The sequence below is a fragment of the Ranitomeya variabilis genome, chromosome 3, assembly GCF_051348905.1.
Source record: "Ranitomeya variabilis isolate aRanVar5 chromosome 3, aRanVar5.hap1, whole genome shotgun sequence".
NCBI lineage: Eukaryota > Metazoa > Chordata > Amphibia > Anura > Dendrobatidae > Ranitomeya > Ranitomeya variabilis.
In genome coordinates this window covers 456,125,451-456,269,629 of record NC_135234.1, presented here as the reverse complement: position 1 = coordinate 456,269,629, position 144,179 = coordinate 456,125,451, and positions in this window count along the sequence as shown.

Here is a 144,179-nt window from a genome sequence, read left to right as displayed (position 1 = left end):
TTTACAACATAGTTTTAACCCTGTAGATGTAGAAGTAGGAGAATTAAGTGATTTTTCGCAAAACCTGAAAACGTCAAAAAATCTAATACCCGGCCAAGCCAAAAATTGCTGATTTTCAGCCAAAAATTTTTTTTTACACAAATCAAACACGCACTATACCCCCTCTTTGGGAACTCTTTTGGGATGCTTTACAACATAGTTTTAACCCTGTAGATGTAGAAGTAGGAGAATTAAGTGATTTTTCGCAAAAACTGAAAACGTCAAAAAATCTAATACCCGGCCAAGCCAAAAATGGCCGATTTTCAGCCAAAAATGTTTTTTCACAAATCAAACACGCACTATACCCCCTCTTTGGGAACTCTTTTGGGATGCTTTCCAACATAATTTTAACCCTCTAGATGTAGAAGTAGGAGAATTAAGTGATTTTTCGCAAAACCTGAAAACGTCAAAAAATCTAATACCCGGCCAAGCCAAAAATGGCTGATTTTCAGCCAAAATTATTTTTCCACAAATCAAACATGCACTATACCCCCTCTTTGGGAACTCTTTTGGGATGCTTTACAACATAGTTTTAACCCTGTAGATGTAGAAGTAGGAGAATTAAGTGATTTTTCGCAAAACCTGAAAACGTCAAAAAATCTAATACCCGGCCAAGCCAAAAATGGCTGATTTTCAGCCAAAAAATTTTTTTTACACAAATCAAACACGCACTATACCCCCTCTTTGGGAACTCTTTTGGGATGCTTTACAACATAGTTTTAACCCTGTAGATGTAGAAGTAGGAGAATTAAGTGATTTTTCGCAAAAACTGAAAACGTCAAAAAATCTAATACCCGGCCAAGCCAAAAATGGCCGATTTTCAGCCAAAAATTTTTTTTCACAAATCAAACACGCACTATACCCCCTCTTTGGGAACTCTTTTGGGATGCTTTCCAACAGTTTTAACCCTCTAGATGTAGAAGTAGGAGAATTAAGTGATTTTTCGCAAAACCTGAAAACGTCAAAAAATCTAATACCCGGCCAAGCCAAAAATGGCTGATTTTCAGCCAAAATTTTTTTTCCACAAATCAAACATGCACTATACCCCCTCTTTGGGAACTCTTTTGGGATGCTTTACAACATAGTTTTAACCCTGTAGATGTAGAAGTAGGAGAATTAAGTGATTTTTCGCAAAACCTGAAAACGTCAAAAAATCTAATACCCGGCCAAGCCAAAAATGGCTGATTTTCAGCCAAAAATTTTTTTTTACACAAATCAAACACGCACTATACCCCCTCTTTGGAAACTTTTTTGGGATGCTTTCCAACATAGTTTTAACCCTCTAGATGTAGAAGTAGGAGAATTAGGTGATTTTTCGCAAAACCTAAAAACGTAAAAAATCTAATACCTGGCCAAGCCAAAAATGGCTGATTTTCAGCCAAAAATTTTTTTGCTACAAATCAAATACACACTATACCCCCTCTTTGGGAACTCTTTTGGGATGCTTTCCAACATTGTTTTAACCCTCTAGATGTAGAAGTAGGAGAATTAAGTGATTTTTCGCAAAACCTGAAAACGTCAAAAAATCTAATACCCAGCCAAGCCAAAAAAGGCTTATTTTCAGCCAAAATTATTTTTTCCACAAATCAAACACGCACTATACCCCATCTTTGGGAACTCTTTTGGGATGCTTTGCAACATAGTTTTAACCCTGTAGATGTAGAAGTAGGAGAATTAAGTGATTTTTCGCAAAACCTGAAAACGTCAAAAAATCTAATACCCGGCCAAGCCAAAAATGGCTGATTTTCAGCCAAAATTTTTTTTCCACAAATCAAACACGCACTATACCCCCTCTTTGGGAACTCTTTTGGGATGCTTTCCAACATAGTTTTAACCCTCTAGATGTAGAAGTAGGAGAATTAAGTGATTTTTTGCAAAACCTGAAAACGTCAAAAAATCTAATACCCGGACAAGCCAAAAATGGCTGATTTTCAGCCAAAATTTTTTTTTCCAGAAATCAAACACGCACTATACCCCCTCTTTTGGAACTCTTTTGGGATGCTTTCCAACATAGTTTTAACCCTCTAGATGTAGAAGTAGGAGAAATAAGTGATTTTTCGCAAAACCTGAAAACGTCAAAAAATCTAATACCCAGCCAAGCCAAAAAAAGGCTGATTTTCAGCCAAAAATTTTTTTTCCACAAATCAAACACGCACTATACCCCCTCTTTGGGAACTCTTTTGGAATGCTTTACAACATAGTTTTAACCCTGTAGATGTAGAAGTAGGAGAATTAAGTGATTTTTCGCAAAACCTGAAAACGTCAAAAAATCTAATACCCGGCCAAGCCAAAAATTGCTGATTTTCAGCCAAAAATTTTTTTTTACACAAATCAAACACGCACTATACCCCCTCTTTGGGAACTCTTTTGGGATGCTTTACAACATAGTTTTAACCCTGTAGATGTAGAAGTAGGAGAATTAAGTGATTTTTCGCAAAAACTGAAAACGTCAAAAAATCTAATACCCGGCCAAGCCAAAAATGGCCGATTTTCAGCCAAAAATTTTTTTTCACAAATCAAACACGCACTATACCCCCTCTTTGGGAACTCTTTTGGGATGCTTTCCAACATAATTTTAACCCTCTAGATGTAGAAGTAGGAGAATTAAGTGATTTTTCGCAAAACCTGAAAACGTCAAAAAATCTAATACCCGGCCAAGCCAAAAATGGCTGATTTTCAGCCAAAATTATTTTTCCACAAATCAAACATGCACTATACCCCCTCTTTGGGAACTCTTTTGGGATGCTTTACAACATAGTTTTAACCCTGTAGATGTAGAAGTAGGAGAATTAAGTGATTTTTCGCAAAACCTGAAAACGTCAAAAAATCTAATACCCGGCCAAGCCAAAAATGGCTGATTTTCAGCCAAAAATTTTTTTTTACACAAATCAAACACGCACTATACCCCCTCTTTGGAAACTCTTTTGGGATGCTTTCCAACATAGTTTTAACCCTCTAGATGTAGAAGTAGGAGAATTAGGTGATTTTTCGCAAAACCTAAAAACGTAAAAAATCTAATACCCGGCCAAGCCAAAAATGGCTGATTTTCAGCCAAAAAATTTTTTGCTACAAATCAAACACACACTATACCCCCTCTTTGGGAACTCTTTTGGGATGCTTTCCAACATAGTTTTAACCCTCTAGATGTAGAAGTAGGAGAATTAAGTGATTTTTCGCAAAACCTGAAAACGTCAAAAAATCTAATACCCAGCCAAGCCAAAAAAGGCTTATTTTCAGCCAAAATTATTTTTTCCACAAATCAAACACGCACTATACCCCATCTTTGGGAACTCTTTTGGGATGCTTTGCAACATAGTTTTAACCCTGTAGATGTAGAAGTAGGAGAATTAAGTGATTTTTCGCAAAACCTGAAAACATCAAAAAATCTAATACCCGGCCAAGCCAAAAATGGCTGATTTTCAGCCAAAATTTTTTTTCCACAAATCAAACACGCACTATACCCCCTCTTTGGGAACTCTTTTGGGATGCTTTCCAACATAGTTTTAACCCTCTAGATGTAGAAGTAGGAGAAATAAGTGATTTTTCGCAAAACCTGAAAACGTCAAAAAATCTAATACCCAGCCAAGCCAAAAAAAGGCTGATTTTCAGCCAATAATTTTTTTCCACAAATCAAACATGCACTATACCCCCTCTTTGGGAACTCTTTTGGGATGCTTTCCAACATAGTTTTAACCCTCTAGATGTAGAAGTAGGAGAATTAAGTGATTTTTTGCAAAACCTGAAAACGTCAAAAAATCTAATACCCGGCCCAGCCAAAAATGGCTGATTTTCAGCCAAAATTTTTTTTTCCACAAATCAAACACGCACTATACCCCCTCTTTGGAACTCTTTTGGGATGCTTTCCAACATAGTTTTAACCCTCTAGATGTAGAAGTAGGAGAATTAAGTGATTTTTTGCCAATCCTGAAAACGTCAAAAAATCTAATACCCGGACAAGCCAAAAATGGCTGATTTTCAGCCAAATTTTTTTTTTCCACAAATCAAACACGCACTATACCCCCTCTTTGGGAACTCTTTTGGGATGCTTTACAACATAGTTTTAACCCTCTAGATGTAGAAGTAGGAGAATTAAGTGATTTTTCGCAAAACCTGAAAACGTCAAAAAATCTAATACCCGGCCAAGCCAAAAATGGCTGATTTTCAGCCCAAATTTTTTTTTCCACAAATCAATCATGCACTATACCCCCTCTTTGGGAACTCTTTTGGGATGCTTTCCAACATAGTTTTAACCCTCTAGATGTAGAAGTAGAAGAATTAAGTGATTTTTCACAAAACCTGAAAACGTCAATAAATCTAATACCCGGCCAAGCCAAAAATGGCTGATTTTCAGCCAAAAATTTTTTTCCAAAAATCAAACACGCACTATACCCCCTCTTTGGGAACTCTTTTGGGATGCTTTCCAACATAGTTTTAACCCTCTAGATGTAGAAGTAGGAGAATTAAGTGATTTTTTGCAAAACCTGAAAACGTCAAAAAATCTAATACCCGGACAAGCCAAAAATGGCTGACTTTCAGCCAAAATTTTTTTTTCCACAAATCAAACACGCACTATACCCCCTCTTTGGGAACTCTTTTGGGATTCTTTACAACATAGTTTTAACCCTCTAGATGTAGAAGTAGGAGAATTAAGTGATTTTTCGCAAAACCTGAAAACGTCAAAAAATCTAATACCCGGCCCAGCCAAAAATGGCTGATTTTCAGCCAAAATTTTTTTTCCACAAATCAAACACGCACTATACCCCCTCTTTGGGAACTCTTTTGGGATGCTTTACAACATAGTTTTAACCCTCTAGATGTAGAAGTAGGAGAATTAAGTGATTTTTTGCCAATCCTGAAAACGTCAAAAAATCTAATACCCGGACAAGCCAAAACTGGCTGATTTTCAGCCAAAATTTTTTTTTCCACAAATCAAACACGCACTATACCCCCTCTTTGGGAACTCTTTTGGGATGCTTTCCAACATAGTTTTAACCCTCTAGATGTAGAAGTAGGAGAATTAAGTGATTTTTCGCAAAACCTGAAAACGTCAAAAAATCTAATATCCAGCCAAGCCAAAAAAGGCTGATTTTCAGCCAAAATTATTTTTTCCACAAATCAAACACGCACTATACCCCATCTTTGGGAACTCTTTTGGGATGCTTTGCAACATAGTTTTAACCCTGTAGATGTAGAAGTAGGAGAATTAAGTGATTTTTCGCAAAACCTGAAAACGTCAAAAAATCTAATACCCGGCCAAGCCAAAAATGGCCGATTTTCAGCCAAAATTTTTTTTTTCACAAATCAAACAGGCACTATACCCCCTCTTTGGGAACTCTTTTGGGATGCTTTCCAACATAGTTTTAACCCTCTAGATGTAGAAGTAGGAGAATTAAGTGATTTTTCGCAAAACCTGAAAACGTCAAAAAATCTAATACCTGGCCAAGCCAAAAATGGCTGATTTTCAGCCAAAATTTTTTTTGCTACAAATCAAACACACACTATACCCCCTCTTTGGGAACTCTTTTGGGATGCTTTCCAACATTGTTTTAACCCTCTAGATGTAGAAGTAGGAGAATTAAGTGATTTTTCGCAAAACCTGAAAACGTCAAAAAATCTAATACCCAGCCAAGCCAAAAAAGGCTGATTTTCAGCCAAAATTATTTTTTCCACAAATCAAACACGCACTATACCCCATCTTTGGGAACTCTTTTGGGATGCTTTGCAACATAGTTTTAACCCTGTAGATGTAGAAGTAGGAGAATTAAGTGATTTTTCGCAAAACCTGAAAACGTCAAAAAATCTAATACCCGGCCAAGCCAAAAATGGCCGATTTTCAGCCAAAATTTTTTTTTTCACAAATCAAACAGGCACTATACCCCCTCTTTGGGAACTCTTTTGGGATGCTTTCCAACATAGTTTTAACCCTCTAGATGTAGAAGTAGGAGAATTAAGTGATTTTTCGCAAAACCTGAAAACGTCAAAAAATCTAATACCTGGCCAAGCCAAAAATGGCTGATTTTCAGCCAAAAATTTTTTTGCTACAAATCAAACACACACTATACCCCCTCTTTGGGAACTCTTTTGGGATGCTTTCCAACATTGTTTTAACCCTCTAGATGTAGAAGTAGGAGAATTAAGTGATTTTTCGCAAAACCTGAAAACGTCAAAAAATCTAATACCCAGCCAAGCCAAAAAAGGCTTATTTTCAGCCAAAATTATTTTTTCCACAAATCAAACACGCACTATACCCCATCTTTGGGAACTCTTTTGGGATGCTTTGCAACATAGTTTTAACCCTGTAGATGTAGAAGTAGGAGAATTAAGTGATTTTTCGCAAAACCTGAAAACGTCAAAAAATCTAATACCCGGCCAAGCCAAAAATGGCTGATTTTCAGCCAAAATTTTTTTTCCACAAATCAAACACGCACTATACCCCCTCTTTGGGAACTCTTTTGGGATGCTTTCCAACATAGTTTTAACCCTCTAGATGTAGAAGTAGGAGAATTAAGTGATTTTTTGCAAAACCTGAAAACGTCAAAAAATCTAATACCCGGACAAGCCAAAAATGGCTGATTTTCAGCCAAAATTTTTTTTTCCAGAAATCAAACACGCACTATACCCCCTCTTTGGGAACTCTTTTGGGATGCTTTCCAACATAGTTTTAACCCTCTAGATGTAGAAGTAGGAGAAATAAGTGATTTTTCGCAAAACCTGAAAACGTCAAAAAATCTAATACCCAGCCAAGCCAAAAAAAGGCTGATTTTCAGCCAAAAATTTTTTTTCCACAAATCAAACACGCACTATACCCCCTCTTTGGGAACTCTTTTGGAATGCTTTACAACATAGTTTTAACCCTGTAGATGTAGAAGTAGAAGAATTAAGTGATTTTTCGCAAAACCTGAAAACGTCAAAAAATCTAATACCCGGCCAAGCCAAAAATTGCTGATTTTCAGCCAAAAATTTTTTTTTACACAAATCAAACACGCACTATACCCCCTCTTTGGGAACTCTTTTGGGATGCTTTACAACATAGTTTTAACCCTGTAGATGTAGAAGTAGGAGAATTAAGTGATTTTTCGCAAAAACTGAAAACGTCAAAAAATCTAATACCCGGCCAAGCCAAAAATGGCCGATTTTCAGCCAAAAATTTTTTTTCACAAATCAAACACGCACTATACCCCCTCTTTGGGAACTCTTTTGGGATGCTTTCCAACATAATTTTAACCCTCTAGATGTAGAAGTAGGAGAATTAAGTGATTTTTCGCAAAACCTGAAAACGTCAAAAAATCTAATACCCGGCCAAGCCAAAAATGGCTGATTTTCAGCCAAAATTATTTTTCCACAAATCAAACATGCACTATACCCCCTCTTTGGGAACTCTTTTGGGATGCTTTACAACATAGTTTTATCCCTGTAGATGTAGAAGTAGGAGAATTAAGTGATTTTTCGCAAAACCTGAAAACGTCAAAAAATCTAATACCCGGCCAAGCCAAAAATGGCTGATTTTCAGCCAAAAATTTTTTTTTACACAAATCAAACACGCACTATACCCCCTCTTTGGAAACTCTTTTGGGATGCTTTCCAACATAGTTTTAACCCTCTAGATGTAGAAGTAGGAGAATTAGGTGATTTTTCGCAAAACCTAAAAACGTAAAAAATCTAATACCCGGCCAAGCCAAAAATGGCTGATTTTCAGCCAAAAAATTTTTTGCTACAAATCAAACACACACTATACCCCCTCTTTGGGAACTCTTTTGGGATGCTTTCCAACATTGTTTTAACCCTCTAGATGTAGAAGTAGGAGAATTAAGTGATTTTTCGCAAAACCTGAAAACATCAAAAAATCTAATACCCGGCCAAGCCAAAAATGGCTGATTTTCAGCCAAAATTTTTTTTCCACAAATCAAACACGCACTATACCCCCTCTTTGGGAACTCTTTTGGGATGCTTTCCAACATAGTTTTAACCCTCTAGATGTAGAAGTAGGAGAAATAAGTGATTTTTCGCAAAACCTGAAAACGTCAAAAAATCTAATACCCAGCCAAGCCAAAAAAAGGCTGATTTTCAGCCAATAATTTTTTTCCACAAATCAAACATGCACTATACCCCCTCTTTGGGAACTCTTTTGGGATGCTTTCCAACATAGTTTTAACCCTCTAGATGTAGAAGTAGGAGAATTAAGTGATTTTTTGCAAAACCTGAAAACGTCAAAAAATCTAATACCCGGCCCAGCCAAAAATGGCTGATTTTCAGCCAAAATTTTTTTTTCCACAAATCAAACACGCACTATACCCCCTCTTTGGAACTCTTTTGGGATGCTTTCCAACATAGTTTTAACCCTCTAGATGTAGAAGTAGGAGAATTAAGTGATTTTTTGCCAATCCTGAAAACGTCAAAAAATCTAATACCCGGACAAGCCAAAAATGGCTGATTTTCAGCCAAAAATTTTTTTTCCACAAATCAAACACGCACTATACCCCCTCTTTGGGAACTCTTTTGGGATGCTTTACAACATAGTTTTAACCCTCTAGATGTAGAAGTAGGAGAATTAAGTGATTTTTCGCAAAACCTGAAAACGTCAAAAAATCTAATACCCGGCCCAGCCAAAAATGGCTGATTTTCAGCCAAAAATTTTTTTTCCACAAATCAAACACGCACTATACCCCCTCTTTGGGAACTCTTTTGGAATGCTTTACAACATAGTTTTAACCCTCTAGATGTAGAAGTAGGAGAATTAAGAGATTTTTCGCAAAACCTGAAAACGTCAAAAAATCTAATACCCGGCCAAGCCAAAAATTGCTGATTTTCAGCCAATAATTTTTTTTCCACAAATCAAACACGCACTATACCCCCTCTTTGGGAACTCTTTTGGGATGCTTTCCAACATAGTTTTAACCCTCTAGATGTAGAAGTAGGAGAATTAAGTGATTTTTCACAAAAACTGAAAACGTCAAAAAATCTAATACCCGGCCAAGCCAAAAATGGCTGATTTTCAGCCCAAATTTTTTTTTCCACAAATCAATCATGCACTATACCCCCTCTTTGGGAACTCTTTTGGGATGCTTTCCAACATAGTTTTAACCCTCTAGATGTAGAAGTAGAAGAATTAAGTGATTTTTCACAAAACCTGAAAACGTCAATAAATCTAATACCCGGCCAAGCCAAAAATGGCTGATTTTCAGCCAAAATTTTTTTTCCAAAAATCAAACACGCACTATACCCCCTCTTTGGGAACTCTTTTGGGATGCTTTCCAACATAGTTTTAACCCTCTAGATGTAGAAGTAGGAGAATTAAGTGATTTTTTGCAAAACCTGAAAACGTCAAAAAATCTAATACCCGGACAAGCCAAAAATGGCTGACTTTCAGCCAAAATTTTTTTTTCCACAAATCAAACACGCACTATACCCCCTCTTTGGGAACTCTTTTGGGATTCTTTACAACATAGTTTTAACCCTCTAGATGTAGAAGTAGGAGAATTAAGTGATTTTTCGCAAAACCTGAAAACGTCAAGAAATCTAATACCCGGCCCAGCCAAAAATGGCTGATTTTCAGCCAAAATTTTTTTTCCACAAATCAAACACGCACTATACCCCCTCTTTGGGAACTCTTTTGGGATTCTTTACAACATAGTTTTAACCCTCTAGATGTAGAAGTAGGAGAATTAAGTGATTTTTCGCAAAACCTGAAAACGTCAAAAAATCTAATACCCGGCCCAGCCAAAAATGGCTGATTTTCAGCCAAAATTTTTTTTCCACAAATCAAACACGCACTATACCCCCTCTTTGGGAACTCTTTTGGGATGCTTTCCAACATAGTTTTAACCCTCTAGATGTAGAAGTAGGAGAATTAAGTGATTTTTTGCAAAACCTGAAAACGTCAAAAAATCTAATACCCGGACAAGCCAAAAATGGCTGATTTTCAGCCAAAATTTTTTTTTCCACAAATCAAACACGCACTATACCCCCTCTTTGGGAACTCTTTTGGGATGCTTTACAACATAGTTTTAACCCTCTAGATGTAGAAGTAGGAGAATTAAGTGATTTTTTGCCAATCCTGAAAACGTCAAAAAATCTAATACCCGGACAAGCCAAAACTGGCTGATTTTCAGCCAAAAATTTTTTTTCCACAAATCAAACACGCACTATACCCCCTCTTTGGGAACTCTTTTGGGATGCTTTCCAACATAGTTTTAACCCTCTAGATGTAGAAGTAGGAGAATTAAGTGATTTTTCGCAATACCTGAAAACGTCAAAAAATCTAATACCCAGCCAAGCCAAAAAAGGCTGATTTTCAGCCAAAATTATTTTTTCCACAAATCAAACACGCACTATACCCCATCTTTGGGAACTCTTTTGGGATGCTTTGCAACATAGTTTTAACCCTGTAGATGTAGAAGTAGGAGAATTAAGTGATTTTTCGCAAAACCTGAAAACGTCAAAAAATCTAATACCCGGCCAAGCCAAAAATGGCCGATTTTCAGCCAAAATTTTTTTTTTCACAAATCAAACAGGCACTATACCCCCTCTTTGGGAACTCTTTTGGGATGCTTTCCAACATAGTTTTAACCCTCTAGATGTAGAAGTAGGAGAATTAAGTGATTTTTCGCAAAACCTGAAAACGTCAAAAAATCTAATACCCGGCCAAGCCAAAAATGGCTGATTTTCAGCCAAAATTTTTTTTCCACAAATCAAACACGCACTATACCCCCTCTTTGGGAACTCTTTTGGGATGCTTTCCAACATAGTTTTAACCCTCTAGATGTAGAAGTAGGAGAATTAAGTGATTTTTTGCAAAACCTGAAAACGTCAAAAAATCTAATACCCGGACAAGCCAAAAATGGCTGATTTTCAGCCAAAATTTTTTTTTCCACAAATCAAACACGCACTATACCCCCTCTTTGGGAACTCTTTTGGGATGCTTTCCAACATAGTTTTAACCCTCTAGATGTAGAAGTAGGAGAAATAAGTGATTTTTCGCAAAACCTGAAAACGTCAAAAAATCTAATACCCAGCCAAGCCAAAAAAAGGCTGATTTTCAGCCAATAATTTTTTTCCACAAATCAAACATGCACTATACCCCCTCTTTGGGAACTCTTTTGGGATGCTTTCCAACATAGTTTTAACCCTCTAGATGTAGAAGTAGGAGAATTAAGTGATTTTTTGCAAAACCTGAAAACGTCAAAAAATCTAATACCCGGACAAGCCAAAAATGGCTGATTTTCAGCCAAAATTTTTTTTTCCACAAATCAAACACGCACTATACCCCCTCTTTGGGAACTCTTTTGGGATGCTTTACAACATAGTTTTAACCCTCTAGATGTAGAAGTAGGAGAATTAAGTGATTTTTCGCAAAACCTGAAAACGTCAAAAAATCTAATACCCGGCCCAGCCAAAAATGGCTGATTTTCAGCCAAAAATTTTTTTACCACAAATCAAACACGCACTATACCCCCTCTTTGGAAACTCTTTTGGGATGCTTTCCAACATAGTTTTAACCCTCTAGATGTAGAAGTAGGAGAATTAAGTGATTTTTTGCCAATCCTGAAAACGTCAAAAAATCTAATACCCGGACAAGCCAAAAATGGCTGATTTTCAGCCAAAATTTTTTTTTCCACAAATCAAACACGCACTATACCCCCTCTTTGGGAACTCTTTTGGGATGCTTTACAACATAGTTTTAACCCTCTAGATGTAGAAGTAGGAGAATTAAGTGATTTTTCGCAAAACCTGAAAACGTCAAAAAATCTAATACCCGGCCCAGCCAAAAATGGCTGATTTTCAGCCAAAAATTTTTTTTCCACAAATCAAACACGCACTATACCCCCTCTTTGGGAACTTTTTTGGAATGCTTTACAACATAGTTTTAACCCTCTAGATGTAGAAGTAGGAGAATTAAGTGATTTTTCGCAAAACCTGAAAACGTCAAAAAATCTAATACCCGGCCAAGCCAAAAATTGCTGATTTTCAGCCAATAATTTTTTTTCCACAAATCAAACATGCACTATACCCCCTCTTTGGGAACTCTTTTGGGATGCTTTCCAACATAGTTTTAACCCTCTAGATGTAGAAGTAGGAGAATTAAGTGATTTTTCGCAAAACTTGAAAACGTCAAAAATCTAATACCCGGCCAAGCCAGAAATGGCTGATTTTCAGCCAAAATTTTTTTTCCCACAAATCAAACAGGCACTATACCCCCTCTTTGGGAACTCTTTTGGGATGCTTTACAACATAGTTTTAACCCTCTAGATGTAGAAGTAGGAGAATTAAGTGATTTTTCGCAAAACCTGAAAACGTCAAAAAATCTAATACCCGGCCCAGCCAAAAATGGCTGATTTTCAGCCAAAAATTTTTTTTCCACAAATCAAACACGCACTATACCCCCTCTTTGGGAACTCTTTTGGAATGCTTTACAACATAGTTTTAACCCTCTAGATGTAGAAGTAGGAGAATTAAGAGATTTTTCGCAAAACCTGAAAACGTCAAAAAATCTAATACCCGGCCAAGCCAAAAATTGCTGATTTTCAGCCAATAATTTTTTTTCCACAAATCAAACACGCACTATACCCCCTCTTTGGGAACTCTTTTGGGATGCTTTCCAACATAGTTTTAACCCTCTAGATGTAGAAGTAGGAGAATTAAGTGATTTTTCACAAAAACTGAAAACGTCAAAAAATCTAATACCCGGCCAAGCCAAAAATGGCTGATTTTCAGCCCAAATTTTTTTTTCCACAAATCAATCATGCACTATACCCCCTCTTTGGGAACTCTTTTGGGATGCTTTCCAACATAGTTTTAACCCTCTAGATGTAGAAGTAGAAGAATTAAGTGATTTTTCACAAAACCTGAAAACGTCAATAAATCTAATACCCGGCCAAGCCAAAAATGGCTGATTTTCAGCCAAAATTTTTTTTCCAAAAATCAAACACGCACTATACCCCCTCTTTGGGAACTCTTTTGGGATGCTTTCCAACATAGTTTTAACCCTCTAGATGTAGAAGTAGGAGAATTAAGTGATTTTTTGCAAAACCTGAAAACGTCAAAAAATCTAATACCCGGACAAGCCAAAAATGGCTGACTTTCAGCCAAAATTTTTTTTTCCACAAATCAAACACGCACTATACCCCCTCTTTGGGAACTCTTTTGGGATTCTTTACAACATAGTTTTAACCCTCTAGATGTAGAAGTAGGAGAATTAAGTGATTTTTCGCAAAACCTGAAAACGTCAAGAAATCTAATACCCGGCCCAGCCAAAAATGGCTGATTTTCAGCCAAAATTTTTTTTCCACAAATCAAACACGCACTATACCCCCTCTTTGGGAACTCTTTTGGGATTCTTTACAACATAGTTTTAACCCTCTAGATGTAGAAGTAGGAGAATTAAGTGATTTTTCGCAAAACCTGAAAACGTCAAAAAATCTTGGCTGATTTTCAGCCAAAATTTTTTTTCCACAAATCAAACACGCACTATACCCCCTCTTTGGGAACTCTTTTGGGATGCTTTCCAACATAGTTTTAACCCTCTAGATGTAGAAGTAGGAGAATTAAGTGATTTTTTGCAAAACCTGAAAACGTCAAAAAATCTAATACCCGGCCAAGCCAAAAATGGCTGATTTTCAGCCAAAATTTTTTTTCCACAAATCAAACACGCACTATACCCCCTCTTTGGGAACTCTTTTGGGATGCTTTCCAACATAGTTTTAACCCTCTAGATGTAGAAGTAGGAGAATTAAGTGATTTTTTGCAAAACCTGAAAACGTCAAAAAATCTAATACCCGGACAAGCCAAAAATGGCTGATTTTCAGCCAAAATTTTTTTTTCCACAAATCAAACACGCACTATACCCCCTCTTTGGGAACTCTTTTGGGATGCTTTCCAACATAGTTTTAACCCTCTAGATGTAGAAGTAGGAGAAATAAGTGATTTTTCGCAAAACCTGAAAACGTCAAAAAATCTAATACCCAGCCAAGCCAAAAAAAGGCTGATTTTCAGCCAATAATTTTTTTCCACAAATCAAACATGCACTATACCCCCTCTTTGGGAACTCTTTTGGGATGCTTTCCAACATAGTTTTAACCCTCTAGATGTAGAAGTAGGAGAATTAAGTGATTTTTTGCAAAACCTGAAAACGTCAAAAAATCTAATACCCGGACAAGCCAAAAATGGCTGATTTTCAGCCAAAATTTTTTTTTCCACAAATCAAACACGCACTATACCCCCTCTTTGGGAACTCTTTTGGGATGCTTTACAACATAGTTTTAACCCTCTAGATGTAGAAGTAGGAGAATTAAGTGATTTTTCGCAAAACCTGAAAACGTCAAAAAATCTAATACCCGGCCCAGCCAAAAATGGCTGATTTTCAGCCAAAAAATTTTTTTCCACAAATCAAACACGCACTATACCCCCTCTTTGGAAACTCTTTTGGGATGCTTTCCAACATAGTTTTAACCCTCTAGATGTAGAAGTAGGAGAATTAAGTGATTTTTTGCCAATCCTGAAAACGTCAAAAAATCTAATACCCGGACAAGCCAAAAATGGCTGATTTTCAGCCAAAATTTTTTTTTCCACAAATCAAACACGCACTATACCCCCTCTTTGGGAACTCTTTTGGGATGCTTTACAACATAGTTTTAACCCTCTAGATGTAGAAGTAGGAGAATTAAGTGATTTTTCGCAAAACCTGAAAACGTCAAAAAATCTAATACCCGGCCCAGCCAAAAATGGCTGATTTTCAGCCAAAAATTTTTTTTCCACAAATCAAACACGCACTATACCCCCTCTTTGGGAACTCTTTTGGAATGCTTTACAACATAGTTTTAACCCTCTAGATGTAGAAGTAGGAGAATTAAGTGATTTTTCGCAAAACCTGAAAACGTCAAAAAATCTAATACCCGTCCAAGCCAAAAATTGCTGATTTTCAGCCAATAATTTTTTTTCCACAAATCAAACATGCACTATACCCCCTCTTTGGGAACTCTTTTGGGATGCTTTCCAACATAGTTTTAACCCTCTAGATGTAGAAGTAGGAGAATTAAGTGATTTTTCGCAAAACTTGAAAACGTCAAAAATCTAATACCCGGCCAAGCCAGAAATGGCTGATTTTCAGCCAAAATTTTTTTTCCCACAAATCAAACAGGCACTATACCCCCTCTTTGGGAACTCTTTTGGGATGCTTTACAACATAGTTTTAACCCTCTAGATGTAGAAGTAGGAGAATTAAGTGATTTTTCGCAAAACCTGAAAACGTCAAAAAATCTAATACCCGGCGGCCAAGCCAAAAATGGCCGATTTTCAGCCAAAAATTTTTTTTTCACAAATCAAACACGCACTATACCCCCTCTTTGGGAACTCTTTTGGGATGCTTTCCAACATAGTTTTAACCCTCTAGATGTAGAAGTAGGAGAATTAAGTGATTTTTCGCAAAACCTGAAAACGTCAAAAAATCTAATACCCAGCCAAGCCAAAAAAGGCAGATTTTCAGCCAAAATTTTTTTTTCCACAAATCAAACATGCACTATACCCCATCTTTGGGAACTCTTTTGGGATGCTTTGCAACATAGTTTTAACCCTGTAAGATGTAGAAGTAGGAGAATTAAGTGATTTTTCGCAAAACCTGAAAACGTCAAAAAATCTAATACCCGGCCAAGCCAAAAATGGCTGATTTTCAGCCAAAATTTTTTTTTACACAAATCAAACACGCACTATACCAACTCTTTGGAAACTCTTTTGGGATGCTTTTCAACATAGTTTTAACCCTCTAGATGTAGAAGTAGGAGAATTAAGTGATTTTTTGCAAAACCTGAAAACGTAAAAAAACTAATACCCGGCCAAGCCAAAAATGGCTGATTTTCAGCCAATAATTTTTTTCCACAAATCAAACACGCACTATACCCCCTCTTTGGGAACTCTTTTGGGATGCTTTCCAACATAGTTTTAACCCTCTAGATGTAGAAGTAGGAGAATTAAGTGATTTTTCGCAAAACCTGAAAACGTCAAAAAATCTAATACCCGGCCAAGCCAAAAATGGCTGATTTTCAGCCAAAAATTTTTTTCCACAAATCAAACACGCACTATACCCCCTCTTTGGGAACTCTTTTGGGATGCTTTCCAACATAGTTTTAACCCTCTAGATGTAGAAGTAGGAGAATTAAGTGATTTTTCGCAAAACCTGAAAACGTCAAAATATCTAATACCCAGCCAAGCCAAAAAAGGCTGATTTTCAGCCAAAATTATTTTTTCCACAAATCAAACATGCACTATACCCCATCTTTGGGAACTCTTTTGGGATGCTTTGCAACATAGTTTTAACCCTGTAGATGTAGAAGTAGGAGAATTAAGTGATTTTTCGCAAAACCTGAAAACGTCAAAAAATCTAATACCCGGCCAAGCCAAAAATTGCTGATTTTCAGCCAATAATTTTTTTTCCACAAATCAAACACGCACTATACCCCCTCTTTGGGAACTCTTTTGGGATGCTTTCCAACATAGTTTTAACCCTCTAGATGTAGAAGTAGGAGAATTAAGTGATTTTTCACAAAAACTGAAAACGTCAAAAAATCTAATACCCGGCCAAGCCAAAAATGGCTGATTTTCAGCCCAAATTTTTTTTTCCACAAATCAATCATGCACTATACCCCCTCTTTGGGAACTCTTTTGGGATGCTTTCCAACATAGTTTTAACCCTCTAGATGTAGAAGTAGGAGAATTAAGTGATTTTTCACAAAACCTGAAAACGTCAATAAATCTACTACCCGGCCAAGCCAAAAATGGCTGATTTTCAGCCAAATTTTTTTTTCCAAAAATCAAACACGCACTATACCCCCTCTTTGGGAACTCTTTTGGGATGCTTTCCAACATAGTTTTAACCCTCTAGATGTAGAAGTAGGAGAATTAAGTGATTTTTCGCAAAACTTGAAAACGTCAAAAATCTAATACCCGGCCAAGCCAGAAATGACTGATTTTCAGCCAAAAATTTTTTTCCCACAAATCAAACAGGCACTATACCCCCTCTTTGGGAACTCTTTTGGGATGCTTTACAACATAGTTTTAACCATCTAGATGTAGAAGTAGGAGAATTAAGTGATTTTTCGCAAAACCTGAAAACGTCAAAAAATCTAATACCCGGCGGCCAAGCCAAAAATGGCCGATTTTCAGCCAAAATTTTTTTTTTCACAAATCAAACACCCACTATACCCCCTCTTTGGGAACTCTTTTGGGATGCTTTCCAACATAGTTTTAACCCTCTAGATGTAGAAGTAGGAGAATTAAGTGATTTTTCGCAAAACCTGAAAACGTCAAAAAATCTAATACCCAGCCAAGCCAAAAAAGGCTGATTTTCAGCCAAAATTATTTTTTCCACAAATCAAACATGCACTATACCCCATCTTTGGGAACTCTTTTGGGATGCTTTGCAACATAGTTTTAACCCTGTAGATGTAGAAGTAGGAGAATTAAGTGATTTTTCGCAAAACCTGAAAACGTCAAAAAATCTAATACCCGGCCAAGCCAAAAATGGCTGATTTTCAGCCAAAATTTTTTTTTACACAAATCAAACACGCACTATACCAACTCTTTGGAAACTCTTTTGGGATGCTTTTCAACATAGTTTTAACCCTCTAGATGTAGAAGTAGGAGAATTAAGTGATTTTTTGCAAAACCTGAAAACGTAAAAAATCTAATACCCGGCCAAGCCAAAAATGGCTGATTTTCAGCCAATAATTTTTTTTCCACAAATCAAACACGCACTATACCCCCTCTTTGGGAACTCTTTTGGGATGCTTTCCAACATAGTTTTAACCCTCTAGATGTAGAAGTAGGAGAATTAAGTGATTTTTCACAAAAACTGAAAACGTCAAAAAATCTAATACCCGGCCAAGCCAAAAATGGCCGATTTTCAGCCAAAATTTTTTTTTTCACAAATCAAACACGCACTATACCCCCTCTTTGGGAACTCTTTTGGGATGCTTTCCAACATAGTTTTAACCCTCTAGATGTAGAAGTAGGAGAATTAAGTGATTTTTCGCAAAACCTGAAAACGTCAAAAAATCTAATACCCGGCCAAGCCAAAAATGGCTGATTTTCAGCCAAAATTTTTTTTTCCACAAATCAAACACGCACTATACCCCCTCTTTGGGAACTCTTTTGGGATGCTTTCCAACATAGTTTTAACCCTCTAGATGTAGAAGTAGGAGAATTAAGTGATTTTTCACAAAAACTGAAAACGTCAAAAAATCTAATACCCGGCCAAGCCAAAAATGGCCGATTTTCAGCCAAAATTTTTTTTTCACAAATCAAACACGCACTATACCCCCTCTTTGGGAACTCTTTTGGGATGCTTTCCAACATAGTTTTAACCCTCTAGATGTAGAAGTAGGAGAATTAAGTGATTTTTCGCAAAACCTGAAAACGTCAAAAAATCTAATACCCGGCCAAGCCAAAAATGGCTGATTTTCAGCCCAATTTTTTTTCCCACAAATCAAACATGCACTATACCCCCTCTTTGGGAACTCTTTTGGGATGCTTTCCAACATAGTTTTAACCCTCTAGATGTAGAAGTAGGAGAATTAAGTGATTTGTCGCAAAACCTGAAAACGTCAAAAAATCTAATACCCAGCCAAGCCAAAAAAGGCTGATTTTCAGCCAAAATTTTTTTTCAACAAATCAAACATGCACTATACCCCCTCTTTGGGAACTCTTTTGGGATGCTTTACAACATAGTTTTAACCCCGTAGATGTAGAAGTAGGAGAATTAAGTGATTTTTCGCAAAACCTGAAAACGTCAAAAAATCTAATACCCGGCCAAGCCAAAAATGGCTGATTTTCAGCCAAAAATTTTTTTTTACACAAATCAAACACGCACTATACCCCCTCTTTGGAAACTCTATTGGGATGCTTTCCAACATAGTTTTAACCCTCTAGATGTAGAAGTAGGAGAATTAAGTGATTTTTCGCAAAACCTAAAAACGTAAAAAATCTAATACCCGGCCAAGCCAAAAATGGCTGATTTTCAGCCAAAAATTTTTTTGCTACAAATCAAACACCCACTATACCCCCTCTTTGGGAACTCTTTTGGGATGCTTTCCAACATTGTTTTAACCCTCTAGATGTAGAAGTAGGAGAATTAAGTGATTTTTCGCAAAACCTGAAAACGTCAAAAAATCTAATACCCAGCCAAGCCAAAAAAGGCTGATTTTCAGCCAAAATTATTTTTTCCACAAATCAAACACGCACTATACCCCATCTTTGGGAACTCTTTTGGGATGCTTTGCAACATAGTTTTAACCCTGTAGATGTAGAAGTAGGAGAATTAAGTGATTTTTCGCAAAACCTGAAAACGTCAAAAAATCTAATACCCGGCCAAGCCAAAAATGGCTGATTTTCAGCCAAAATTTTTTTTTCCACAAATCAAACACGCACTATACCCCCTCTTTGGGAACTCTTTTGGGATGCTTTCCAACATAGTTTTAACCCTCTAGATGTAGAAGTAGGAGAATTAAGTGATTTTTCGCAAAACCTGAAAACGTAAAAAAATCTAATACCCGGCCAAGCCAAAAATGGCTGATTTTCAGCCAAAATTTTTTTTTCCACAAATCAAACACGCACTATACCCCCTCTTTGGGAACTCTTTTGGGATGCTTTCCAACATAGTTTTAACCCTCTAGATGTAGAAGTAGGAGAATTAAGTGATTTTTCGCAAAACCTGAAAACGTGAAAAAATCTAATACCCGGCCAAGCCAAAAATGGCTGATTTTCAGCCCAAATTTTTTTTTCCACAAATCAAACACGCACTATACCCCCTCTTTGGGAACTCTTTTGGGATGCTTTCCAACATAGTTTTAACCCTCTAGATGTAGAAGTAGGAGAATTAAGTGATTTTTCGCAAAACCTGAAAACGTCAAAAAATCTAATACCCGGCCAAGCCAAAAATGGCCGATTTTCAGCCAAAATTTTTTTTTTCACAAATCAAACACGCACTATACCCCCTCTTTGGGAACTCTTTTGGGATGCTTTCCAACATAGTTTTAACCCTCTAGATGTAGAAGTAGGAGAATTAAGTGATTTTTCGCAAAACCTGAAAACGTCAAAAAATCTAATACCCGGCCAAGCCAAAAATGGCTGATTTTCAGCCAAAATTTTTTTTCCACAAATCAAACACGCACTATACCCCCTCTTTGGGAACTCTTTTGGGATGCTTTCCAACATAGTTTTAACCCTCTAGATGTAGAAGTAGGAGAATTAAGTGATTTTTTGCAAAACCTGAAAACGTCAAAAAATCTAATACCCGGACAAGCCAAAAATGGCTGATTTTCAGCCAAATTTTTTTTTTCCAAAAATCAAACACGCACTATACCCCCTCTTTGGGATCTCTTTTGGGATGCTTTCCAACATAGTTTTAACCCTCTAGATGTAGAAGTAGGAGAATTAAGTGATTTTTCGCAAAACCTGAAAACGTCAAAAAATCTAATACCCGGCCAAGCCAAAAATGGCTGATTTTCAGCCAAAATTTTTTTTTCCACAAATCAAACACGCACTATACCCCCTCTTTAGGAACTCTTTTGGGATGCTTTCCAACATAGTTTTAACCCTCTAGATGTAGAAGTAGGAGAATTAAGTGATTTTTTGCAAAACCTGAAAACGTCAAAAAATCTAATACCCGGACAAGCCAAAAATGGCTGATTTTCAGCCAAAATTTTTTTTCCACAAATCAAACACGCACTATACCCCCTCTTTGGGAACTCTTTTGGGATGCTTTACAACATAGTTTTAACCCTCTAGATGTAGAAGTAGGAGAATTAAGTGATTTTTCGCAAAACCTGAAAACGTAAAAAAATCTAATACCCGGCCCAGCCAAAAATGGCTGATTTTCAGCCAAAAATTTTTTTTCCACAAATCAAACACGCACTATACCCCCTCTTTGGGAACTCTTTTGGGATGCTTTACAACATAGTTTTAACCCTCTAGATGTAGAAGTAGGAGAATTAAGTGATTTTTCGCAAAACCTGAAAACGTCAAAAAATCTAATACCCGGCCAAGTCAAAAATTGCTGATTTTCAGCCCAAATTTTTTTTTCCACAAATCAATCATGCACTATACCCCCTCTTTGGGAACTCTTTTGGGATGCTTTGCAACATAGTTTTAACCCTCTAGATGTAGAAGTAGGAGAATTAAGTGATTTTTCACAAAACCTGAAAACGTCAATAAATCAACTACCCGGCCAAGCCAAAAATGGCTGATTTTCAGCCAAATTTTTTTTTTCCAAAAATCAAACACGCACTATACCCCCTCTTTGGGAACTCTTTTGGGATGCTTTCCAACATAGTTTTAACCCTCTAGATGTAGAAGTAGGAGAATTAAGTGATTTTTCGCAAAACTTGAAAACGTCAAAAATCTAGTACCCGGCCAAGCCAGAAATGGCTGATTTTCAGCCAAAATTTTTTTTCCCACAAGTCAAACAGGCACTATACCCCCTCTCTGGGAACTCTTTTGGGATGCTTTACAACATAGTTTTAACCCTCTAGATGTAGAAGTAGGAGAATTAAGTGATTTTTCACAAAAACTGAAAACGTCAAAAAATCTAATACCCGGCCAAGCCAAAAATGGCCGATTTTCAGCCAAAGTTTGTTTTTTCACAAATCAAACACGCACTATACCCCCTCTTTGGGAACTCTTTTGGGATGCTTTCCAACATAGTTTTAACCCTCTAGATGTAGAAGTAGGAGAATTAAGTGATTTTTCACAAAACCTGAAAACGTCAAAAAATCTAATACCCGGCCAAGCCAAAAATGGCTGATTTTCAGCCAAAAATTTTTTTTTACACAAATCAAACACGCACTATACCTCCTCTTTGGAAACTCTTTTGGGATGCTTTCCAACATAGATTTAACCCTCTAGATGTAGAAGTGGGAGAATTAAGTGATTTTTCGCAAAACCTGAAAACGTAAAAAATCTAATACCCGGCCAAGCCAAAAATGGCTGATTTTCAGCCAAAATTTTTTTTTCTACAAATCAAACATGCACTATACCCCCTCTTTGGGAACTCTTTTGGGATGCTTTCCAACATAGTTTTAACCCTCTACATGTAGAAGTAGGAGAATTAAGTGATTTTTCGCAAAACCTGAAAACGTCAAAAAATCTAATACCCAGCCAAGCCAAAAAAAGGCTGATTTTCAGCCAAAATTTTTTTTTCCACAAATCAAACATGCACTATACCCCCTCTTTGGGAACTCTTTTGGGATGCTTTCCAACATAGTTTTAACCCCCTAGATGTAGAAGTAGGAGAATTAATTGATTTTTCACAAAACCTGAAAACGTCAATAAATCTAATACCCGGCCAAGCCAAAAATGGCTGATTTTCAGCCAAATTTTTTTTTTCCAAAAATCAAACACGCACTATGCCCCCTCTTTGGGAACTCTTTTGGGATGCTTTCCAACATAGTTTTAACCCTCTAGATGTAGAAGTAGGAGAAATAAGTGATTTTTCGCAAAACCTGAAAACGTGAAAAAATCTAATACCCAGCCAAGCCAAAAATGGCTGATTTTCAGCCAAAAATTTTTTTTCTACAAATCAAACATGCACTATACCCCCTCTTTGGGAACTCTTTTGGGATGCTTTACAACATAGTTTTAACCCTCTAGATGTAGAAGTAGGAGAATTAAGTGATTTTTCGCAAAACCTGAAAACGTCAAAAAATCTAATACCCGGCCTACCCAAAAATGGCTGATTTTAAGCCAAAAAATTTTTTTACACAAATCAAACACGCACTATACCCCCTCTTTGGAAACTCTTTTGGGATGCTTTCCAACATAGTTTTAACCCTCTAGATGTAGAAGTAGGAGAATTAAGTGATTTTTCGCAAAACCTGAAAACGTCAAAAAATCTAATACCCAGCCAAGCCAAAAAAGGCTGATTTTCAGCCAAAATATTTTTTTTCCACAAATCAAACATGCACTATATCCCCTCTTTGGGAACTCTTTTGGAATGCTTTACAACATAGTTTTAACCCTCTAGATGTAGAAGTAGGAGAATTAAGTGATTTTTCGCAAAACCTGAAAACATCAAAAAATCTAATACCCGGCCAAGCCAAAAATGGCTGATTTTCAGCCAAAATTTTTTTTTCCACAAATCAAACACGCACTATACCCCCTCTTTGGGAACTCTTTTGGGATGCTTTCCAACATAGTTTTAACCCTCTAGATGTAGAAGTAGGAGAATTAAGTGATTTTTCGCAAAACCTGAAAACGTGAAAAAATCTAATACCCGGCCAAGCCAAAAATGGCTGATTTTCAGCCCAAATTTTTTTTTCCACAAATCAAACACGCACTATACCCCCTCTTTGGGAACTCTTTTGGGATGCTTTCCAACATAGTTTTAACCCTCTAGATGTAGAAGTAGGAGAATTAAGTGATTTTTCGCAAAACCTGAAAACGTAAAAAAATCTAATACCCGGCCATGCCAAAAATGGCTGATTTTCAGCTAAAAAATTTTTTTCCACAAATCAAACATGCACTATACCCCCTCTTTGGGAACTCTTTTGGGATGCTTTACAACATAGTTTTAACCCTGTAGATGTAGAAGTAGGAGAATTAAGTGATTTTTCGCAAAACCTGAAAACGTCAAAAAATCTAATACCCGGCCAAGGCAAAAATGGCCGATTTTCAGCCAAAATTTTTTTTTTCACAAATCAAACATGCACTATACCCCCTCTTTGGGAACTCTTTTGGGATGCTTTCCAAAATAGTTTTAACCCTCTAGATGTAGAAGTAGGAGAATTAAGTGATTTTTCGCAAAACCTGAAAACGCCAAAAAATCTAATACCCGGCCAAGCCAAAAATGGCTGATTTTCAGCCAAAAATTTTTTTTCCACAAATCAAACACGCACTATACCCCCTCTTTGGGAACTCTTTTGGGATGCTTTCCAACATAGTTTTAACCCTCTAGATGTAGAAGTAGGAGAATTAAGTGATTTTTCGCAAAACCTGAAAACGTCAAAAAATCTAATACCCGGCCAAGCCAAAAATGGCTGATTTTCAGCCAAAATTTTTTTTTCCACAAATCAAACACGCATTATACCCCCTCTTTGGGAACTCTTTTGGGATGCTTTCCAACATAGTTTTAACCCTCTAGATGTAGAAGTAGGAGAATTAAGTGATTTTTCGCAAAACCTGAAAACGTGAAAAAATCTAATACCCGGCCAAGCCAAAAATGGCTGATTTTCAGCCCAAATTTTTTTTTCCACAAATCAAACACGCACTATACCCCCTCTTTGGGAACTCTTTTGGGATGCTTTCCAACATAGTTTTAACTCTCTAGATGTAGAAGTAGGAGAATTAAGTGATTTTTCGCAAAACCTGAAAACGTAAAAAAATCTAATACCCGGCCAAGCCAAAAATGGCTGATTTTCAGCCCAAATTTTTTTTTCCACAAATCAAACACGCACTATACCCCCTCTTTGGGAACTCTTTTGGGATGCTTTCCAACATAGTTTTAACCCTCTAGATGTAGAAGTAGGAGAATTAAGTGATTTTTCGCAAAACCTGAAAACGTAAAAAAATCTTATACCCGGCCATGCCAAAAATGGCTGATTTTCAGCTAAAAAATTTTTTTCCACAAATCAAACATGCACTATACCCCCTCTTTGGGAACTCTTTTGGGATGCTTTACAACATAGTTTTAACCCTCTAGATGTAGAAGTAGGAGAATTAAGTGATTTTTCGCAAAACCTGAAAACGTCAAAAAATCTAATACCCGGCCAAGCCAAAAATGGCCGATTTTCAGCCAAAATTTTTTTTTTCACAAATCAAACATGCACTATACCCCCTCTTTGGGAACTCTTTTGGGATGCTTTCCAAAATAGTTTTAACCCTCTAGATGTAGAAGTAGGAGAATTAAGTGATTTTTCGCAAAACCTGAAAACGTCAAAAAATCTAATACCCGGCCAAGCCAAAAATGGCTGATTTTCAGCCAAAAAATTTTTTTCCACAAATCAAACACGCACTATACCCCCTCTTTGGGAACTCTTTTGGGATGCTTTCCAACATAGTTTTAACCCTCTAGATGTAGAAGTAGGAGAATTAAGTGATTTTTCGCAAAACCTGAAAACGTAAAAAAATCTAATACCCGGCCAAGCCAAAAATGGCTGATTTTCAGCCAAAATTTTTTTTTCCACAAATCAAACACGCACTATACCCCCTCTTTGGGAACTCTTTTGGGATGCTTTCCAACATAGTTTTAACCCTCTAGATGTAGAAGTAGGAGAATTAAGTGATTTTTCGCAAAACCTGAAAACGTGAAAAAATCTAATACCCGGCCAAGCCAAAAATGGCTGATTTTCAGCCCCAATTTTTTTTTCCACAAATCAAACACGCACTATACCCCCTCTTTGGGAACTCTTTTGGGATGCTTTCCAACATAGTTTTAACTCTCTAGATGTAGAAGTAGGAGAATTAAGTGATTTTTCGCAAAACCTGAAAACGTAAAAAAATCTAATACCCGGCCATGCCAAAAATGGCTGATTTTCAGCTAAAATTTTTTTTTCCACAAATCAAACATGCACTATACCCCCTCTTTGGGAACTCTTTTGGGATGCTTTACAACATAGTTTTAACCCTGTAGATGTAGAAGTAGGAGAATTAAGTGATTTTTCGCAAAACCTGAAAACGTCAAAAAATCTAATACCCGGCCAAGCCAAAAATGGCTGATTTTCAGCCAAAATTTTTTTTTCCAAAAATCAATCACGCACTATACCCCCTCTTTGGGAACTCTTTTGGATGCTTTCCAACATAGTTTTAACCCTCTAGATGTAGAAGTAGGAGAAATAAGTGATTTTTCGCAAAACCTGAAAACGTCAAAAAATCTAATACCCAGCCAAGCCAAAAATGGATGATTTTCAGCCAAAATGTTTTTTTTCCACAAATCAAACACGCACTATACCCCCTCTTTGGAAACTCTTTTGGGATGCTTTCCAACATAGTTTTAACCCTCTAGATGTAGAAGTAGGAGAATTAAGTGATTTTTCGCAAAACCTGAAAACGTCAAAAATCTAATACCCGGCCAAGCCAAAAATGGCTGATTTTCAGCCAAAAATTTTTTTTCTACATATCAAACACGCACTATACCCCCTCTTTGGTAACTCTTTTGGGATGCTTTCCAACATAGTTTTAACCCTCTAGATGTAGAAGTAATTAAGTGATTTTTCGCAAAACCTGAAAACGTCAAAAAATCTAATACCCGGCCAAGCCAAAAATGGCTGATTTTCAGCCAAAATTTTTTTTTCCACAAATCAAACACACACTATACCCCCTCTTTGGGAACTCTTTTGGGATGCTTTCCAACATAGTTTTAACCCGCTAGATGTAGAAGTAGGAGAATTAAGTGATTTTTCGCAAAACCTGAAAACGTCAAAAAATCTAATATCCGGCCAAGCCAAAAATGGCTGATTTTCAGCCAAAATGTTTTTTTTCCACATATCAAACACGCACTATACCCCCTCTACCCCCTCTTTGGAAACTCTTTTGGGATGCTTTCCAGCATAGTTTTAACCCTCTAGATGTAGAAGTAGGAGAATTAAGTGATTTTTCGCAAAACCTGAAAACGTCAAAAAATCTAATATCCGGCCAAGCCAAAAATGGCTGATTTTCAGCCAAAAATTTTTTTTCTACAAATCAAACACGCACTATACCCCCTCTTTGGGAACTCTTTTGGGATGCTTTCCAACATAGTTTTAACCCTCTAGATGTAGAAGTAGGAGAATTAAGTGATTTTTCGCAAAACCTGAAAACGTCAAAAAATCTAATATCCGGCCAAGCCAAAAATGGCTGATTTTCAGCCAAAAATTTTTTTTCCACAAATCAAGCATGCACTATACCCCCTCTTTGGTAACTCTTTTGGGATGCTTTCCAACATAGTTTTTAACCCTCTAGATGTAGAAGTAGGAGAATTAAGTGATTTTTCGCAAAACCTGAAAACGTCAAAAAATCTAATACCCGGCCAAGCCAAAAATGGCTGATTTTAGGCCAAATTTTTTTTTTCCACAAATCAAACACGCACTATACCCCCTCTTTGGGAACTCTTTTGGGATGCTTTCCAACATAGTTTTAACCCTCTAGATGTAGAAGTAGGAGAATTAAGTGATTTTTCGCAAAACCTGAAAACGTCAAAAAATCTAATACCCGGCCAAGCCATAAATGGCTGATTTTCAGCCAAAAAATTTTTTTCCACAAATCAAACACGCACTATACCCCCTCTTTGGAAACTCTTTTGGGATGCTTTCCAGCATAGTTTTAACCCTCTAGATGTAGAAGTAGGAGAATTAAGTGATTTTTCGCAAAACCTGAAAACGTCAAAAAATCTAATATCCGGCCAAGCCAAAAATGGCTGATTTTCAGCCAAAATTTTTTTTTCTACAAATCAAACACGCACTATACCCCCTCTTTGGGAACTCTTTTGGGATGCTTTCCAACATAGTTTTAACCCTCTAGATGTAGAAGTAGGAGAATTAAGTGATTTTTCGCAAAACCTGAAAACGTCAAAAAATCTAATATCCGGCCAAGCCAAAAATGGCTGATTTTCAGCCAAAATTTTTTTTCCACAAATCAAGCACGCACTATACCCCCTCTTTGGTAACTCTTTTGGGATGCTTTCCAACATCGTTTTTAACCCTCTAGATGTAGAAGTAGGAGAATTAAGTGATTTTTCGCGAAACCTGAAAACGTCAAAAAATCTAATACCCGGCCAAGCCAAAAATGGCTGATTTTAGGCCAAAAAATTTTTTTCCACAAATCAAACACGCACTATACCCCCTCTTTGGGAACTCTTTTGGGATGCTTTCCAACATAGTTTTAACCCTCTAGATGTAGAAGTAGGAGAATTAAGTGATTTTTCGCAAAACCTGAAAACGTGAAAAAATCTAATACCCGGCCAAGCCAAAAATGGCTGATTTTCAGCCAAAAAATTTTCTTCCACAAATCAAACACGCACTATACCCCCTCTTTGGGAGCTGTTTTGGGATGCTTTCCAACATAGTTTTAACCCTCTAGATGTAGAAGTAGGAGAATTAAGTGATTTTTCACAAAACCTGAAAACTGTTGTGAACTCTATTTTTAGGCTCCCTCTAGTGGTCACAAGCGGTACTGTGTAGTGTTGTCTTTCTGCAGGTTGGCTGCATCAGCTGGTTCGTTATCCTTGGCTGGTTTCCTATTTAGCTCACCTGGATACTCAGTTCCTTGCCTGCTATCAATGTATTCAGTGCTCTTCAGATTCCTTGTGATTACCTTGCTCCCAGCCTCTCCAAGACAAGCTAAGTTTTTGTCCGTTCATTTTTTGATTATCAGCATTCATCATGTTTCTTGTCCAGCTTGCTAAGATGTGATCTCCTCGCTTGCTGGTTGCTCTAGGGGACTGAGTTTCTCCCCCCACACCGTTAGTTGGTGCGGGGGTTCTTGAAATCTTAGTGTGGATATTTTGTAAGGGTTTTTTACTGACCGCACAGACCCCTTTACTATTTTCTGCTATCTAGTATTAGTGGGCCTCATTTGCTGAATCTGTTTTCACCCCTGTGTATGTGCCTTCCTCTTACCTCACCGTTATTATTTGTTGGAGGCTTCTATATCTTTGGGGATTATTTCTCTGGAGGCAAGAGAGGTCTTTCTTTCTCTCTAGGGGTAGTTAGTTCCTCAGGCTGGCTCGAGACGTCTAGGATTTTTAGGCACGTTCACCGGCTACTTCTAGTGTGTTTGGATAGGTTCAGATTTGCGCTCAGTCCAGTTTGCCACCTCCCTAGAGCTTGTCCTATGTTTGTTACTTAGCTGGAGTAATTCGTGATCCTCAACCATTAAGGATCATAACAGTATAGCAGGCCAAAAAAGTGTTTAATGCATCGCAGAAGTGGGATAAAAAGAAGACCTGAGTACATTTATTTTTTTCCTCCCGCTTTTCCTTTGCTGCAGTCTGTTTAGCTTCTTTCATCCCCTTGAACTCTGGGTGGTTTTGAGCTCAGCTGCAGACATGAATGTTCAGACTCTGACTTCTAGTGTGGATCATCTTACTGCACGGGTGCAAAGTATTCAGGATTTTGTTATTCATAGCCCTATGTCAGAACCAAAGATACTCATTCCTGAGTTGTTTTCTGGAGATAGATCTAGGTTTCAGAATTTTAAGAATAATTGTAAGTTATTTCTGTCTCTGAGACCTCGTTCCTCTGGTGATTCCGCTCAGCAAGTTAAAATTGTTATCTCCTTGTTGCGTGGCGACCCTCAAGATTGGGCTTTCTCTCTGGCATCAGGAGATCCTGCATTGCTTAATGTAGATGCATTTTTTCTGGCTCTTGGACTGCTTTATGAGGAGCCTAATCTTGAGAATCAGGCAGAAAAAGCGTTGTTGGCTATCTCTCAAGGTCAAGATGAAGCAGAGGTGTATTGTCAAAAATTTCGGAAATGGTCGGTGATTACTCAATGGAATGAGTGTGCCCTGGCTGCAAATTTCAGAGAAGGTCTTTCTGAGGCCGTTAAGAATGTTATGGTGGGGTTTCCCACCCCTACAAGTCTGAGTGATTCTATGGCTTTAGCCATTCAGGTTGATCGGCATTTGCGGGAGCGCAAATCTGCTCATCCTTTGGCGGTATTTTCTGAACAGAGACATGAGTCTATGCAATGTGACCAAACTCTGACCAGAATTGAGCGACAAAGTCATAGACGTCAAAATGGGTTGTGCTTTTACTGTGGTGATTCTACTCATGTTATCTCAGCATGCTCTAAACGTTTAAAAAAAATCGCTAAACCTGTCACCATTGGTACGATACAGCCTAAATTTATTTTGTCTGTTACTTTGATTTGTTCTTTGTCGTCCTACTCGGTTATGGCTTTTGTGGATTCGGGTGCTGCCCTGAATCTGATGGATTTGTCGTTTGCCAGGCGCTGTGGTTTTGTCCTGGAGCCTTTGCAATTTCCTATTCCTCTAAGGGGAATTGATGCTACGCCATTGGCTGAGAATAAGCCTCAGTATTGGACGCAAATGACCATGTGCATGACTCCCGTACATCAGGAGGTGATTCGCTTTCTCGTTCTGCATAATTTGCATGATGTTGTCGCTTTGGGTCTGCCATGGCTGCAGGCTCATAATCCAGTTTTAGATTGGAAAGCTATGTCTGTGTCAAGTTGGGGTTGTCAGGGAATTCATGGCGATACTCCGTTGGTGTCTATTGCTTCTTCCACTCCTTCTGAGATCCCTGAGTTTTTGTCTGACTACCAGGATGTATTTGATGAGCCCAGGTCCAGTGCCCTGCCCCCTCATAGGGATTGTGACTGTGCTATAAATTTAATTCCTGGTAGTAAATTCCCTAAGGGACGACTTTTTAATTTGTCTATACCAGAGCATGCCGCGATGCGGAGTTATATAAAGGAGACTTTGGAGAAGGGACATATTCGCCCATCCTCTTCCCCTCTTGGTGCAGGATTTTTTTTTGTGGCCAAGAAGGACGGTTCTTTGAGACCTTGTATCGTCTTCTGAATAAAATCACAGTCAAATTTCAGTATCCTTTGCCACTATTGTCTGATTTGTTTGCTCGGATTAAGGGGGCCAGTTGGTTCACTAAGATAGATCTCCGTGGTGCGTATAACCTTGTGCGCATTAAGCAGGGAGATGAATGGAAAACAGCATTTAATACGCCCGAAGGCCATTTTGAGTACTTAGTGATGCCTTTTGGACTCTCTAATGCTCCTTCTATGTTTCAATCCTTCATGCATGACATCTTCTGAGAATATCTGGATAAATTTATGATTGTTTATCTGGATGACATTTTGGTCTTTTCTAATGATTGGGAGTCCCATGTGAAGCAGGTCAGGATGGTGTTTCAGGTCCTGCGTGCTAATGCTTTATTTGTGAAGGGCTCAAAATGCCTCTTCGGAGTACAGAAGGTCTCCTTTTTGGGTTTTATTTTTTCTCCTTCTACTGTGGAGATGGACCCAGTCAAGGTCCAGGCTATTCATGACTGGACTCAGCCTACGTCTGTTAAGAGTCTTCAGAAGTTCTTGGGTTTCGCTAATTTTTACCATCGTTTCATCGCTAATTTTTCTAGCGTGGTTAAACCTCTGACGGATTTGACCAAGAAGGGTTCTGATGTGACTAATTGGTCTCCTGCGGCCGTGGAGGCCTTTCGGGATCTAAAGCACCGGTTTTCTTCAGCTCCAGTCTTATGTCAACCAGATGTCTCTCTCCCCTTCCAGGTCGAGGTTGATGCTTCTGAGATTGGAGCAGGGGCTGTTTTGTCGCAGAGAAGCTCTGATGGCTCTGTGATGAAGCCATGTGCTTTCTTTTCAAGAAAGTTTTCGCCTGCCGAGCAGAATTATGATGTTGGTAATCGGGAGTTGTTGGCTATGAAGTGGGCATTTGAGGAGTGGCGACATTGGCTCGAAGGAGCTAAACATCGTGTGGTGGTCTTGACTGATCACAAAAATCTGATTTACCTTGAATCTGCCAAGCGCCTGAATCCTAGACAGGCTCGTTGGTCGTTGTTTTTCTCCCGTTTCAACTTCGTGGTCTCATACCTGCCTGGTTCGAAAAACGTGAAAGCTGATGCACTTTCTAGGAGTTTTGTGCCTGACTCTTCGGGAGTTTCTGAGCTGGCTGGTATTCTCAGAGAAGGAGTGATTTTGTCTGCCATTTCCCCAGATTTGCGACGAGTGTTGCAGAAATTTCAGGCGGATAGACCTGACCGTTGTCCACCAGAGAGACTGTTTGTCCCGGATAGATGGAGCAGCAGAGTTATTTCCGAGGTTCATTCTTCGGTGTTGGTGGGTCATTTTGGGATTTTTGGTACCAGAGATTTGGTGGCTAGGTGCTTCTGGTGGCCTTCCTTGTCGCGGGATGTGCGTTCCTTTGTGCAGTCTTGTGGGATTTGTGCTCGGGCTAAGCCTTGCTGTTCTCGTGCCAGCGGTTTGCTTTTGCCTTTGCCTGTCCCGAAAAGGCCTTGGACGCACATTTCCATGGATTTTATTTCGGATCTTCCAGTATCTCAGAAAATGTCTGTCATCTGGGTGGTGTGTGATCGTTTTTCCAAGATGATCCATTTGGTGCCCTTGCCTAAGTTGCCTTCCTCCTCCGATTTGGTTCCTCTATTTTTTCAGAATGTGGTTCGCTTGCACAGCATTCCTGAAAATATTGTGTCTGATAGAGGATCCCAGTTTGTGTCCAGGTTTTGGCAGACTTTTTGTGCTAAGATGGGCATTGATTTATCTTTTTCGTCGGCCTTCCATCCTCAGACTAATGGCCAAACCGAGCGAACTAATCAGACGTTGGAAACTTATTTGAGGTGTTTTGTTTCTGCTGATCAGGATGATTGGGTGACTTTTTTGCCATTGGCCGAGTTTGCCCTTAATAATCGGGCTAGTTCTGCTACTTTGGTTTCGCCTTTTTTCTGCAATTCTGGTTTCCATCCTCATTTTTCCTCGGGTCAGGTTGAGTCTTCTGACTGTCCTGGGGTGGATTCTGTGGTGGATAGGTTGCAGCAGATTTGGAACCATGTGGTGGACAATTTGAGGTTGTCACAGGAGAAGACTCAGCGTTTTGCCAACCGCCACCGCGGTGTGGGTCCCCGACTTCGTGTTGGGGATTTGGTATGGCTGTCTTCTCGATTTGTTCCTATGAAGGTCTCCTCTCCTAAATTTAAGCCTCGCTTCATCGGTCCTTACAAGATATTGGAAATCCTTAATCCCGTGTCCTTTCGCTTGGATCTTCCTGTGTCGTTTGCCATTCACAACGTGTTCCATAGGTCTTTGTTGCGGCGGTACGTTGTACCTGTGGTTCCTTCTGTTGAGCCTCCTGCTCCGGTGTTGGTTGAGGGCGAGTTGGAGTACGTGGTGGAGAAGATCTTGGATTCTCGTCTCTCCAGGCGGAGGCTTCAGTATCTGGTCAAGTGGAAGGGCTATGGTCAGGAGGATAATTCCTGGGTGGTTGCCTCTGATGTGCATGCGGCCGATTTAGTTCGTGCCTTTCACGCTGCTCATCCTGATCGCCCTGGTGGTCTTGGTGAGGGTTCGGTGACCCCTCCTTAAAGGGGGGGTACTGTTGTGAATTAGACTTTTTTGGCTCCCTCTTGTGGTCACTAGTAATATGACTCTGGGATTGTCTTTCCCTAGTTTGGCACCCACCTGGGTCATTAGTCCAGGGGTGTTGTTATATAAACTTCCTGAATTCTCAGTCTGGTGCCTGGCATCGATGTAATCAGTTCCTTTCTGTTTGCTCCTGTCTGCTGGTCGTGGTTCTTGCAAAATTAAGCTAAGTTCTGCTTCCTTGTTTTTTGGTTATTTGCATTGCTCTTATTTATTTGTCCAGCTTGTACTAAATGTGATTCCTGATTTTGCTGGAAGCTCTAGGGGGCTGGTATCCTCCCCCCGGGCCGTTAGATGGTTCGGGGGTTCTTGTATATCCAGCGTGGAAATTTTGATAGGGTTTTTGCTGACCGTATAAGTCATCTTACTATATTCTGCTATTAGTCAGTGGGCCTCTCTTTGCTAAATATCTAGTTCATTCTTACGTTTGTCTTTTCTTCTTACCTCACAGTTATTATTTGTTGGGGGCTTGTATCCAACTTTTGGGGTCTTTTCTCTGGAGGCAAGAAAGGTCTATCTTTTCCCTTCTAGGGTTAGTTAGTTCTCCGGCTGGCGCGAGACGTCTAGAACCAACGTAGGCACGTTCCCCGGCTGCTGCTATTTGTGGTGCTAGGATTAGTTATACGGTCAGCCCAGTTACCACTGTCCTATGAGCTGGTTTTTTGTGTTTGCAGACTTGGTAATTACTTCTGAGACCCTCTGCCATTGGGGTCATAACAGGGTCCCCGACTTCGTGTTGGGGATTTGGTGTGGCTGTCTTCTCGGTATGTTCCTATGAAGGTGTCCTCTCCTAAATTCAAGCCTCGCTTCATCGGTCCTTATAAGATCTTGGAAATCCTTAACCCGGTGTCTTTTCGTTTGGATCTCCCAGCATCATTTGCCATTCATAATGTGTTCCATAGGTCTTTGTTGCGGAGGTATGTGGTACCTGTGGTTCCTTTTGTTGAGCCTCCTGCTCCGGTGCTGGTCGAGGGTGAATTGGAGTACGTGGTGGAGAAGATTTTGGATTCTCGTATCTCTAGACAGAGGCTTCAGTATTTGGTGAAGTGGAAGGGCTATGGTCAGGAGGATAATTCCTGGGTTGTCGCCTCTGATGTTCATGCGGCCGATTTGGTTTGTGCCTTCCACGCGGCTCATCCTGATCACCCTGGGGCTCTTGATGAGGGTTCTGTGACCCCTCCTCAAGGGGGGGGTACTGTTGTGAACTCTATTTTTAGGCTCCCTTTAGTGGTCACAAGCGGTACTGTGTAGTGTTGTCTTTCTGCAGGTTGGCTGCATCAGCTGGTTCGTTATCCTTGGTTGGTTTCCTATTTAACTCACCTGGATACTCAGTTCCTTGCCTGCTATCAATGTATTCAGTGCTCTTCAGATTCCTTGTGATTACCTTGCTCCCAGCCTCTCCAAGACAAGCTAAGTTTTTGTCCGTTCATTTTTTGATTATCAGCATTCATCATGTTTCTTGTCCAGCTTGCTAAGATGTGATCTCCTCGCTTGCTGGTTGCTCTAGGGGACTGTTTCTCCCCCCACACCGTTAGTTGGTGCGGGGGTTCTTGAAATCTCAGTGTGGATATTTTGTTAGGGTTTTTTACTGACCGCACAGACCCCTTACTATTTTCTGCTATCTAGTATTAGTGGGCCTCATTTGCTGAATCTGTTTTCACCCCTGTGTATGTGCCTTCCTCTTACCTCACCGTTATTATTTGTTGGGGGCTTCTATATCTTTGGGGATTATTTCTCTGGAGGCAAGAGAGGTCTTTCTTTCTCTCTAGGGGTAGTTAGTTCCTCAGGCTGGCTCGAGACGTCTAGGATTTTTTAGGCACGTTCACCGGCTACTTCTAGTGTGTTTGGATAGGTTCAGATTTGCGGTCAGTCCAGTTTGCCACCTCCCTAGAGCTTGTCCTATGTTTGTTACTTAGCTGGAGTAATTCGTGATCCTCAACCACTAAGGATCACAACATTTGTGCCAGCGAATCTCCAGCCAGGCATGGTAGTGTGTGACAATGGCCGAAATCTGGTGGCAGCTCTGGGCCTCGGCAACCTCACTCACATCCCATGTCTGGCACATGTGCTCAACTTGGTCGTGCAGAGTTTTTTGAGGGACTATCCGGATCTTGATGCACTGCTGCACATGGTCCGCCTAGAGTGTGCTCACTTGCGGCGTTCCAGCAAGGCAAGATCGCGCATTGCAGCTCTGCAGCACCGATTCCGCCTTCCAGAACATCGCATCATATGTGACCCACCTACCAGGTGGAATTCCACGTTACATATGTTGGAGCGGTTGTGTGAGCAGCAGCAAGCAGTAATGGAGTACCAGCTGCATCAGGCGCAAAGAAGTCGCACTCCGCGCCGTTCAGACTTCACAACCACAGAGTGGGCCACTATGAAGGACGTTTGCCAGGTTTTGCGTCCCTTCGATTATTCCACACGGATGGCGAGTGCAGATGATGCACTAGTCAGCATGACTGTCCCCCTTATCTGCCTGCTTCAACAAACACTGCAAGTGCTAAGGGATGATGTTGTGGAAGAGGTGGAGGATGAGGAGTCACCATTTCCATCAGCTTCTGGACAGTCAGCGCCACGTGGTTCCTCACAAAGGCATAGGCAGGGGACACTTTGTGAGGAGGATGAGGAGGAGTCAATGGAGGAGGAAGACATCTGTCCAGAGGAGGGAGTTACACAATTGTCCAGTAGTCAGTGTGTACAGCGAGGGTGGGGTGATGAAGAGCGGGCAGAGATCACGCCTCCAGCAGGGGACAGCGTTTCTTGGCCAGTTGGCAGTCTGCAGCACATGGTTGATTACATGCTGCAGTGCCTGAGAAACGACCGCCGCATCGCCCACATTCTCAACATGGCTGATTATTGGGTGTACACCCTCCTCGATCCTCGCTACCGGGACAACGTACAAAGCCTCATCACACCGTTGAACCGGGAGCGTAAAATGCGGGAGTACCAAGACACACTGGTGAATTCCATCATCTTCTCCAGTCCAACTGAGAGCAGTGCTGCTAGTGCTTTACAAAGCAGCTCAGTGCGTCGAGGCAGTGGAGGAGGCTCTGCACAAAGAGGGAGCAGAAGCAGTGCCTCTGCCCAAGGCAAGACCAGTATGGCCCAACTGTGGCACAGTTTTGTGTGCCCACCACAAATGTCTACACTATCACAGGCGGCTCAAGTCAGCAGGAGGCAACGGTTCCATCAGATGGTGACAGAATACATGTCTTGCCCTCTTACTGTACTCCCAGACGGCTCTTCCCCTTTCAAGTTTTGGGTCTCTAACCTGGATACATGGCCAGAGCTAAGCCAGTATGCATTGGAGGTGCTGGCTTGCCCTGCGGCTAGTGTATTATCGGAACGCCTCTTTAGTGCTGCAGGTGGTGTACTAACAGACCGTCGCATGCGACTATCCTCCGATAACGTTGACCGGCTTACTTTTCTGAAAATGAACCAGGCCTGGATCTCTCAGGAATTTGCCACTCCTCTTCCTGATTAAATAATTGGGTGTCTACAGTATCCAGGTCTCCTGTTGTGTTCATCTTTCTACCACCTGAACTGTAATTCCTGGGCTCCGACACCGCCAGTTGAGGCTCAGAAGTGCCGTCTGCACAGTCAAAACATACGACCCAGTGTTATTGGGTTTCAGTAACATCAGCTGATCCCAGCTGTGTAGCCGGCAATGTGTCCTGCGACCGCCACGCTGACATAACAACTGAAATTTAAGGGAACCTGTCCACCCCCAGGCGTTTGTTACTGAAAGAGCCACCTTGTGCAGCAGTAATGCTGCACAAGGAAAAGGTAGCTCTCTTAGTTTAGCTCCTTGATCACGCAGAACTAAACACTTATAAAATGTGTCCACTGATACCGTAAAACCGTCCCGGAGGTGGGACTTTCCTTCGTAATGGGACACAGCACAGCCATCATTCCTAACCCCTTGGTGCCGTGCACCGCCTCCTCAGCGTTGTTTGAATCTGTCCCGGAGCCTGCACTGTTATGTTATCCCTTGGCCATGCACGCTTAGCGCTGCCCGTCTTCTGACATCATTTGGTGTCAGGCTGGCTGCGCCTGTGCGGCCGCGCTGCCCGAGATCCCGCCTCGCAGTGTCTTCTGATTTAATCACACTGCGTGCCTGGGATACATGGGCATGCGCAGTGCATATCTTCACCTCAGGCTCTCACTCTTCTCCCTCCGCCTTCTTCAGACTGTGCGCCGTCAGCTGATCCCTAATAGCATGCCACGGCCGTGACGCCGCACAGTCTGAAGAAGCCGGAAGGAGGGGAGTGCGAGGCGAGGATATGCACTGCGCATGCCCATGGATCCCAGGCCCGCAGTGGGATTACATTAGACGACACAGCGAGGTGGGATCATGGGCAGCGCGACTGCACAGGCACAGCCCGCCTGACACCAAGTGATGTGTGTGCTAAGTGCGCACGACCGAGGTTGAACATAACAGCGCCAGCTCGGTGACATATTCCAACAACGCTGAGGATGCGGCGCACGCCGCCAAGGGGGTAGGAATAACGTCTGTGTTGCGCCCCACCACGAAGGAAAGTCCCACCTCCGGGACGATTTCACGGTATCAGGGGACACATTTTATAAGTGATTAGTTCTGCGTTTGCAAGGAGCATAATTAAAAGAGCCACCTTTTCCTTTTGCAGCATTTGTGATGCACAAGTTGGTTCTTTCAGCAACAAACGCCTGGGTGGGGGGGGTTAAAGGTTCCCTTTCAACTTGCTCAAAGTAGGCCTCAGCTTACACTTTGCTCCTCCTTACACCTAAAACTGCCTCCAGTGCAGGCTTCGGCCTACACTCTGCTCCCTCTGCTCCTCCTGCTGACCCTGGGCTCTAACACCACCAGTTGGTGCCCGGAAGTGCTAGCTGCACAGAGAAAAACACTAGCCAATGTGTCAGTGGGGTTAAGCAACGCCAGCTGTTCCCCTGCTGTGTAGCCGGCATCGTGTCCTGCAAACGCCACGCAGACACAACAACTGAAATTAAAGGGAACCTGTCCCCCCTCAGGCGTTTGTATGTATAACAGCCTCCTTGTACAGCAGTAATGCTGCAGTTGTACATGGTGGCTCATTAAGTTATTTTCCTTGCACACGTCGAACTCAACACGTATAAAATGTGTCCCCTGATACCATTAAACCGTCCCCGAGGTGTGACTTTCCTTTGTAATGACACACAGCAACCTCCTTGGTAGTGCTGCCCATCTTCTGACATCATTGGTTGGCAGGCTGGCTGCGTCTGTGCGGCCGCCCTGCCCGACACAACGCCCCTCGGTGTCTTATTTATTTAGACTGCGAGGGTGTGATTGATGGGCATGAGCAGTGCATATCTTCAACTGTCACTCAGCTCCTTCCGCCTTCTTCAGACTGTGTGGCTTCATGACCGTGGCATGCGATAAGGGATCAGCTGATGCCGCACAGTCTGAAGCACGTGTAAGGACATGAGTGAGAGGCGAACATATTTACTGCGCAAGGCCATGAATCCCAGTCCCGCAGTGTGAATAAATGAAAAGACACTGCAGGGCTGGGATTCATGGGCATCGCGAACCACACCGGCCGACATCAAATGATGTCAGAAGACGGGCAGCGCTAACAGCACATGGCCAAGGGATAACACAACAGCGCAGACTCCTGTACAGCAAAAAGCGACGCTCAGGAGGCTGCGCCCAGCACCAAGGTGGTATTTTTGACAGCTGTGCTGCGTCTCATTAAGAAGGAAAGTCCCGCCACCAAGACAGTTTGACTGTATAAGGGGCTAAATTTTATACGTGTTTCATTCAGCGTCTGCAAGGAACAAAATTAAAAGAGCAACCTTTGACTTGTGCAGCATTAGTGCGGCACAAGGTGGCTCTTCTAGTTTGTAACACCTGAGGGGGGTTAAAGGTTACCTTTAAAATTGGTTCAATTAGGCTTCGGCCTACACTAGGCTCCTCCTGCTGTCCCTGGGCTCTAACACTGCCAGTTGGTGCCCGGAAGTGCTAGCTGCACAGAGAAAAACACCCACCAATGTGTCAGTGGGGTTCAGCAACGCCAGCTGTTCCCCTGCTGTGTAGCTGGCAACGTGTTCTGCAAACGCCACGCAGACACAAAGCTGCCGCCAGTGCAGGCTTCGGCCTACACTCTGCTCCTCTGCTCCTCCTGCTGACCCTGGGCTCTAACACCGCCAGTTGGTACCCGGAAGTGCTAGCTGCACAGAGAAAAACACCCGCCAATGTGTCAGTGGGGTTCAGCAACGCCAGCTGTTCCCCTGCTGTGTAGCCGGCATCGTGTCCTGCAAACGCCACGCAGACACAACAACTGAAATTAAAGGGAACCTGTCCCCCCCAGGCATTTGTATGTATAACAGCCACCTTGTACAGCAGTAATGCTGCATTTGTACAAGGTGGCTCATTAAGTTATTCTCCTTGCACACGTCGAACTCAACACGTATAAAATGTGTCCCCTGATACCATTAAACCGTCCCCGAGGTGTGACTTTCCTTTGTAATGACACGCAGCAACCTCCTTGGTAGCGCTGCCCGTCTTCTGACATCATTGGTTGGCAGGCTGGCTGCGCCTGTGCGGCCGCCCTGCCCGACACAACGCCCCTCGGTGTCTTATTTATTTAGACTGCGAGGGTGTGATTGAAGGGCATGAGCAGTGCATATCTTTGACTGTCACTCAGCTCCTTCCGCCTTCTTCAGACTGTGCGGCTTCATGGCCGTGGCATGCGATATGGGATCAGCTGATGCCGCACAGTCTGAAGCAGGTGTAAGGACATGAGTGAGAGGCGAACATATTTACTGCGCAAGGCCATGAATTTCAGCCCCGCAGTGTGAATAAATGAAAAGACACTGCGGGGCTGGGATTCATGGGCATCACGAACAGCAACGGCCGACATCAAATGATGTCAGAAGACGGGCAGCGCTAACAGCGCATGGCCAAGGGATAACACAACAGCGCAGACTCCTGTACAGTAAAAAGCGACCCTCAGGAGGCTGCGCCCAGCACCAAGGTGGTATTTTTGACAGTTGTGCTGCGTCTCATTAAGAAGGAAAGTCCCGCCTCCAAGACAGTATGACTGTATAAGGGGCTAAATTTTATACGTGTTTCATTCAGCGTCTGCTAGGATCAAAATTAAAAGAGCAACCTTTGACTTGTGCAGCATTACTGCTGCACAAGGTGGCTCTTCTAGTTTGTAACACCTGAGGGGGGGTTAAAGGTTACCTTTAAAATTGGTTCAATTAGGTTTCGGCCTACACTAGGCTCGCCCTGCTGTCCCTGAGCTCTATCACCGCCAGTTGGTGCCCGGAAGTGCTAGCTGCACAGAGAAAAGCACCCGCCAATGTGTCAGTGGGGTTCAGCAACGCCAGCTGTTCCCCTGCTGTGTAGCCGGCATCGTGTCCTGCAAACGCCACGCAGACACAACAGACCTCCAAATGCCTCCAGTGCAGGCTTCGGCCTACACTCTGCTCCTCTGCTCCTTCAGCTGTTCCCCTGCTGTGTAGCCGGCATCATGTCCTGCAAACGCCACGCAGACACAACAGACCTCCAAATGCCTCCAGTGCAGGCTTCGGCCTACACTCTGCTCCCCCTGCTGACCCTTTGCTCCAACACCACCAGTTGGGGCTCTAGGAAGACAAGCTTGAATAGGTCCCCATCCTGGTTCCAGTACCGTCAGCTGGTTCCGGGTAGATCCTTTGGCTTAGGTGCCTCCTTCTGGGTATCCGAGTTCCACCAACGTCAGGTGGTCCTTGGTAGTGCTTTCAGGCATGGGTACCTCCTGCTTATTAACCGGGTTCCAGTAACGTCAGCTGGTCCTCGGTAGTTCCATTGGCTCTTGGACCTTCAGCTACCCATCCGGGTTCCAGTACCATCAGCTGGTTCTCGGCAGTGTCTTTTGCTCTTGTACCTTCTGCTCCCCATCCTGGTTCCAGTACTGTCAGCTGGTTCTGGGCAGAGCCTTTGGCTTAGGTGCCTCCTTCTGGGTATCTGAGTTCCACCAACATCAGGTGGTCCTTGGTAGTGCTTTCAGGCACGGGTACCTCCTGCTTAGTAACCGGGTTCCAGTAACGTCAGCTGGTCCTCGGTAGTTCCATTGGCTCTTGGACCTTCGGCTACCCATCCGGGTTCCAGTACCCTCAGCTGGTTCTCGGCAGTGTCTTTGGCTCTTGTACCTTCTGCTCCCCATCCTGGTTCCAGTACCGTCAGCTGGTTCCGGGCAGAGCCTTTGGCTTAGGTGCCTCCTTCTGGGTATCCGAGTTCCACCAACATCAGGTGGTCCTTGGTAGTGCTTTCTGGCACGGGTACCTCCTGCTTAGTAACCGGGTTCCAGTAACGTCAGCTGGTCCTCGGTAGTTCCATTGGCTCTTGAACCTTCGGGTAGCCATCCGAGTTCCAGTTCCATCAGCTGCTTCTCAGCATTTTCTCAGCCTTCTTGTACCTTCTGCTACATTTCCAAGTTCAAGGCCCTAAAGACGATGACCTGGAAGACCACCCCTAAGGTGACGACGACACCAGAGACGACAACCACTGAGATGACGACGACCCTGGAGACGATGACCCTGAAGACCACCCCGATGACGACGACGATGACGACCCCGGAGATGACGACCCTGGAGATGACGACATGGAAGAACGAGAAGCAGAAGAACAAGAGGCTGCAGAACAAAGAGCAGAAGGACATTAAGCATAACACTAAACATCAGAGCAAAAGATATTATCTAAATTATAAGCAGAAGAAGACTAAGCAGTGTATGGGGGTGAGTCCGTTCCTCCTCGTGGTGCCCCTGGATAAAGCCTGCTGCTGCAGTCCAAACTGAACACGGACAAATCCTGTAACTCTTTTGTGACAGGCAGAACGGAAGGTGTAATCTTCAAACTTTCATAGATAACAACTACAGGAATGCCTGTCACAAATAAAAATATGATGAAGAAGTAGAATATGAAGAAGAATAATAATTGAAAAAAAGAATATAAAGAATGTAACAAAAAAAAAAAATAGGTAGAAGATGAAGAAGATGAATAAGGTGAAGAAGAAGTTGATGTCAAAGATGCTGCTGCTGAGGATGATGAAGAAGAAAGTGTGGGAGAAGTAAAAAAGAAGGTGAAGGGCGTGGAAGTAGTGAAACATCAATATCTGACAAAATAAAAAAAATGTTAACATAGTCAATATTTTTGTAACTCCGAACGTCTTAAAAAAAAATAAAATTCCTGCTATTCTATTTGATTGGGCTAAACCTCTATGCCTTTAATGTCTCCGCCACCTCCCCCAATACATCCTACATTATTCTTAGTTGTTTTCCTTCATGTAGAATGAACCTACAAGGAAAGAAAGGGTTTATTTTAATTCCGATATTTTTGTTCCATTGACTTGCATTGGTATCGGGTATCGGTATCGGCGAGATCCGATATTTTGCCAATATCGGCCGATCCAATCCGATACCGATACTTTCCGATATCGGAAGGTATCGCTCAACACTAGTGGTGATACAATTAAGAGGTCTTCAGGCATACAGTCATTGCTGAAAGTTTGGCACCCTTGAAATTGTTCCAGAAATTAAGCATTTCAAGCATTTCTCCCTGAAAATTATTGCAATTTCACATGTTTTCTTATACACATGTTTATTACCCTTGTGTGTATTGGAAGAACACAAGAAAAGAAAAAAGCAAATTGGGCATAATTTAAAACAAAACCCCCAAAGTGGACTGGACAAAATTGTTGGCACCCTCAACTTAATATTTGTTGACACACCCTTTGGAATAAATAACTGCAATCAATCGCTTTCTATAACCATCAACAAGCTTCTTACATCTCTCAGCTGGAATTTTGGACCATTCTTCTTTTGCAAACTGCTCCATGTGTCTCATATTTGAAGGGTGCCTTCTCCCAACAGCAATTTTAAGATCTCTCCACAGGTGTTCAATGAGATTTAGATCCAGACTCATTGCTGGCTACTTCTGAATGTTCCAGCACTTTGTTTCTATTTATTTCTGGATGCTTCTTTGAAGTATGTTTTTAGTGATTGTCCTGTTGGAAAAACCATGTCCTAGGATGCAAACCCAGCTTTCTGACTCTGGACACTACATTGCGATCCAAAATCCTTTGGTAATCTTCAGATTTCATAATGCCTTGTACACAGTCAAGACACCTAGTGCCAGAGGCAGCAAAACAACCCCAAAACATCTCTGAACCTCCACCATATTTGACTGTAGGTACTGTGTCCTTTTAGTTATAGGCATCATTCTGTTTTCAGTATACAATAGAATGATATTCTTTACCAAAAAGCTCTATCTCATCTATCAACAAGACACTTTCCCAGAAGGATTTTGGCTTACTCAAGTTTTAGAAAACTACAATCTAGGTTTTTTATGTCTCCGTGTCAGCAATGGTATCCTTCTGGGTCTCCTGCCATAGTGTTTAACCCCTTAATCCCATTGGATGTACTATCCCATCAAGGTGACCTGGGATTTAATTCCCAGTGACGGAATAGTACATCCAGTGCGATCAGCCATTCTCACGGGGGGGGGGGGGGGGGCGCGGCCGATCGCAGCCGGATGTCAGCTGACTAACGCAGCTGACATCCGGCACTATGTGCCGGGAGCGGTCACGGACCACCCCCGGCACATTAACCCCCAGCACACTGCGATCAAAAATGATCGCAGTGTTCTGGCAGTAGAGGGAAGCATCGCGCAGGGAGGGGGCTCCCTGCGTGCTTCTCTGAGACCCTCGGAGCAACGTGATGTGATCGCGTTGCTCCGACGGTCTCTTACCTCCTCCTGCCTGCAGGCCCAGATCCAAAATGGCCGTGGGGCTGCATCCGGGTCCTGCAGGGAGGTGGCTTACCAGCACCTGCTCAGACCAGGTTCCGGGAAGCCTCCCTGCCGTGCCTGTGTGATCGCTGATCTGACACAGTGCACAGCAAACTGTCAGATCAGCGATCTGTCAATATAATGTAATGTCCCCCCCCTGGGGCAAAGTAAAAAAGTTAAAAAAAATTTTTTTTACATGTGTAAAAAAAAAAAAATATATTCCTAAATAAAAAAAATATATATATTTTTGCAATAAATACATTCCATTATCTAAATAAAAAAACAATAAAAATACACATATTTAGTATCCCGATGTCTGTAATGACCCGACCTATAAAACTGTCCTACTAGTTAACCCCTTCAGTGAACACCATGAAAAAAATAAAAAAAGAGGCAAAAAACAACCCTTTATTATCATACCGCCGAACAAAAAGTGGAATAGCACGTGATCAAAAAGACAGATATAAATAACCACGGTACAACTGAAAACGACATCTTGTCCCGCAAAAAATGAGCTGCCTTACAGCATCATCGGCGAAAAAATTAAAAAGTTATAGTCCTCAGAATAAAGCGATGCAAAAATATTTTTTTTTCTGTAAAATAGTTTTTATTGTATAAAAGCGCCAAAACATAAAAAAATAATCTAAATGAGGTATTGCTGTAATCGTACTGACCCGAAGAATAAAACTGCTTTATCCATTTTACCAAACCCGGAATGGTATAAACGCCACCCCCCAAAAGAAATTCATGAATAGCTGGTTTTGGTCATACTGTCTCACAAAAATCGGAATAAAAAGCGATCAAAAAATGTCACATGCCCGAAAATGTTACCAATAAAAATGTCAACTCGTCCTGCAAAAAACAAGACCTCACATGACTCTGTGGACCATAATATGGAAAAATTATAGCTCTCAAAATGTGGTAACGCAATAAAATATTTTTTGCAATAAAAAGCATCTTTAAGTGTGTGACAGTTGCCAATCATCATAAAAATCCGCTAAAAAACCTGCTATAAAAGTAAATCAAACCCCCCTTCATCACCCCCTTAGTTAGGGAAAAATAACAAAAATTTAAAAAATGTATTTATTTACATTTTCCCATTAGGGTTAGGGTTAGGGCTAGAGTTAGGGTTAGGGCTAGGGTTAGTGATAGGGTTAGGGTTAGGGCTACGGTTAGGGTCAGGGCTAGGGTTAGGGTTGGGGTTGCGGTTAGGGCTAGGGTTAGGGTTGGGGCTAGGTTTAGGGTTTGGATTACATTTACGGTTGGGATTAGGGTTAGTGGTGTGTCAGGGTTAGGGGTGTGGTTAGGGATATGGTTGGGATTAGGGTTAGGGATGTGTTGGAGTTAGGGGTGTGGTTAGGATTGGGGGTTTCTATTGTTTAGGCACATCAGGGGCTCTCCAAATGTGACATAGCATCCGATATCAATTCCAGCCAATTCTGCGTTGAAAAAGTAAAACAGTGCTCCTTCCCTTCCGAGCTCTCCCGTGCGCCCAAACAGGGGTTTACCCCAAAAACAACTTCTGGGGTCTAATTTCTATTGTTACCCTTGGCAGTATAAAAATTTTGGGGGCTAAAAAAACATTTTTGTGGCACAAAAATTAATTTTTATTTTCATGGCTCTGCGTTATAAACTGTAGTGAAATACTTGGGGGTTCAAAGTTCTCACAACACATCTAGATAAGTTCCTTGGGGGTCTAGTTTCCAATATGGGGTCAATTGTGGGGGGTTTCTACTGTTTAGGTACATTAGGGGCTCTGCAAATGCAATGTGGCGCCTGCAGACCAATCCATCTTTCTGCATTCTAAATGGCGCTCCTTCCCTTCCGAGCTCTGCCATGCGCTCAAATGGAGGTTTCCCCGCACATATGGTGTATCAGCGTACTTAGGACAAATTGGACAACAATGTTTGGAGTCCAATTTCAACTGTTACCTTTGGAAAAATACAAAACTGGGGGCTAAAAATTAATTTTTGTGGAAAAAAAAATAATTTTTATTTTCACAGCTCTGCGTCATAAACTGTAGTGAAACACTTGGGGGTTCAAAGCTCTCACAACACATCTAGATAAGATCCTTATGGGGTCATATTTCCAAAATGGTGTCACTTGTGGGGGGTTTCAATGTTTATCATCAGGGGCTCTCCAAATGCAGCATGGCGTCCCATCTTAATTCCAGCCAATTTTGCATTGAAAAGTCAAACGGCACTCCTTCCCTTCCGAGCTCTGCCATGCACCCAAACAGTGGTTTACCCCCACATATGGGATATCAGCATACTCGGGAAAAATTGCACAACCACTTTTTTATGGTACAATTTCTTCTGGTACCCTTGGGAAAATATAAAATTTGGGGCGAAAAGTTCATTTTTCTGAAAAAAATTACATTTTATTTTTACGGCTCTACATTATAAACTTCTATGAAGCACTTGGTGGGTCAAAGTGCTCACCACACATCTAGATAAGTACCTTAGGGGGTCTACTTTCCAAAATGGTGTCACTTGTGGGGGGTTTCAATGTTTAGGCACATCAGGGGCTTCCCAACGCAACATGGAGTACCATCTCAATTCCAGCCAATTTTGCATTGAAAAGTCAAACGGCGCTCCTTCCCTTCCGAGCTCTGCCATGCACCCAAACAGTGGTTTACCCCCACATATAGGGTATCAGCATACTCAGAATAAATTGCACAACAACATTTGCGGTACAATTTCTTCTGGTAACCTTGGGAAAATAAAAAATTGGGGGCAAATTTCATTTTTGTGAAAAAATATTATTTTTTATTTTTACGGCTCTACATTATAAACTTCTTCAAAGCACTTGGTGGGTCAAAGTGCTCACCACACATCTAGATAAGTACCTTAGGGGGTCTACTTTCCAAAATGGTGTAACTTGTGGGGGGTTTAAAATGTTTATGCACATCAGGGGCTTCCCAACGCAACATGGCGTCCCATCTCAATTCCAGCCAATTTTGCATTGAAAAGTCAAACGGCGCTCCTTCCCTTCCGAGCTCTGCCATGTGCCCAAACAGTGGTTTACCCCCACATATGGGGTATTGTGGTACTCAGGAAAAATTGTTAAACAACTTTTGCGGTCCATTTTCTCCTGTTACCCTTTGTAAAATAAAACAAATTGGAGCTGAAATCATTTTTTGTGAAGAAAAATTAAATGTTCATTTTTTTAAACATTCCAAAAATTCCTGTGAAGCACCAGAAGGGTTAATAAACTTCTTGAATGTGGTTTTGAGCACCTTGAGGGATGCAGTTTTTAGTATGGTGTCACACTTGGTTATTTTCTATCATATAGACCCCTCAAAATGACTTCAAATGTGATGTGGTTCCTAAAAAAAAATGGTGTTGTAAAAATGAGAAATTGCTCGTCAAATTTTTACCCTTATAACTCCCTAACAAAAAAAAAATTTTGTTTCCAAAATTGTGCTGATGTAAAGTAGACATGTGGGAAATGTTACTTATTAAGTATTTTGTGTGACATATCTCTGTGATTTAAGGGCATACAAATTCAAAGTTGGAAAATTGCAAAATTTTCTAAATCTTCGCCAAATTTCCATTTTTTTCACAAATAAACGCAGGTAATATCAAAGAAATTTTACCACTATCATGAAGTACAGTATGTCTCAAGAAAACATTGTCAGAATCACCAGGATCCATTGAAGCGTTCCAGAGTTATAACCTCATAAAGGGACAGTGGTCAGAATTGTAAAAATTGGCCCGGTCATTAACGTGCAAACCACCCTTGGGGCTTAAGGGGTTAATTTCATTCAATTGTCGATGGATAGTTTGAGCTGACTCTGATGCACCCTGAGCCTGCAGGACAGCTTGAATTTCTTTGGAATTTGAAAGGAGCTGCTTATCTACCATCCGGCCTATCCTGTGTTTTAATTTTTTATTAATTATTCTCTGCCATCCACTCCAGGGAGATTAGCTACAATGCCATGGGTTTTAAAAGTTTTTGATTATGTTATGCACCATGGAATTAGAGGCATAAAGATCTCTGGAGATGGATTTAATCTTGAGATTCTTGATATTGTTCAACAATTTTGGTTCTCAAGTCCTCATACAGTTCTCCTCTCTTTCTGTCAACTTCTTTCCTTTTTTTCTGGCTTCAGGTGTGAATTTCATATTGCCCATGCCTGCTACTTACCACAGGTGAGTTTGAATGAGCATCACATGTTTAAAAAAGTTCTTCACCCACAATTTTGGAAAGGTGGCAACAATTTTGTCCTTCCTATTTTGGGGGTTTGGTGTGAAATTATTTCCAATTTCCCCTTTTTTTTCTCTGTTTTCTTTTGTTGTTCTAATACACACAAAGGAAATAAGCGTGCATAATAAAACTAGGGTCTAAGGGGTATCGTTTCTCCTTATGGAGAGTGACATACCATCTCTGGCTTGTCAAGGTAAGGAGGCTTATTTGCCGTGCAATGCTCCTCTGGGAAATATAATATGCAAATTGCCTCTTCTGAGAAAAAGAGGACTTAAACTCTATAGCGCCACCTGTTGGAAGTAGCGATCCTACAAGTCACAATCAACCCTTTAACGAGTCGTGCAATATGACTTAGGATAAAAGCCAAATCAGTATCTCAATTCGCAGACACGGTGTTTCGGGCTGCTGACCCTCGTCAGTGCGAAGCATGAGAATTGATTTGGCTAGGTGAGAGGCTCTGGACTGGGGTCTAAGGGGTATCGTTTCTCCTTATGGAGAGTGACATACCATCTCTGGCTTGTCAAGGTAAGGAGGCTTATTCGCCGTGCAATGCTCCTCTGGGAAATATAATATGCAAATTGCCTCTTCTGAGAAAAAGAGGACTTAAACTCTATAGTGCCACCTATACTTCCAACAGGTGGCGCTATAGAGTTTAAGTCCTCTTTTTCTCAGAAGAGGCAATTTGCATATCATAATAAAACTAGTAATTGCAATAATTTCCTGGGAGAAATACTTAATTTTCTCGAACACTTTCAAGGGTGCCAACACTTTTAGCCATGACTGTATATGGATGGTATTTTGTTGTAAATTTTAGTAACCAATGACAATAATGTTTTATATTGTACCCTGGGTTTGTTTTTTGCATCCTACACATTCCCCTATTTTCTCTTTTTAACATTTTTAATATTTTTATCCCTTTGAATTGATGTACCAATAGAGGATGTTACATTAATAATCAGAGAAGAGAGTTTTTTTTCTGTTGGATCTATAGAAATTTGTGATTAAATAAATGGAAAAAACAAAGTGGGTTCCCTCCTATTTTTGGTAACCAGCATAGGTAAAGCAGGCAGCTGAGAGCTGATTTTTTAAGCTGTGAAAGTCCCTGGTTATTGGGCCTTTCCCAGCCTAAAAATACCAGTCCTCAGCAGCCCCACAAGTGGCGCATCACATTAGGTGTGCCAATTCTGGCACTTCGCCTTTGCTTTTACCGATTGCCCTGGTGCATTGGTAATCGGGATAATGGTACTTGGGGTTGATGTCAGTTGTGAATTGTGCAAAAGCATTGCTGACCTCAAGCCCTGGTGTTAGTAATGGAGAGGTGTTTATCAGAAACCTGTTGTGAATTCCGTTCTTGGGCTCCCTCCGGTGGTTGTAAGTAGCACTTTTGTGAATTCTGCTCTTGGGCTCCCTCCTGTGGTTTTGAGTGGTATAGCTGCTTCTTGGATTTAGCATCAGCAGCTGCTTCCACTGATCGTCTTTCATGCTCGGCTATTTTAGTCTGGCCTTATCCCTCAATCAATGCCAGTTGTCAATTGTTCCTGCTTGGAGTAACTGCTCTTTTGGATCTCCCTGACACTCTGACCAGTTCTGCAAAGATAAGTCCTTGCTTGTCCTTTTGCAGTCCACTTGTGGTGGACTTTATTGTTCAGCACATTCTATGTTTTGCTCATTTGTCCAGCTTATCAGTATGGATCTATTCAGCTAAGCTGGAAGCTCTGGGCAGCAGATTTTGCCCTCCACACCTTTAGTCAGGTGTGGAGATTTTTGCATATCTCTGCGGTGGACTTTTTCTAGTTTTTATTACTGACCGCACAGTGTTCTTTCCTGTACTATCTATCTAGCTAGTAGTAGCCTCCTTTGCTAAATCTTGTTTCATACTACGTATGTCATTTCCTTCTCCTCTCAGTCATTATTTGTGGGGGGCTGTCCTATCCTTTGGGGATTTTCTCTGAGGCAAGATAGCTTTCCTGTTTCTACCTTTAGGGGTAGCTAGTTCTCCGGCTGTGACGAGGTGTCCAGGGAGTGACAGAAACATCCCACGGCTACTGCTAGTGTTGTGTTAAGATCAGGAACTGCGGTCTGTATAGTTACCACCTGCTCAGAGCTAGTCACATGTCGCTCCTAAATCACCAGTCCATAACAGTACAACTGGCCAAAAATGAGTTGAATGCATCTCAAAAGAAGGAAAAGAAAAAGAGTTCTGAGCCAATTTTTTTTTCTTTAGTCTGTTTTGTCTTTTTACTTCCTCTTCATCTCTGGGTGGTTCAGGATTTGGGTGCGGACATGGATGTTCAGGGTTTGTTTTCTCGTGTGGATCAGCTTGCTGCAAGAGTTCGGATTATCCAAGATTATGTTGTTCAGACTCCAGCCTTAGAGCCTAGAATTCCTACTCCAGATTTGTTTTACGGGGATAGATCTAAGTTTTTGAACTTTAAAAATAACTGCAAATTGTTTTTTGCTCTGAAACCCCATTCCTCTGGTGACCCCACTCAGCAAGTTAAAATAGTTATTTATCTGCTGCGTGGTGACTCTCAGGACTGGGCATTCTCCCTTGAGTCAGGGGATCCGGCATTGCTTAATGTAGATGCATTTTTTCAATCGCTCGGATTATTGTATGACGAACCTAACTGTTGTGAATTAGACTTTTTTGGCTCCCTCTTGTGGTCACTAGTGATATGACTCTGGGATTGTCTTTCCTCAGTTTGGCACCCACCTGGGTCGTTAGTCCAGGGGTGTTGCTATACGAACTCCCTGAATTCTCAGTCTGGTGCCTGGCATCGTTGTAATCAGTCCTTTCTGTTTGCTCCTGTCTGCTGGTCCTGGTTCGTGCAAAATTAAGCTAAGTCCTGCTTCCTTGTTTTTTGGTTATTTGTATTGCTCTTACTTTTTTGTCCAGCTTGTACTAAATGTGATTCCTGATTTTGCTGGAAGCTCTAGGGGGCTGGTATTCTCCCCCCGGGCCGTTAGACGGTTCGGGGGTTCTTGAATATCCAGCGTGGAAATTTTGATAGGGTTTTTGCTGACCGTATAAGTCATCTTACTATATTCTGCTATTAGTCAGTGTGCCTCTCTTTGCTAAATACCTAGTTCATTCTTACGTTTGTCTTTTCTTCTTACCTCACCGTTATTATTTGTTGGGGGCTTGTGTCCAACTTTTGGGGTCTTTTCTCTGGAGGCAAGAAAGGTCTATATTTTCCCTTCTAGGGTTAGTTAGTTCTCCGGCTGGCGCGAGACGTCTAGAACCAACGTAGGCACGTTCCCCGGCTGCTGCTATTTGTGGTGCTAGGATTAGATATACGGTCAGCCCAGTTACCACTGCCCTATGAGCTGGTTTTTTGTGTTTGCAGACTTAGTATTTATTTCTGAGACCCTCTGCCATTGGGGTCATAACAGTATGCCAGGCCAAAGTTGAATGTTTAATGCATTGCAGAAGTGGGATTATAAGAAAGGAAATTCTGAGTTTTTTTTTTTTTTTCTTTCTTCCTCCCCTTTACTTTGAGTGGCTTGAGCTTGCTGCAGACATGAATGTCCAGACCTTGATTACAAGTGTGGACCAGCTTGCTGCTCGTGTGCAGGGCATACAAGATTTTGTTACCAGTAGTCCTATGTCTGAACCTAAAATACCTATTCCTGAACTGTTCTCTGGAGACCGATTTAAGTTTAGGAATTTCAGGAATAATTGTAAATTGTTTCTATCTCTGAGACCCCGTTCATCTGGAAACTCAGCTCAGCAAGTAAAAATTGTTATCTCTTTCTTACGGGGCGACCCTCAGGATTGGGCCTTCTCGCTAGCGCCAGGAGATCCGGCATTGGCAAATATTGATGCGTTTTTTCTGGCGCTCGGATTGCTTTACGAGAAACCCAATCTTGAAATTCAGGCAGAAAAAGCCTTGCTGGCTATTTCTCAGGGCCAGGATGAAGCTGAAGTGTATTGCCAAAAATTTCGGAAATGGTCCGTGCTTACTCAGTGGAATGAGTGTGCTCTGGCCGCAAATTTCAGAAATGGCCTTTCTGAAGCCATTAAGAATGTGATGGTGGGTTTCTCCATTCCTACAAGTCTGAATGATTCCATGGCGCTGGCTATTCAAATTGACCGGCGTTTGCGGGAGCGCAAAGCCGCTAATCCTCTTGTGGTGTTGTCTGAACAAACACCTGATTTAATGCAATGTGGTAGAATTCAGACTAGAAATGAACGGAAAAATCATAGACGTCAGAATGGGTTGTGTTTTTACTGTGGTGATTCTACACATGTTATATCAGCATGCTCTAAACGCCTAACAAGGGTTGTTAGTCCTGTCGCCATTGGTAATTTGCAACCTAAATTTATTTTGTCTGTGACTTTAATTTGCTCATTGTCTTCCTACCCTGTTATGGCGTTTGTGGATTCAGGTGCTGCCCTGAGTCTTATGGATCTGTCATTTGCCAAGCGCTGTGGTTTTGTTCTTGAGCCGTTGGTAAATCCTATCCCTCTTAGAGGTATTGATGCTACGCCATTGGCGGAAAATAAACCGCAGTTTTGGACACAGGTAACCATGTGCATGACTCCTGAACATTGGGAGGTGATTCGTTTTCTTGTTCTGCATAAAATGCATGATTTGGTCGTTTTGGGGCTGCCATGGTTACAGACCCATAATCCAGTCTTGGATTGGAAGGCAATGTCTGTGTCAAGTTGGGGCTGTCAGGGAATTCATGGTTGTAAATATAATTTGGCCTGCACTCTAAATTTAGATCGGGGTGCTGGTGAGACAGACCGTAAGGTCTAGTATCAGTATTATTGAAATCCACCGCACTCCCTGTGTGGAATATCTTAGAAACAAAAGAATTTTTTGAAATTTGCTAATTTATTCAAGTGAAAAACAGAAAATCAAATGTGACAGATCAAATAGTAGGCAGTATAAGCGACTGAGTGATTTGACGTTTCGACCCTCCCGGGTCTTACTCTAAAGTCGCACTTAATCCAGGATTTATGAGTGGCTCTTGTGGTAGTGAGGATGTTATCCCTGTAGTGTCAAGGGGCAGGTACAGTCTTTTTGATACCAAGTATGGCCTGATAGTTGATTTCTCTCTGAGTAGAAATCAACTATCAGGCCATACTTGGTATCAAAAAGACTGTACCTGCCCCTTGACACTACAGGGATAACATCCTCACTACCACAAGAGCCACTCATAAATCCTGGATTAAGTGCGACTTTAGAGTAAGACCCGGGAGGGTCGAAACGTCAAATCACTCAGTCGCTTATACTGCCTACTATTTGATCTGTCACATTTGATTTTCTGTTTTTCACTTGAATAAATTAGCAAATTTCAAAAAATTCTTTTGTTTCTAAGATATTCCACACAGGGAGTGCGGTGGATTTCAATAATAGGGAATTCATGGTGATTCCCCGCCGGTGTCTATTGCTTCCTCTACTCCTTCGGAAGTTCCTGAGTATTTGTCTGATTTTCAGGATGTATTCAGCGAGTCCAGGTCCAGTGCTCTGCCTCCTCATAGGGATTGTGACTGCGTTATAGATTTGATTCCAGGCAGTAAATTTCCTAAGGGAAGACTATTTAATCTGTCTGTACCTGAGCATACCGCAATGCGTTCGTATATCAAGGAATCTCTGGAGAAGGGGCATATCCGTCCATCCTCTTCCCCTCTTGGTGCTGGATTCTTTTTTGTGGCCAAGAAAGACGGATCTTTGAGACCTTGTATTGACTATCGGCTTCTGAATAAAATCACTGTTAAATTTCAGTATCCTTTGCCTCTGTTGTCGGACTTGTTTGCCCGGATTAAAGGTGCCAAGTGGTTCACCAAAATAGATCTTCGTGGTGCGTACAACCTTGTGCGCATTAAGCAAGGAGATGAATGGAAAACTGCATTTAATACGCCCGAAGGTCATTTTGAGTACTTGGTGATGCCTTTTGGGCTCTCTAATGCTCCTTCAGTGTTTCAGTCCTTTATGCATGATATTTTCCGGAAGTATCTGGATAAATTTATGATTGTTTATCTGGATGATATTCTGTTTTTTTCTGATGATTGGGACTCGCATGTAGAGCAGGTCAGGATGGTGTTTCAGGTTTTGCGTGAGAATGCTTTGTTTGTTAAGGGCTCAAAGTGTCTCTTTGGAGTACAGAAGGTTCCCTTTTTGGGTTTTATTTTTTCCCCTTCTGCGGTGGAGATGGACCCAGTCAAGGTCCGAGCTATTCATGATTGGACTCAACCCACGTCAGTTAAGAGTCTTCAGAAGTTCTTGGGTTTTGCTAACTTCTACCGTCGTTTTATCGCTAATTTTTCTAGCGTTGTTAAACCTTTGACGGATATGACCAAGAAAGGTTCTGATGTTGCTAACTGGGCTCCTGCAGCCGTGGAAGCTTTCCAAGAGTTGAAGCGCCGGTTTACTTCAGCGCCTGTTTTGTGCCAGCCTGATGTCTCACTTCCCTTTCAGGTTGAAGTGGATGCTTCTGAGATTGGGGCAGGGGCCGTTTTGTCGCAGAGAGGCCCTGGTTGCTCTGTAATGAGACCATGTGCTTTTTTCTCTAGGAAGTTTTCGCCTGCTGAGCGGAATTATGATGTTGGTAATCGGGAGTTGCTGGCCATGAAGTGGGCATTTGAGGAGTGGCGTTATTGGCTCGAGGGTGCTAAGCATCGTGTGGTGGTCTTGACTGATCACAAAAATCTAATGTATCTCGAGTCTGCTAAACGCCTGAATCCTAGACAGGCCCGTTGGTCATTGTTTTTCTCCTGTTTTGACTTTGTGGTCTCGTATTTACCAGGTTCAAAGAATGTGAAGGCTGATGCTCTTTCAAGGAGCTTTGTGCCTGACTCTCCTGGAGTCGCTGAACCAGTTGGTATTCTTAAAGAGGGAGTAATCTTGTCAGCCATTTCTCCGGATTTGCGACGTGTGTTGCAGAGATTTCAGGCTGGTAGACCTGACTCTTGTCCACCTGACAGACTGTTTGTTCCTGATAAGTGGACCAGCAGAGTCATTTCCGAGGTTCATTCCTCGGTGTTGGCAGGGCATCCGGGAATTTTTGGCACCAGAGATTTGGTGGCTAGGTCCTTTTGGTGGCCTTCCTTGTCACGGGATGTGCGGTCATTTGTGCAGTCCTGTGGGACTTGTGCTCGAGCTAAGCCTTGCTGTTCTCGTGCCAGCGGGTTGCTCTTGCCCTTGCCTGTCCCAAAGAGGCCTTGGACGCACATTTCCATGGATTTCATTTCGGATCTTCCGGTGTCTCAGGGCATGTCTGTCATCTGGGTGGTATGTGATCGCTTTTCCAAGATGGTCCATTTGGTATCTTTGCCTAAGCTTCCTTCCTCTTCCGATCTGGTTCCTCTGTTCTTTCAGAATGTGGTTCGTTTACACGGCATTCCTGAGAATATCGTGTCTGACAGAGGATCCCAGTTTGTTTCCAGGTTCTGGCGATCCTTTTGTGCTAAGATGGGCATTGACTTGTCGTTTTCGTCTGCCTTTCATCCTCAGACTAATGGACAAACGGAGCGAACTAATCAGACTCTGGAGGCTTATTTGAGGTGTTTTGTTTCTGCAGATCAGGATGATTGGGTGACCTTCTTGCCGTTGGCTGAGTTTGCCCTTAATAATCGGGCTAGTTCCGCTACTTTGGTTTCGCCATTTTTCTGCAACTCTGGTTTCCATCCTCGTTTTTCCTCAGGACATGTGGAGCCTTCTGACTGTCCTGGGGTAGATTCTGTGGTGGATAGGTTGCAGCATATTTGGAATCATGTGGTGGACAACTTAAAGTTGTCACAGGAGAAGGCTCAGCGTTTTGCCAACCGCCGCCGCGGTGTGGGTCCCCGACTTCGTGTTGGGGATTTGGTATGGCTGTCTTCTCGATTTGTTCCTATGAAGGTCTCCTCTCCTAAATTTAAGCCTCGCTTCATCGGTCCTTACAAGATATTGGAAATCCTTAATCCTGTGTCCTTTCGCTTGGATCTTCCGGTGTTGTTTGCCATTCACAACGTGTTCCATAGGTCTTTGTTGCGGCGGTACGTTGTACCTGTGGTCCCTTCTGTTGAGCCTCCTGCTCCGGTGTTGGTTGAGGGCGAGTTGGAGTACGTGGTGGAGAAGATCTTGGATTCTCATCTCTCCAGGCGGAGGCTTCAGTTTCTGGTCAAGTGGAAGGGCTATGGTCAGGAGGATAATTCCTGGGTGGTTGCCTCTGATGTGCAGGGGGCCGATTTAGTTCGTGCCTTTCACGCTGCTCATCCTGATCGCCCTGGTGGTCTTGGTGAGGGTTTGGTGACCCCTCCTTAAAGGGGGGGTACTGTTGTGAATTAGACTTTTTTGGCTCCCTCTTGTGGTCACTAGTGATATGACTCTGGGATTGTCTTTCCTCAGTTTGGCACCCACCTGGGTCGTTAGTCCAGGGGTGTTGCTATATGAACTCCCTGAATTCTCAGTCTGGTGCCTGGCATCGTTGTAATCAGTCCTTTCTGTTTGCTCCTGTCTGCTGGTCCTGGTTCGTGCAAAATTAAGCTAAGTCCTGCTTCCTTGTTTTTTGGTTATTTGTATTGCTCTTACTTTTTTGTCCAGCTTGTACTAAATGTGATTCCTGATTTTGCTGGAAGCTTTAGGGGGCTGGTATTCTCCCCCCGGGCCGTTAGACGGTTCGGGGGTTCTTGAATATCCAGCGTGGAAATTTTGATAGGGCTTTTGCTGACCGTATAAGTCATCTTACTATATTCTGCTATTAGTCAGTGGGCCTCTCTTTGCTAAATACCTAGTTCATTCTTACGTTTGTCTTTTCTTCTTACTTCACCGTTATTATTTGTTGGGGGCTTGTGTCCAACTTTTGGGGTCTTTTCTCTGGAGGCAAGAAAGGTCTATCTTTTCCCTTCTAGGGTTAGTTAGTTCTCCGGCTGGTGCGAGACGTCTAGAACCAACGTAGGCACGTTCCCCGGCTGCTGCTATTTGTGGTGCTAGGATTAGATATACGGTCAGCCCAGTTACCACTGCCCTATGAGCTGGTTTTTTGTGTTTGCAGACTTAGTATTTATTTCTGAGACCCTCTGCCATTGGGGTCATAACACCTAACTCTGTGGATCATGCGGAAAAAACCTTGTTGGCCCTGTGTCAGGGTCAGGAAGCGGCAGAATTGTACTGCCAGAAATTTAGAAAATGATCTGTGCTCACTAAATGGAATGAGGACGCTCTGGCAGCAATTTTCAGAAAGGGTCTTTCTGAAGCCCTTAAGGATGTTATGGTGGGGTTCCCCACGCCTGTTGGTTTGAGCGAATCTATGTCCCTAGCCATTCAGATTGATCGGCGCCTGCGCGAGCGCAAAGTTGTGCACCATATGGCAGCGTCCTCTGAACAGAGTCCTGAGCCTATACAATGTGATAGGATTCTGACTAGAGCGGAACAGAGGGAATACAGACGTCAGAATGGGCTGTGTTTTTACTGTGGTGATTCTGCTCATACTATTTCTGATTGCCCTAAGCGTATTAAGAGGGTCGCTAGATCTGTTACCATTAGTACTGTACAGCCTAAGTTTCTCCTGTCTGTGACCCTGATTTGCTCATTGTCATCTTTCTCTGTCATGGCATTTGTGGATTCAGGCTCTGCCCTGAACTTAATGGACTTAGACTTCGCCAGGCGCTGTGGTTTTTCTTTGCAGCCTTTGCAGAGCCCTATTCCTTTGAGGGGTATTGATGCTACACCGTTGGCCAAGAATAAACCTCAGTATTGGATTCAGCTGACTATGTGCATGGCTCCAGCACATCAGGAAGATTGTCGTTTTCTGGTGTTGCATAATTTACATGATGTTGTTGTACTGGGTTTTCCATGGTTACGAGTGCACAATCCAGTGTTGGATTGGAAATCGATGTCTGTGACTAGTTGGGGTTGTCATGAGGTACATAGTGACGTTCCTTTAATGTCAATTTCCTCTTCCCCCTCTTCTGATGTTCCTGAATTTTTGTCAGATTTCCAGGATGTATTTGATGAGCCCAAGTCCAGTTCCCTTCCTCCTCATAGGGACTGTGATTGTGCTATTGACTTGGTTCCTGGCTGTAAGTTCCCTAAGGGCCAACTCTTCAATCTGTCTGTGCCAGAGCATGCCTCCATGCGGAGCTATGTTAAGGAGTCTTTAGAGAAGGGGCACATTCGGCCGTCTTCGTCACCATTGGGAGCAGGATTCTTTTTTGTTGCCAAGAAGGATGGCTCCTTGAGACCCTGTATTGATTATCGCCTTCTTAATAAGATCATGGTCAAATTCCAATACCCTTTACCTTTGCTCTCTGATTTGTTTGCTCGGATTAAGGGGGCTAGTTGGTTTACCAAGATTGACCTTCGAGGGGCATATAATCTTGTTCGTATTAAACAGAATGACGAATGGAAAACTGCATTTAATACGCCCGAAGGCCATTTTGAATACCTGGTGATGCCTTTAGGGATTTCTAATGTTCCTTCTGTATTTCAGTCCTTCATGCATGATATTTTCCGCAATTATCTTGATAAATTCTTGATTGTGTATTTGGATGATATTTTGATTTTTTCCAATGATTGGGAGTCTCACGTGAAGCAGGTCAGGATGGTATTCCAGATCCTTCGTGATAATGGTCTATTTGTGAAGGGGTCTAAGTGCCTATTTGGAGTTCAGAAGGTCTCTTTTTTGGGGTTTATTTTTTCTCCTTCGTCTATAGAAATGGATCCTGTTAAGGTCCAAGCCATTCATGACTGGATTCAACACACATCTGTGAAGAGCCTTCAGAAATTTTTGGGCTTTGCTAATTTTTATCGCCGTTTCATTGCCAACTTCTCCAGTGTGGTTAAGCCCCTGACCGATTTGACAAAGAAGGGCCCTGATGTGACAAATTGGTCCTCTGAGGCTGTTGAGGCCTTTCAGGAGCTTAAGCGCCGATTTACTTCTGCCCCTGTCTTGCGTCAGCCTGATGTGTCTCTTCCTTTTCAGGTTGAGGTTGACGCTTCTGAGATTGGGGCAGGGGCCGTTTTGTCACAGAGGAATTCTGATGGTTCCTTGATGAAATCATGTGCCTTCTTTTCCCGAAAGTTTTCGCCTGCGGAACGCAATTATGATGTCGGCAATCGGGAGTTGTTGGCTATGAAGTGGGCATTTGAGGAGTGGCGACATTGGCTTGAGAGAGCCAAGCACCGCATTGTGGTCTTGACCGATCATAAGAATCTGATTTATCTCGAGTCGGCCAAGCGGCTGAACCTTAGACAGGCTCGATGGTCCCTGTTTTTCTCCAGTTTCGATTTTGTGGTCTCATATCTTCCGGGATCTAAGAATGTTAAGGCGGATGCCCTCTCTAGGAGTTTTTTGCCTGATTCTCCTGGAGTTCTTGAGCCGGTTGGCATTCTTAGGGAAGGGGTGATTCTTTCTGCCATCTCCCCTGATTTACGGCGGGTGCTTCAGGAATTTCAGGCTGATAAACCTGACCGCTGTCCTGTGGGGAAGCTGTTTGTTCCTGATAGATGGACAAGTAAGGTAATTTCTGAGGTCCATTGTTCGGTGTTGGCCGGTCATCCTGGGATTTTTGGTACCAGAGATTTGGTTGCTAGGTCCTTTTGGTGGCCTTCCTTGTCGCGGGATGTGCGTTCTTTTGGGCAGTCCTGTGGGATCTGTGCCCGGGCTAAGCCTTGCTGTTCCCGCGCTAGTGGGTTGCTTTTGCCTTTGCCTGTCCCTGAGAGGCCCTGGACGCATATTTCCATGGATTTTATTTTGGATCTTCCTGTGTCTCAGAGGATGTCTGTTATCTGGGTGGTTTGTGACCGGTTCTCTAAAATGGTCCATTTGGTACCTTTGCCTAAGTTGCCTTCCTCCTCTGATTTGGTTCCATTGTTTTTTCAGCATGTGGTTCGTTTGCATGGCATTCCGGAGAATATTGTGTCTGACATAGGTTCCCAGTTTGTTTCCAGGTTTTGGCGGTCCTTTTGTGCTAGGATGGGCATTAATTTGTCTTTTTCTTCGGCCTTCCATCCTCAGACGAATGGCCAAACCGAGCGAACTAATCAAACCTTGGAAACCTATTTGAGATGCTTTGTGTCTGCTGATCAGGATGATTGGGTGGCTTTCTTGCCGTTGGCCGAGTTTGCCCTTAATAATAGGGCCAGTTCGGCTACTTTGGTTTCGCCTTTTTTTTGTAATTTTGGTTTCCATCCTCGTTTTTCTTCAGGGCAGGTTGAGCCTTCTGATTGTCCTGGGGTTGATTCCGTGATGGACAGGTTAAAGCAGATTTGGACTCATGTGGTAGACAATTTGACGTTGTCTCAGGAAAAGGCTCAGCGTTTTGCTAACCGCCGTCGGTGTGTTGGTCCTCGGCTTCGTGTGGGGGATTTAGTCTGGTTATCTTCTCGTCATGTTCCTATGAAGGTTTCTTCCCCTAAGTTCAAGCCTCAATATATAAAATATATCAGAGATAACAATGGCCCATCAGACTCAAGAAAAGCAAAAGGGAAAATTCCCAATTCATCTTGGTGCACCAGAGACTATAATGAAATTATACATACCGCAACAGGATGATGTGAGGGTTCACAGGGGCCGTCCACACACCGTCTGATGGGCCATTGTTATCTCTGATATATTTTATAGCACTGACATGAAATTTATATAGGGCCATTTTCTGCTTATTGGGCATTTCCACACCATTATTTGACATGATGTGGGGTTTGTATGGGTCCGTCCACACTCGTTGCTTGTTTGTACTTTTTTGCTATGGATGCTTTTCCCTGCACCATTTTTAAGTCCTGATCTTGTGCTGTTCCTTGTACTATTTCTAATAAAGTTATCTTTGTATTTCTATACATATGGACTTTTTGGTCGTTTTTGTTCTGGCCTTTTGGCTCTTTTTCTATATATGTTAGGTTGCGACTAGTCCGTCTCTCATGTCCATAGCAGGGTAGGGAATTTTTCTGATCTATTATAACACCATTTATTTCCCTTTGTGGCTCATTTGCCATGCTGCTTCTGTGTGTGAGTTATTTGTTCAGTATCTATCTAGCTAGTAGTGGCCTCCTTTGCTAATTCTTGTTTCATACTACGTATGTCATTTCCTTCTCCTCTCACAGTCATTATTTGTGGGGGGCTGTCCTATCCTTTGGGGATTTTCTCTGAGGCAAGATAGCTTTCCTGTTTCTACCTTTAGGGGTAGCTAGTTCTCCGGCTGTGACGAGGTGTCCAGGGAGTGACAGGAACATCCCATGGCTACTGCTAGTGTTGTGTTAAGATCAGGAACTGGGGTCTGTATAGTTACCACCTGCTCAGAGCTAGTCACATGTCGCTCCTAAATCACCAGTCCATAACAGAAACTCCCATTACTAACTCAGTAAATAAAAAGAAAATACACAAAAAAATCTTTATTTAAATAAACACTCCCCCACACATTCCCTGGTTCACCATTTTATTTAAAAAAAAGTTCCCACACAGGTCCGACGTAGTCCAGGAAATCCAACATAGTCTACAAATGGAAACCTGAAGGACAAACAAAGAGAAATGAAATCAAGTCACTATCCCTTGTTCCCATGCAGGTCCGACGAAGTCCACTAAATTCGACATAGTCAGAGCAGTGACATAACTGTTCAGAGATACTGGGTTTCGCAGAGCACAGCATGACCCATGGACTCTAATGAGCGGTGACATTAGAAACCTAGCAACCTTACTGCTCTTCACTGTCATCGGGACACACAGCGTGAGATGGGAAGTGGCTGCTGGTAAAGTTTATGGAGCCTGAGAACAAGCTTCCATGGGCTTTGGATGATGGTTTCGGAGAACTTTCTGGGAATTGCTGGACTACGCAAGACATTTAATTCTAATAAAGTGGTGAATGAGATACAGTGTCTTGTTTTTATTTATCTCTGTTTTTCAGGTTTCCATTTGTGGATTACATCAGATTTTCAGGACTAAAGGTACCGTCACACTAAACGATATCGCTAGTGATCCATGACGTTGCAGCGTCCTGGCTAGCGATATCGTTGAGTTTGACACGCAGCAGCGATCTGGATCCTGCTGTGATATCGCTGGTCGTTGCTGAAAGTTCAGAACTTTATTTGGTCGTCAGATCGCCGTGTATCGTCGTGTTTGACACCAAAAGCAACGATACCAGCGATGTTTTACAATGGTAACCAGGGTAAATATCGGGTTACTAAGCGCAGGGCCGCGCTTAATAACCCAATGTTTACCCTGGTTACCAGCATAAAAGTAAAAAAAAAAAAAAACAGTACATACTCACCTTCCGCTGTCTGTCCCCCGGCATTCTGCTTCTCTGCACTGTGTAAGCACAGCGGCCGGAAAGCAGAGCGGTGACATCACCGCTGTGCCCTGCTTTCCGGCTGGCACTTACACATTGCAGTGAAGCACAGCGCCGGGGGACAGACAGCGGAATGTAAGTATGTAGTGTTTGGTTTTTTTACATTTTACACTGGTAACCAGGGTAAATATCGGGTTACTAAGCGCGGCCCTGCGCTTAGTAACCCGATGTTTATCCTGGTTACCCGGGGACCTCGGCATAGTTGGTCGCTGGAGAGCTGTCTGTGTGACAGCTCTCCAGCGACCAAACAGCGATGCTGCAGCGATCGGAATCGTTGTCTGTATCGCTGCAGCGTCGCTAAGTGTGACGGTACCTTTAGACTTGCGTGGGACCTTTTTTTAACCCCTTTACCCCAAGTGTGGTTTGTATGTTAATGACCAGGCCAATTTTTACAATTCTGACCATTGTCCCTTTATGAGGTTATAACTCTGGAACACTTCAACGGATCCTGCTGAGTCTGACACTGTTTTCTCATGACATTTTGTACTTCATGATAGTGGTAAAGTTTCTTTGATATGACTTGCATTTATTTGTGAAAAAAATAGAAATTTGGTGAAAATTTAGAAAGTTTCACAATTTTCCAACTTTGAATTTTCATGCCCTTAAATCACACAGATATGTCACACAAAATACTTAATAAGTAACAGTTCCCACATGTCCACTTTACATCAGAACAATTTTGGAACCATTTTTTTATGGAGTTATAAGGGGATAAAATTTGACCAGCAATTTCTCATTTTAGCTACACAATTGTTTTTTTAGGGACCACATCACATTTGATGTCACTTTGAGGGGTCTCTATGAAGGAAAATACCCAAAAGTAACACCATTCTAAAAACTGCACCCCTCAATGTGCGCAAAACCACATTCAAGAATTTTATTAACCCTTCTGGTGCTTCACAGGAATTTTTGAAATGTTTTAAAAAATGAGAGTCCTCAGTGGTTTATACCTTTTAATGGCTAACTGAAAAGATGGTAACAAATTGCAAGCTTTCGAGACTACACAGGTCCCTTCATCAGGCATTGACTAATACAAATTATGAAAAAACACATAATTACGCACAATACAGCCAAGAAAAAATGCCATAGATAAGACATGTGACGTGAAGCAGAACTACCATTATGTCAGACTGCTAAATGTTCATAAACATTGGAACAGTTCATAGATAGGTAGTGTGAAGGTTTTATGGTCCTCTGAATGGGTCTGGTTATGTGTTATAATGACCCCACATGGTCTAAGGAGCAGATTCCTTAATTGATGTAAAAAGACATTTATCCATGCAACACATTCATTCCTGCACTGAGTGTGTCAAAGGTCATCATCAGCTTATATTCCCCAACTCTTCTGTCTCTCTGAGATTTGAAGTTACCTTTTAATACAAGTAATTTCATGTCCATAATGCTGTGATCTGGGAGACAAAAATGTATTGCCACAGGTAGATCCATTCTTTTTTCTCTTATTGTGTGGCGATGAGAATTAATTCTTGTTCTAAGCTTTTGCCCTGTCTTCCCTACATACAGACCCCCAGTTGGACATTTGGTACAAATAATTAGGTACACCACATTAGATGTGATGCAGCTGAAAGTACCTGGGACCTTGTAGTCCTGATGTGAGTTGGGGATCTTTATCTTGTCCGTAGTCATTATAAATGGACAGGTTTTACATTGTACTATATTGGCACACGTTGAGGCTTGGAAGTCAAGTAGTGACGATCTGGAATGCAGACTTTGATGGAATGGTCTGTGGGCGTCATGTCATGTTTGGAGAGCCCCTGATGTGCCTAAACAGTGGAAAGTTTATAACACCTGGGCGTGAAAATAAAAAAAATCATATTTTTTTTCACAAACATGATCTTTTAGTCCCCAATTTTTTTTATTTTCCCAAGAGTAACAATAGAAATAGGACCCAATTTGTTGTGCAATTTGTCCTGAGTACGCTAATACCCCACATGTGGGGGTAAACCACTGTTTGGATGCATGGCAGAGCTTGGAAGGGAAGGAGCGCCATTTGACTTTTTCAACGCAGAATTGGCTGGAATTGAGATCAGATGCCATATCATATTTGGAGAGCCACTGATGTACATAAACAGTGTAAACCCCCAATTCTAACTCCAACCCTAACCCCAACACATCCCTAACCCTAATCCCAACCCTAACCATAACCCTAACCACAAACCTAACCCTATCACACCCCTAACTCTAATCGCAACCCTAACCCTAAGCCCAACCCTTACCCTAAGCCCAACCCTAACCCTAATCCCAACCGTAACCATAATCCTAACTTTTGCCCCAACCCTAACCCTAACTTTAGCCCCAACCCTAACTTTAGCCCCAACCCTGACCCTAACTTTAGACCTAACCCTAACCCTAACTTTAGCCCCAATCCTAGCCCTAACTTTAGCCCCAACCCTAACCCTAACTTTAGCCCTATCCCTAACCCTAACCCTAATGGGAAAATGGAAATATATACATTTTTTTATTTTAGAATTTTTCCCTAACTAAGGGGGTGATAAAGAGGGGTTTAATTTACTATTTATAGCAGGTTTTTATAGCGGCTTTTTATGTTTGGCAGCTGTCACACACTAAAAGATGATTTTTATTGCAAAAAATTGTTTTTGCATCACATTTTGAGAGCTATAATTTTTCCATATTTTTGCCCACAGAGTCATGTGAGGTCTTGTTTTTTGAGTTGACATTTTTATTGGTACCATTTTCGGGCTCATGACGTTTTTTGATCACTTTTTATTCCGATTTTTGTGAGGCAGAATGAACAAAAACCAGCAATTCAAGAATTGCTTTTGGGGGGTGTTTATACTGATCCACGTGTGGTAATCGATAAAGCAGTTTTGTTCTTCGGGTCAGTACGATGACAGCGATACATCATTTATTTTTTTATGTTTTAGTGCTTTTATACAATAAAAACTATTTTTATATAAAAAATAATTATTTTTGCATCGCTTTATTCTGAGAGCTATAACTTTTTTATTTTTCTGGTGATGGAGCTATATGGCGGCTTGTTTTTTGAGGGTCAAGATGACATTTTCACCTGTACTCTCTGAGGTCAGTGCTATGGTAGGTGACATTGGAATAGCTCAATCGTGTCTTCAGTCTGCATTTCTATATTTTTATATATTAATCCAGACTGAAGGGATGATGGAGCTAATCCATCTCATATCTTTACTCACTTGCCCATGTGTCAGAACTAGTTCACTCAGCATCCAGAAAAAACTGCATCCTGAGTGCACTAGGTCTCACACCTGGGCAGGTGAGCATTGTTGACCCCTGACCTTTTTTGCTGTATTTATATATTTTTTTTTCAGGATTTTCAGTCCTCTTTGTGTTTTTGCAAACTCATAGCTCCATTACATACACAAGAAGCAATGCTACAATGTAAAGAAAATAAAGAAGAGGGGTAGTAGATTGTTTGTCATGGAGCTATGAGGTGGCAAAAACACAATGTGTGTACATGGCGACGTGTGTTGACGGCGCACGTGTATGTTGCCGGCGACGAAAGAGACAAAGATCAAGAAGTGATTGGGGGAAAACAACACAAATTTATTTACAAAAAAAAAAATTAACAACTTTTATGAACCAATGAGGGGGAAATGTTATGGACCTGGGGGGTGTGGAGCTGGGAGGATTGGCTGCGGGTGGACGATGAAGGGGTTCCAGGGGAAGGGATAGCTAAACTTGTGCGGTCTGGGAGGTCAAGACTGGAAGTAGACACATTTTTAGTGGAAGCATATGATGGTAGAGACACATTGGAAGGGAGAGAAAGACTGGACACATTGGGAGGTGAGGGTGGAGGTAGTACGACACTTCTGCTGCCTTTAGTCCTTTTGCCTTTCTAGCCAGTTTTATGCCACATCCTCCTTTTTTATGTCTCCTTGGGAGGGTGGGAGTGGTGGGGTCAGCAGGTCATGTATGAACTGGACCAGGCCTGTTGGTGGCAGTGTTGTGAACTCTGTTTTTGGGCTCCCTCTTGTGGTCACAAGTGGTACTGTGTGAGTGCTGTCTTTGGGCTCCCTCTGGTGGCTCTTTGTGTCATTCTGCAGGTCTGAGGCAGGATCAGCTGTCTCGTTATCTGTTAGCTGGTTTCCTATTTAGCTCACCTGGACTTTCAGTGTTTGCCTGCTGTCGATGTATTCAGTGCTATTTTGATCTCTCCTGAATTCCTTCGCTATCAGTCTCTTCAAGAGAAGCTAAGTTTTCTGTTTGGTTATTTTTTGCTCATCAGTGTTCAATATGTTTCTTGGTTATTTACTTGTCCTTGTCCAGCTTGCTAATATGTGATTTCCTTGCTTGCTGGTAGCTCTGGGGGGCTGAGTTTCTCCCCTCACACCGTTAGTTGGTGTGGGGGTTCTTGAATTCTCGGCGTGGATATTTTGTATAGGGTTTTTTACTGACCGCACAGTTCCCTGCCTGTCTTCTGCTATCTAGTATTAGTGGGCCTCATTTGCTGAATCTGTTTTCATTTCTACGTTTTGTATTTTCCCCTTACCTCACCGTTAATATTTGTTGGGGGCTTCCTATATCTTTGGGGTCATTTCTCTGAGGCAAGTGAGGTCTTACTTTCTCTATAGGGGTAGCAAGTTTCTCAGGCTGCGTCGAGACGTTCATGAATTTAGGCACGTTCACCGGCTACCTTCAGTGTGTTTGGTTAGGATCAGGTTTTGCGGTCAGTCCAGTTACCACCTCCCTAGAGCTCGTTCTATGTTCAGTTACTTAGCTAGTTCATTCTGTGATCCTCAGCCACTAAGTATCATAACAGTACAGCAGGCCAAAAAGTGTTTAATGCATCGCAGAAGTGGGATAAGAGAAGTCCTGAGTACAATTTTTTTTTTCCTCTCCCTTTGCTGCAGTCTGTCCAGCTTCTCTCATCCCCTTAATCTCTGGGTGGCTTTGAGTTCAGCTGCAGACATGGATATTCAGAGTCTGACTTCTAGTGTGGATCATCTTGCTGCAAGTGTGCAAAGCATTCAGGATTTTGTTGTTCACAGTCCTATGTCTGAGCCAAAAGTACCTATTCCTGAGTTGTTTTCTGGAGATAGATCTAGGTTTCTGAATTTTAAGAATAATTGTAAATTATTTCTTTCTTTGAGACCTCGTTCCTCTGGTGATTCCGCTCAGCAAGTTAGAATTGTTATCTCCCTGTTACGTGGCGACCCTCAAGATTGGGCTTTCTCCCTGGCGCCAGGAGATCCTGCATTGCTGAATGTGGATGCGTTTTTTCTGGTGCTTGGTTTGCTTTATGAGGAACCTAATCTTGAGAACCAGGCAGAAAAGGCCTTGCTGGCTCTCTCTCAGGGCCAGGATAAAGCTGAGGTGTATTGTCAAAAATTTCGGAAATGGTCGGTGCTTACTCAATGGAATGAGTGTGCCCTGGCTGCATATTTCAGAGAAGGTCTTTCTGAGGCCATTAAGAATGTTATGGTGGGGTTCCCCATGCCTGCAAGTCTGAATGACTCAATGGCTTTGGCCATTCAGATTGATCGGCGTTTGCGGGAGCGCAAATCTGCGCATCATCTGGCGGTGTTTTCTGAACAGAGACCTGAGTCTATGCAATGTGACCGAATTCTGACCAGAATTGAGCAGCAAAATCATAGACGTCAAAATGGGTTGTGCTTTTACTGTGGTGATTCAACTCATGTTATCTCAGCATGCTCTAAGCGCGTAAAAAAAATCGCTAAATCTGTCACCGTTGGTACTATACAGCCTAAATTCATTTTGTCTGTTACTTTAATTTGTTCTTTGTCATCCTACTCGGTTATGGCTTTTGTGGATTCAGGTGCTGCCCTGAACCTGATGGATTTGTCGTTTGCCAGGCGCTGTGGTTTTGTTCTGGAGCCTTTAGAATTCCCTATTCCACTGAAGGGAATTGATGCTACACCATTGGCTGAGAATAAGCCTCAGTATTGGACTCAAGTGACCATGGGCATGACTCCTGTACATCAGGAGGTGATTCGCTTTCTTGTGCTGCATAATTTGCATGATGTTGTCGTTTTGGGTCTGCCATGGCTGCAGGCCCATAATCCAGTTCTGGTTGGAAAGCTATGTCTGTTTCAAGTTGGGGTTGCCAGGGGATTCATGGCGATGCTCCTTTGGTGTCAATTGCTTCTTCCACTCCTTCTGAGGTCCCTGAGTTTTTGTCGGACTACCAGGATGTATTTGATGAGCCCAGATCCGGTGCCCTGCCTCCACACAGGGATTGTGATTGTGCTATAAATTTGATTCCTGGTAGTAAGTTCCCTAAGGGACGACTTTTTAATTTGTCTGTACCAGAACATGCCGCGATGCGGAGTTATATAAAGGAGTCTTTAGAGAAGGGACATATTCGCCCGTCCTCCTCCCCTCTTGGTGCAGGATTCTTTTTTGTGGCCAAAAAGGATGGTTCTCTGAGACCTTGTATAGATTATCGTCTTCTAAATAAAATCACGGTCAAATTTCAGTATCCTTTGCCATTATTATCTGATCTGTTTGCTCGGATTAAGGGGTCCAGTTGGTTCACCAAGATAGATCTTCGTGGTGCGTATAACCTTGTGCGTATTAAGCAGGGGGATGAATGGAAAACAGCATTTAATACGCCCGAAGGCCATTTTGAGTACTTGGTGATGCCTTTTGGGCTCTCTAATGCTCCTTCTGTGTTCCAGTCCTTCATGCATGACATCTTCCGAGAATATCTGGATAAATTTATGATTGTGTATCTGGATGACATTTTGGTCTTTTCTGAGGACTGGGAGTCCCATGTGAAGCAGGTCAGGATGGTATTTCAGGTCCTGCCTGCTAATGCCTTATTTGTGAAGGGCTCAAAATGTCTCTTCGGAGTACAGAAGGTTTCCTTTTTGGGTTTTATTTTTTCTCCTTCTACTATTGAGATGGACCCAGTCAAGGTCCAGGCTATTCATGACTGGACTCAGCCTACATCTGTTAAGAGTCTTCAGAAGTTCTTGGGTTTTGCTAATTTTTACCGTCGCTTCATTGCTAATTTTTCTGGCGTGGTTAAACCCTTCACGGATTTGACCAAGAAGGGTTCTGATGTGACTAATTGGTCTCCTGCGGCCGTGGAAGCCTTTCGGGAGCTGAAGCGCCGGTTTTCTTCGGCTCCAGTTTTGTGTCAGCCTGATGTCTCTCTTCCTTTTCAGGTCGAGGTTGATGCTTCTGAGATTGGAGCAGGGGCTGTTTTGTCGCAGAGAAGCTCTGATTGCTCTGTGATGAAACCTTGTGCTTTCTTTTCAAGAAAGTTTTCGCCTGCCGAGCGGAATTATGATGTTGGTAATCGGGAGTTGTTGGCTATGAAGTGGGCATTTGAGGAGTGGCAACATTGGCTCGAGGGAGCTAAGCATCGTGTGGTGGTCTTGACTGATCACAAAAATCTGAGTTATCTCGAGTCTGCCAAGCGGCTGAATCCTAGACAGGCTCGTTGGTCGTTGTTTTTCTCCCGTTTCGATTTCGTGGTCTCGTACCTGCCTGGTTCGAAGAACGTGAAGGCTGATGCTCTTTCTAGGAGTTTTGTGCCTGACTCTCCGGGAGTTTCAGAGCCGGCTGGTATCCTCAGAGAGGGAGTGATTTTGTCTGCCATTTCCCCAGATTTGCGACGAGTGCTGCAGAAGTTTCAGGCGGATAGACCTGACCGTTGCCCACCAGAGAGACTGTTTGTCCCAGATAGATGGACCAGCAGAGTTATTTCCGAGGTTCATTCTTCGGTGTTGGCAGGCCATCCTGGGATTTTTGGTACCAGAGATTTGGTGGCTAGGTCCTTCTGGTGGCCTTCCTTGTCGCGGGATGTGCGTTCCTTTGTGCAGTCCTGTGGGATTTGTGCTCGGGCTAAGCCTTGCTGTTCTCGTGCCAGCGGTTTGCTTTTGCCTTTGCCTGTCCCGAAGAGGCCTTGGACGCACATTTCCATGGATTTTATTTCGGATCTTCCAGTCTCTCAGAGAATGTCTGTCATCTGGGTGGTGTGTGATCGTTTTTCCAAAATGGTCCATTTGGTGCCCTTGCCTAAGTTGCCTTCCTCCTCCGATTTAGTTCCTCTATTTTTTCAGAATGTGGTTCGCTTGCACGGCATCCCTGAAAATATTGTGTCTGACAGAGGATCCCAGTTTGTGTCCAGATTTTGGCGGATCTTTTGTGCTAAGATGGGCATTGATTTGTCTTTTTCGTCGGCCTTCCATCCTCAGACGAATGGCCAAACCGAGCGAACTAATCAGACCTTGGAAACTTATTTAAGATGTTTTGTTTCTGCTGATCAGGATGATTGGGTGACTTTTTTGCCATTGGCCGAGTTTGCCCTTAATAATCGGGCTAGTTCTGCTACTTTGGTTTCGCCTTTTTTCTGCAATTCTGGTTTTCATCCTCGTTTTTCCTCGGGTCAGGTTGAGCCTTCTGACTGTCCTGGGGTGGATTCTGTGGTGGATAGGTTGCAGCAGATTTGGAACCATGTGGTGGACAATTTGAAGTTGTCACAGGAGAAGGCTCAGCGCTTTGCCAACCGCCGCCGCGGTGTGGGTCCCCGACTTCGTGTTGGGGATTTGGTATGGCTGTCTTCTCGGTATGTTCCTATGAAGGTCTCCTCTCCTAAATTCAAGCCTCGCTTCATTGGTCCTTATAAGATTTTGGAAATCCTTAACCCGGTGTCATTTTGTTTGGACCTCCCAGCGTCGTTTGCCATTCATAACGTGTTCCATAGGTCTTTGTTGCGGAGGTATGTGGTGCCTGTGGTTCCTTCTGTTGAGCCCCCTTCCCCGGTGCTGGTTGAGGGCGAATTGGAGTACGTGGTGGAGAAGATCTTGGATTCTCGTATTTCTAGACGGAGGCTTCAGTATTTGGTTAAGTGGAAGGGCTATGGTCAGGAGGATAATTCCTGGGTTGTCGCCTCTGATGTTCATGCGGCCGATTTGGTTCATGCCTTCCATGTGGCTCATCCTGATCGCCCTGGGGGTTTTCATGAGGGTTCGGTGACCCCTCCTCAAGTGGGGGGGTACTGTTGTGAACTCTGTTTTTGGGCTCCCTCTTGTGGTCACAAGTGGTACTGTGTGAGTGCTGTCTTTGGGCTCCCTCTGGTGGCTCTTTGTGTCATTCTGCAGGTCTGAGGCAGGATCAGCTGTCTCGTTATCTGTTAGCTGGTTTCCTATTTAGCTCACCTGGACTTTCAGTGTTTGCCTGCTGTCGATGTATTCAGTGCTATTTTGATCTCTCCTGAATTCCTTCGCTATCAGTCTCTTCAAGAGAAGCTAAGTTTTCTGTTTGGTTATTTTTTGCTCATCAGTGTTCAATATGTTTCTTGGTTATTTACTTGTCCTTGTCCAGCTTGCTAATATGTGATTTCCTTGCTTGCTGGCAGCTCTGGGGGGCTGAGTTTCTCCCCTCACACCGTTAGTTGGTGTGGGGGTTCTTGAATTCTCGGCGTGGATATTTTGTATAGGGTTTTTTACTGACCGCACAGTTCCCTGCCTGTCTTCTGCTATTAGTGGGCCTCATTTGCTGAATCTGTTTTCATTTCTACGTTTTGTATTTTCCCCTTACCTCACCGTTAATATTTGTTGGGGGCTTCCTATATCTTTGGGGTCATTTCTCTGAGGCAAGTGAGGTCTTACTTTCTCTATAGGGGTAGCAAGTTTCTCATGCTGCGTCGAGACGTCCAGGAATTTAGGCACGTTCACCGGCTACCTTCAGTGTGTTTGGTTAGGATCAGGTTTTGCGGTCAGTCCAGTTACCACCTCCCTAGAGCTCGTTCTATGTTCAGTTACTTAGCTAGTTCATTCTGTGATCCTCAGCCACTAAGGATCATAACATGGCAGTGGACAGCTGTGCAGGTTCTTCAGGTGTCCTAGTGGTGGTGGTAGTGGGCAGCTGTGCAGGATCTGTAGGCGGCCTACTGCTGGTGGCGATGGTCAGCAGTGAAGGAGCAGGACTCAGCATTTTGGTGGTGGAGGAGTGGATTTCAGCAGCACCCAGCATGGTGGTGGCGGTGTAGTGGTGTGTGGCAAGACTGGGCATGGTCGTGGCCGTACAGTGGTATGCAGTAGAACCCAGTATTGATGTTCAGTGTGTAATTGGTGGCACAGGTGGAAATGCCTCCTGTGACGGGTGGAAGTACCCAATCTGTTGCATAGCCAGAAGGTAAGCAGCATTGCAGGCCTGCATCACGTTGAGCTGGAATTCAGGCGAAAGGTGTTCCGACATGTGCTGCTCTATCTTATTAAAAAAATGGTGTGCTGGTCTCTGGAGGTCGGCTTCCAGATGGTTAAGGCGTTGGTTCACATCCTGGCCTGGAAAAGTGTGTTAATATGGGTCAGATAACTTTCCAGTGGCTTAAAACAAGTTCCTAGACATGTTTACTCATAAGAATGCATGCGTACGCAAACGCAAGCGAAAGCAAGTCCTCGTGTACACATGCGTTCCCATAGACTGTAATCTGTTTATTTGACGCACTCCTTCCGCAAGCATCCGCATGCGTATGGTGGCGGAAATTTTCCGCCACAAGAATTCTAACATGGTGTGTTAGCCGCGCCCAGCCGCACACCGCGAAAATACGCATGTGGAAGCAAATGCAGGCGAATGCTTGCACCTGCATCTACAATGTAAAAGATAGGAAATCAAGACGCATGCGGATGTATACGTCCGAAACGCTGTGGACACAACCGCAAATGTGAAACCAGCCTAAGTGCTTTAGTAGCAAAGGTACTGTTTGTAAAGAGTATAGAATATGAAAGAAGCTAATCATTTTTAATAAATGTGCTCTGACAGGCAAAGAAAGATTGAGATTTTACAATTTTTCAAGCTCTTTACTTATTTTATTTCTCACATGTGGGAAATTTAACCTATATAGCGATTCTGGGTCTTTGCCAAACTTGATACCAACATAGGTCATATCTTGGCAGCCTCATTGACTCTAGTACTCAAGATGGCTTTAACAGCCGACCACCTCAAGAATAGTAGTAGACATTTGTCTATGTTTACCCTCTTACCAAACTCTCCCCTCTCCAATCTGTCCTGAATACTGCAGCTAGGATCATATTCCTCACCAATCGTTATACCGATGCCTCTACCTTGTACCAGTCATTACACTGGTTACCCATCCACTCCAGAATCCAGTACAAACTTATTACCCTCATCCACAAAGCACTCCATGGCTCAGCACCGCCCTACATCTCCTCCCTGGTCTCAGTCTACCACCCTACCCTTGCTCTCCGTTCTGCTAATGACCCAAGGTTAACATCCTCAATAATCAGAACCTCCCACTCCCGTCTCCAAGACTTTTCACGCACTGCGCTAATTTTTTGGAATGCACTACCAAGGTTAATATGATTAATCCCCAATCTCCACAGTTTTAAGCGTGCCCTAAAAACGCATTTGTTCAGACTGGCCTACCGCATTAACCTAACTATCCCTGTGTGGCCCATTCAAAAAACTTAAACCAAAATCAGGTTCCTCGCATCATGTTCTCATACACTATATGCATTTAATTAGCCCTCTGTGTCTATTACATATTTAGACTGTTAACTGGTTCATGCAGCTTTACATGAACACCCGATTCTTACACTATGGCTGGTCCGAACAATGAAAGCAATTGTTACCATCCACCTCTTGTGTCTTCCCTTTTTCCTCATAGTTTGTAAGCTTGCGAGCAGGGACCTCACTCCTCTTGGTATCTGTTTTGAACTGTGTTTATTTTTATGCTGTAATGTCTATTGTCTGTACAAGTCCCCTCTATAATGTAAAGCGCTGCGGAATATGTTGGCACTATATCTAAAAATTATTATTATTAGTAGTAGTAGTAGTAGTATTTACCCTGTATCCCTAAAAGGAACCAAAGTATTGCCGTATCTAGTTGTTTTTCTGGTTCAGAAAGAAAAGAGCACCATGTCATCCACAAAGGATGTTATCTTAACATGAACACGTTAGCAGCAATAAGATGTCGAGCCAAAGGTAACAAGGGTGAGAGCGGGCAATCTTGTCTCGTACCCTTCTCTAAAGAGAATGGTCGAGACGCCGGTCATCTATAACCTTAGACATTAATTTTAACATCTTGGTTAGTTAAAGATTAGTGATGAGCGAATATACTCATTACTCGAGATTTATCGAGCATTCTCGTGGGTCCTCCGAGTATTTTTTAGTGCTCAGAGATTTAGTTTTTCTTGCCGCAGCTGAATGATTTACATCTGTTAGCCAGCATAAGTACATGTTGGGGTTGCCTGGTTGCTAGGGAATCCCCACATGTACTTATGCTGGTTAATAGATGTAAATCACTCAGCTGTGGCAAGAAAAACTAAATCTCCGAGCACTAACAAATACTCGGAGGACCCCCGAGCATGCTCGAGAAATCTCAATTAACGAGTATATTCGCTCATCACTACTCATCACTATTAAAGATATAAATGATCCTGGATTAGTTGGGTCCCTAACTTGTTTACATAGAACTTTAATGTATGTAGTCCTTTATCTTCACTTTTCTTCTTCATTGTGTGTAGACCGTCATCACTTCTTCCAGCCGTGACTCATCTTTATAGAAAGTAACACACAGTTATCTAGAGCACTGCTTGCAGAGCACACTCCCCATCTTCTACACTACGCAGTTGAATACCCACCATTAATATAAAATTAGGTATTATGCTACCCACCATTCCAAATATAAATTGTAATCCACCAATGTAACCCCACTAACTATAAATAGCCACTTTCCCCATCCAATAAATATATAAATTAATTAGCACCTGCTCTCCTTCCCCAATTCAATACCAGGCACACTCTTGCATCAACTCCCCCCACTCAATACCTCATCTGACCTGATTCATTATATTTACATGCCGCACTCCGCCCCAATTCATTATCATTGGTTCTCCCCCACCCTCAAATCATCATTATTTACTCTCCTTACCCCTCACCCTCAAGTCATCATTTGCAGCCCTGTCCCCCCCCCTCAATTAATCATTTGCTATCCCCCATTCATCATTATTTGCACTCTCCCACCAAAATATGTCATGATTCATGGTCCCCCTTCCCACACCCTCAATTCATCGTCATTTGCTCCTCCTCAAGCCCATTTAATAATTTTATTTTTAAAAAAAAGTTTTTTATACTTACCTCACATACGATCCCAAATTTTGATGTCATGAAGAGTGGAGTGTACATTTTGGAGTTAATGTGGTGACATCAACATGTACTCACCATCATCAGCATGTCACAGAAGAGGCGAAGGGATTCTTTTAGAGCTGCATGGCTATTCCGTGCAGCCCAGGAAGCTTACCTGTGCTGAGATGTGCGGAGCATGCGCACACGCTACTTTATTATACCTTGGGGACCAGGTATGAAAAACTTCTGCTCAACAGATCCCATACAACAGTAAGGGCAGTAATGATCTGATGGCGGTCCTGTCCACACATGAAAGTATAAAATAAAGACTCAGACACATCATGGAAAGTTTAAATAGTGTGAAGTTTATTATATGAGCTAGTTACCTCCCATCACTCACAAAGAGCGTACAGCAACACTCAGGACAGGAAAAAACCCCAGTAACATAGTAACACAGATATTAAGGTTGAAGGAAGACTTTAAGTCCATCTAGTTCAACCCATAGCCTAACCTAACATGCCCTAACATGTTGATCCAGAGGAAGGCAAAAAACCCCATGTGGCAAAGAGTAAGCTCCACATTGGGGAAAAAATTCCTTCCCGACTCCACATACGGCAATCAGATTAGTTCCCTGGATCAACGCCCTATCAAGGAATCTAATATATATATAACCTGTAACATTATACCTTTCAAGAAAGGCATCCAGTCCACAGTGGTGGAAACCTGTAGGGAAACCATGGCTGCTGTACTGCCCTTCCTCCGGGCGTACTAAGGGAGGTTACCACTATGAAATCCAAGTATGAAAAAATAACAATTATGTGTAAAGTATACAGTGTGTCTATGTGTCCAGCATATGAGGTGTCTGTGTGTGTCTGTGTGTATGCTGTCTCTGTACAGTGGGATGTGCATTTTCTGTGTGTGACTATTAAGAATACTTCTCTTCCTTCTCCAGGTCTTCATCCATCACGTCTTCTAGCTGTTCTCCTTGCTGGTCCAGGAGCACTGTTCCTCTTCCAGCCATGTTCTTCTCCTTGTGGATCCAGCAGCTCTGTTCCTCTTCCAGCTATGCTCTTCTCCTTGTGCTGTTTCCCGGCATTACAGATTCACACCTTCCTCCTTCTTGCATGGAACGATGTTGCAGAGAGAGCAGGGTAGGGCATTGTTCCTCCTGAACCAACGGATTGCCCAGCTGTGATGGATATTCCTGTCTCTCTTCCATGCCCAGTGGTCAGGGTCTTGTGCCATGATCTAAAATGAAATAAGTGATTATAATCAGAGTTTAAAGGGAATATATCACCATTAATCATCATCCAATTTGCATATATTTTAGACCTGATGATGCTGGTGTGATGACTGAACATCCATCCCAGAATGACTTTATAATCACTTATTGAAGTTCTCTTGCTTGATATTAAAACAAGCATTTCATAAGTCCAGCTATGACTGCATTCATAAAATGCTCTGCCTAATATCAGCATTACATGACCATTTTGATATAGTTTTTTCAAAGTAAGTACAACCGCCCCATCAGGTCTAAGGGATTTATTTATGTATACTGTTTATATTGTAATATCTATTTACAGATCAGCTTTATGTTATTATTGTTTATATTGCTAACCAGATCACAGGTGGCTCGATTCACCCAAGCCTGAAATCCCATCCTGGTGAGAAGAACATTGCGTAATTGTAGTAGTTGGTTCTTCTTCATGCTCCTCGTGCATCCTTGGGCCCAGTAGTAGATCTCCTTCTGATATGGCACGTCTTCTTCAAACTGGTTGGCTAAAAACCTGGAGGGAAGGGAAATTAAGCCAAATAAATTAGAATCCACTTCAGAAGAAAATATAGACAAATAACAACAAATACAATTATCATGTTTTTACCTGAGTAGTAGAAAAGATCTTTTGGTTTTACAAAAAAGTAAAGTTATTTATAGACATAAATGTGTAATAATAAAAGAGACTCACAGAGCTGGAAAGAAGAAGGTTCCATATTCTGAAGATCGCAGTCCTGCTCTCCTGAAGTAAGTAACGACCATGGCGAGGAGATACTAGAGGGATGAGAAGCAGAGTTAGAGGGTATATATAATACAGAACATATATATCTGTATATTCCTATGTTTGGTAATATCTGGCCACTATTACATAAGAATAAGCCCTTTATTTCCCTATGATGGATCTTCTCAAATCTGGATGATTTCTTATCCTTCACTACAATAATACCTTGTCCGAAATCTTAAGACAGCTGTCCCTGGGTAGAAAAGATCTGATGTATTCTTCTTCTACAAAAATGAGAAAATATAATTATTTCACTATGAACTTTGTAATGAAAACCTTTTTAATATTATTAATGTTAAATTAGCTCATGAATATCAGATTGCTGGAGATTTGGCCCCCGACACACACTGATCAGATACTGAAGAATTGTGCTAAAGATATGCCATCACTATTGAGGTGAAACCAAAGCCACGACACTGCTCACCACATAGTGACCGCTACTGTCTGCTGCATCATACTAGGTATAATTAAAGGAGGCTGAGGGAGAACACTTCCCTACATGTTTTTCTAGCATTATACACAAAAAATAGATTAATATAAAAATATATGACATATAATCTAATACTTTATATCTGGAAGCCTTGGAAGGTGCAATGAGTCTTACCAAGGAGTGCGGCGAAAGCTGCCCGCTCTTCTGGCTGGGGGATGTCATCTTCTGTCTTCCTCCTCTTGGCTTCTTCCTGGGTGGCAGACAGTGAACTGTGGTAGAAGAGGTAGATTATATAGTATTAGGCCTCATGCACATGGTCGTACTATGGCTACACATAATTCACTTACATCCTGATGGGTGTTCTCCTCATGGGGATCTGACATTAGTTTTGTGCTGTAAATGGTATAAATATGTGTAGTGGTGATGTGTAATGGTCACTATGGATTTGTCGGTGTTAGTGTATGGATTGTGATGACTGCAGTGATGTAACCTCATCTACTTACCACTCCTCTTCATACTGGGCGATCAGTTCTCTCTTCCGCTTCCTCATGGCCATCTTTACTCTTCTTCTTGGAAACTACAATACAGAAAAAGTAATACCTGAATATGCAGAGCATGGCTCTGTCTATAGGATCTCTAGTGGAGTAATACTATCAACCTAATGTGTAACCCAAAACCTAACTACCACAGCCTGCATTACATGGGTAGCAGTATTGCAGCTTTATTGACTTCATTGGTACTGAGTTGTAATACCCAACATGACACATTGACAGACGTGGCGCTGTAGCTAGTAAACAAAACAAACCCTATTTTCTACTTAAAGCACCACTGCAGCGTTTTGTTTTGTTTGTACTGCTGGAGAGGTGCTTTAAATGTAAGAACCCTGCCCACATTATTATACTTCACCTTATACTGATGGTGCTCCGGTTCCATGGCACCATCTTATGCTCATAACTTCTGACTAGCCGCAAGTCAGAAGTTACATTACAAGAGCTCAATACAAGTCTATGAGAGCCAGAATGAGGCTCTCATAGAGATGTACTCAAAAGTGACCTCTGCGCCGCTCTGTGAAACACTGAAGCTGATGGCCGGTCACAATTCACCGGAGACTGATAGGAGCAACACTGGAAAAGGATGAAGGGGCAGCAGGTGAGTATGAGACAAGGGCCGGGAGAATTACATAAAAAGCACCACTCCTGCTGTGCAGGAAAAAAATCCCGCTGGAGTGGTGCTTTAAAAAAACAAAAAAATATAATCAGTCATTTATGCCAACCCAGATTGATTTTCTATCCTATGATAAGAAAAGACTACACATATCTACATTATACTGACTGCACTGTGACCCGCCATATAAACCTCTGCATATATCCGCTACCTCCCTGTATAGTGACTGATGATCCAGTACAATAGTCTTCATATCTCCACTACATGTATGATATAACTATTATATACAGGCTAATAATGGCCATGCACTTCTAAATATTGGATCTGGGAATTTCTAAGAGAAATAAATGGCCCCGTGTTTTTCAGATTATTGTTACACATCACTATCCACATTTTAAATATTTATTCAGAATCAACAAATTGTATCCCATTTATCCATAATCACCCCATTATCTGTATCTGGGATTTATGGTGAAATCATTTGCGTTTGTATATGTGATTACTTTCAGTATAGATCCCAACTGTCAGTATTAGTGTTGAGCATTCCGATACCGCAAGTATCGGGTATCGGCCGATACTTGCGGGTATCGGAATTCCGATACCGAGATCCGATACTTTTGTGGTATCGGGAATCGGTATCGGGATTAATATCAATGTGTAAAATAAAGAATTAAAATAAAAAATAGGGATATACTCACCTCTCCGGCGGCTCCTGGACTTTACCGCCGTAACCGGGAGCCGTTGTACCTAAGAATGCGCGCTTGAAGGGCCTTAGATGAGGTCACTGCGCTCTGATTGGTCCGTAGCGGTCGCGTGACCGCTACGCGACCAATCACAAAGCAGTGACGTCTTCTAAGGTATTTCAAGCGCTTGAAAGACCTTAGGTGACGTCACTGCTTTGTGATTGGTCGCGTAGCGGTCACGCGACTGCTACGGACCAATCAGAGCGCAGTGACCTCATCTAAGGCCCTTCAAGCGCGCATTCTTAGGTACAACGGCTCCCGGTTACGGCGGTAAAGTCCAGGCTGCGTCGGAGGGTGAGTATATCCCTATTTTTTATTTTAATTCTTTCTTTTACACATTGATATGGATCCCAGGGCCTGAAGGAGAGTTTCCTCTCCTTCAGACCCTGGGAACCATACAGGATACCGTCCGATATTTGGTGTCCCATTGACTTGTATTGGTATCGGGTATCGGTATCGGATTAGATCCGATACTTTGCCGGTATCGGCCGATACTTTCCGATACCGATACTTTCAAGTATCAGATGGTATCGCTCAACACTAGTCAGTATCTGGAATGACATAAATCGGCAGTTTATTCATCACACAATGATTCTCACCTCTGTAGAGCGGCTGGTAGCAGTTGTCTCCCAATCAGCAGGTAGCAATCCGGGTACAAATCCAAAAAAGTGTCGCTTCTCGTAATCAGTAAGGAGCCTGTCTTAACTCTAATAGAGCTATCGCAGACTGGCACCAACTGACGCTTTTTTTCTTTCTTTGAGTTCAAATCCTGTGATTCTATTGGTTGATGGTTAAGGCACATGATGATGCATGCGGCGCTAAATGTAAAGGGAAAGCACATTCTAATAATGTTATAAGGAGATACAGTGAATTACTTTTATATCTATATTTGTAGTTTTCCTCTCAACTCCAATTAGTGTTATTTGGGGAAGTTTTCATGTTATTCCATTTATTAACTGATGATTGGGAAATGGCAGCAGTTGAAGCCCCATGTAATAGTGGTGACTAGTGTTGAGCGATACCTTCCGATATCGGAAAGTATCGGTATCGGATTGGATCGGCCGATACCAATGCAAGTCAAAGGGATGAAAATATCGGAATTAAAATAAACCCTTTCTTTCCTTGTAGGTTCATTCTACATGAAGGAAAACAACTAAGAATAATGTAGGATGTATTGGGGGAGGTGGCGGAGACATTAAAGGCATAGAGGTTTAGCCCAATCAAATAGAATAGCAGGAATTTTATTTAATTTTTTTAAGACGTTCGGATTTACCAAGATATTGACTATGTTAAGATTTTTTTTATTTTGTCAAATATTGATGTTTCACTACTTCCATGCCCTTCACCTTTTTTTTTACTTCTCCCACACTTTCTTCTTCATCATCCTCAGCAGCAGCATCTTTGACATCAACTTCTTCTTCAACTTATTCATCTTCTTCATCTTCTACCTATTTTTTTTTTTGTTACATTCTTCATATTCTTTTTTTTCAACTATTATTCTTCTTCATATTCTACTTCTTCATCATATTTTTATTTGTGACAGGCATTCCTGTAGTTGTTATCTATGAAAGTTTGAAGATTACACCTTCCGTTCTGCCTGTCACAAAAGAGTTACAACAGGATTTGTCCGCGTTCAGTTTGGACTGCAGCAGCAGGCTTTATCCAGGGGCACCACGAGGAGGAACGGACTCACCCCCATACACTGCTTAGTCTTCTTCTGCTTATAATTTAGATAATATCTTTTGCTCTGATGTTTAGTGTTATGCTTAATGTTCTTCTGCTCTTTGTTCTGCAGCCTCTTGTTCTTCTGCTTCTCGGTCTTCCATGTCGTCGTCTCCAGGGTCGTCGTCTCCGGGGTCATCGTCGTTGTCATCGGGGTGGTCTTCAGGGTCATCGTCTCCAGGGTCGTCGTCATCTCAGTGCTTGTCGTCTCTGGTGTCGTCGTCATCTTAGGGGTGGTCTTCCTGGTCGTCGTCTTTAGGGTCTTGAACTTGGAAATGTAGCAGAAGGTACAAGAAGGCTGAGAAAATGCCGAGAACCAGCTTATGGAACTGGAACTTGGATGGCTACCTGAAGGTCCAAGAGCCAATGGAACTACCGAGGACCAGCTGACGTTACTGGAACCCGGTTACTAAGCAGGAGGTACCCGTGCCAGAAAGCACTACCAAGGACCACCTGACGTTGGTGGAACTCGGATACCCAGAAGGAGGCACCTAAGCCAAAGGCTCTGCCCGGAACTAGCTGATGGTACTGGAACCAGGATGGGGAGCAGAAGGTACAAGAGCAAAAGACACTGCCGAGAACCAGCTGACGGTACTGGAACCCGGATGGGTAGCCGAAGGTCCAAGAGCCAATGGAACTACCGAGGACCAGCTGACGTTACTGGAACCTGGTTACTAAGCAGGAGGTACCCATGCCTGAAAGCACTACAAAGGACCACCTGACGTTGGTGGAACTCGGATACCCAGAAGGAGGCACCTAAGCCAAAGGCTCTGCCCGGAACCAGCTGACGGTACTGGAACCAGGATGGGGAGCAGAAGGTACAAGAGCAAAAGACACTGCTGAGAACCAGCTGATGGTACTGGAACCCAGATGGGTAGCCGAAGGTCCAAGAGCCAATGGAACTACCGAGGACCAGCTGATGTTACTGGAACCCGGTTACTAAGCAGGACGTACCCATGCCTGAAAGCACTACCAAGGACCACCTGACGTTGGTGGAACTCGGATACCCAGAGGGAGGCACCTAAGCCAAAGGCTCTACCCGGAACCAGCTGATGGTACTGGAACGGGGACCTATTCAAGCTTGTCTTCCTAGAGCCCCAACTAGCGGTGTTGGAGCAAAGGGTCAGCAGGGGGAGCAGAGTGTAGGCCGAAGCCTGCACTGGAGGCATTTGGAGGTCTGTTGTGTCTGCGTGGCGTTTGCAGGACACAATGCCGGCTACACAGCAGGGGAACAGCTGAAGGAGCAGAGGAGCAGAGTGTAGGCCGAAGCCTGCACTGGCGGCAGCTTTGTGTCTGTGTGGCGTTTGCAGAACACGTTGCTGGCTACACAGCAGGGGAACAGCTGGCGTTACTGAACCCCACTGACACATTGGCTGGTGTTTTTCTCTGTGCAGCCAGCACTTCCGAGCACCAACTGGCGGTGTTAGAGCCCAGGGTGAGCAGGATGAGCAGAGGAGCAGAGTGTAGGCCAAAGCCTGCATTGGAGGCAGTTTTAGGTCTGTTGTGTCTGCGTGGCGTTTGCAGGACACATTGCCGGCTACACAGCAGGGGAACAGCTGGCGTTGCTGAACCCCACTGACACAGTGGCGAGTGTTTTCTCTGTGCAGCCAGCACTTCTGGGCACCAACTGGCGGTGTTACAGCCCAGGGACAGCAGGAGGAGCCTAGTGTAGGCCGAAGCCTAATTGAATCAATTTTAAAGGTAACCTTTAAACCCCCCTCAGGTGTTACAAACTAGAAGAGCCACCTTGTGCAGCAGTAATGCTGCACAAGTAAAAGGTTGCTCTTTTAATTTTGTTCCTTGCACACGCTGAATGAAACACGTATAAAATTTAGCCCCTTATACAGTCAAACTGTCTTGGAGGCGGGACTTTCCTTCTTAATGAGACGCAGCACAGCTGTCAAAAATACCACCTTGGTGCTGGGCGCAGCCTCCTGAGCGTCGTTTTTTGCTGTACAGGAATCTGCGCTGTTGTGTTATCCCTTGGCCATGCGCTGTTAGCGCTGCCCGTCTTCTGACATCATTTGATGTCGGACGGTTAGGTTCGCGATGCCCATGAATCCCAGCCCCGCAGTGTCTTTTCATTTATTCACACTGCGGGGCTGGGATTCATGGCCTTGCGCAGTAAATATGTTCGCCTCTCACTCATGTTCTTACACCTGCTTCAGACTGTGTGGCGTCAGCTGATCCCTTATCGCATGCCACGGCCATGAATCCGCACAGTTTGAAGAAGGCGGAAGGAGATAAGTGACAGTCGAAGATATGCACTGCTCATGCCCATCAATCACACCCTCGCAGTCAAAATAAATAAGACACCGAGGGGCGTTGTGTCGGGCAGGGCGGCCGCACTGGCGCAGCCAGCCTGCCAACCAATGATGTCAGAAGACGGGCAGCGCTACCAAGGGGGTTGCTGCGTGTCATTACAAAGGAAAGTCACACCTCAGGGACGGTTTCATGGTATCAGGGGACACATTTTATACGTGTTGAGTTTGACGTGTGCAAGGAGAATAACTTCATGAGCCACCTCGTACAAATGCAGCATTACTGCTGTACAAGGTGGCTGTTATACATACAAACGCCTGGGGGGGGGACAGGTTCCCTTCAATTTCAGTTGTTGTGTCTGCGTGGCATTTGCAGGACACGATGCCGGCTACACAGCAGGGGAACAGCTGGCATTACTGAACCCCACTAACACATTGGCTTGTGTTTTTCTCTGTGCAGCCAGCACTTCCGGGCACCAACTGGCGGTGTTAGAGCCCAGGGACAGCAGGAGGAGGAGAGGGAGCAGAGTGTAGGCCGAAGCCTGCACTGGAGGCAGTTTTAGGTCTGTTGTGTCTGCGTGGTGTTTGCAGGACACAATGCCGGCTACACAGCAGGGGAACAGCTGGCGTTCTGAACCCCACTGACACATTGGCGGGTGTTTTTCTCTGTGCAGCCAGCACTTCCGGGCACCAACTGGCGGTGTTAGAGCTAAGGGACAGCAGGAGGAGGAGAGGGAGCAGAGTGTAGGCCAAAACCTGCACTGGAGGCAGTTTTAGGTCTGTTGTGTCTGCGTGGCTTTTGCAGGACACGATGCCGGCTACACAGCAGGGGAACAACTAGCGTTGCTGAACCCCACTGACACATTGGCGAGTGTTTTTCTCTGTGCAGCCAGCACTTCCGAGCACCAATTGGCAGTGTTAGAGCCCAGGGTCAGCAGGAGGAGCAGAGTGTAGGCTGAAGCCTGCACTGGCGGCAGCTTTGTGTCTGCGTGGCATTTGCAGGACATGTTGCCGGCTACACAGCAGGGGAACAGCTGTCGTTGCTGAACCCCACTGACACATTGGCGGGTGTTTTTCTCTGTGCAGCCAGCGCTTCCAGGCACCAACTGGCGGTGTTAGAGCCCAGGGACAGCAGGAGGAGCAGAGTGTAGGCCAAAGCCTGCACTGGAGCAAGTCGAAAGGGAACCTTTAACCCCCCCAGGTGTTTGTTGCTGAAAGAGCCATCTTGTACAGCACTAATGCTGCAAAAGGAAAAGGTGGCTCTTTCAATTATGTTCCTTGCAAACGCTGAACTAGACACGTATGAAATGTGTCCCCTCACACCGTAAAACTGTCCCAGAGGTGGGACTTTCCTTTGTAATGTGACGCAGCACAGCCGTCATTCCTACCCCCATGGCGCCGTGCGCCGCCTCCTCAGCATTGTTTGATTCTGTCCCGGAGCCTGCGCTGCTATGTTATCCCTTGGCCAGGCGCACTTAGCGCTGCCCGTCTTCTGACATCATTTGGTGTCAGGCTGGCTGTGCCTGTGCGGTCGCGCTGCCCGACATCCCGCCTCGCAGTGTCTTCTGATTTAATCCCACTGCGGGCCTGGGATCCATGGGCATGCGTAGTGCATTTCCTCGCCTCTCACTCCCCTCCCTCCGGCTTCTTCAGACTGTGCGGCGTCACGGCCGTGGCATGCTATTAGGGATCAGCTGACGGCGCACAGTCTGAAGAAGGCGGAGGGAGATGAGTGAGAGCCTGAGGTGAAGATATGCACTGCGCATGCCCATGGATCCCAGGTTTGCAGTGTGATTAAATCAGAAGACACTGCGAGGCGGGATCTCGGGCAGCGCGGCCGCACAGGCGCAGCCAGCCTGACACCAAATGATGTCAGAAGAGGGGCAGCGATAAGTGTGCATGGCCAAGGGATAACATAACAGCGCAGGCTCCGGGACAGATTCAAACAACGCTGAGGAGGCGGCGCACGGCACCAAGGGGGTAGGAATGATGGCTGTGCTGTGTCTCATTATGAAGGAAAGTCCCACCTCCGGGACGGTCTCAAGGTATCAGTGGACACATTTTATAAGTGTTAAGTTCTGCGTGTGCAAGGAGCTAAACTAAAAGAGCTACCTTTTCCTTGTGCTGCATTACTGCTGCACAAGGTGGCTCTTTCAGTAACAAATGCCTGGGGAGGGACAGGTTCCCTTAAATTTCAGTTGTTGTGTCAGCGTGGCGGTCGCAGGACACATTGCCGGCTACACAGCTGGGGATCAGCTGACGTTACTGAAACCCAATAACACTGGGTCGTATGTTTTGACTGTGTAGATGGCACTTCTGAGCCTCAACTGGTGGTGTTGGAGCCCAGGAATTACAGTTCAGGTGGTAGAAAGATGAACACAACAGGAGATCTGGATACTGTAGACAGTCACCCAATTTTTTAATCAGGAAGAGGAGTGGCAAATTCCTGCGAGATCCATGCCTGGTTCATTTTCAGAAAAGTAAGCCGGTCAACGTTATCGGAGGATAGTCGCATGAGACGGTCTGTTAGTACACCACCTGCAGCACTAAAGACGCGTTCCGATAATACACTAGCCGCAGGGCAAGCCAGCACCTCCAATGCATACTGGCTTAGCTCTGGCCATGTATCCAGCTTAGAGACCCAAAACTTGAAAGGGGAAGAGCCGTCTGGGAGTACAGTAAGAGGGCAAGACATGTAGTCTGTCACCATCTGATGGAACCGTTGCCTTCTGCTGACTGGAGCCGCCTGTGGTGGTGTAGACATTTGTGGCGGGCACACAAAACTGTGCCACAGTTGGGCCATACTGGTCTTGCCTTGGGCAGAGGCACTGCTTCTGCTCCCTCTTTGTGCAGAGCCTCCTCCACTGCCTCGACGCACTGAGCTGCTTTGTAAAGCACTAGCAGCACTGCTCTCAGTTGGACTGGAGAAGATGATGGAATTCACCAGTGTGTCTTGGTACTCCCGCATTTTACGCTCCCGGTTCAATGGTGTGATGAGGCTTTGTACGTTGTCCCGGTAGCGAGGATCGAGGAGGGTGTACACCCAATAATCAGCCATGTTGAGAATGTGGGCGATGCGGCGGTCGTTTCTCAGGCACTGCAGCATGTAATCAACCATGTGCTGCAGACTGCCAACTGGCCAAGAAACGCTGTCCCCTGCTTGAGGCGTGATCTCTGCCCGCTCTTCATCACCCCACCCTCGCTGTACACACTGACTACTGGACAATTGTGTAACTCCCTCCTCTGGACGGATGTCTTCCTCCTCCATTGACTCCTCCTGATCCTCCTCACAAAGTGTCCCCTGCCTACGCCTTTGTGAGGAACCACGTGGCGCTGACTGTCCAGAAGCTGATGGAAATGGTGACTCCTCATCCTCCACCTCTTCCACAACATCATCCCTTAGCGCTTGCAGTGTTTGTTGAAGCAGGCAGATAAGGGGGACAGTCATGCTGACTAGTGCATCATCTGCACTCGCCATCCAAGTGGAATAATCAAAGGGACACAAAACCTGGCAGACGTCCTTCATAGTGGCCCACTCTGTGGTTGTGAAGTCTGATGGGCGCGGAGTGCGACTTCTTTGCGCCTGATGCAGCTGGTACTCCATTACTGCTTGCTGCTGCTCACACAACCGCTCCAACATATGTAACGTGGAATTACACCTGGTAGGTAGGTCACATATGATGCGATGTTCCGGAAGGTGGAATCGGCACTGCAGAGCTGCAATGCGCGAGCTTGCCTTGCTGGAACGCCGCAAGTGAGCACAGTCTAGGCGGACCTTGTGCAGCAGTGCATCAAGATCCGGATAGTCCCTCAAAAAACTCTGCACGACCAAGTTGAGCACATGTGCCAGACATGGGATGTGAGTGAGGTTGCCGAGGCCCAGAGCTGCCACCAGATTTCGGCCATTGTCACACACTACCATGCCTGGCTGGAGATTCGCTGGCACAAACCACACATCGCTCTCCTGCTTGATGGCATTCCAGAGCTCCTGTGCTGTGTGGCTTCGATTCCCCAAAGAAATTAATTTCAAGACGGCCTGTTGACATTTGGCCACAGCTGTGCTCATGTCGGTCGTAACAGGTATACGTTCACGGGTCCATGTGGAGGTGGACTGTGACGGCTCCTGCAGCGATGATTCTAAGGAACTTGTGTATGAGGAGGAGTCAATGCATACAGACTGGATTCCTGCAATCCTTGGAGTGGGCCAGACACGTCCTGCGCCACTCGCACGATCTGTACCCGGCTCAACAACATTAACCCAATGGGCAGTGAGGGAAAGGTATCACCCCTGTCCATGGTGACTGGTCCATGCATCGGTGGTGAGGTGGACCTTGCTACTGACGGCGTTCAGTAGCGCGTGTTTTATGTGCCCTCCACATGCTTGTGCAGGGCAGGGACAGCTTGCCTGCTGAAATAAAAGCGGCTGGGCACATTGTACTGTGGGACTGCCAATGCCATCAAGTCACGGAAGCTGTCAGTCTCCACCAGCCTGAATGAGAGCATTTCAAGGGACAGTAGTTTTACAATGCCAGCATTCAGAGCCTGTGCTCGGGGGTGGTTTGCCGAGAATGGCCGCCTTTTCTCCCATGCCTGTACTACCGATGGCTGTAGACTGGGCTGGGAGTGTGAGGATGACTGGAAACGTGGTGCTGTGGGTGGAATTACAGTGGGTCTCTGGACAACAGTGCCAGAGGTTCTTCCATGGTGATCCTGGGAGGAAGCCGAACCAGCTGTGTGTGAGCTGGAGGAAGAGGTAACACGAGCTGAAGAGGTGGTAGCTGCCGCTGTTGGTTGGCCTAGGTCTTCAGTGTGTTTTTGTAACTCCACCGCGTGCCTGGTCCGCACATGTATCCACATATTTGAGGTATTGAGGTTGCTGACATTTCTCCCTCTTTTGATTTTCTGATGACACACCTTGCATTTGACAAAGCAAATGTCATCTGCAACTGTGTCAAAAAAGGACCAGGCACTGCCAGTCTTGGGAGCACCCTTTTTGGCTTTTGGAAGAGGCATGCTCCTAACGGGTGCCAAAGTGGAGGCTACAGGCTCCGCAGTCTTCCCCCTCCCTCTCCCTCTTTGGCCCGTTCGGGGAATCTCTTCCTCAGAGCTGCTCCCACCACCTTCCTGTACCTCACGCCACGATGGGTCAAGGACCTCATCATCTACACTACCCTCTGCCACCAACTGCTCCTCCTGGGTAGTCTCAGCAGCACAGCATGCACCAGAAAGTGGCACCTGAGTGTCATCATCAGATGCGTACTGCGGTGTGGTGACCGGAGGCACTGGCCCACCCGCTTCTTCAGAGTCAGAGAGACAAAGCTGTTGCGCATCACTGCACACTGCCTCTTCTTCCATTTTTCCAATGCTGCTTGTCTGGCCCCCTGTTTCCAAGCCAAGAGATTCAGAGAACAGAAGTAGAGACGGCTCCTGTCCTGGGCTCTCTGACTGCCTGGGCAATTTGGCAGGTGGTGAAGAGACAGATGGGTCATCTTGGTTGACTGCTAAAGATAAGCAGAAAAGTACTAAGGGCTTAGTGTGCTTATTCCTGAACAGCTCCTAACAGGTATAAGAAACACTAATTTTCTAAAGTGTGGACTAGACTTTATTATGAGCTAATGTGGCCTACACAACTATAAAGTGGTGTGTTTGGTGAACTTTATTATTTATTTATTTTTTTTGGCAGAACTGACTACAGGGCGAGTTGCACTCACATGGAGACCGTGCAGACAGCCGTAAACGGCGCTGCAAGGCCCAAAAAACCTCCTCTATGTTATCCTATGTAGTGTTTTTCCACAATTTAGCTGGATACGGGTGGAAAGCCACTAATAGGAAATATTTGAAAAAATGTGCAGCAGGCTGCACTATTAGCAAAAAAGGACAATGTATTTTACGGTATGAGGCAGTGACGCACCCGGAGCTGGATACAACCGGCTGTGGCTGCACACAGACTACAGGGCGAGCTGCACTCACATGGAGACCATGCAGACAGCCGTAAACGTTGCTGCAAGGCCCAAAAAACCTCCTCTATATTATCCTATGTAGTGTTTTTCCACAATTTAGCTGGATACGGGTGGAAAGCCACTAATAAGAAATATTTGAAAAAATGTGCAACAGGCTGCACTATTAGCAAAAAAGGACAATGTATTTTACTGTATGAGGCAGTGACGCACCCTGAGCTGGATACAACCGGCTGTGGCTGCACACAGACTACAGGGCGAGCTGCACTCACACGGAGACCGTGCAGACAGCCGTAAACGGCGCTGCAAGGCCCAAAAAACCTCCTCTATGTTATCCTATGTAGTGTTTTTCCACAATTTAGCTGGATACGAGTGGAAAGCCACTAATAGGAAATATTTGAAAAAATGTGCAGCAGGCTGCACTATTAGCAAAAAAGGACAATGTATTTTACGGTACGAGGCAGTGAACCACCCTGAGCTGAATACAACCGGCTATGGCTGCACACAGACTACAGAGTGAGCTGCACTCACACACACACACACACACACACAGAGACCTTGCAGACAGCTGTGAAAACAGCGCTGCAAGGCAAAAGCAAGGTTCTCACGCAGTGGTTGCTAAATTAGCCTGGGGAAAGCACAATGAAGCAAATCGCTATCTCAACTGGCCCTCAGTCAGAACACAGCGTCCTATGCCTAACTGAATTCACAGCAGAGTGAGCCCGAAATGGCGGCAGCGTTTTTTATAGTGCATCATGACATCATTTCAGCAGCCAATCACAGCCTTGCCAGTAGTTACATGCCCACCATGCTGAACAGGATGTGCCCACACTTGTAATCATTCCTCATTGGCTGAATTTGTGCAGTTTGAATTCTGGGAACTTCCGATTCCGGTATCCGATATGCGGTAAATATCGGAACTCGGTATCGGAATTCCGATACCGCAAATATCGGCCGATACCCGATACTTGTGGTGTCGGAATGCTCAACACTAATCACCACATTGGTTGTAAATATAAGATGGAAAGGTATACACACATAGAAAATAAATGACTTTTAAAATGGATGGCAGTGTAAAGTATAGAGTAAATAAGCATACCCGATACTTGCAGTATCAGAATGCTCAACACTAGTGGTGACACTAAAGTCATGTGATGAGAGAAGTGTGATGTGTAATATGTTCACTAGATCTTCCAATGTGTATGGAGTAAGAGAATAACTGTCATCTGCTTTCTTGCCCCCTGTAAAGTCATTATTTAACCCACTTAACGACAAGGTCAATTTTCATTTTTGTGTCTTTGTTTCTCCTTCCACTTTTCTCAAATTTGCATCTTTTATATTTTTCTGTCCACATAGCCATATGAGGGCTTGTTTTTTGGGGGACAAGTTGTACTTTTGAATGACACCATTCATTTCACCACATAGTGTACAGGAAAACATAACAAAATTCCAAGGGAGGAGAAATTGCAAAAACAAAAAAGGAATTCTGACATTGCTTTTAGGACTATAGGTTGCATTATACTGTATGGACTATGAGGTTCATTATACTATACAGAGGACCATAGGGTGCATTATATTGTATAGACTATAGGGTGCATTATGTCTTATAGTTTACAGGGTGCATTATACTGTACAAGGACTATAGGGTACATTATGCTGTATGGAATATGAGTTGCATTATACTGTGTGGATGACTGGTGAATTATACTATGCAAAGGACAATGGGGTGCATTATACTGTATGGATTATTGGGTGTATTATGCCATATAAACTATGAAGTGCAATATACTGTATGGACTATGGGATACATAATACTATACAGAGGACCATGGGGTGCATTATACTATACAGAGGACTATGGGTGCATTATACTGTATAAACTATGGGGTGCATTATGCTGTATGGAGTGCATTATACTATACAAAGGACTATTGGGTGCATTATACTGTATGGAGTGCATTATACTATACATAGAACTATGTGGTGCATTATACTGTAAGGAGCATGTGGTGCATTATATTATGCAGAGGACCATGCAATGCATTATACTGTATGTATGGTTGTGTGAGGGTCACAGCTGGGTGATCACACAATGTAGGGATCATCATACTTTTCTGGTTGAGTTGTGGGGGGTCATTATACTGTGAGTGTGGAGTGTACTGTCGTATGTGGAGTCGGGAAGGAATTTGTTTCCCCCAATGTGGAGCTTAGTGTTTGCTGCATGGTTTTTTTTTTTGCCTTCCTTTGGATCAACATGTTAGGCTATGGGTTGAGCTAGATGGACTTAACGTCTTCCTTCAACCTTAAATACTAGGTTACTATGCTACTGTGGAAGAATTCACTGTGGTGTTATCTTACAGTGTCTATGGGGTGCTTTTGTTGACATCATACTTTGAGTGCAATGATAGGGCTCCACTAGGAGGAATATTATAGTACCAAACAGTAAGTGCAGAAATAGGGACACATATGGCAGCAGCGGCTCAGCATGGGGGTATAGCAGGATATGGAGTTTGCACAGGTTGGGGTTAGTTGTGGATGGTGCCTGAAATGTGAGAAATCATATGTATTTTTGTTGTAATCTCTGCACCTGAGTCCAGGCTGGAGTAGTTGTCATGTCGGTCTGGGCCAGTAAATGACTCCACCAGAAAAAATGTCAGCTGTAAGTCAGCATCATTAACTGTAATATAACCCCTTATATGTTCTGCAGGACTGGTATCTACCACTATATAGTCACCATATGGTGGTATAATCCGTGTGATCTTTGTACAGAATTTTTATTTTTTTTTTTAGTAGTAGCAGGGTCATTTACGGAGGTTCTCCTACATCCACTATAAGGGTGCGCCACTATAGTTGTAATCAGGGTTACCTGGTTAGGGGCCAACTCAGAAGCTTTGTCTTCCCCATGAACCAAACCCCTAGCTACGCCTCTGTGTGCATGGATCACAAAAGAAGCAGTGCACAACACGTGCCCTGCTGACTTTGTCTGTGGATCTCAGTAATGTCCAAAAAAGAAAAAAAAAATGATGAAAGGTAAATTTAACAGCCACACTGGACTGTAGCTCGCTATACTATCTGACTAATATACAACCACCTATCTAAGGCTACTTTCACACTAGCGTCATGCACTGCACGTCGCTACCCGTCGTTTTGCAGAAAAAACGCATCCTGCAAAAGTGCTTACAGGATGCGTTTTTTCTCCATAGACTATCATTAGTGACGCAGTGCGACGCTTTGCCACACGTCGCAACCGTCGTGCGACGGTTGCGTCGTGTTGCGTCAGTCCGTCGCTACCAAAAAACGTTGCTTGCAACGTTTTTTGGTGCGTCGAGAACGTCTTTTCCGACCGCTCATGCGCGGCCGGAACTCTGCCCCCTCCTTCCTGCACCTCACAATGAGGCTGCGGATGCGTTGAAAAACAGCATCCGCTGCACCCGTTGTGCAGCGCAAACAACACTAGCGTCGTTGTGTCGGCATGTCGCATCGCGACGTGCAGCGCACGGCGCTAGTGTGAAAGTAGCCTAACTAGCTAAAATGTGGGGGCCATGCATCCCAAATAGGAGTGAGGGAGCCATGCATACCAGGATAGGGATGAGGGGCCATGTGTTTCAGAATGGGGATGAGGGGACCATATATACCAGGATAGAGGATATTACAGTGTAGAATTGGACATTTTTCTGCTTCAATTTGTTTCCCTAATTTCCTCCTCTAAAACCTAGGTGCATATTATGGTCCGGTGCGTCTTATAGTCCGAAAAATACGGTAATCAAATTTGCAGACGATGCAAAGCTAGAAGGGATAGCTAACACTAGAGAAGACACAGAAAGGATTCAGAAGGATCTATATAAACTTGAACAATTGGCAGCGGCTAATATAATGGTATTTAACCCCTTAATCCCATATGACGTACTATCCTGTCAAGGTGACCTGGGACTTAATTCCCAGTGATGGGATAGTACGTCATAGCCGAACGGCCGCGCTAACGGGGGGAGCGTGGCCGATCGCGGCCGGGTGTCAGCTGACTATCGCAGCTAACATCTGGCACTATGTGCCAGGAGCGGTCACGGACCGCCCCCGGCACATTAACCCCCGGCACACCGCGATCAAACATGATCGCGGTGTGCCGGTGGTACAGGGAAGCGTCGCGCAGGGAGGGGGCTCCCTGCGGGCTTCCCTGAGACCCCCGGAGCAACGCGATGTGATTGCGTTGCTGCGAGGGTCTCTTACCTCCTATCCCTGCAGGCCCCGGATCCAAAATGGCCGCGGGGCTGCATCCAGGTCCTGCAGGGATTACTTCCGGGTGCAGACCAGGCTCTGGTAAGCCTGCAGCACTGTAAGTCAGATCGCCGATCTGACAGAGTGCTGTGCAAACTGTCAGATCAGCGATCTGTGAGGTCCCCCCTGGGACAAAGTAAAAAAGTTAAAAAAATTTCAACATGTGTAGAAAAAAAAAAATTCCTAAATAAATAAATTAAAAAAAAATATTATTCCCATAAATACATTTCTTTATCTAAATAAATTTAAAAAAAACAATAAAAGTACACATATTTAGTATCGCCACGTCCGTAACGGACCAACCTATAAAACTGTACCACTAGTTAACCCCTTCAGTGAACACCCTAGGGAAAAAAAAAACGAGCCAAAAAACAGCGCTTTATTATCATACCGCTGAACAAAAAGTGGAATAACACGCGATCAAAAAGATGGATATAAATAACCATGGTACCGCTGAAAACGTCATCTTGTCCCACAAAAAACGAGCCACAACACAGCATCATAAGCAAAAAAATAAAAAAGTTATAGTCCTCAGAATAAAGCGATGCCAAAATAATAATTTTTTCTATAAAATAGCTTTTATCATATAAAAGTGCCAAAACATAAAAAAATGATATAAATGAGATATCGCTGTAATCGTACTGACCCAACGAATAAAACTGCTTTATCCATTTTACCAAACGTGGAACGGTATAAACGCCTCCCCCAAAAGAAATTCATGAATAGCTGGTTTTTGGTCATTCTGCCTCACAAAAATCAGAATAAAAAGCGATTAAAAAAATGTCATGTGCCCGAAAATGTTACCAATAAAAACGTCAACTCATCCCGCAAAAAACAAAACCTTACATGACTCTGTGGACCAAAATATGGAAAAATTATAGGTCTCAAAATGTGGAGACGCAAAAACTTTTTTGCTATAAAAAGCGTCTTTTAGTGTGTGACAGCTGCCAATCATAAAAATCCGATATAAAAAAACGCTATAAAAGTAAATCAAACCCCCCTTCATCACCCCTTTAGTTAGGGAAAAATAATAAAATTTAAAAAAATGTATTTATTTCCATTTTCCCATTAGGATTAGGGTTAGGGTTAGGGCTAGGGTTAGGGCAAGGGTTAGCATTAGGGCTAGGGTTAGGGCTAGGGTTAGGGCTAGGGTTAGGGTTAGTGCTAGGGTTAAGGCTAGGGTTAGGGTTGGGGCTAGGGTTGGAGCTAAAGTTAGGGTTAGGGTTGGGGCTAAAGTTAGGGTTAGGGTTGGGGCTAAAGTTAGGGTTAGGGTTTGGATTACATTTACGGTGGGGATTAGGGTTGGGTGTGTCAGGGTTAGGGGTGTGGATAGGGTTACCATTAAGATTAGGGTTAGGGGTGTGTTTGGATTAGGGTTTCAGGTAGAATTGGGGAGTTTCCACTGTTCAGGCACATCAGGGGCTCTCCAAACGCGACATGGCGTCCGATCTCAATTCCAGCCAATTCTGCGTTGAAAAAGTAAAACAGTGCTCTTTCCCTTCCGAGCTCTCCCGTGCGCCCAAGCAGGTGTTTACCCCAATATATGGGGTATCAGCGTACTCGGGACAAATTGGACAACAACTTTTGGGGTCCAAATTCTCTTGTTATCTTTGGGAAGATAAAAATTTGGGGGGCTAAAAATCATGTTTGTGGGAGAAAAATGATTTTTTATTTTCATGGCTCTGCGTTGTAAACTGTAGTGAAACACTTGGGGGTTCAAAGTTCTCACAACATATCTAGATAAGTTCCTTGGGAGGTCTAGTTTCCAAAATGGGGTCACTTGTTGGGGGTTTTTACTGTTTGGGTACATCAGGGGCTCTACAAATGCAATGTGACGCCTGCAGACCAATCCATCTAAGTCTGCATTCCAAATGGCGCTCCTTCCCTTCCGAGCTCTGCCATGCGCCCAAACAGTGGTTCCCCCCCACATATGGGGTATCAGCATACTCAGGACAAATTGGACAACAACTTTTGGGGTCCAATTTATCCTGTTCCCCTTGTGAAAATACAAAACTGAGGGCTAGAAATCATATTTGTGAAAAAAAAAAAAATTATTTTCACTGCTCTGCGTTATAAACTGTAGTGAAACACTTGGGGGTTCAAAGTTCTCACTAGGGTTGAGCGAAACGGGTCGGCCATTTTCAGAAGTCGCCGACTTTTGGCAAAGTCGGGTTTCATGAAACCCGACCCCTGTGTGGGGTCGGCCATGAGGTCGGCGATCTTCTGTATCTGGTATCGGAATTCCGATACCGAGTTCCGATATGTTTGCGATATCGGGAATCGGTATCGGAATCCATATTTAAGTGTAAAATAAAGAATAAAAATAAAAAATATTGATATACTCACCCTCGGACGCGCCCTGGTACTAACCAGCAGCCTTCCTTCCTAAGAATGAGCGCATGAATGACCTGCGGTGACGTCGCGGCTTGTGATTGGTCGCGTGAGCATACTCAGGAAAAATTTGACAACAACTTTTGTGGTCCAATTTATCCTGTTCCCCTTGTGAAAATACAAAACTGGGGGCTAAAAAATCATTTTTGTGAAAAAAATAATAATTTTTATTTTCACGGCTCTGCGTTATAAACTGTAGTGAAACACTTGGGGGTTCAAAGTTCTCACAACACATCTAGGTAAGTTCCTTGGGAGGTCTAGTTTCCAATATGGTGCAACTTGTGGGGGGTTTCTACTGTTTGGGTACATCAAGGGCTCTACAAATGCAACGTGAAGCCTGCAGACCGATCCATCTAAGTTTGCATTTCAAATGGCTCTCCTTCCCTTCTGAGCTTTGCCATGCGCCCAAACAGTGGTTCCCCCCACATACAGGGTATCAGCGTACTCAGGACAAATTGGACAACAACATTTGGGGTCCAATTTCTCCTGCTACTGTCACGGGAGACCTAGGTAAGTAAGAGCTAATAACCTGGGCCCCTGCGATTTCCCTCAGACTAGGGAAACCCTGACTGACCCTCTCCCAGAGTTTACACTGATGGTGTGCATGTCTGGGGCTCCATCCTAACCCTGTCTCATGTTTCAACCCTAGGCTGAAACCACCACACACCACCCAGTGAAGAGACCACATACCAATACCAACAGTAAGCACAGACAAGGATAACAGAAAAATACACACAACGCCGCAGTCACTCAGGAATACACTATAAATGCACAGGGCAAAACAAATACAAATATAGGAAGGAGCAAATAAGAGAAAGGGAAATACACCACATGATTCGATACTCCAACTTCCAGCTCACCACTCCAAACCAAGATAACCTAGCACAAGACTGAAGCTATAATCGGCGACGCCCAATGTTCAGAAGAACTATTTAAAGGCAGTGGGCGTGGCCCAGCTTCCAATCCGAGCACCAGCTAAATTAACCCTGGAACAGCTAGACAAAAACTAGCCGACGCCACTGAGTGCATAGTGGACAAAAGCGGAATTACCGCTGTCTGTCGAACGCCCTAGTGTTGTGAACTATACTTTTTGGCTCCCTCTTGTGGTCACTAGTGATTTGGCACTTGGATTGTCTTTTACCAGGTTGGTGCTCACCTGCTTCGTTAGGCCTGGGGTGTTGCTATCTAAACTTCTTGGATTCTCAGTCCAGTGCCTGGCATCGTTGTAATCAGTTCACTTCTGTTTGCTCCTGTCTTCAGGTCCTGGTTCTTTGCAAGATAAGCTAAGTCCTGCTTTCGTACTCTTGATCATTTGCATTGTTCATCTTTTTTGTCCAGCTTGTACAATAAGTGATTCCTGTTATTGCTGGAAGCTCTAGGGGGGCTGATATTCTCCCCCCACACCGTCAGTCGGTTTGGGGGTTCTTGGATATTCAGCGTGGATATTTTGCAGGGTTTTTTGCTGACCATATAAGTCTTCTTACTATATTCTGCTATTAGTCAGTGGGCCTCTCTTTGCTAAATCTAGTTCATTCTTACGTTTGTCTTTTCTTCTTACCTCACCGTTATTATTTGTTGGGGGCTTGTATTACTTTGGGGTCTTTTCTCTGGAGGCAAGAGAGGTCTTATTTTCCCTGATAGGGGTAGTTAGTTCTCCGGCTGGCGCGAGACGTCTAGAACCAACGTAGGCACGTTCCCCGGCTGCTGTTAGTGTTTGCGCTAGGATCAGGTATATGGTCAGCCTAGTTACCACTTCCCTATGAGCTGGTATTTATGTTTTGCAGACTTTGCTGTAATCTTTGAGGTTCCCTGCCATTGGAACCATAACAGTATGCCAGGCCTATAAATAGTTAATGCATTGCTGAAGTGGGATTAAAAGAAAAGAAGTTCTGAGTTTTTTTTTTTTTTTTTTTCTTCCTCCCCTTTATCTCTGAGTGGCTTGAAGCTTTGCTGCAGACATGAATGTTCAGACCTTGATTACTAGTGTGGATCAGCTTGCTGCACGTGTGCAGGGCATTCAGGATTTTGTTGTTAGCAGTCCTATGTCAGAGCCTAAGATACCTATTCCTGAGCTGTTCTCTGGAGATCGATTTAAATTTAGGAATTTTAGGAATAATTGTAAATTGTTTCTATCTTTGAAACCTCGTTCGTCTGGAGATTCAGCTCAGCAAGTCAAAATTATTATCTCCTTCTTGCGTGGCGACCCTCAGGATTGGGCCTTCTCGTTAGCGCCAGGAGATCCTGCATTGGCGGATGTTGATGCGTTTTTTCTGGCGCTCGGATTGCTTTATGAGGAGCCTAATCTTGAAATTCAGGCAGAAAAAGCGCTACTGGCCATCTCTCAGGGCCAGGATGAAGCTGAGGTGTACTGCCAACAATTTCGGAAATGGTCCGTGCTTACTCGATGGAATGAATGTGCTCTGGCCGCAAATTTCAGAAATGGCCTTTCTGAAGCCATTAAGAATGTGATGGTGGGTTTTACAATTCCTACAAGTCTGAATGATTCTATGGCGCTGGCTATTCAGATTGATCGGCGTTTGCGGGAGCGCAAATCCGCTAAACCTCTGGCGGTGTTGTCTGAACAGACACCTGTCTCAATGCAATGCGATAGAATCCTGACTAGAACCGAACGACAAAATCATAGACGTCAGAATGGGCTGTGTTTTTACTGTGGTGATTCTACACATGTTATATCAGCATGCTCTAAACGCCTAACCAAGGTTGTCAGTCCTGTCACCATTGGTAATTTGCAGCCTAAATTTATTTTGTCTGTGACTTTAATTTGTTCATTGTCTTCCTACCCTGTTATGGCATTTGTGGATTCAGGTGCTGCCCTGAGTCTTATGGACTTGTCGTTTGCCAAGCGCTGCGGTTTTGTCCTGGAGCCTTTAAAGGTTCCGATTCCTCTCAGAGGAATTGATGCTACGCCACTGGCGGAAAATAAACCACAGTATTGGACACAAGTGACCATGTACATGACTCCTGAACATCGGGAGGTGATTCGTTTTCTTGTTCTGCATAAAATGAATGATTTGGTCGTTTTAGGTCTGCCATGGTTACAGACCCATAATCCTGTTTTGGATTGGAAGGCTATGTCTGTCTCAAGTTGGGGTTGTCAGGGAATTCATTGCGATTCTCCGCCGGTGTCTATTGCTACTTCTACTCCTTCAGAAGTTCCTGAGTATTTGTGTGACTATCAGGATGTATTCAGTGAGTCCAGGTCCAGTGCTCTTCCTCCTCATAGGGACTGTGATTGCGCTATAGATTTGATTCCTGGCAGTAAATTTCCTAAGGGACGATTATTTAATTTGTCTGTACCCGAGCATGCCGCGATGCGTTCTTATGTCAAGGAGTCTTTGGAGTAGGGGCATATTCGTCCATCCTCTTCCCCTCTCGGTGCGGGATTCTTTTTTGTGGCCAAGAAAGACGGGTCTTTGAGACCTTGTATAGACTATCGGCTTCTGAATAAAATCACTGTTAAGTTTCAGTATCCGTTGCCGCTATTGTCGGACTTGTTTGCTCGGATTAAGGGCGCCAAGTGGTTCACCAAGATAGATCTTCGTGGTGCGTACAACCTTGTGCGCATTAGGCAGGGAGATGAATGGAAAACTGCATTCAATACGCCCGAAGGTCATTTTGAATACTTGGTGATGCCCTTTGGGCTCTCTAATGCCCCTTCAGTGTTTCAGTCCTTTATGCATGATATCTTCCGGAAGTATCTGGATAAATTTTTGATTGTGTATCTTGATGATATTCTAGTTTTCTCGGATGATTGGGATTCTCATGTAAAGCAGGTCAGGATGGTGTTTCAGGTTTTGCGTGATAACGCTTTGTTTGTGAAGGGCTCAAAGTGTCTCTTTGGAGTGCAGAAGGTTTCCTTTTTGGGTTTTATTTTCTCCCCTTCTGCCGTGGAGATGGACCCAGTCAAGGTCCGAGCTATTCATGATTGGACTCAGCCCACGTCTGTTAAGAGTCTTCAGAAGTTCTTGGGGTTCGCTAATTACTACCGTCGCTTTATCGCTAATTTTTCTAGCGTTGTTAAACCTTTGACGGATATGACCAAGAAAGGTTCTGATGTGGCTAATTGGGCTCCTGCAGCCGTGGAGGCCTTCCAGGAGCTGAAGCGCCGGTTTACTTCGGCGCCTGTTTTGTGCCAGCCTGATGTCTCACTTCCCTTTCAGGTTGAAGTGGATGCTTCTGAGATCGGTGCTGGGGCTGTTTTGTCACAGAGAGGCTCTGGTTGTTCTGTGATGAGACCATATGCCTTTTTCTCTTGGAAGTTTTCGCCTGCTGAGCGGAACTATGATGTTGGTAATCGGGAGTTGTTGGCCATGAAGTGGGCATTTGAGGAGTGGCGTCATTGGCTCGAGGGTGCTAAGCATCGTGTGGTGGTCTTGACTGATCACAAAAATCTGATGTATCTCGAGTCTGCTAAGCGCCTGAATCCTAGACAGGCTCGTTGGTCTTTGTTTTTCTCTCGTTTTGACTTTGTGGTCTCATACCTGCCTGGTTCAAAGAATGTTAAGGCTGATGCTCTCTCTAGGAGCTTTGTGCCTGACTCTCCTGGAGTCTCGGAGCCAGCTGGTATTCTTAAAGAGGGAGTGATCGTGTCGGCCATATCTCCGGATTTGCGACGTGTGTTGCAGAGATTTCAGGCTGGTAGACCTGACTCGTGTCCACCCGACAGACTGTTTGTTCCTGATAAATGGACCAGCAGAGTCATTTCCGAGGTTCATTCCTCGGTGTTGGCAGGGCATCCGGGAATTTTTGGTACCCGAGATTTGGTGGCTAGGTCCTTTTGGTGGCCTTCCTTGTCACGGGATGTGCGGTCATTTGTGCAGTCCTGTGGGACTTGTGCTCGGGCTAAGCCTTGTTGTTCTCGTGCTAGCGGGTTGCTTTTGCCCTTGCCCGTCCCGAAGAGGCCTTGGACGCACATTTCCATGGATTTCATTTCTGATCTTCCGGTGTCTCGGAGTATGTCTGTCATCTGGGTGGTGTGTGATCGTTTTTCCAAGATGGTCCATTTGGTACCCTTGCCTAAGTTGCCTTCCTCTTCCGATCTGGTTCCTTTGTTTTTTCAGAATGTGGTTCGTTTACATGGCATTCCGGAGAATATCGTGTCCGACAGAGGATCCCAGTTTGTGTCCAGATTCTGGCGATCTCTTTGTGCTAGGATGGGCATTGATTTGTCGTTTTCATCTGCCTTCCATCCTCAGACTAATGGTCAAACGGAGCGAACTAATCAGACACTGGAGGCTTATTTGAGATGTTTTGTTTCTGCGGACCAGGATGATTGGGTGACCTTCTTGCCATTGGCGGAGTTTGCCCTTAATAATCGGGCTAGTTCCGCTACTTTGGTTTCGCCATTCTTCTGCAACTCTGGTTTTCATCCTCGTTTCTCCTCGGGTCATGTTGAGTCTTCTGACTGTCCTGGGGTGGATTCCGTGGTGGATAGGTTGCAGCGGATTTGGATTCATATGGTGGACAACTTGAAGTTGTCACAGGAGAAGGCTCAGCGTTTTGCCAACCGCCGCCGCGGTGTGGGCCCCCGACTTCGTGTTGGGGATTTGGTTTGGTTGTCTTCTCGGTATGTCCCTCTGAAGGTTTCCTCTCCTAAGTTTAAGCCTCACTTTATTGGTCCTTATAAAATTTTGGAAGTTCTTAACCCGGTTTCTTTTCGTTTGGATCTTCCGGTGTCGTTTGCCATTCACAACGTGTTCCATAGGTCTTTGTTACGGCGGTACGTTGTGCCTGTGGTTCCTGCTGTTGAGCCTCCTGCTCCGGTGTTGGTTGGAGGCGAGTTGGAGTACGTGGTGGAGAAGATCTTGGATTCTCGTCTCTCTAGACAGAGGCTCCAGTATTTGGTCAAATGGAAGGGCTATGGTCAGGAGGATAATTCCTGGGTGGCCGCCTCTGATGTTCATGCGGCCGATTTGGTTCGTGCCTTCCACGCTGCTCATCCTGGTCGCCCTGGTGGTCTTGGTGAGGGTTCGGTGACCCCTCCTTAAAGGGGGGGTACTGTTGTGAACTATACTTTTTGGCTCCCTCTTGTGGTCACTAGTGATTTGGCACTTGGATTGTCTTTTACCAGGTTGGTGCTCACCTGCTTCGTTAGGCCTGGGGTGTTGCTATTTAAACTTCTTGGATTCTCAGTCCAGTGCCTGGCATCATTGTAATCAGTTCACTTCTGTTTGCTCCTGTCTTCAGGTCCTGGTTCTTTGCAAGATAAGCTAAGTCCTGCTTTCGTACTCTTGATCATTTGCATTGTTCATATTTTTTGTCCAGCTTGTACAATATGTGATTCCTGTTATTGCTGGAAGCTCTAGGGGGGCTGATATTCTCCCCCCACACCGTCAGTCGGTTTGGGGGTTCTTGGATATTCAGCGTGGATATTTTGCAGGGTTTTTTGCTGACCATATAAGTCTTCTTACTATATTCTGCTATTAGTCAGTGGGCCTCTCTTTGCTAAATCTAGTTCATTCTTACGTTTGTCTTTTCTTCTTACCTCACCGTTATTATTTGTTGGGGGCTTGTATTACTTTGGGGTCTTTTCTCTGGAGGCAAGAGAGGTCTTATTTTCCCTGATAGGGGTAGTTAGTTCTCCGGCTGGCGCGAGACGTCTAGAACCAACGTAGGCACGTTCCCCGGCTGCTGTTAGTGTTTGCGCTAGGATCAGGTATATGGTCAGCCTAGTTACCACTTCCCTATGAGCTGGTATTTATGTTTTGCAGACTTTGCTGTAATATTTGAGGTTCCCTGCCATTGGAACCATAACACCCTAGTATGAATAGCGTCCGACATGACATTACCCCGCCTTCTACGAGGGACCCCAGGGCCCTCACGACTTATAGGACCTGGCTTGTCCGGATGGTGGCGGTGAAATATATTGACCAGCTGATCAGCATGAATGTCCGAGGCAGGTACCCAGGACCTTTCCTCAGGCCCATACCCACTCCAGTGTACCAAGTACTGTAAAGTGCGGCGCACAATACGAGAGTCAACCACCTTAGAGACTTCAAATTCCAAATTACCATCCACCAAGACTGGAGAAGGCGTTGGTATCGCGTCCACAAGACCCACCGTCTTTTTTAGCAATGATCTGTGGAACACGTTGTGGATCTTATACACCGTAGGAAGCTCCAATCGGTACGCTACTGGGTTAATGACGGCGGCGACCCTAAATGGACCAATAAACCTTGGACCTAATTTAAGGGATGGTATCTTGAGTCTTATGTTTTTTGTGGATAACCACACCCAGTCATCCACACTCAGGTCCAGACCTGGCACACGCCTACTGTCAGCCACACGTTTGTACCTAGCACCCACGCTCAACAGGCGCTGTTTAACTCTCCTCCAAACAGATGATAATTGTGCTCCTAACTGGTCTTCCTCCGGGACGCCGGAAGAACCCCCTTGACTCAAAGTACAAAATTGAGGATGTAGCCCGTAAACACAAAAAAAAAGAGACTCCCCAGACGACTCCTGGTGGTGATTATTGATGGCAAACTCAGCCAAAGGAAGGAACTTCGACCACTCCTCCTGGTTATCAGACACAAAGCAGCGTAAGTACTGTTCCAAATTTTGGTTCATACGCTTGGTCTGACCATGTGACTGAGGATAAAACGCCGAAGAATGAGACAACTTGATCCCCAGCCGTGAGCAAAATGCTTTCCAAAATTTTGCCACAAACTGAGTACCCCTGTCTGACACGATATCAGACAGAACCCCATGAAGTCTGACCACCTCCTGCACAAATACCTGAGCCAGAGTCTTAGCGTTAGGCAACGAAGGCAAAGACACAAAGTGCGACATTTTTGAGAACCGATCAACAATCACCAAGATGACCGTGTTCCCAGCAGAGGAGGGCAAATCAGTGATAAAATCCATGGAGATTTCCGTCCATGACTTACTAGGTACCTCGAGAGGAAGTAGTGTGCCAACAGTACGGGAGCGGGACGTCTTAGCCCTAGCGCACGTGGTGCAAGCTGACACGTAAGAGACCACGTCCTGTTGGATCTTGGGCCACCAAAACCGACATGACACCAACTCCAAGGTACCCCTAACCCCTGGGTGGCCAGCCAGGACAGCATCATGATGCTCCGCCAAAACCTTTAAGTGGAGATGAAGCTGTACAAATGATTTGTTGATGGGAAGCTCAGATGGTACCTCCTCCTGAGCCTCGGCAATCTGAGCCTCAACCTCAGTCGTGAGAGCCGAAACCACAACACCCTTTTGGAGGATGGGTACTGGATCTTCCCAAGGTTCTCCCCCCGGAAAACACCTGGACAGAGCATCCGCCTTAGTGTTTTTAGACCCAGGTCTGTAAGTGACAACAAAGTTGAACCGCGTGAAAAACAATGCCCAGCGAGCCTGCCTGGGAGACAGACGCTTGGCAGACTCCAAATACAGCAAATTCTTATCGTCGGTAATAACAGTAACCTGATGGACCGACCCCTCCAAGAAGTGTCGCCACTCCTCAAAAGCCAACTTGATTGCCAACAACTCCCTGTTGCCGATATCGTAGTTACGTTCGGCGGACGACAGTTTCTTGGAGAAATAGGCGCATGGATGCAAATCGCTCAGGGATGAGCCTTGTGATAGTACCGCCCCCACACCAACCTCAGATGCATCGACTTCCACAACAAAAGGTTTTGATACGTCTGGCTGCACAAGAATGGGGGCCGAAACAAAACTGTTCTTAAGAAATTCAAATGTGCGCACAGCAGCCTCAGGCCAAACGGAGAAGTTGGTACCCTTTTTAGTCATGTCAGTTAGCGGTTTAGCAATGATAGAAAAATCCTTGATAAACTTCCTATAGTAGTTAGAAAATCCAAGGAACCGCTGAAGTGCTTTCAGGTTATCAGGCCGTTCCCAATGCAACACCGCTAGCACCTTAGCGGCGTCCATTTTAAAACCTGAAGCAGAAACAACATAACCCAAGAAAGGCAACTCTTGAACCGAAAACACACATTTCTCAAGTTTTGCATACAGCTTATTCTCTCTGAGAAGCTGTAACACCTGCCTGACATGATCTAAATGAGTATCACGGTTGCAAGAGTATATGAGGATGTCATCAAGGTACACAATAACGAATTTCCCCAAAACATGCGAGAACACATCATTAATGAAATGTTGAAGCACTGCAGGTGCGTTAGTCAACCCAAATGGCATCACCAAATTTTCAAAATGACCCTCAGGGGTATTAAAAGCCGTCTTCCACTCATCACCTTGATGGACTCTTATGAGGTTGTACGCCCCCCTGAGGTCAAGCTTGGTAAACCACTTAGCACCTGCCACCTGGTTGAACAAATCCGGTATCAATGGCATAGGGTATGGATCACGAACCGTAATCTGGTTCAACTCCCTGAAATCCAGACACGGACGTAGTCCGCCATTTTTCTTCTTAACAAAGAAGAACCCTGCTGCCACAGGCGAAGATGAAGGCCTGATGTGCCCTTTGCTCAAACTTTCAGCAATGTAATCCTTTAGTGCTTGTCTCTCCGGACCGGAGATGTTAAACATCCTTGCTTTAGGCAATTTGGCCCCTGGTTTAAACCTGATAGTACAGTCATAGGGACGATGTGGTGGCAACTCTGAACAACCCTTCTCAGAGAACACATCCACAAAATCCAGAAGTGACTCAGGAACGCTTGAAGTCACCGCTGAAATACATGTGGCCAGGCAATTCTCCTGGCAGAATTCGCTCCACTGAATTATATCCTGAGTTTTCCAATCAATAACCGGGTTATTGGTAAATAACTATGAGTGGCGCTATAAGTCACAAGGCAGTTTGCCTGCAGCGAGTACAACAATCACCACCGAAGATTGTAAATGATATAAATAATATTAAATAAATGTATACATAAGAATGTATACATCAGTACCTGCGCTGGTATAACTGCCTGTCAGTACAACTTCCCCACAATGATTGAAGCAAAGGAAAAAAGGAATAATATAAACTAAAGGCTGTGTTAGTATACTTAAAATCCGATTTACAATAGGTGGACCGGCATACACGCCTGGTCAAAGAAAATGTTGCGTTCTTACCCTTAATGTGAATCCATAAGGGAAGTGACAGTCATCCTGAATGAAGATATGCTGCTAAAAGAAATCCTCCAGATGCCGCTTTACTGCCTGGGCCGGTGACAGAACGTTCAACCCCTGTGTACAGCGCGGCAATCACGAGGAGACAACTCGAATCCCCCTCCGGTGCGGGTGGTGCAATCGGCGCCTGCGCAGGACCTGTGAGCCGTAGTATGCAGCGTGACCGCGCACGTGACGAGGGGTGTGAGTACGGATGGCGATATGGACCAAAAGAATAAATAACGCGTTTCGGAGACGTCTGTCTCCTTCCTCAGGTATGGTCCATACCTCCACATAACGGTCCTTATATAGACGCCAGCCGTACTGAAGGTTATTGAAACCCAAAAAGTTCTATCCCACAATTCAAACCCTTAGGGATAATAGTGTCCAAGGTAAAAAGTATAAAGCGAGGTACTTCCGTAATACTGTCTCCCAGTATCTTGTCTTTTTTCAATAAATGCCAGTGTTTTCTCACTATACCTCGCAGTATGTTTGAATTTGCATTGAACTGGGTGATCATTTTTATCTGGTCAGGGGGGCAGGAGGCCCTAAATCGGTTTTTAATTAATTTAAATAAAAATGAATTCTTTTTAAATTTTACAAGTAATACCAGTGCACATCAAATTAATTTTTTAGATTTGACCATTTTTATTGAGGAGGGTACCATTCAAACTCGAACTTTTAATAAACCAACAGACACCAACAGTTTTATCCCGTTAAACAGTTGTCACCTCCCACAATGGCTTCTGAACATTCCAAAAAGTCAATATATGCGACTAAATAGGAATTGTTCCAAGCCACAGGATTTTGAGGATGAAGCGGAAGCCCTAACCACTAAATTCGTGGAAAAGGGGTATAGTTTGGATGTGCTGAAGGAATCCAGGGATGCAGCACTTTTGAAACCACGTCAGGAATTGATAAATCCTACTACCAAATTAAAAAATGACAATCTGGACTGTATTCCAATAATCACCCAGTTCAATGCAAATTCAAACATACTGCGAGGTATAGTGAGAAAACACTGGCATTTATTGAAAAAAGACAAGATACTGGGAGACAGTATTACGGAAGTACCTCGCTTTATTTTTAGGAAAAGCCGTAATTTAGGTACATATATTGCTCCGACAGTGCAAAATAAACCAGTACCCATCCAAACTACTCTCTCACGGAATGTTCTAAAAGGTTTTTTCCCCTGTAAAAAATGCAATATGTGTAAAAATACTCAAACACAGAAACAACAGAAGATTGGTAATACCGAATTGAGGATCAAAGAATTTATAACTTGCTCATCCACAGGGGTTATTTATACCATCACATGCCCCTGCAATAAAACATACGTTGGACGTACTAAAAGATCCTTGCGGGTCCGAATTAACGAACATATTCGGAATATTAATAATAAATTCCTGGGTCATCCACTCTCAAAGCATTTTATTGAGCAACATGCGGGAAAAGTACAAAGCATGAAGATTACGGGAATTGAAAGAATATATCCACACTGGAGAGGAGGAAGTTTCATTAAATCCATGTCAAGATCAGAAACCAAATGGATTTTTACCTTGGACACTATTATCCCTAAGGGTTTGAATTGTGGGATAGAACTTTTTGGGTTTCAATAACCTTCAGTACGGCTGGCGTCTATATAAGGACCGTTATGTGGAGGTATGGACCATACCTGAGGAAGGAGACAGACGTCTCCGAAACGCGTTGTTTATTCTTTTGGTCCATATCGCCATCCGTACTCACACCCCTCGTCACGTGCGCGGTCACGCTGCATACTACGGCTCACAGGTCCTGCGCAGGCGCCGATTGCACCACCCGCACCGGAGGGGGATTCGAGTTGTCTCCTCGTGATTGCCGCGCTGTACACAGGGGTTGAACGTTCTGTCACCGGCCCAGGCAGTAAAGCGGCATCTGGAGGATTTCTTTTAGCAGCATATCTTCATTCAGGATGACTGTCACTTCCCTTATGGATTCACATTAAGGGTAAGAACGCAACATTTTCTTTGACCAGGCGTGTATGCCGGTCCACCTATTGTAAATCGGATTTTAAGTATACTAACACAGCCTTTAGTTTATATTATTCCTTTTTTCCTTTGCTTCAATCATTGTGGGGAAGTTGTACTGACAGGCAGTTATACCAGCGCAGGTACTGATGTATACATTCTTATGTATACATTTATTTAATATTATTAATAACCGGGTTATGCATGGACAACCAAGGAAAACCCAGAACCATTTGTGCAGGAAGACTCGAGCACTTTACATGTAACCTGCTCGAAATGAAGAACCCCAATGTGGAGTTTAACCTCAGCCACAAACTCAGTGATCTCCCCCTGTGGGAGAGGAGCCGCATTGATGGTGACCACGCGGATAGGATGAGGCAGTTTTTCAATCTTAAAACCGGCACTGCGCGCAATCTCCTCATCAATGAGATTTGTGGCAGAACCACTATCCACAAACGCAGTGATTGGCAGCTCTCTGCCAGCAACAATAACCTTGGCAGGGAGCATGCATTGAGAAACCCCCATGGAGGATATACATAAGCTCAGATTGGCCTCCTCCACACCCTCTGAGCTTAGAAGTTTTCCGTCGTTGCGTTTTTCTTAGACAGCAGAGGACAAATATTAATAAAATGTCCAATTTTACCGCAGTAAAAACAAGCTTCCTGCTTCCTGAGCACAGGGGCTCGATGCTTAACATGTGACACCCCTGCGATTTGCATAGGTTCCGTGGGCTTCACCTGCAGCAACCTCACGTAAACCTAAACCTTCTCCCACAGGCGGTGTCTCTTGCTCCCCCTGACGCAAACGGTGATCAATGCGGACCACAAGACTCATAGCGGAATCTAGTGAAGCAGGAGTCTCGTACATCAGGAGGGCTTTTTTAACCCTTCCAGAAACCCCATGAATAAACTGACTTCGCAGCGCGGGATCATTCCACTGCATGTCGACCGCCCAGTGGCAAAATTCAGAACAGTAATCCTCTGCAAAACGCTCCCCCTGGCGAATTGTGCGTATCTTAGATTCTGCTAGAGCCATTCTGTCAGGATCATCGTAAATGTCTCCAAGAGAAGAAAAAAAACTCTCCACTGAGTGAAATGTAGCAGAATCAGATGGCAAAGAGAACGCCCATGCCTGGGGATCCCCGTTTAATAAAGACAACACCAGGCCCACACACTGAGCCTCATTACCAGAGGAGATCGGGCGCATACGGAAATACAGTTTGCAAGCCTCACGAAAAGTAACAAATTTACTGCATACCCCAGAAAACTTTTCAGGCAAAGGAAACTTAGGCTCAGCAACTCTACCTGTCACTCCGGCTTGCACATTAGATACTGTTAGTCCCTGTTGCTGCACTGCCCCCTCAACTCAGTGACCTGAAGGGACAGCGCCTCCAACTGGCAGGTTATGGAAATCATGGGATCCATGGATATAATGCTGGCCGATTATAATGTCACACCTAGGTAAGTAAGAGCTAATAACCCGGGCCCCTGCGATTTCCCTCAGACTAGGGAAACCCTGACTGACCCTCTCCCAGAGTTTACACTGATGGTGTGCATGTCTGGGCCTCCATCCTAACCCTGTCTCCTGTTTCAACCCTAGGCTGAAACCACCACCCACCACCAAGTGAAGAGACCACACACCAATACCAACAGTAAGCACAGACAAGGATAACAGAAAAATACGCACAACGCCGCAGTCACTCAGGAATACACTATAAATGCACAGGGCAAAACAAATACAAATATAGGAAGGAGCAAATAAGACAAAGGGAAATACACCACCAGATTCGATACTCCAACTTCCAGCTCACCACTCCAAACCGAGATAACCTAGCACAAGACTGAAGCTATAATCGGTGACGTCCAATGTTCAGAAGAACTATTTAAAGGCAGTGGGCGTGGCCCAGCTTCCAATCTGAGCACCAGCTAAATTAACCCTGGAACAGCTAGACAAAAACTAGCTGACGCCACTGAGCGCATAGTGGACAAAAGCGGAATTACCACTGTCTGTCGAACGCCCTAGTATGAATAGCGTCCGACATGACAGCTAGCCTTGGGAAAATACAAAACTGGGGGCTAATAAATCATTTTTGTGAAAAAAAAATAAAATTTTATTTTCACGGCTCTGCGTTATAAACTGTAGTGAAACACTTGGGGGTTCAAAGCTCTCAAAACACATCTAGATAAATTCCTTAGGGGGTCTACTTTCCAACATGGTGTCACTTGTGGGGGGTTTTAATGTTTAGGCACATCAGGGGCTCTCCAAATGCAACATGGCGTCCCATCTCAATTCCAGTCAATTTTGCATTGAAAAGTCAAACTGCGCTTCCCTTCCAAGCTCTGCCATGCGCCCAAACAGTCGTTTACCCCCACATATGGGGTATCGTCGTACTCAGGACAAATTGCTCAACAACTATTGTGGTCCAATTTCTTCTCTTATCCTTGGAAAAATTAAAAATTGGGGGCAAAAGTTCATTTTTGTGAAAAAATATGATTTTTTATTTTTACGGCTCTGCATTATAAACTTCTGTGAAGCACTTGGTGGATCAAAGTGCTCACCACACATCTAGATAAGTTCCTTAGGGGGTCTACTTTCCAAAATGGTGTCACTTGTGGGGGGTTTCAATGTTTACGCACATCAGGGGCTCTCCAAACGCAACATGGCGTCCCATCTAACTTCCAGTCAATTTTGCATTGAAAAGTAAAATGGTGCTCCTTTCCTTCCGAGCTCTGCCATGCGCCCAAACAGTGGTTTACCCCCACATATGGGGTATCAGCATACTCAGGACAAATTGTACAACAACTTTTGGGGTCCATTTTCTCCTGATACCCTTGGTAAAATAAAACAAATTGGAGCTGAAATAAATTTTGTGTGAAAAAAAGTTAAATGTTCATTTTTATTTAAACATTCCAAAAATTCCTATGAAACACCTGAATGGTTAATAAACTTTTTGAATGTGGTTTTGAGCACCTTGAGGGGTGCAGTTTTTAGAATGTTGTCACACTTGGGTATTTTCTATCATATAGACCCCTCAAAATGACTTCAAATGAGATGTGGTCCCTAAAAAAAAAATGGTGGTGTAAAAATGAGAAATTGCTGGTCAACTTTTAACCCTTATAACTCCCTAACAAAAAAAAATGTTGGTTCCAAAATTGTGCTGATGTAAAGTAGACATGTGGAAAATGTTACTTATTAAGTATTTTTTGTGACATATCTCTGTGATTTAATTGCATAAAAATTCAAAGTTGGAAAATTGCAAACTTTTCTAAATTTTCGCCAAATTTCTGTTTTTTTTCACAAATAAACACAGGTAATATCAAAGAAATTTTACCACTATCATGAAGTACAATACGTCTCGAGAAAACAAAGTCAGAATCACCAGGATCCGTTGAAGCATTCCAGAGTTATAACCTCATAAAGGGACAGTGGTCAGAATTGTAAAAATTGGCCCGGTCATTAACGTGCAAACCACCCTTGGGGCTTAAGGGGTTAACAGGAAAAAAAAAGATTCTACAAAAGGATAAGAAAAATGAAAATTACATCTATGGAAGGAATAGAACTAAGCAACAGCACATATGAAAAAGACTCGGGTATTCTAATAGATCACAGACTGAACATGAATCAACAGTGTATGTAAACAGGAGAAAAAATGAGTCAAAATTAGCCCAGATTAATATAAAGAAGGTTTCTAATTTATTGATTCTTAAACAATAATAACTACACATACATAAATCATAGGATAAATTGGATTGTGCACAGTGACCAATTCCTGGGTGCAAACAAAACCAGGTATGCAGATAGGACAACAGGTATATCCAATTATTAGGTTTGTCCAGAATTATCCCCTTATACTGTGATGTTCACACTTAGCACATGGTATACATATCAATACTTAAAAGGCTAACAAGTAAACGCCATATAGTACCATGCGCCCGGTCCATACTGACCATAGCAAGTCCAAAGGGAATAAAGTAAAAGGTAAGGGGAATGGACATATTTATTTACCCATATTCAGCAAAGTGCCTAGTCCGCGTCCTGGTGCCGTACCCCAACGCGCGTTTCGCGTTCGCCGTGTTGCCGCTTCCTCAGGGGGCGTGGCTTAATCCGGCTCTCCATCCGGTTTAAGTAGCGTGTGATTCCGGTGACGTAAGTGATTATAGAAGTGCGCTAATGTGAACCGCAAGAAAAATATCCCTAATGCGCCTCAAGCCTCATTCCCAGCAGACGAGTCCGGGTCACATGGGTGGGTCGGCGCCACGCCCACACCACATGACACCGGAACTCCGACAGGGACAGGCAAGGGACAGCTGCTCGCTTATTTTAAAACTGTGCCTAAATTAAAAAAGGGGGGGGAAAGTGAAGTGATAATAGTGATAAACCACATACGCAAAGGCTGCACATTATGCGTATAACTATATATAACGTGCATTGTCGCATTTTAACTGTTCCATCCATATACAGTAAAATAAGGTGATTTTAATCACAATGCACTTAATGTGTAAAAACATTTGTAATGTGTATTAAAATTATACGTATAAAGTGACAAGTGCCAAAGTGCCAATAGTGCAAAAACAGTAAACCTTCATATATGTATAAATATATAAACTTTATTGCACATCAATACTTATATTATAAATTAAAAGATTGCGCTTGGCACATCCATCAGACATTGGGACGTTGAAAGTAAACTAGGACAACTAAACTATGCACTAGCCATAAGGATAGTTATTAACAAAGGATTCCACAAATATAATCATAGGGACAAATTATTACTTATTATTACTCAATACTATCATCCCAAATATTATAGCAATACATAGTCCATCCAGGCTATTTGCACATATCACATGAGTCATAAGTATATAAACAATCCCCATAATAATTAATTCATTTCCGTTTATTTCCTGTAGATAAAGCGTTCCTCCACATAACAACGATCCATCTTCAATCATCATCGGGTAAGTATAGTTCCTTCATCATCTGTTGTCTCCATATACACATCAACGTCACATGTCACAGGAATGTAAACACAGGCAAAAATCGCACTAAAAACAATTAAAAGATAGAGACCAAATTAAAATCTAATGATCAATGGCAAAGACAAGACAGGCTCCCATCAGACAAAACAATTTAGAGGAATGATGAAAAACCATGCGCCTCATTGAGGCCTTTGGGTGCCATAGTTCCCAAGATAGAGATCCATCTGCACTCACGTTGTGCTAGGATACGTTTTATATCCCCGCCTCTCACGCCACATTGCACATGATCAATCCCCCGCACCATAAAGGACTTGGGGTCACAACCATGGAATTGTCTAAAATGGCGCGGTATAGCTTTAAGTTTTGTCATATCAGTCTCCTTTGCTGCAGCCATTATATCTCGCACATGTTCTCGCGTGCGTACGCCAAGACGGCGGGAGGTCAGTCCAATATAGACTTTAGGACATTTGCATACAGCATAATATATCACTTGCGTGGTATTGCATGTTATGTGATAATTAATGCTAAATGTCCTTCCACCATCTACTGCATCAAAAGAGGTGATACGACTGATGTTGGGACACGAAATGCATTTCCCACATGGAAAGCAACCCTTCACTGGGCCACTAGATCCAAAGTTGTATTCACATGATTTGGGGATATAATGGCTGGATACCAGTAGATCCTTAAGATTTTTACTACGTCTGGCAGTCATTGAAGGGTATTCTTTCAGAACCTTAGAAAGGGAGGGATCACTCCTGAGAATACCCCAATGTTTTTGAAGGCAATTCCTCATCGTGGTCCACTCGCTATCATACGTGGAGATGAATCTTACTAAGTCCTGTTGTTCGGCCTTCTTAGTAGACTGGCCATTCCCCGGGCGTAATAATTCCTCACGAGTTGTATATTTGGCCCTCAAATAGCCATTCTTAATACTCCTGTTACTATATCCCCTGGTCTGAAATCTAGTCCTAAGATCCAATGCCTGTGTTTCAAATTTAGTGGCTGAAGAGCAGATCCGCCTCATCCTGAGATGCTGGCCCACCGGGATGGCTTTAATGGTATTATATGGGTGACCCGAATCTGCATGTAACAGAGAGTTAACCGACGTGGACTTCCTGAAGACATCTGTCTGTAGATACCGCTCCCTGTCCACCTCAATTTTGATGTCCAGGAAGTCCACCTCGGTCTTACTCATCTGGTACGTCAATTTGATGTTATATGTATTATCATTTAGCTGTTGCATAAAATCTTGTAATGCGTCGTCGGGTCCCTGCCATATAATGAACAGGTCATCGATGTAGCGCAGCCAGCACTGCACATGGTCCGCGGCCCGCGAGCCCCCTCCGCCAAAAATTTCCCTCTCCCAGTATCCCAGGAAGAGGTTAGCGAAGGAAGGCGCACAGGCTGCGCCCATGGCAGTGCCGCGCTGCTGTAGGTAAAAGACATCCCTAAAGACAAAAAAGTTTCTCGTCAGTATGAATGCCAACAATTCCATGACCAGTTCACAAATGGCACCATCCCAGTTGCTTGCACTCAGGAAGAAGCGGACCACCTCCAGCCCATCATCGTGACCAATACAGGTATATAACGACTGTATATCTGCCGTCACGAGACACATGTCCTCCTCAAGTTGTATCCCATTGATCCGACGTAGGACATCCGACGTGTCTCTGGCATAGGAGGGGAGCGACTCAACTAGTGGTTTAAGATAATAGTCCACAAATTTGCATATGGGGTCGCTCAAGCCACCAATGCCAGAGACTATCGGACGCCCCGGTGGGTCAATGGGATTTTTATGGATCTTAGGAATAAAATACAGTGTTGGAATCCTAGGGGATCTAGTAAGTATGCCATCTAACACACGTTTTGGAATAAAAAAAAGGTGGCATTGATGGCATTGGAGGATCTCCTGGAGGAACAAGCTGCTGGAACAGTGAGTACCTTCCCACGGGAATGTCGTCCCAGGACTGCCACATTCCCCTCCTTGTCCCTATGTCCAGCAGTGGATATATTTACTAGGATGGTTATCCAGGATTTCAAAGAAATATCCACAAAACGCAAATGTGATAATTTAACAGCAAAACAAAGAGTGGCTCTTGAGGAGCTTAGAAACTATAGGGACATAGTTATCAAACCAGCGGACAAGGGGGGGAATGTGGTTTTGTGGCCGAGTACTCTCTATGAGAGGGAAGCCAACAAACATCTGAGGGATAGGGACACTTATAAAAAACTGGATTCTAACCCCATTGATAAATTCTCGGGTGAATTGGAGGGCATTCTAGTAAGTGCATTTGAAAGGGGCGTTATTCCAAAACGTGTGTTAGATGGCCTACTTACTAGATCCCCTAGGATTCCAACACTGTATTTTATTCCTAAGATCCATAAAAATCCCATTGACCCACCGGGGCGTCCGATAGTCTCTGGCATTGGTGGCTTGAGCGACCCCATATGCAAATTTGTGGACTATTATCTTAAACCACTAGTTGAGTCGCTCCCCTCCTATGCCAGAGACACGTCGGATGTCCTACGTCGGATCAATGGGATACAACTTGAGGAGGACATGTGTCTCGTGACGGCAGATATACAGTCGTTATATACCTGTATTGGTCACGATGATGGGCTGGAGGCGGTCCGCTTCTTCCTGAGTGCAAGCAACTGGGATGGTGCCATTTGTGAACTGGTCATGGAATTGTTGGCATTCATACTGACGAGAAACTTTTTTGTCTTTAGGGATGTCTTTTACCTACAGCAGCGCGGCACTGCCATGGGCGCGGCCTGTGCGCCTTCCTTCGCTAACCTCTTCCTGGGATACTGGGAGAGGGAAATTTTTGGCGGAGGGGGCTCGCGGGCCGCGGACCATGTGCAGTGCTGGCTGCGCTACATCGATGACCTGTTCATTATATGGCAGGGACCCGACGACGCATTACAAGATTTTATGCAACAGCTAAATGATAATACATATAACATCAAATTGACGTACCAGATGAGTAAGACCGAGGTGGACTTCCTGGACATCAAAATTGAGGTGGACAGGGAGCGGTATCTACAGACAGATGTCTTCAGGAAGTCCACGTCGGTTAACTCTCTGTTACATGCAGATTCGGGTCACCCATATAATACCATTAAAGCCATCCCGGTGGGCCAGCATCTCAGGATGAGGCGGATCTGCTCTTCAGCCACTAAATTTGAAACACAGGCATTGGATCTTAGGACTAGATTTCAGACCAGGGGATATAGTAACAGGAGTATTAAGAATGGCTATTTGAGGGCCAAATATACAACTCGTGAGGAATTATTACGCCCGGGGAATGGCCAGTCTACTAAGAAGGCCGAACAACAGGACTTAGTAAGATTCATCTCCACGTATAATAGCGAGTGTCATGTTCTCAATGGCAAGAGAACATAGCATCAGCATATATAGGAACTAGCTCTTGGAAGATGGTAACTGAGCTGACCATGAACTAAACCTAACACACAACTAGCAGTGGCCGGGTAGCATGCCTACGTTGATTCTAGATGCCCAGCACCAGCCGGAGGACTAAATAATACTAGCAGAGGAAAATATTAGTCCTAGCTCACCTCTAGAGAAATACCCCGAAAGGAGACAGAGGCCCCCCACATGTATTGGCGGTGAATTAAGATGAAATAACAAACGTAGTATGAAAATAGGTTTAGCAAATTTGAGGTCCACTTACTATATAGCAGAAGACAGAAAGGACACTTTCATGGTCAGCTGAAAACCCTATCAAAACATCATCCAGAAATTACTTTAAAACTCTGGCATTAACTCATAACACCAGAGTGGCAATTCCTGTTCACAAGAGCTTTCCAGACACAGTAACGAAACTACAGCTGTGAACTGGAACAAAAATGCAAAAACAAACATGGACAAGAGTCCAACTTATCTAGTAGTTGTCTAGGAGCAGGAACAAGCACAGAGAGGCTTCTGATAACATTGTTGACCGGCAAGCAACTAACAGAGCAGCAAGGTTATATAGCGACTCCCACATCTTGATGGGAACAGGTGAACAGAGAAGATGAAGACACAGTTCAATTCCACCAGTAGCCACCGGGGGAGCCCAGAATCCAAATTCACAACAGTACCCCCCCCCTCAAGGAGGGGGCACCGAACCCTCACCAGAACCACCAGGGCGATCAGGATGGGCCCTATGAAAGGCACGAACCAAATCAGAGGCATGAACATCAGAAGCATTCACCCAAGAATTATCCTCCTGGCCGTATCCCTTCCACTTGACCAGATACTGGAGTCTCCGTCTGGAAACACGAGAGTCTAAGATTTTCTCCACAACGTACTCCAACTCACCCTCAACCAACACCGGAGCAGGAGGCTCAACAGAAGGCACAACCGGTACCTCATACCTGCGCAATAATGACCGATGAAAAACGTTATGAATAGAAAAGGATGCAGGGAGGTCCAAACGGAAGGAAACAGGGTTAAGAATCTCCAATATCTTATACGGGCCGATGAACCGAGGCTTAAACTTAGGAGAAGAGACCCTCATAGGGACAAAACGAGAAGACAACCACACCAAGTCCCCAACACAAAGCCGAGGACCAACACGACGGTGGCGGTTGGCAAAAAGCTGAGTCTTCTCCTGGGACAACCTCAAATTGTCCACCACCTGCTCCCAGATCTGATGCAATCTCTCCACCACAGCATCCACTCCAGGACAATCCGAAGATTCCACCTGACCAGAGGAAAATCGAGGATGAAACCCCGAATTACAGAAAAACGGGGACACCAAAGTGGCAGAGCTGGCCCGATTATTGAGAGCGAACTCTGCCAATGGCAAAAAAGCAACCCAATCATCCTGGTCAGCAGACACAAAACACCTCAGATATGTCTCCAGGGTCTGATTAGTCCGCTCGGTCTGGCCATTCGTCTGAGGATGGAAAGCGGACGAAAAAGATAAATCTATGCCCATCCTAGCACAGAATGCCCGCCAAAATCTAGACACGAATTGGGTCCCTCTGTCAGAAATGATATTCTCAGGAATACCATGCAAACGAACAACATTTTGAAAAAACAGAGGAACCAACTCGGAAGAAGAAGGCAACTTGGGCAGAGGAACCAAATGGACCATCTTAGAGAAACGGTCACACACCACCCAGATGACAGACATCTTCTGAGAAACAGGCAGATCTGAAATAAAATCCATCGAGATGTGCGTCCAAGGCCTCTTAGGAATAGGCAAGGGCAACAATAATCCACTAGCCCGAGAACAACAAGGCTTGGCCCGAGCACAAACGTCACAAGACTGCACAAAGCCTCGCACATCTCGTGACAGGGAAGGCCACCAGAAGGACCTTGCCACCAAATCCCTGGTACCAAAAATGCCAGGATGACCTGCCAACGCAGAAGAATGAACCTCAGAGATGACTCTACTGGTCCAATCATCAGGAACAAACAGTTTATCAGGTGGGCAACGATCCGGTCTATCCGCCTGAAACTCCTGCAAGGCCCGCCGCAGGTCTGGAGAAACGGCTGACAATACCACTCCATCCTTAAGGATACCTGTGGGCTCAGAGTTACCAGGCGAGTCAGGCTCAAAACTCCTAGAAAGGGCATCCGCCTTAACATTCTTAGAACCCGGTAGGTATGACACCACAAAATTAAACCGAGAGAAAAATAATGACCAGCGCGCCTGTCTAGGATTCAGGCGCCTGGCAGTCTCAAGATAAATCAAATTTTTGTGGTCAGTCAATACCACCACCTGATGTCTGGCCCCCTCAAGCCAATGGCGCCACTCCTCAAAAGCCCACTTCATGGCCAAAAGCTCCCGATTCCCAACATCATAATTCCGCTCAGCGGGCGAAAATTTACGGGAAAAGAAGGCACAAGGCCTCATCACGGAGCAGTCAGAACTTTTCTGCGACAACACTGCCCCAGCTCCGATCTCAGAAGCGTCGACCTCAACCTGAAAAGGTAGAGTAACATCAGGCTGACGCAACACAGGGGCAGAGGAAAAACGGCGCTTAAGCTCCCGAAAGGCCTCCACAGCGTCAGGGGACCAATCAGCAACATCAGCACCCTTCTTAGTCAAATCGGTCAATGGCTTAGCAATATCCGAAAAACCAGCAATAAATCGACGATAAAAGTTAGCAAAGCCCAAAAATTTCTGAAGACTCTTAAGAGAAGAGGGCTGCGTCCAATCACAAATAGCTTGAACCTTGACAGGATCCATTTCAATGGAAGAGGGAGAAAAAATATATCCCAAAAAGGAAATCCTCTGTACCCCAAAAACACACTTCGAACCCTTCACACACAAAGAATTAGACCGCAAAACCTGGAAAACCCTCCTGACTTGCTGGACATGAGAATCCCAGTCATCCGAAAAAATCAGAATATCATCCAGATACACAATCATAAATTTATCCAAATAATCGCGAAAAATATCATGCATAAAGGACTGGAAAACTGACGGAGCATTTGAAAAACCAAAAGGCATCACTAAATACTCAAAGTGGCCCTCGGGCGTATTAAATGCGGTCTTCCACTCATCCCCCTGCCTGATTCGCACCAAATTATACGCCCCACGAAGGTCAATCTTAGGGAACCACTTGGCCCCCTTTATGCGAGCAAACAAATCAGTCAGCAACGGCAATGGGTATTGATATTTAACAGTGATTTTGTTCAAAGAGCCGTCTTTTTTTGACACAAAGAAAAAACCGGCTCCTAAGGGAGATGACGATGGACGAATATGTCCCTTTTCCAAGGACTCCTTTATATATTCTCGCATAGCAGCATGTTCAGGCACAGACAGATTAAACAAACGACCCTTTGGGTATTTACTACCCGGGATTAAATCTATGGCACAATCGCACTCTCGGTGCGGAGGTAACGAACCAAGCTTGGATTCTTCAAAGACGTCACGATAGTCAGACAGGAACTCAGGAATTTCAGAGGGAATAGATGATGAAATGGAAACCACAGGTACATCCCCATGAACCCCCTTACATCCCCAGCTCAACACAGACATAGCTCTCCAGTCGAGGACTGGGTTGTGAGATTGCAGCCAAGGCAATCCTAGCACCAAATCATCATATAGATTATACAGCACCAGAAAGCGAATAATCTCCTGGTGATCCGGATTAATACGCATAGTTACTTGTGTCCAGTATTGTGGTTTATTATTAGCCAATGGAGTGGAGTCAATCCCCTTCAGAGGAATAGGAGTCTCCAAAGGCTCTAAATCATACCCACAGCGTTTGGCAAAGGACCAATCCATAAGACTCAAAGCGGCGCCAGAGTCGACATAGGCGTCCGTGGTAATAGATGACAAAGAGCAAATCAGGGTCACAGATAGAATAAACTTAGACGGTAAGGTGCAAATGGAAACAGATTTATCAAGCTTTTTAGTGCGCTTAGAGCATGCTGATATAACATGAGTAGAATCACCACAATAGAAACACAACCCATTTTTCCGTCTAAAATTCTGCCGCTCGCTTCGGGACAGAATTCAATCACACTGCATACTCTCTGGCGACTTCTCAGTGGACACCGCCAGATGGTGCACTGGTTTGTGCTTCCGCAAACGCCTATCGATCTGAATAGCCATTGTCATGGACTCATTCAGACCCGCAGGCACAGGGAACCCCACCATAACATCCTTTATGGCATCAGAGAGACCCTCTCTGAAAGTCGCCGCCAGGGCGCACTCATTCCACTGAGTAAGCACAGACCATTTACGGAATCTTTGGCAGTAAATTTCCGCTTCATCTTGCCCCTGAGATAGGGACATCAAAGTTTTTTCTGCCTGAAGCTCCAAATGAGGTTCGTCATAAAGCAACCCCAAGGCCAGAAAAAACGCATCCACATTGAGCAACGCAGGATCCCCTGGTGTCAATGAGAAAGCCCAGTCTTGAGGGTCGCCCCGGAGCAAGGAAATCACAATCCTGACCTGCTGTGCAGGATCTCCGGCAGAGCGAAATTTCAGGGACAAAAATAATTTGCAATTATTTCGAAAATTCTGAAACCCAGATCTATTCCCCGAGAAAAATTCCGGCAAAGGAATTCTCGGCTCAGATACAGGTGCATGACAAACAAAGTCTTGCAAATTTTGTACCTTCGTGGCGAGATTATTCAAACCTGCAGTTACACTCTGAAGATCCATTACAAACAGGTGGACACAGAGCCATTCAAAGATTAGAAGGAGAAAAAAAAAAAAAAAAAAAAAATCTCAGCAGACTTCTTATTTCTCTCCTTTCTCAGCCAAGGATTTTAACCCTTTAGTGGGCCGGTCAAACTGTCATGTTCTCAATGGCAAGAGAACATAGCATCAGCATATATAGGAACTAGCTCTTGGAAGATGGTAACTGAGCTGACCATGAACTAAACCTAACACACAACTAGCAGTGGCCGGGTAGCATGCCTACGTTGATTCTAGATGCCCAGCACCAGCCGGAGGACTAAATAATACTAGCAGAGGAAAATATTAGTCCTAGCTCACCTCTAGAGAAATACCCCGAAAGGAGACAGAGGCCCCCCACATGTATTGGCGGTGAATTAAGATGAAATAACAAACGTAGTATGAAAATAGGTTTAGCAAATTTGAGGTCCACTTACTATATAGCAGAAGACAGAAAGGACACTTTCATGGTCAGCTGAAAACCCTATCAAAACATCATCCAGAAATTACTTTAAAACTCTGGCATTAACTCATAACACCAGAGTGGCAATTCCTGTTCACAAGAGCTTTCCAGACACAGTAACGAAACTACAGCTGTGAACTGGAACAAAAATGCAAAAACAAACATGGACAAGAGTCCAACTTATCTAGTAGTTGTCTAGGAGCAGGAACAAGCACAGAGAGGCTTCTGATAACATTGTTGACTGGCAAGCAACTAACAGAGCAGCAAGGTTATATAGCGACTCCCACATCTTGATGGGAACAGGTGAACAGAGAAGATGAAGACACAGTTCAATTCCACCAGTAGCCACCGGGGGAGCCCAGAATCCAAATTCACAACAAGCGAGTGGACCACGATGAGGAATTGCCTTCAAAAACATTGGGGTATTCTCAGGAGTGATCCCTCCCTTTCTAAGGTTCTGAAAGAATACCCTTCAATGACTGCCAGACGTAGTAAAAATCTTAAGGATCTACTGGTATCCAGCCATTATATCCCCAAATCATGTGAATACAACTTTGGATCTAGTGGCCCAGTGAAGGGTTGCTTTCCATGTGGGAAATGCATTTCGTGTCCCAACATCAGTCGTATCACCTCTTTTGATGCAGTAGATGGTGGAAGGACATTTAGCATTAATTATCACATAACATGCAATACCACGCAAGTGATATATTATGCTGTATGCAAATGTCCTAAAGTCTATATTGGACTGACCTCCCGCCGTCTTGGCGTACGCACGCGAGAACATGTGCGAGATATAATGGCTGCAGCAAAGGAGACTGATATGACAAAACTTAAAGCTATACCGCGCCATTTTAGACAATTCCATGGTTGTGACCCCAAGTCCTTTATGGTGCGGGGGATTGATCATGTGCAATGTGGCGTGAGAGGCGGGGATATAAAACGTATCCTAGCACAACGTGAGTGCAGATGGATCTCTATCTTGGGAACTATGGCACCCAAAGGCCTCAATGAGGCGCATGGTTTTTCATCATTCCTCTAAATTGTTTTGTCTGATGGGAGCCTGTCTTGTCTTTACCATTGATCATTAGATTTTAATTTGGTCTCTATCTTTTAATTGTTTTTAGTGCGATTTTTGCCTGTGTTTACATTCCTGTGACATGTGACGTTGATGTGTATATGGAGACAACAGATGATGAAGGAACTATACTTACCCGATGATGATTGAAGATGGATCGTTGTTATGTGGAGGAACGCTTTATCTACAGGAAATAAACGGAAATGAATTAATTATTATGGGGATTGTTTATATACTTATGACTCATGTGATATGTGCAAATAGCCTGGATGGACTATGTATTGCTATAATATTTGGGATGATAGTATTGAGTAATAATAAGTAATAATTTGTCCCTATGATTATATTTGTGGAATCCTTTGTTAATAACTATCCTTATGGCTAGTGCATAGTTTAGTTGTCCTAGTTTACTTTCAACGTCCCAATGTCTGATGGATGTGCCAAGCGCAATCTTTTAATTTATAATATAAGTATTGATGTGCAATAAAGTTTATATATTTATACATATATGAAGGTTTACTGTTTTTGCACTATTGGCACTTTGGCACTTGTCACTTTATATGTATAATTTTAATACACATTACAAATGTTTTTACACATTAAGTGCATTGTGATTAAAATCACCTTATTTTACTGTATATGGATGGAACAGTTAAAATGCGACAATGCACGTTATATATAGTTATACGCATAATGTGCAGCCTTTGCGTATGTGGTTTATCACTATTATCACTTCACTTTCCCCCCCCTTTTTTAATTTAGGCACAGTTTTAAAATAAGCGAGCAGCTGTCCCTTGCCTGTCCCTGTCGGAGTTCCGGTGTCATGTGGTGTGGGCATGGCGCCGACCCACCCATGTGACCCGGACTCGTCTGCTGGGAATGAGGCTTGAGGCGCATTAGGGATATTTTTCTTGCGGTTCACATTAGCGCACTTCTATAATCACTTACGTCACCGGAATCACACGCTACTTAAACCGGATGGAGAGCCGGATTAAGCCACGCCCCCTGAGGAAGCGGCAACACGGCGAACGCGAAACGCGCGTTGGGGTACGGCACCAGGACGCGGACTAGGCACTTTGCTGAATATGGGTAAATAAATATGTCCATTCCCCTTACCTTTTACTTTATTCCCTTTGGACTTGCTATGGTCAGTATGGACCGGGCGCATGGTACTATATGGCGTTTACTTGTTAGCCTTTTAAGTATTGATATGTATACCATGTGCTAAGTGTGAACATCACAGTATAAGGGGATAATTCTGGACAAACCTAATAATTGGATATACCTGTTGTCCTATCTGCATACCTGGTTTTGTTTGCACCCAGGAATTGGTCACTGTGCACAATCCAATTTATCCTATGATTTATGTATGTGTAGTTATTATTGTTTAAGAATCAATAAATTAGAAACCTTCTTTATATTAATCTGGGCTAATTTTGACTCATTTTTTCTCCTGTTTACATAATTATGTGATTGAGTCGCCATATGTTTATTATTTGTCTGACATGTGTTTTATATGAATCAACAGTGTGATGCAGCTGCAAAAAAGGCAAACACAGTTCTAGGATGTATTAAGAGAAGCCTAGAGTCTAGATTACGTGAAGTAATTATCCCTTTTACCTTTGTTGGTCAGGCCTCATGTGGAATACTGTGTCCAGCTCTGGTCACCACATTTTATCTCCTTAGTGACAGAGCCAATTTGTTGCTTAATGACCAAGCCAATTTTTACAACTCTGAACACTGTCACTTTATGTGTTTATAACCCTGGAATGCTTCAAAAGATCCCACTGATTCTGAGAATATTTTTTTATGACATATTGTACTTTATGCTAGTAGCAAAATTTCTTCAATATGACTTGCGTTTATTTATGAAAAAATGGAAATATGGTGAAAATTTTGCAAATTTTGTAATTTTTAAACTTTGAATTTTTATGCCCTTAAATCAGAGAGAGGTGTCACACAAAATACTTAATAAATAACATTTCCCACATGTCAACTTTACAAAAGCACAATTTTGAAAACAATTTTTTTAATTAATAATAATAATAATAATAATAATAATTTTATTTCTATAGCGCCAACATATTCCGCAGTACTTTACATTTTAGAGGGGACTTGTACATACAGTTGACATTACAGCATAACAATAAACACATAGATCAAAACAGATACCAAGAGGAATGAGGGCCCTGCTTGCAAGCTTACAATCTATGAGGAAAAGGGGAGACACGAAAGGTGGATGGTAACAATTGTTTTCGTTGTTTGAACCAACCATGGTGTAAGAATCGGGTGTTCATGTAATGCTGCATGAACCGGTTATCAGTCTAAGTATGCAACAATACAGACACAGAGGGCTATTAAATGCATGAAGCATGTGAGAACATGATGCGAGGAATCTGTCTATGGTAAAAAATTTTGAATGGGCAACACAGGGATAGTTAGGTTAATGCGTTGAGGTGGTAGGCCAGTCTGAACAAATACACTTTTAGGGCACGCTTAAAACCGTGGGGATTGGGGATTAATCATATTAACCTGGTTAGTGACGCAGCACATGAAAAGTCTTGGAGAAAGGACCACTGTCTTTAGGGACCACATCACATTTGAAGTGACTTTGGGGGGTCAATATAACAGAAAATGCCCAAAAGTGACACCATTCTAAAACCTGCACCCCTCAAGGGTGCAAAACCACATTCAAGAAGTGTATTCACCCTTGATATGCTTCACGAGAACTAAAGCAATGTGGAAGAAAAAAATGAACATTTTACTATTTTACAAAAAATTTACTTTGGAACTAATTTTTTTTATTTTCACGATAGGTATCAGGAGAAAATGTGTTGTGCAATTGCTCCTGAGTACGTCGATACCCTATATCTGGGGGAAAGCCACTGTTTGCGTGCATGGCAGGGCTCAGAAGGGAGGGAGCACCATTTGACTTTTTGAACGCAAAATTGGCTGGAATCAATGGCGGCGCCATGTAGCCTTTGGAGACCACCTGATGTACCTAAACAGTGGAAATCCCCCAATTCTAACTTCAACCCTAACCCCAACACATCCCTATCCCTAATCTCAACGCTAACCACAACCCTAACCCTAATCCCAACCCTAACCACAACACACCCATAACCATAATCCCAACCCTACCATAAAGCTAACCACAAAACTAACCCTAACATGCCCTTAACTCTAATCCTAACCCTAAAAGAAGATGCCGATGGCCAGGGGAACTTTGTGGGTAGGATGCTGAAGGATCCAGGGACAACAGAGGTATCGGGGGTATCGGGGGACCCTATTTCTCTCTACCCTGATGTGCGATCACATCAGAGGAGAGAGAAATTAAATGGAAAATCAGACTTTTTTTTGAGGTTGCGGTTTTACCTTTAATAACGGTGATCGCAACTTCGGGGTCGGTAAAAACTGACCCGAGTCATGTTCTTTGGGGTCTCAGCTAACTTTTTGACAGTGAGGGTGCTCAATGAGTGGAACAGACTGCCAGACTGAAAGTTCTCTTTCAATGGAAGTCTTTAACCCCTTCACCCTCGGAGCTTTTTTCATTTTTTCGTTCTCGTTTTTCGCTCCCCTCCTTCCCAAAGCCATAACTTTTTTATTTTTCCGTCAATATGGCATGTGAGGGCTTATTTTTTGCGGGACGAGATGTACTTTTGAATGATACCATTGGTTTTACCATGCCGTGTAACAGAAAACGGGAAAAGAATTCCAAGTGCGATGAAATTGCAAAAAAAAGTGCAATCTCACACTTGTTTTTTGTTTGTTCACCAAATGCTAAAACTAACCTGCCATTATGATTCTCCAGGTCATTATGAGTTCATAGACACTTAACATGTCAAGGTTCTCTTTTATCTAAGTGTTAAGAAAAATTCCAAGGTTTGCTAAAAGAAAAAAAAAGAAAAAAATTGCGCCATTTTCCGATACCCGTAGCGTCTCTAATTTTCGTGATCTAGGGTCGGGTGAGGGCTTATTTTTTGCGTGCCGAGCTGGCATTTTTAATGATACCATTTTGGTGCAGATACATTCTTTTGATCGCCTGTTATTGCATTTTAATGCAATGTTGCGGCGACCAAAAAAAACTTAATTTTGGCGTTTTAATTTTTTCTCAATACGCCATTTAGCGATCAGGTTAATCCTTTGTTTTTATTGATAGATCGGGCGATTCTGAACACGGCGATACCAAATATGTGTAGGTTTGATTTTTAATGTTTTATTTTGGTTGGGGATAAAGGGGGGTGATTTGAACTTTTATATATTTTTTATTTTTTATATATTTTTAAAACTTTTTTAAAATTTTAATTTAATGCACTACACGATCGCCTCTGCTGCATAGAGGTGAAGCACAGATCACCTCTATGTAGCAGAAATGCAGGGTTGCTTTGAACGCCGACCACAGGGTGGCGGTCAAAGCAATCGGCCATTAACAACCATAGATGTCTCAAGGAGACCTCTGGTTGTTATGGCAATGCACCGATGACCCCCGATCATGTGATGAGGGTCAGCGGTGCAAGCACTTCCGGCCGCGCGTCCGGGAGCGCTAGTTAAGTGCCGCTGTCAGCGTTTGACAGCGGCATTTAACTAGTTAATGGGTGCGGGCGGATCGCGATTCCACTCGCGCTCATTGCGTGCACATGTCAGCTGTACAAAACAGCTGACATGTCGCGGCTTTGAGGTGGGCTCACCGTCGGAGCTCACCTCAAAGCGGGGGTTCTGCCAGCTGACGTACTATTCCATCAACTGGCAGAAAGGGGTTAAATAGAGGCTGGATAGACATCTGAGTGAGATGGTTTAGCGAATCCTGCATTAAACAGGGGGTTGGACACAATGATGCCTTCCAACTCTAACATTCTATTATTCTATGATGGTACTGTATAGGAGACAGTGGTGACCATACTAGATAGGGGGATGTGGTGGATAAACTGTGTTGGGTGTTGTGGGAGATATTATACTCTATATAAGGGGATGTGGGGGCATTATACTGTATTGGGGATTATCATACATTATAAGAGGGTTGACCATACTATGTAATTGGTGGGCTGTGGTATGCATAATATGCTGGGCGCCGGGAAAAGTCAGAGAGGCCCGGCGCCTGCGCACTGGAGTACTTTGCTCTGCCCTCTGCCCTCAGGGCAGATAAAGTACGCCTGTGCAGGAGCCACGACAGGAAGCAAAGAAGAGGATGACATCGTATGAAGACGGGAGGCGCTGGACCCGGACCAGTGATGCCCATCGGACCGGACCGTCCATGGGTGAGTATAATCTAATTTATTTTTCTTATCTTTCAGGTTACATCGGGGGCTTAAGGTACCGTCACACTCAGCAACTTTGCAACGAGAACGACAACGATCCGTGACGTTGCAGCGTCCTGGATAGCGATCTCGTTGTGTTTGACACGCAGCAGCGATCTGGATCCCGCTGTGATATCGCTGGTCGGAGCTAGAAGTCCAGAACTTTATTTCATCGTCAGATCGGCGTGTATCGTTATGTTTGACAGCAAAAGCAACGATGCCAGCAATGCCAGACATGGAGCTAACGACCTGTGAGAACGATAAGTGAGTCGCCGTTACATCACTGGATCGCTCCTGCATCGTTCTGGAGCTGCTGTGTTTGACATCTCTACAGCAACCTAAACAGCGACGCTCCAGCGATCGGCTCGTTGTCTATATCGCTGCAGCGTCTCTGAGTGTGACGGTACCTTTATCTACAGCCTTACAGAATGCTGTAGATAAGCCCCTGATGGCAGTGGCCGCAGTTTATAGGGCCATAATTAGGTGACAGATTCCCTTTAACTACTATTACAATATGAAATTTGTATTTATTATGTCTCATTACATCTATTGTCACCAGAATTTCTATTGTGATATTACATTTTTAATATCATTTGTGTTATTATATAATAACAGATTTTGGAATTTTGGTGTTTCATACTTCTTTTGTATTATGGATTGGATTAGATAGTGATGAGGTGGAAGAGGAGGAGACGAAGGGTGTGCAAGGGCACCTTTAGATCTGCACCAGTACTGTGGGTCGGGTCTTGGAGACCAATAATGAGGCCTCCAAAGTTAGTCATGCCTAGGTGACCAATAATTATGTCTCCTAATTCAATTAAAGAGCAAGTGGACTAAAAGTTGGCCACCTGCTATAGAATATTCACTATATAGTGTATCATATGATTGCCTTTTTAACACTAATAACTACATTGCTTTTGACCCTTGTATGCTCCACTGTTGATTTTGTGGCTCCAATTCCTTTAGTTATTTTTATAATCTAGAATCTATCGATGTGCTGTTTTTATTCATTGATGGGTTGTATGTGAAGCTGTTACTAGTGTTGAGCGATACCTTCCGATATCGGAAAGTATCGGTATCGGAAAGTATCGGCCGATACCGTCAAAGTATTGGATCTAATCTGATACCGATACCCGATCCCAATGCAAGTCAATGGGACGAAAATATCGGAATTAAAATAAACCCTTTCTTTCCTTGTAGGTAAATTCTACATGAAGGAAAACAACTAAGAATAATGTAGGATGTATTGGGGGAGGTGGCGGAGACATTAAAGGCACAGAGGTTTAGCCCAAACAAATAGAATAGCAGTTTTTTTTGTTTTTTTTTATGACGTTCGGCGTTAGAAAGATTTTGACTATGTTATTTTTTTTAATTTTTTTTCAGATATTGATGTTTCACTACTTCCACGTCCTTCACCTTCTTTTTTACTTCTCCCACTTTCTTCTTCATTATCCTCATCATCAGCTTCTTTGACATCAACTATCTTCACCTTATTCATCTTCTTCTTCTTCTACCTATATTTTTTTTTTTTTACATTGTTCATATTCTTTTTATTTAACTATTATCTTTTTCATATTCAACTTCTTCATCATATTCTTATTTGTGACAGGCATTCCCGTAGTTGTTATCTCTAAAAGTTTGAAGATTACACCTTCCGTTCTGCCTGTCACAAAAGAGTTACATTTGTCCGCTTTCAGTTTGGCCTGCAGCATCAGGCTTTATCCAGGGGCACCACGAGGAGGAACGGACTCACCCCCATACACTGCTTAGTCTTCTTCTGCTTATAATTTAGATAATATCTTTTGCTCTGATATTTAGTCTTATGCTTAATGTTCTTCTGCTCTTTGTTCTGCAGCCTCTTGTTCTTCTGCTTCTCGGTCTCCCATGTCGTCGTCGTCTCCAGGGTCGTCGTCTCCAGGGTCGTCGTCTCCGGGGTCGTCGTCATCGGGGTGGTCTTCAGGGTCATCATCTCCAGGGTCGTCGTCATCTCAGTGGTCGTCGTCTCTGGTGTCGTCGTCATCTTAGGGGTGGTCTTCCTGGTCGTCATCTTTAGGGTCTTGAACTTGGAAATGTAGCAGAAGGTACAAGAAGGCTGAGAAAATGCTGAGAAACAGCTGATGGAACTGGAACTCGGATGGCTACCCGAAGGTCCAAGAGCCAATGGAACTACCGAGGACCAGCTGACGTTACTGGAACCCGGTTACTAAGCAGGAGGTACCCGTGCCTGAAAGCACTACCAAGGACCACCTGACGTTGGTGGAACTCGGATACCCAGAGGGAGGCACCTAAGCCAAAGGCTCTGCCCGGAACCAGCTGACGGTACTGGAACCAGGATGGGGAGCAGAAGGTACAAGAGCAAAAGACACTGCCGAGAACCAGCTGACGGTACTGGAACCCGGATGGGTAGCCGAAGGTCCAAGAGCCAATGGAACTACCGAGGACCAGCTGACGTTACTGGAACCCGGTTACTAAGCAGGAGGTACCCGTGCTGAAAGCACTACCAAGGACCACCTGACGTTGGTGGAACTCAGATACCCAGAGGGAGGCACCTAAGCCAAAGGCTCTGCCCGGAACCAGCTGACGGTACTGGAACCAGGATGGGGAGCAGAAGGTACAAGAGCAAAAGACACTGCCGAGAACCAGCTGACGGTACTGGAACCCGGATGGGTAGCCGAAGGTCCAAGAGCCAATGGAACTACCGAGGACCAGCTGACGTTACTGGAACCCGGTTACTAAGCAGGAGGTACCCGTGCCCGAAAGCACTACCAAGGACCACCTGACGTTGGTGGAACTCGGATACCCAGAGGGAGGCACCTAAGCCAAAGGCTCTGCCCGGAACCAGCTGACGGTGCTGGAACCAGGATGGGGACCTATTCAAGCTTGTCTTCCTAGAGCCCCAACTAGCGGTGTTGGAGCAAAGGGTCAGCAGGGGGAGAAGAGTGTAGGCCGAAGCCTGCACTGGAGGCATTTGTAGGTCTGTTGTGTCTGCGTGGCTGTTGCAGGACACGTTGCCGGCTACACAGCAGGGGAACAGCTGGCGGTGCTGAACCCCACTGACACATTGGCTGGTGTTTATCTCTGTGCAGCTAGCAGTAGCAGGCCCCAACTGGCGGTGTTAGAGCCCAGGGTCAGCAGGAGGAGGAGAGGGAGCAGAGTGTAGGCCGAAGCCTGCACTGGCGGCAGCTTTGTGTCTGCGTGGCTGTTGCAGGACACGTTGCCGGCTACACAGCAGGGGAACAGCTGGCGGTGCTGAACCCCACTGACACATTGGCTGGTGTTTTTCTCTGTGCAGCTAGCAGTACCGGGCCCCAACTGGCGGTGTTAGAGCCCAGGCTCTGCAGGGTGAGCAGAGTGTAGGCCGAAGCCTAATTGAACCAATTTTAAAGGTAACCTTTAACCCCCCCTCAGGGGTTACAAACTAGAAGAGCCACACCTTATGCAGCAGTAGTGCTGCACAAGTCAAAGGTTGCTCTTTTAATTTTTCTCCTTGCACACGCTGAATGAAACACGTATAACATTTAGCCCTTTATACAGTCAAACTGTGTTGGAGGCGAGAGTTCCCTTCGTAATGAGACGCAGCACAGATGTCAAAAATCACACCTTGGTGCTTGGCGCGGCCTCCTGAGCATCGCATTTTGCTGTACAGGAGTCTGTGTTGTTGCGTTATCCCTTGGCCATGCGCTGCCCGTCTTCTGACATCATTTCATGTCGGCTGGTGCGGTTCGCGATGCCCATGAATCCCAGCCCCGCAGTGTCTTTACAGTGTTTCACACTGCGGGGCTGGGATTCATGGCCTGGCGCAGTACATATGTTCGCCTCTCGCTCGGGTCCTTACACCTGCTACAGACTGTGCGGCGTCAGCTGATCCCTTATCGCATGCCGCGGCCATGAAGCCGCACCGTCTGAAGAAGGCGGAAGGAGCTGAGTGACAGCCTGGCGAAGATATGCACTGCTCATGCCCGTCAATCACACCCTCGCAGTCAAAATAAATAAGACACCGAGGGGCGTTGTGCCGGGCAGGGCGGCCGCAGAGGCGCAGCCAGCCAAACAATGATGTCAGAAGAAGGGCTGTGCTACCAAGGGGGTTGTTGCGTGTCATTACAAAGTAAAGTCACACCTCAGGGACGTTTTAATGGTCTCAGGGGACACATTGTAGACGTGTTCTGTTCCACGTGTGCAAGGAGAATAAGTTTATGAGCCACCTTGCACACATGCAGCATTACTGCTGTACAAGGTGGCTGGAAAACATACAAACACCTGGGGGAGGGGGGACAGGTTCCCTTCAATTTCAGTTCTTGTGTCTGCGTGGCTGTTGCAGGACACGTTGCCGGCTGCACAGCAGGGGAACAGCTGGCGGTGCTGAACCCCACTGACACATTGGCTGGTGTTTTTCTCTGTGCAGCTAGCAGTACCGGGCACCAACTGGCGGTGTTAGAGCCCAGGGTCAGCAGGAGGAGAGGGAGCAGAGTGTAGGCCGAAGCCTGCACTGGCGGCAGCTTTGTGTCTGCGTGGCATTTGCAGGACACATTGCCGGCTACACAGCAGGGGAACAGCTGGCGGTGCTGAACCCCACTGACACATTGGCTGGTGTTTTTCTCTGTGCAGCTAGCAGTACCGGGCACCAACTGGCGGTGTTAGAGCCCAGGATCTGCAGGGGGAGCAGAGTGTAGGCCGAAGCCTAATTGAACCAATTTTAAAGGTAACCTTTAAACCCCCCTCAGGTGTTACAAAGTAGAAGAGCCACGCCTTATGCAGCAGTAGTGCTGCACAAGTCAAAGGTTGCTCTTTTAATTTTGTTCCTTGCACAAGCTGAATGAAACACGTACAACATTTTGGCCCTTATACAGTCAATCTGTCTTGGAGGCGGGAGTTCCCTTCATAATGAGACGCAGCACAGCTGGCAAAAACACCACCTTGGTGCGTGGCACGGCCTCCTGAGCATCGCATTTTGATGTACAAGAGTCTGCGTTGTTGCATTATCCCTTGGGCATGCGCTGCCCATCTTCTGACATCATTTCATGTCGGCTGGTGCGGTTCGCGATGCCCATGAATGCCAGCCCCGCAGTGTCTTTACATAGTTAAAACACTGCGGGGCTGGGATTCATGGCCTGGCGCAGTACATATGTTCGCCTCTCGCTCGTGTCCTTACACCTGCTACAGACTGTGCGGCGTCAGCTGATCCCTTATCGCATGCCACGGCCATGAAGCTGCACAGTCTGAAGAAGGCGGAAGGAGATGAGGGACAGGCGAACATATGCACTGCTCATGCCCATCAATCACACCCTCGCAGTCAAAATAAATAAGACACCGAGGGGCGTTGTGTGGGTCAGGGCGGCCGCAGAGGCGCAGCCAGCCAAACAATGATGCCAGAAGACGGGCAGCGCTACCAAGGGGGTTGCAGCGTGTCATTACAAAGGAAAGTCACACCTCCGGGACGGTTAAATGGTCACAGAGGACACATTTTTGACGTGTTCAGTTCCACATGTGCAAGGAGAATAAGTTTATGAGCCACCTTGCACACATGCAGCATTACCGCTGTACAAGGTGGCTGTAAAACATACAAACACCTGGGGGTGGGGCGACAGGATCCCTTCAATTTCAGTTCTTGTGTCTGCGTGGCTTTTGCAGGACACGATGCCGGCTACACAGCAGGGGAACAGCTGGCGGTGCTGAACCCCACTGACACATTGGCTGGTGTTTTTCTCTGTGCAGCTAGCAGTACCGGGCACCAACTGGCGGTGTTAGAGCCCAGGGTCAGCAGGAGGAGGAGAGGGAGCAGAGTGTAGGCCGAAGCCTGCACTGGTGGCAGCTTTGTGTCTGCGTGGCTGTTGCAGGACACGATGCCGGCTACACAGCAGGGGAACAGCTGGCGGTGCTGAACCCCACTGACTCATTGGCTGGTGTTTTTCTCTGTGCAGCTAGCAGTACCGGGCCCCAACTGGCGGTGTTAGAGCCCAGGTTCTGCAGGGGGAGCAGAGTGTAGGCCGAAGCCTAATTGAACCAATTTTAAAGGTAACCTTTAACCCCCCCTCAGGTGTTACAAAGTAGAAGAGCCACAGCTTATGCAGCAGTAGTGCTGCACAAGTCAAAGGTTGCTCTTTTAATTTTTCTCCTTGCACACGCTGAAAGGAACACGTATAACATTTAGGCCCTTACACAGTCAAACTGTGTTGGAGGCGAGAGTTCCCTTCGTAATGAGACGCAGCACAGATGTCAAGAATCCCACCTTGGTGCTGGGCGCAGCCTCCTGAGCGTTGTTATTTGCTGTACAGGAGTCTGCGTTGTTGCGTTATCCCTTGGCCATGCGCTGCCCATCTTCTGACATCATTTCATGTCGGCTAGTGCGGTTCGCGATGCCCATGAATCCCAGCCACGCAGTGTCTTTACATAGTTAAAACACTGCGGGGCTGGGATTCATGGCCTGGCGCAGTACATAGGTTCGCCTCTCACACTCGGGTCCTTACACCCGCTTCAGACTGTGCGGCGTCAGCTGATCCCTTATCGCATGCCACGGCCATGAAGCCGCACAGTCTGAAGAAGGCGGAAGGAGATGAGGGACAGGCAAACTTATGCACTGCTCATGCCCATCAATCACACCCTCGCAGTCCAAATAAATAAGACACCGAGGGGCGTTGTGTGGGTCAGGGCGGCCGCAGAGGCGCAGCCAGCCAAACAATGATGCCAGAAGACGGGCAGCGCTACCAAGGGGGTTGCAGCGTGTCATTACAAAGGAAAGTCACACCTCCGGGACGGTTAAATGGTCACACAGAGGACACATTTTAGACGTGTTTTCAGTTCCACATGTGCGAGGAGAATAAGTTTATGAGCCACCTTGCACACATGCAGCATTACTGCTGTACAAGGTGGCTGGAAAACATACAAACGCCTGGGGGAGGGGGGACAGGTTCCCTTCAAGTTCAGTTCTTGTGTCTGCGTGGCTGTTGCAGGACACGTTGCCGGCTGCACAGCAGGGGAACAGCTGGCGGTGCTGAACCCCACTGACACATTGGCTGGTGTTTTTCTCTGTGCAGCTAGCAGTACCGGGCACAAACTGGCGGTGTTAGAGCCCAGGGTCAGCAGGAGGAGGAGAGGGAGCAGAGTGTAGGCCGAAGCCTGCACTGGCGGCAGCTTTGGGTCTGTTGTGTCTGCGTGGCAGTTGCAGGACACGTTGCCGGCTACACAGCAGGGGAACAGCTGGCGGTGCTGAACCCCACTGACACATTGGCGAGGTGTTTGGCTCTGTTCAGCCAGCACATCTGGGCCCCAACTGGCGGTGTTAGAGCCCAGGGTCAGCAGGAGGAGGAGAGGGAGCGGAGTGTAGGCCGAAGCCTAATTGAACCAATTTCAAAAGTAACCTTTAACCCCCCCTCAGGTGTTACAAAGTAGAAGAGCCACAGCTTATGCAGCAGTAATGCTGCACAAGTCAAAGGTTGCTCTTTTAATTTTGCTCCTTGCACACGCTGAAAGGAACACGTATAACATTTAGGCCCTTACACAGTCAAACTGATTTTGAGGCGTGAGTTCCCTTCGTAAAGAGACGCAGTACAGCTGGCAAAAATGCCACCTTGGTGCTTTGCGCGGCCTCCTGAGCATCATTATTTATTGCACAGGAGTCTGCGCTTTCGTGTTATCCCTTGGCCTTGCGCTGTTAGCGCTGCCCATCCTCTGACATCATGTAATGTCGGCCGTTGCGGTTTGCGGTGACCATGAATCCCAGCCCCGCAGTGTCTTAACATTGTTAAAACACTGCGGGGCTGGGATTCATGGCCTGGCGCAGTACATATGTTCGCCTCTCGCTTGGGTTCTTACACCCGCTTCAGACTATGCGGCGTCAGCTGATCCCTTATCGCATGCCACGGCCATGAAGACGCACAGTCCGAAGAAGGCGGAAGGAGATGAGGGACAGGCGAAGAAATGCACCGTTCATGCCCATCAATCACACCCTCGCAGTCCAAATAAATAAGACACCGAGGGGCGTTGTGTGGGGCAAGGCGGCCGCAGAGGCGCAGGCAGCCAAACAATGATGCCAGAAGACGGGCAGCGCTACCAAGGAGCTTGTTGCGTGTCAATACAAAGGAAAATCACACCTGAGGGACGTTTTAATGGTCGCAGAGGACTCATTTTAGACGTGTTCAGTTCAACATGGGCAAGGAGAATAAGTTTCTGAGCCACCTTGCACACATGCAGCATTACTGTTGTACAAGGTGGCTGTAAAATGTAGAAATGCCTGGGGGAGGGGGGACAGGTTTCCTTCAATTTCAGTTCTTGTGTCTACGTGGCTGTTGCAGGACACGTTGCCGGCTACACAGCAGGGGAACAGCTGGCGGTGCTGAACCCCACTGACACATTGGCTGGTGTTTACCTCTCTGCAGCTAGCACATCTGGGCCCCAACTGGCGGTGTTAGAGCCCAGGGTCAGCAGGAGGAGGAGAGGGAGCAGAGTGTAGGCCGAAGCCTGCACTGGAGCAAGTTCAAAGGGAAACTTTAACCCCCCCCCAGGCGTTTGTAGCTGAAAGAGCCATCGTGTACAGCACTAATGCTGGAAAAGGTAAACTTAGCTCTTTTAATTATGGTCCTTGCACATGCTGAACCTAACACTTATGAAAAGTGTCCCCTCCTACCGTGATAACGTCCGGTTGGTGGAACTTTCCTTTGTGATGTGACGCAGCACAGCCGTCATTCTTACCCCCTTGGCGCCGTGCGCCGCCTCCTCAGCGTTGTTTGAATCAGTCCCGGAGCCTGCGCTGTTAGGTTAGCCCTTGGCCATGCACACATTTTGCGCTGCCCGTCTTCTGACATCATTTGGTGTCAGACTGGCTGCGCCTGTGCGGCTGCGCTGGCCAAGATCCCGCCTCGCAGTGTCGTCTAATGTAATCCCACCGTGGGCCTGGGATCCGTGGCCATGCGCAGTGCATATCCTCACCTCTCACTCCCCTCCCTACGGCTTATTCAGACTGGGCGGTGTCACGGCCGTGGCATGCTATTAGGCATCAGCTGACACCGCACAGTCTGAAGAAGCCGTAGGGAGATGAGTGAGAGGTGGAGGTTCAGATATGCACTGCGCATGTCCATGGATCTCAGGCCCCCAGTGGGATTAAATCAGAAGACACTACGAGGCGGGATCTCGTCCAGCGCAGCCGCACAGGCGCAGCCAGCCTGACACCAAATGATGTCAGAAGACGGGCAGCGCAAAATGTGTGCATGGCCAAGGGCTAACCTAACAGCGCAGGCTCTGGGACTGATTCAAACAACGCTGAGGAGGCGGCGCACGGCACCAAGGGGGTAAGAATGATGGCTGTGCTGCGTCACATCACAAAGGAAAGTTCCACCTACCGGACGGTATCACGGTAGGAGGGGACACATTTCATAAGTGTTAGGTTCAGCATGTGCAAGGAGCACCACGAAAAGAGGCACTTTTTCCCTTTGCATCATTACTGCTGCACAAGGTGGCTCCTTCAGTAACAAACGCCTGGGGGGGGGACAGGTTCCCTTAAATTTAACTTGTTGTGCCTGCGTGGCGGTCGCAGTACACGTTGCCGTATACACAGCAGGGGAACAGCTGGCGGTGCTGAACCCCACTAACACATTGGCGAGGTGTTTGGCTCTGTGCGGACAGCACTTCTGGACGGCAACTAGCGGTGTTGGAGCCCAGGGACAGGAGGAGGAGGAGGAGGTGGAGGAGATAGGAGGGATTGCCACACACACAGCTGGGAAACAGCTGACGTTACTGAACCCCAATAACAGAGGAGGGACTGTTGACTGTGCGTACAGCACTACCAGGCAACAACTAGCGGTGTTGGAGCCCAGGGACAGGAGGATGAGGAGGAGGTGGAGGAGATAGGAGGGATTGCCACACACACAGCTGGGGAACAGCTGACGTTATTGAACCCCAATAACAGAGGAGGGACTATTGGGACTGTGCGGACAGCACTTCTGGACGGCAACTAGCGGTGTTGGAGCCCAGGGACAGGAGGAGGAGGAGGAGGTGGAGGAGATAGGAGGGATTGCCACACACACAGCTGGGGAACAGCTGACGTTACTGAACCCCAATAACAGAGGAGGGACTGTTGGGACTGTGCGGACAGCACTTCTGGACGGCAACTAGCGGTGTTGGAGCCCAGGGACAGGAGGAGGAGGAGGAGGTGGAGGAGATAGGAGGGATTGCCACACACACAGCTGGGGAACAGCTGACGTTACTGAACCCCAATAACAGAGGAGGGACTGTTGGGACTGTGCGGACAGCACTTCTGGACGGCAACTAGCGGTGTTGGAGCCCAGGGATAGGAGGAGGAGGAGGAGGTGGAGGAGATAGGAGGGATTGCCACACACACACAGCTGGGGAACAGCTGACGTTATTGAACCCCAATAACAGAGGAGGGACTGTTGGGACTGTGCGGACAGCACTTCTGGACGGCAACTAGCGGTGTTGGAGCCCAGGGACAGGAGGAGGAGGAGGTGGAGGAGATAGGAGGGATTGCCACACACACAGCTGGGGAACAGCTGACGTTACTGAACCTCAATAACAGAGGAGGGACTGTTGACTGTGCGTACAGCACTACCAGGCAACAACTAGCGGTGTTGGAGCCCAGGGACAGGAAGAGGAGGAGGAGGTGGAGGAGATAGGAGGGATTGCCACACACACAGCTGGGGAACAGCTGACGTTACTGAACCCCAATAACAGAGGAGGGACTGTTGGGACTGTGCGGACAGCACTTCTGGATGGCAACTAGCGGTGTTGGAGCCCAGGGACAGGAGGAGGAGGAGGAGGTGGGGGAGATAGGAGGGATTGCCACACACACAGCTGGGGAACAGCTGACGTTACTGAACCCCAATAACAGAGGGACTGTTGGGACTGTGCGGACAGCACTTCTGGACGGCAACTAGCGGTGTTGGAGCCCAGGGACAGGAGGAGGAGGAGGAGGTGGAGGAGATAGGAGTGATTGCCACACACACAGCTGGGGAACAGCTGACGTTACCGAACCCCAATAACAGAGGAGGGACTGTTGACTGTGCGTACAGCACTACCAGGCAACAACTAGCGGTGTTGGAGCCCAGGGACAGGAGGAGGAGGAGGTGGAGGAGATAGGAGGGATTGCCACACACACAGCTGAGGAACAGCTGACGTTACTGAACCCCAATAACAGAGGAGGGACTGTTGGGACTGTGCGGACAGCACTTCTGGACGGCAACTAGCGGTGTTGGAGCCCAGGGACAGGAGGAGGTGGAGGAGGTGGAGGAGATAGGAGGGATTGCCACACACACAGCTGGGGAACAGCTGACGTTACTGAACCCCAATAACAGAGGAGGGACTGTTGGGACTGTGCGGACAGCACTTCTGGACGGCAACTAGCGGTGTTGGAGCCCAGGGACAGGAGGAGGAGGAGGAGGTGGAGGAGATAGGAGGGATTGCCACACACAGCTGGGGAACAGCTGACGTTACTGAACCCCAATAACAGAGGAGGGACTGTTGGGACTGTGCGGACAGCACTTCTGGACGGCAACTAGCGGTGTTGGAGCCCAGGGACAGGAGGAGGAGGAGGAGGTGGAGGAGATAGGAGGGATTGCCACACACACAGCTGGGGAACAGCTGACGTTACTGAACCCCAATAACAGAGGAGGGACTGTTGGGACTGTGCGGACAGCACTTCTGGACGGCAACTAGCGGTGTTGGAGCCCAGGGACAGGAGGAGGAGGAGGAGGTGGAGGAGATAGGAGGGATTTCCACACACACAGCTGGGGAACAGCTGACGTTAATGAACCCCAACAGAGGAGCGACTGTTGACTGTGCGTACAGCACTACCAGGCAACAACTAGCGGTGTTGGAGCCCAGGGACAGGAGGAGGAGGAGAGGAACACAGTGTAGGCCGAAGCCTGATTGGAGAAAGTCGAAAGGGAACCTTTAACCCCCCCCAAGGCGTTTGTAGCTGAAAGAGCCAGCTTGTGCAGCACAAAGGATGCAAAAGGAAAAGGTGGCTCTTTTCATTATGCTCCTTGCAAACACAGAACTGAACACTTATAAAATGTGTCCCCTGATACCGTGAGACCGTCCCGGAGGTGGGACTTTCCTTCGTAATATGACGCAGCACAGCCGTCATTCCTACCCCCTTGGCGCCGTGCCCCGGCTCTTCAGCGTTGTTTGATTCCTTCCCGGAGCCTGCGCTGTTATGTTATCCCTTGGCCAGGCACACTTAGCGCTGCCCATCTTCTGGCATCATTTGGCATCAGGCTGGCTGTGCCTGTGCGGACGTGCTGGCCGAGAGCCCGCCTCGCAGTGTCGTCTAATGTAATCCCACCGCGGGCCTGGGATCCATGGCCATGCGCAGTGCATATCCTCGCCTCTCACTCCCCTCCCTACGGCTTTTTCAAACTGTGCAGTGTCACGGCCGTGGCATGCTATTAGGGACCAGCTGACACCGCACAGTCTGAAGAAGCCGTAGGGAGATGAGTGAGAGGTGGAGGTTCAGATATGCACTGCGCATGTCCATGGATCTCAGGCCCCCAGTGGGATTAAATCAGAAGACACTGCGAGGCGGGCTCTCGGCCAGCGCGGCCGCACAGGCGCAGCCAGCCTGACACAAATGATGTCAGAAGATGGGCAGCGCTAAGTGTGCCTGGCCAAGGGATAACATAACAGCGCAGGCTCTGGGACGGAATCAAACAACGCTGAGCAGCCGGCGCACCGCGCCGGGGGGGTAAGAATGACAGCAGTGCTGCGTCACATTACGAAGGAAAGTCCCACCTCCGGGACGGTTTTACGGTATCAGTGGACACATTTTATAAGTGTTAAGTTCTGCGTGTGCAAGGAGCTAAACAAAAATAGCTACCTTTTCCTTGCGCAAGGTGGCTCCTTCAGTAACAAACGCCTTGGGGGGGGGGGACAGGTTCCCTTACATTTCAGTTGTTGTGTCAGCGTGGCGGTCGCAGGACACATTGCCGGCTACACAGCTGGGGATCAGCTGACGTTACTGAAACCCAATAACACTGGGTCGTATGTTTTGATTGTGCAGACGGCACTTCTGAGCCTCAACTGGCGGTGTTGGAGCCCAGGAATTTAAGTTCAGGTGGTAGAAAGATGAACACAACAGGAGACCTGGATAACGTAGACAGTCACCTAATTATTTAATCAGGAAGAGGAGTGGCAAATTCCTGCGAGATCCAGACCTTGTTCATTTTCAGGAAAGTAAGCCGGTCAACGTTATCGGAGGATAGTCGCATGCGACGGTCAGTTAGTACACCACCTGCAGCACTAAAGACGTGTTCCGATAATACACTAGCCGCAGGGCAAGCCAGCACCTCCAATGCATACTGGCTTAGCTCTGGCCATGTATCCAGCTTTGAGACCCAAAACTTGAAAGGTGAAGAGCCGTCTGGGAGTACAGCAAGAGGGCAAGACATGTAGTCTGTCACCATCTGACGGAACCGTTGCCTCCTGCTGACTGGAGCCGTCTGTGATGGTGTTGACTTTTGTGGCGGGCACAGAAAACTGTGCCACAGTTGGGCCATACTGCTCTTGCCTTGGGCAGAGGCACTGCTTCTGCTCCCTCTTTGTGCAGAGCCTCCACCACTGCCTGGATGCACTGAGCTGCTTTGTAATGCACTAGCAGCACTTCTCTCACTTGGAATGGAGAAGATGATGGAATTCACCAGTGTGTCTTGGTACTCCCGCATTTTTCGCTCCCGGTTCAACGGTGTGATGAGGCTTTCTACGTTGTCCCGGTAGCGAGGATCGAGGAGGGTGAACACCCAATATTCAGACATGTTGAGAATGTGGGCGATGCGGCGGTCGTTTCTCAGGCACTGCAGCATGTAATCCACCATGTGCTGCAGACTGCCAACTGCCCAAGAAACGCTGTCCCCTGCTGGAGGCGTGATCTCTGCCCGCTCATCATCACCCCACCCTCGCTGTACACACTGAGTACTGGACAATTGTGTAACTCCCTCCTCTGGACGGATGTCTTCCTCCTCCATTGACTCCTCCTCATCCTCCTCACAAACTGTCCCCTGCCTACGCGTTTGTGAGGAACCACGTGGCGCTGACTGTCCAGAAGATGATGGAAATGTTGAATCCTCATCCTCCACCTCTTCCACAACATCATCCCTTAGCGCTTGCAGTGATTTTTCAAGCAGGCAGATAAGGGGGACAGTCATGCTGACTAGTGCATCATCTGCACTCGCCATCCGCGTGGAATAATCGAAGGGACGCAAAACCTGGCAGACGTCATTCATAGTGGCCCACTCTGTGGTTGTGAAGTCTGAACGGCGCGGAGTGCGACTTCTTTGCGCCTGATGCAGCTGCTACTCCATTACAGCTTGCTGCTGCTCACACAACCGCTCCAACATATGTAACGTGGAATTCCACCTGGTAGGTAGGTCACATATGATGCGATGTTCCGGCAGGTGGTGTCGGCGCTGCAGAGCCGCAATGCGCGCTTTTGCCATGCTGGAACGCCGCAAGTGAGCACACTCTAGGCGGACCTTTTGCAGCAGTGCATCAAGATCCGGATAGTCCCTCAAAAAACTCTGCACGACCAAATTGAGCACATGTGCCAGACATGGGATGTGAGTGAGGTTGCCGAGGCCCAGAGTTGCCACCAGATTTCGGCCATTATCACACACTACCATGCCTGGCTGGAGATTCGCTGGCACAAACCACACATCGCTCTCCTGCTTGATGGCATTCCAGAGCTCCTGCGCTGTGTGGCTTCGATTCCCCAAAGAAATTAATTTCAAGACGGCCTGTTGACGTTTGGCCACGGCTGTGCTCATGTCGGTCGTAACAGGTAAACGTTCATCACGGGTCCATGTGGAGGTGGACTGTGACAGCTCCTGCAGCGATGATTCTGAGGAACTGGTGTAAGAGGAGGAGTCAATGCATACAGAATGGATTCCTGCAATCCTTGGAGTGGGCAGGACACGTCCTGCGCCACTCGCACGATCTGTACCCGGCTCAACGACATTAACCCAATGGGCAGTGAGGGAAAGGTATCGCCCCTGTCCATGTTGACTGGTCCACGCATCGGTGGTGAAGTGGACCTTGCTACTGATGGCATTCAGTAGCGCGTGTTTTATGTGTCCCTCCACATGCTTGTGCAGGGCAGGGACGGCTTGCCTGCTGAAGTAAAAGTGGCTGGGCACATTGTACTGTGGGACTGCCAATGACATCAAGTCACGGAAGCTGTCAGTCTCCACCAGCCTGAATGACAGCATTTCCAGTGACAGAAGTTTGGCAATGCCTGCAGTCAGAGCCTGTGCTTGTGGGTGGTTTGACGAGAATGGCCGCCTTTTCTCCCATGCCTGTACTACCGATGGCTGTACACTGGGCTGGGAGTGTGTGGATGACTGGGAACGTGGTGCTGCGGGTGGAATTACAGCGGGTCTCTGGACAACAGGGCCAGAGGTTCTTCCACGGCGATCCTGGGAGGAAGCCGAACCAGCTGCGTGTGAGCTGGAGGAAGAGGCAACACGAGCTGAAGAGGTGGTAGCTGCCGCTGTTGTTTGGCCTAGCTCTTCAGTGTGTTTTTCCAACTCCGCCGCGTGCCTGTTGCGCACATGTTTCCACATGTTGGAGGTATTGAGGTTGCTGACATTTCGACCTCTTTTTACTTTGTGATGACTAGGGTTGAGCGAAACGGGTCGGTAATTTTCAGAAGTCGCCGA